General features: G+C 41.4%; 1 protein-coding gene and 1 non-coding gene across 2 annotated transcripts; both read right to left on the bottom strand.

Annotated features, from left to right (window-relative positions):
- Positions 1 to 27,744: 27,744 nt before the first annotated feature.
- On the bottom strand, positions 27,745 to 27,882 carry LOC119948977. The gene has a single exon (XR_005457076.1). It is a non-coding gene; the product is annotated as a small nucleolar RNA SNORA7 (small nucleolar RNA).
- Positions 27,883 to 42,106: 14,224 nt separating this feature from the next.
- On the bottom strand, positions 42,107 to 107,910 carry MARCHF11 (membrane associated ring-CH-type finger 11). The gene is made up of 4 exons (XM_038770283.1): positions 107,593 to 107,910; positions 105,183 to 105,338; positions 54,849 to 55,041; positions 42,107 to 42,557 (listed from the first exon to the last, which is right to left on the bottom strand). The coding sequence occupies exons 1-4, from the start codon at positions 107,908 to 107,910 to the stop codon at positions 42,235 to 42,237; spliced, it is 990 nt and encodes a 329-aa protein (XP_038626211.1). The 3' UTR covers positions 42,107 to 42,234.
- Positions 107,911 to 144,179: the final 36,269 nt, after the last annotated feature.

The raw sequence follows: 144,179 nt of genomic DNA, 5'->3' as shown, positions 1-144,179 counted from the left end.
GGAAAGTGAACCCCAAAAGACTTAAATTCCATTCAAAGCCTAGGTCTCTGTGTTGAATAGATCCTTAGTTTGGCCAGATGATTTTTCCCTTTCCTAATATGAAAGCATCTTTCCGTCCCATTTGGTTGTCACTGGGTGTAGAAAAAAAGTGGCTTGATTTGTGTTTTATTTTTTTTAAATAATCAACTTTTAATCAAGTTTTTTTTTGTTTTGAAATATCAGGCTGGGGAATAGATGGACTGATTTAAATATGCCACTGTCTCTCCCTTTCTCCATGTTTTGCAATGTACCAGCTTTGAGATCTTCTAAAGTTGCAGGGAAGAAAAAAAAATCCCAATCTATAGCATTTTCCAGACTTGGAGAGGAAATGGCTATTAGCTTCATGATACAAAGAGTTCTGTGAAACCAGCACCCAAAATGTAAAGCCTGGTTTCCTTCATGCTACACCCAGGGAAGGGACAGAGACATGCCAGAGATAGTCTCTATTAGATACAGATGTCATGAAAGCTGCAAGTTTATCCTGTCAGATGGCCAAGGAGAGGCCAGCTGCTAAGAAAATCATGGGTGGATAAAGGTGAGGAGAGGCACAGACACACTCGGAGAGCAGTTTTATTCATCTCAGTTCCAAATGAACATGAGATAAAAGAACCAGCCTCTACCATGAGGCTTGGCAACTTGATTTCTTGGGGTTTTCTCTCTCTTCCCTCCCTATGTCATTATGGTCCAAACTGACCTGGTAAACCATTGAAACTATTACTGGATCAAGAGGGACAAGTCTCCTTTTCATACCTATTTTCCCACACTGTGCAGCTCCAAGCTGACCTGCACTTTTCACTTAATTTCCAGGGATGCTCATAGATTACCTGCAATTTTACAGAGGGACTCAGGGCTTCCACGTCCTGCACAAAACCCTCTAGCCAACGGATATGGACAACATCCTCCCAACAGGACAATCCCTTTCCTGCTAACCTGGGCCTAAGTGCACTTTGTTGTCAATCCTCTGGGGTTTTAACCAGAAGGATCTGAAGCGTCCCCAGGGAAGAAGGTTGATTTTGACTAGTGATGAGCACAGGACCCAGTTCTCTCTGAAATGCTCACTTCCCTCCTCCTTGCACTCCAAACTCTCTGAAGGTCAACAACAGCCCAATGCAGGGAAGAACAGATGTGCGCTAAGAGCCTCCAGTCTGTGGGAAAGCAATGGTATCTCAAACAGTTGTTTTCCACTCCCTGTGCCTCCGCCTCCCCAATAAGACACACTGGCGATCCAATGTGTACTTCAAAAGGCAATCAACCATGCTATTCTCTGAGCGCCGCCACTTAAGGTATGAGAAGCACTGTAGTCAATCATATTTATTGAGTGATTACTGTGTGCAGAGCACTGTACTAAGTACTTGGAAGAGTACAATAAAACAGACATTACCTGACAACAACGAGCTTACTGTCTATACAAAACACTTGGCAGCATACAACATGATAAAAGACCTCATGTCGGCCCTCGATAAGCTTACAATCCAATTGGGGGAGTAAATACAAATTATTTCCAAATAAGTTGAGCAGGAAGAAAAAGAATGATACAGTTGGTTGTAGCAATAGAATGGTAGGATGGAATGGATTTTTTCCAAAGGCATTTATTAAGCCTTTACTATGTGCCAGGCACTGTAATCAGGTTGGACACAGTGGCCTGGTCATTAATTTATATCTACTGCCTCCCTCCTTAGATTGCAAATCCTGGAGGGCAGAGATTTGTATATTCTCCATGCAACCCATTCAATGCACTACACACGGTAGTGTTCAATAGACTTTGTTTATTCACAACAAATTAGTGTCAGAGAAGGATTAGAATAACCAGACAATTGGTTAGAATTTCCAGTCCATTCCTTATTACTTGGAGCAAAATACCTGAATGCAAAACTTCTTGTATTTATTTTAAAAACGAACAGTGTGCAGTCTGAATCAGGAGGCTGATGAGCTACAGCACAGAGTACGCAAACTTTCAACAAAATGCCATATTCATTTAATCGAGGTTGAATCTTTGAGACAAATTTGGGAAAACACTGAATCATCGGATCCCAGATTTTACTAAACAACAGTAATGTGCCCTGTCAAGGAGCAGATTTTTCTTCAAAATATTCTAAATGTTTGGTGGCACAAGGTGATGGGCAGTTTGAACCCCAGAGGCGTTTCTCAGCTAGGAAACTATAGTTTTGTCAATTATTGACACATCCTGCACACACTCTGAAGCACTGCCCTCAGGTCGCTGACAGTAGCCAAACTGGAAACCAGGGGAGTTAGTTTCTCTTCAGATGTGCTTGCAATCTAATGCTCAAAGATTCCAAATCATCCTTGATTTTGGAACTGGCTGGCTTCTAAAAAATCAAAAGGATTTTGAGCAACTGCAATGCAGTTGTCAAATAGTGCTGATTTTCTTTTCCTCTACTAGGTGATCACTCTGATTTTAGTAGGCTAGGAGAGAGATGGTTGAAAGAAGGTTGTCAATGTGCATGTAGATACTTTTTGGAAATTATGACTTGGAAATAATAAAATAATCGGTTTTTGGAAAGAGAATAGGTTTCCACAAGACCTTTCAAATGAGAATTATTGATTATTTCTGATTGACGGATTCATAATCAATTGATAGCATTGAGTGCTTACTGTGTGCAGAGCAGTGTACCAAGCGCTTGGGAGAGCTCAATACAACAGAGTTGGTAGACAAATTCGCTGCCCACAATGAGCTTACAGTCTAAACGGGGAGACAGATGTTAATATAAATTACAGATATATAAATAAGTGCTCTGGGACTGAGGCTAGGGGACTATCAACTGCTTAAAGGGTTGGGAAAAGAGGGGCTTAATTGGGAAAGGCCTCTTGGAGAACACATGATTTTAATAAGGCTTTGAAGGTAGGGAGAGTGATGGCCTATCACATGGGGAAGGAGATCCAGGCCAGGGGGACTACGACTTCAAGACTATGAAAATATTTGATTGAGCAACAAATGAGGAATTCACAGTTTGAAAACCACACCACCACAACTTTTCCAAGTTTATTCATCTCCTCTGAATCCTGGATCTTTCTTTTCCCAAATGTAATAAAAACGTACAGTAAAAATCATGGAAGCCAGAGAGGTTTTTTTGTAAAGGTTTGGGAAGCCAAGATGCAGTGGAAGTTTTGACTGCAGGCCTATTTTTAACTTCTCAAGGCTTGCAGATTTGTTGGGAGAAGATCTAGCCGTTACCTCAGGGATACCAAAATTCTACGCTATCTCACTGTGTGATTTTAAAGACATTTTTATGTTTTGGATTCAGTTTCTCCAGTCTTAGCTCAATGACCTACAGATCAGACATGGATGACTTTGATCTGTGACTCTTGCCCTGGGCAGCCTTCTTGCCTGGCCTATAGGGATGCCTCATTGATGTCTCAGATACCTCAGCTGAAAGAGGGGTCGCCCCCATGCTCTACAGGTGACTTCAGAAAACTAAAAAGAAATGGAACCCTGAAGAGATATGGGCTCTAGGCTGAAAGCTCGTTTGGTCAGGGAAAGTGTCTGCCAACTCTGTTGCACCCTGAGAGTTGCCCGGTGCTAAGCAGAAGGGTTAGTTGGGCTCTTCGAGTTGGCCAATCAATCTGTCAATGGCATTTAGTGAGCACTTACTGTGCGCACAACACTGTACTAAGCACATAGGTAGTATAATACAACACAGTAGATACATTCCCTGTCCACAAGTAACTTACAATTGATCCCAGATGAACTTCGAGAATGACACACGCAATTCCAGCACCTGAACACCTTCCCAAATGGCTGGTAATTTACACTTTTGATTTCCCACTCGGCTTCCAAAACAGGAAAGGTTACTAAGCAGCACGGAAGATACAGAATCGTGTCCTGAAGCGGTCGTCAAGTGTGGTACGGCACAAACGTACTATATATGCATAATGCGGCCCTGATCCCCCTTCCTCTCTGACCTCCCACCTCTGCTTACAACTGGCCTTTTGCCTACACAAATACCGGCAGTGTGCAGGAAAATAAACCCTGGGGGTCTCGGTTTCATAATGTGGCTTGACAGCCTTATTTAGATTTAAAACAGGGTCCCTGCCAGAAGAGAATATAATAAAGGCATTATGTTGCTTCTATCACATCAAACCTTCCTCTTATGTGATTGGACCTAAAACGTGATTTATTAAAATGGTTTCCTGGGGAGCAGTGGTGAGGGGCGCTGCGTTGGCTAAGGACAGTGGCACGTTTGCTGGGCCGCTGGAGAGAGGGGAGAGATGTGCAATATTCTTTGGGAATTTTTGATGATTCTTCAGGTGAATTTAAGGATTTTCCCTAAAATAGGGATGGGCTTTGCTTCTCAGATATTTTATCCATTGTTGGGAATGGGAGTGGCGATGGGAATGGGGTGACAGACAGTTCTGGAGGGAAAAACCTCTAAAATTACCTTTAGAATAAAAAAAGGAACCTAAAGCACAAAGTCACTGTCTCTCTATTATCCAAGGGATAAGGGTGTGCAGACTACCTGACTTCAAACTGTGATTTGTCCCCACTAGATTGTAAGGTCCTTCAGGGAAGGGATCAATTCTTCTATTATAACTTTCCCAAGGGCAGAGTACAGTGGTTTATTCATTCATTCAATTGTATTTATTGAGCACTTACTGTGTGCAGAGCACTGTACTAAGTGCTTGGGAAATACAAGTTGGCAACATATCGAGACGGTCCCTACCCAACAGTGGGCTCACAGTCTAGAAGGGGGAGACAGAGAACAAGCGCTTGCACATTCTGCAAGCGCTAAGTACCGTCAATTCATTTGTCAGTAGCTCACTGGAACGGCACCTGCAGAAGTTGTTATTCCTTATCTTCCCATACAAACTGTCCTCCCCTGACTTTTCCATCACTGTCAACAACACCGACAACACCTTCATCCCCCCATCTCACAAGGCTGTAAGACATTATCCTCAATTCTTCTCTCTCATATAATCACAATTACATATTCAATCTGTCACCAAATCTTGTCAGTCCTACCTCTATGGACATTGTTAAAACCCACCCTTTCCTCTCCATCTAAACTGCTACTAAGTTGGTCCAAGTATTTTTCCTATCTCACCTTGATTACTGCATCAGCCTCCTTGCTGATCTTCCTGCCTCCTGTCTCTCACCACCCCACTTCATACTTCATTCTGCTGCCCAGATCATTTTTCTAAAAAAATAAATTCGGTCCATTTCTCCCCACTCCTCGGTAACCGCAAGTGGTATCCCAACCACCTTCACAGGAAACAGAAAGTCCTTACTGTCAACTTTAAAGCACTCAATCAGCTTGGCCCGCCGACTTTACTTCACTAATCTCCTACTACAGTCCAGGCTACACACTTCAATCCTCCAGTTTTCTCACTGTGCCTTGGTCTTGTCTATCTCACCACCTACCCTTTTCCCACATCCTCTCTCTGCTCTGGAACTCCCTCCCTCTACATATATACAAGACCACCACTCACCACCTTTGAAAACTTATTAAGATTGCACCTCCTCCAAGAGGCCTTCCCAGATTAAGGCTCTTTTCCCCGAGACTCTCTCTCTTTGGCATTATCTAAAGCACTTGGATCTGTACCTTTTAAGCCCTTGACACTCACCACACCCTCTAAGCCCCACAACACTTCTGTATATATCCAAAATTTATTTATATTAAAGTCTGTTTCTCCCTCTAGACTGTAAGATCATTGTGGGCAGGGAACATGTCCACCAACTCTATTGTAGCACGCTCCCCAAGCACTTATTACAGTGCTCTGCACACAGTAAGCTCTCAGCAAATACCATTGATTAATTGGTGTATGAATTCACTTTTGTAAATAATATTCCTTTGTGTTTGTGCTTGCTCTAGGTGAATTTGTCTACTGGGTGACCTTGAACATATCCCTTAACCTCTGCTGACTTCAGTTTCCTTATCTGTAAAGTGGGAGTAAAATTCCTTTTCTCCCTCCCCCTTCATCCATGAACACCATGTGGAACAGGGACAATGTCCAATCTGATTATCTTGTATTTATACCAGCGCTTGCTACAGCACTTAGCCCATAGTAAGCATTTAGTAAATGCCATGATCATTATTAAAAATACCATCATCATCAAGACTTCTGCTAAATCTCTGACCACTCCCAAAGTTTCTACACAGCTCCCTGCATTTCATCATCCATTGCATGGCATCATATGTAAAACCAGTGCTGTTGGCAAACCTGAAAATTCACTCTTCTTCTAGGTCACTGTGATCATTCTATGGTTCTTAAATGGCTGTTTGGTTGGCCTGTGCAATACGAAAACCAGGCCGGGGATATTTCCCTCCCTTGAACAGGTGTCTACCCAGCTGTTTCCAGAAATACGTAAAACCCGTGGGTTTCTATTAAAAAGGAAAATTGGGAGCATTAGAACCTCCATCCTCAATTTTGCAGGCCCCAGTAAGAAGCGAGATGCCCGCCAAGCTCCGTGCGAGAGTCCCGGAGAAGCGAGAGGCCCCGTAGCCGGTTATGGAGAATGCAAATCTACCCCAGGGATGAACGAGAGGCTACAATCCTTTAATCCAAACAGAAATGTCACTGGGAAAGTGAAAGATGGTAACCGTTTTCCTTAGTTGTAACCTAAGCTGCGTTCATAAGAGGAGTCCAGCCCCTTAAGAACTATAAAAAGCAATGGGATTGTTCTTCACAGGATCTTTTCCTTTTTCTTTTATAGCATTTGTTAAGCGCTTACTACGTGCCAGGCACTGTACTAAGCTCTCAGGTTGGATACAGTCCACATCCCCCTGGGACTCACAGTCTTAAATTCTCTGTGCCTCAGTTACCTCATTGTAAAATGGGGATTAAGTGACTTGCCCAAAGTCCCACAGCAGACAAGTGGGAAAGCCGGGATTAGAACCCAGGTCTTCTGATTCCCAGGCCTGTGCTCCATCCATTAGGTCACTCTGCTCTTCTACCACTGAATCTTTCCACCTGAAGAGAAATTTTTCAGTCTTAAAATCTCAACTAATTGAAAGATGAGCCTAATAGTAATGGTATTGTCAAGCGCCAAATGGATATGATGCACTGCACCACACATGTGGACAAATTAATGAGAAGCGTGAGTCACATTCCCTGTCCACAAGAAAATTACCCTCTGATGGAAGGCAGGCGGAGATATTGACCAATACAGCAAACAAAATTAATAATTGAATGTGCAATTCATTACACCCACAAGTGCTGAGGATCCATGTCCTTATGATATTCCCAAAGAAGCAGCATGGCTTAGTAATAATAATAATAATGTTGGTATTTGTTCAGCACGTACTATGTGCCAAGCACTGTTCTAAGTGCTGGGGTAGATACAAGGTAATCAGGTTGTCCAACAGGGGGCTCACAGTCTTCATCCCCATTTTACAGATGAGCTCACTGAGGCACAGAGAAGTTAACTGACTTTTTTATGGCATTTATTAAGCGCTTACTATGTGCAAAGCACTGTTCTAAGCGCTGGGGAGGTTACAAAGTGATCAGGTTGTCCCATGGGGGGCTCACAGTCTTCATCCCCATTTTACAGATGAGGAAACTGAGGCCCAGAGAAGTGAAGTGACTTGCCCAAAGTCACACAGCTGACATGTGGCGGAGCTGGGATTTGAACCCATGACCTCTGACTCCAAAGCCCGGGCTCTTTCCACTGAGCCACGCTGCTTCTCTAGTGGAAATAGCACTGGCTCGGGAGTCAGAGGTCGTGGGTGCTAATCCCACCTCTGCCTCTTTTCAGCTGTGTGACTTTGGGCAAGTCACTTAACTTCTCTGGGCCTCAGTTACCTCATCTGTAAAATGGGGATGAAAACCATAAGCCCCACGTGGGACAACCTGATTACCTTGTATCTCCTCCAGCGCTTAGAACAGTGCTTGGCACATAGAAAGCATTTAAATACCATCATCATTATTATCATTATTACCTTCTTTGAAGAAATGTAGAACTTTTCAAGTAAAGTTCCTTGAGGGCAAGGATTGTGTCTACATGTACTCTACATCTACATGTAAGCTTCCAAGAGCTCAGTAGAGTGCTGCACGCATAGAAGGGCTTAATATATTGACAAAAGGAAATTTACGAGCTAAATACTTTTCAGTTCAATTCTCCCCTTCGTGTTCTGGAGGGTGTTAGAATGGGCCATTTCTGGCCAGCGGTCAGACAAGCTTTCCCTTGCAAGCTGTAAGCTCATTATGGGCAAGGACCGTATCTGCTAATTCTGTTGTATTGTACTCCCCCAACTGCTTAGCACAATGCTCTGCACATAGTAAGCGCTCAATAAATGCCACTGATTTATTAACAGGCTCCCTGCCCGTTAAAGCTTTCTCCTGAAGACACTGAAGTAGCATGGTCTAGTGGGACTAACTTGGGCCTGGGGGTCAGGGCACCTGGGATTTAATCCCGGATCTGCCAACTGCCTGCTGTATGACCTTGGGCAAGTCACTTAACTTCTCTGCGCTTCAGTTTCCTCAACTGTAAATTGGGAATTAAATACCTGTTCTCTCTCCTACTTAGATTGCACCCCATGCTGCTTCTCTTAAGACTGTGAGCCCCATATGGGACGTGGATTGGGTCCAACCTGATTAACTTGTATCTACTCCAGTGCTTAGAACAGTATTTGACACATAGTAAGCAGCGTGGCCTAGTGGAAAGAACCCAAGCCTGGGATTCAGAGGTCATGGGTTCTAATCCCGGCTCTGCCACATGCCTGCTGTGTGACCGCGGGCAAGGCACTTAACTTCTCTGTGCCTCGGTTACCTCATCTGTAAAATGAGGATCAAGACCTGAGCCCCATGAGGGGCAAGGATTGTGTCCAACCTGATAACCTTGTATCTACCCCAGCACTTAGAACAAGTGCCTGGGGCACAGTAAGGCTTAACAAATACCATAAAAAAACCCAAAGCTTTACAGCCATGCCTTTAATAGGCTAATAGTAAGAAAACTCAGGGTTCTAGCTAATAACCAAGGGCCTTAAATTGAAAGCTTATGAAGGGCAAAGACTGTAGCCTTGCCCTTACCCCATGCTCTGAATAGCATGGCCAATCAGTGATGACTGATTGACATTGCATTGCAAAAGCTCTTGGCAATCACTGATCAGCAGCATAATCCCACGAGGCAGAGCTGACTTGGCTATGCTCATTTTACGGGAGTAGAATCAGAGACTCCAGCTATGTCTGCTCCGGACAAGCCTGGCTTTTTTAGGGGATTGATTTGGCTTGAACTTTAGTCATTCCTGCTATAACACAATAGTTGTGTTCTTGAAAAATCTCATTTTAACAAAACTTCTTGTCATGTCAACCATCGTTACAATGGTAATCGAGGGGGCTGGTGCTCAAAAACAATTGAAATAATAATAATAATAATAATAATAATAATAATAATGTTGGTATTTTTAAGCGCTATGTGCCAAGCGTTGTCCTAAGGACTGGGGTAGATAAAAGATAATCAGGTTGTCTCACATAGCGCTCACAGTCTTCAATCACAGAAAAGGGCTAGCAACCACCACAGTTGTCTTCAGAGCCTGTTCTGAATTATGTTTCTGTATCAATCACTGGATCAGTTCATTAGTATTTTATCTGAAACTAATTTGTAACTGCTTAAGGTTCATGGTTTCTGGGAAACTTATGGCAGCAGTAAACTTCAAATCCTTTAATAATAATGATGGCATTTATTAAGCGCTTACTGTGTGCAAAGCACTGTTCTAAGCACTGGGGAGGTTACTAGGTGATCAGGTTGTCCCACAGGGGGCTCACAGTCTTCACCCCCATTTTACAGATGAGGTAAATGAGGCACAGAGAAGTTAAGTGACTTGCCCGAAGTCACACAACTGACAAGTGGCAGAGCCAGCATTTGAACCCATGACCTCTGACTCCAAACACCGCGCTCTTTCCACTAAACCACGCTGCTTCTGTGTTTCCTTATGCAAAGCTAATGAACGGACACAGTATTTCTGGTACAGAATAACAATGTAGTTGTGATGTAAGGCTTCCTCAGCAGAACTGAGTCTTGTTATAACCAATCAATCAACAGTATTTATTGAGGGCTTCCTAAATGCAGAGCATGCTACTAAGTGCTTGGCAGAGTGCAGTATAAGAGTTGGTAGGCAGAAAGTGTACGGCCTTGTTATAGCATTTTATTCGCCTATTCTTTCATAAAATCCTATTCAAATTCTCCCTTACAATGGCATATTAAGGCAGGAAAGATTAACAACTTATGTCTCCAATCTTCTCCGGGCAAATCAGAAAACCCCTGACATCACTACATCGGCTTAATAATAATAATAATAATAATAATAATAATAATAATAATGGCATTTATTAAGTGCTTACTATGTGCAAAGCACTGTTTTAAGTGCTGGGGAGGTTATAAGGCAATCAGGTTGTCCCACAGGAGGCTCACAGTCTTCGTCCCCATTGTACAGATGAGGGAACTGAGGCCCAGAGAAGTGAAGTGACTTGCCCAAAGTCACACAGCTGACAAGTGGCAGAGCCGGGATTCGAACCCATGACCTCTGCCTCCAAAGCCCAGGCTCTTTCCACTGAGTCACGCTGCTTCTCTACCTATTTGGCTTTTTCGGTCCCAACCGAAAAATTGCTTGGGGTCACTGCCGAAAGGCAGTTCCACCAGTTGGGAATAGTCCACAGCAGTTAGATGTCATTGCTTACAGTCAGAGCAAATGCCAATCCCCTCTGCCCATTCTACTTGGCATTCAACCCATGTTGATTTCTGCAAAAACACAATCCCCTGCATAATAGGAGAGCATGCCTTCATTTCTTCATAGCTCTTCCTTCACATCCCCTTTCTCCTGGAAATGAGCTCCATGTGGGACATGGACTCTGTTCACCCTGATTACCATTGATCTACCCCAGAGCTTACAGCAGTGCCTGGCACATAGTAAGCACTTACATACCATTACAAAAAGAAGAAGAAATGCTTAGAAGTGTCTCCAAGACCTTTTTGGTCTGCCTATCTCCCCTATCAGACTGTAGACTCCTTAAGGAAAAGGCCCATGTCTCAATACTACTGCACTCTTCCAAGCACTTACTATAGTGCTCTGCACATGGTAGGTATTCAGTAAGGGCCATCATTTGATTGAATCTGCATGACAACATTAGTTGACAAGGAACTTCTCTCCCGCTAGTCTGTAAGCTTCTTGAGGACAGGAATCTCGCCTACTGATTTTCCTGCACTCTCCCAAGTGCTTCAAATAATGCTCTTCTCACAGTAGGTGCTCTGCAAATACTTCTGATTGTAGGTGGAATGTGAATTGGCCTCAGAAGTATATTTTCCATAGCACTCCAATCGGCGGGGGCTTTCAAGGAACGATAAAAGTGGAAGATGAGCGGGCCCCAGTCCACCGTATGGCTGCAGGCATGAAGCAATGAGGTGTGTACTGCAGACCACATAAAACAATGAAGGCAATTTAAAGACAAAATGTACAGGGAATGAAAAACAAATTTTGTAATATCAAAAGCATATGAGCAGACTGCTGCGCTCTCCAAAACCTTATGCTTCTTGGCGTTTGGTCCAAATCACCGGGGAGCCCTCTCTAAAGAGAACGGACTTCAGCGGTCGCCGACCCCACATTGGCCCCATTTCCACCATCTCCTGGATCCCAGCAGCCATGCGACCATTGAAACATTCATGCTGCCCACTTCTAACTGATGCGGGGGAGGACACATCCAGCCAAAGGGATTGGGGCTGGCTGATTGTCGCGATTTCCCCTGGCCCTACAGGGAGGTGCTTTGTTGACCAAGAGCTCCACCTATGGAACACATTCAGTTAGGCCGAGGGGAAAAAAAAACCCCAAAAACCCCAAAACCACCACCCGTGATGGTCAGGAAAGCAAACCATGGGCCAGATCGTCTTCAAAATCCATGCTCATTAAAGAGACAAGCAAACCTGAGTACTTCCTGGGAATGCAGTTATTGCCACTGGGACAGCATCATTCTGAGAAGCAGCGAGGCTCAGTGGAAAGAGCCCGGGCTTTGGAGTCAGAGGTCGTGGGTTCAAATTCCGGCTCCGCCACGTGTCGGCTGTGTGACTTTGGGCAAGTCACTTCACTTCTCTGGGCCTCAGTTCCCTCCTCTGGTAAATGGGGATGAAGACAGTGAGCCCCACGTGGGACAACCTGATCACCTTGTAACCTCCCCAGCGCTTAGAACAGTGCTTTGCACAGAGTAAGTGCTTAATAAATGCCATTATTATTGTTATTATTCTGCTGTAAGACATTTTATGTGTCTGAACGCCCTCCCTCTTCATACTGGGTAGACAATTCCTCTCCACACCTCTAAAGCCTTATTGAAGGCACGTCTCCCCCAAGACCCTTTACCTAAGCCCTCATTTCCTCTTCTCCTACGCCCTCCTGTGTTGTCCTGATTCGCTCCCCTTATTCAATCCTCCCAAGGCCCCAGAGCACTTTCCAAACAGATCCTCAATTTGTTCGTATGAACGTCTGTCTGCCCCTCTAGACCATAAGCTCATTGTGGACAAGAAATGTGTCTACCAATTCTGTTATATTGCACTCTTCCAAGCACTTAGTACAATGCTGTGCACACAGTGAGCACTCAAATATGATTATGTCTTAATGGTAGATGGAGCACGCTCGATTCTGCAGGAAATCTAGTCTGGAAGTAAGTCAGACCCTTTGGAAAGCTGTAGATAATGTTGTTGCTTTTATATAATATTTTGTTAAGCACTTATTATGTATCAAGAACTGTTCTAAGCACTAGGGTAGATACCAGTTAATTAGGCTGGACACAGTCACTGCCCCACATGGGGCTCAAAATCTAAGTAGGAGGGAGAACAGGTACTGATTGACTCCCCATTTTACAGTTGAGGAACCTGAAGCACAGAGAAATGAAGTGATTTCCCCAAGATCATTTAGAGAAGCAGGGTGGCCTAGTCGATGGAACAGGGGACTGGGATTCAGAAAGACCTTGGTCCCAATCCTGGCTCCACCACTGTCTGCTGTGTGATCTTGGGTAAATAACTTCGCTCCTCTGTGCCTCATTTATCTCACCTGTAAATTGGGATGACTACTGAGAGGTCCATGTGGGACATGGACTGTGTCCAAAATGATTAGCTTGTGTCTACCACAGCACTTAGTATCCTGCCTGGCACATAGTAACTGCTTAACAAATAATATTAGGAAAAAAAAGCAGTAGAATTGGTATTAGAACCCACGTCCGCTGACACCCAGGCCGCTAGGAAGGCATCATTTAGCAAGACAGTGCTTCTGGGTCCTAGATGGCTGCCTAGAGCTCAGGAGAGCCAGGGCTATACTTGTTCCTCATGGAGATCCTGGGGCCCTGAAACCTCTGCTTCTCCTGAAGCTCGACTGTGAGACTCCAGCAGGAGAAGAAAGGGAAGGCCTAGAAATGTCTCTACTTGTGCTGCAGCTGTTTGCTCTCAGCTGGAGCCAAGAGGAGCTGTCATGGTCGAGGAGCTCTTTGTAGTGGTGGCTCGGGGGAGGAGAGACTGCAACCAAGTGGATTCTTCTTTAGAGATATACGATCCGTCCGAGGTCCTGGGGCTCAACCCTGCTGGGAAGCAGCTTGAATCCATGGAGAATCTTAATGCACACATTGGGAGCCCCCTCTGAGGGGGTGATGGGAGTCATCATCCTCACGGAATTTGGGGGCTGCCCACTCCGCACCCCTCAGTGAGAAGGGCCCGGCCAGAAGCTGGGGCCACTAGAGGCCTCCTAGCTGCAGATCTGTCCCTTGTCCAGCTTATACTTATACGCCCTTCTGACCCAGTGTGTATATGTAGTACTGCATAGACACCACCCTGAACATGTGGGGCACTGAATATACAGCTCCCTGATCCTGCATGTGTGTGGCACTGTGTGTACCCCTTCCTGATCTTGTGTGTATGAGTGGCACTGCATGCGCATCTTCCTGCCCTGTGTGCTTGTGTGGCACTGTGTGTAATAATAATAATAATAATAATGGCACCTCTTAAGTATTTACTAAGAGCCAGGCACTGTACCAAGTGGTGGGGTAGAAACAAGCAAATCGAGTTGGACGAGGTCCCTGCCCTATGTGAGGTTCACCATCTCGATCCCCATTTTGCAAATGAGGTAACTGAGGCCCAGAGAAGTGAAGTGGCTTGCCCAAGGTCACACAGCAGACAGGTGGTGGACCTGGGATTAGAACCCAGGACTTTCTGATTCCCAGGCCCGCGCTCTATCCACTATATCATGCTGCTTCAAGCTTCAAGATGTACACTTCTCTGATGCTGTGTAAATGTGTGGCACGGTGTACGCCTTCCAGATCCTGTATGTGTGGCACTGTATGTACACCTCCCTGACCCTGCATGTGTGGCACTGTGTGTACAGCTCTCTGATCCTGTGTGTGCATGTGTAATTTACCTTAATGTAAATCATCTCTGCTAGACTAAGCTCCTTGAGGGTAGGGCTCATGTATACTTTATTGTAATTTCCCAAACACTTAGTACAGTGCTCTGCACAGTATTAAGCATTTGATAAATACCATTTTTAATTGATATTTATGGTGATTGGAAGTGCCCTTCCAACTGCAAGCTCCTGAAGGGCAATCAACCAACCATATTTATTGACCAACTTCTATGTGCAGACCACTGTACTAAGCACTTGGGAGGCTACACTAGAACAGAGCTGGTAGACATGTTCCCTCCTCACATGAGAGTGGGCCAGTGTTTCCATAAGCTATTAAGGAATGGAATCAGAAGTACAGGTGGAAGGCATAGATCTAGAGAGTAGGCCAGAGACCTCTTCTTGAGATACTGCAGGGAATGTAGAGAGACTTGAAGAGGGTGGTGGAGGAGGATAATCTAGTCTGGAATGTGAATCTCAAGTACCAAGTTATTCATCAGAGACAATCACATTTTTGACCAAATGACTGAAATACAATTGTCAGTGAAAATGATACTAAACAGCCATGCTGCTGATCACATCAAGGATTTAAGAAATGTTGGTGAATGATGAACTGGAAGAAAATAGGATAGCTGTAGGTACAAAGACCCTTTACCATCAAAACGCTACTCTCATTTTAGAAATAATGCATCCTTTTTTGGTCTGTGGAAAAGATTATATTTCATAAATATTAATATTGTATTTGAATGGACTTTGCTTCACCAAGAGAGTATGTAATTGCATTTGTTACCAATAAATCAAGGGTAACAAACCGTTTGTGAACTTAGATTTTCATTTAGATTACTCATGTTCCATTTGATAAAGAAAAGTTATTAAATGCTGACCCACTGGTTAATGCTATGCTTCCCATTCTGTGCCTTGGATGTTTCATCTATTTCAAACTGCCTGCTCATAGTTCATTCTTTGGATAAAACTTTTCTTATGGCTCTACCTTGGTAGCACGCAACTGATACCGTAGAAATGAAGTGTTAGGCAAGAGCCCTCAGTGAAATATAGTTTCTCACAGGAAACAATGTGGAGTGCATTGACGTAGTCTCAATATTCAAAGAATTGAGTCAAACAGTGTAAATATATTAGACAGTGATTAAAAAAACACAATGGTCATGCTCAAATAGCCATGTAAATATATCAACAGTAAAACATTTTGAATGTTTTCAGGCGTACACATAAGTGTTTAATTGTCAGTGTCATTTTTTACATTTTATTCAGAAAAATGATAGTTGTGCTAAGACACTGCCAGGATCTACTATAAATATATCTTCTCGTTGTGTGATGACATTTAGAATAGACTTTAATCACTATTTCATCTTGATTTTACAGATAAGGAAACTGAGGCCAGAGAAGGTAAGTTACCCAAGGTTACATGGAAAGCAAATGGCAGAGCCAGGTGAGAACCCAGGACTTCTGACCCTCAGTCTTGTGCTCTTTCCACCAGGTTCAATACCTGGCACAATTTGCTCCCCAAAATGTGTGATGCTTCCAAGTCTCCTATTCTTTTCCTATGTGGCTGGAAATATTCTGTGACTGCCCAGCTTTAGCATCTCTCTCACAATGGCCTTAAGCTAACTGGTTTGTAATTGCTAGGATATTCCTCCCAAAAGAATTCAGGGTCAGATGAATTTTTTAAAAAAAACCTATTAAAGGGCCCAGAGTCCAGCAGAGGCATGCAAAGTATTTGAAATTTAGAGAAAAGGACAAACTATAATAAAAGTGCAGTGGTGTGTGTGTACAAAAAAAAAGCCAACTCCATCCCTCAAGATTGTAGCATATTCCTGGATAAATGTGATACTCTGAGCTCAGTTTTCTCCATGTCCACACCCTCCAGAGAGCAGTCTTAGGGGTGATCAAGTTCATAGGGAAATGGGCTTATTGGAGGAGGGAGAGAGAGGTAGAACATCCCCTAGGGGCCTACGATCACATCATACAATTCTTCAGCAGTTCTACACCATCTTAACCCTGGTGTACCCCAGCCTCCAATAGCACCTATATACATATCTTACATACACTTTGGTTCGGGGACCGTGTCTAATTCCCATTTGAGTATTCTTCCACAGCACTTAGTACAGTGCTTTGCACACAGTAAGTGCTTAAACACTTTTGTGCATTCTTTTTTTATGTACTAAGTACATAAATTCTGTACTAAGCACCTGGGAAAGTAAAACAGAGTTGGTAGACATGCTTCGTGCTCACAAGGCGCTTTCAGGCTAGAGTCCATTATAATCTTCATTCATTATGCTGACACTCCTTAGGCCAAGGAAGTCCAAGATGCCACAATCTTATGTCATGTACGCACACTCAGCATAAACCTCCGATACTCTCAATGCTATCTTGCTTTCTTGCTCAGTGCCAAAACTGTACCTTAGAAACACACTCAAGTCAAGCTGGGTTGCTTGTTTGGTTTTTTTTAACAGTATCTGTTAAGTGCTTGCTATGTGTCATCACTGTTCTAAGCAACGGGGTAGGTACAAGTGAATTGGGTTGGACACAGTCCCTATCCCACATGGGGCTCACAGTCTAAGTAGGAAGGAGAATAGGAGAACTGAGGCACAGAGAGGTGAAGCAACTTGCCCAGGGTCACAGTGCAAGCCATTGACAGAGGTCAGATTAGAACCCAGGTCCTCTGACTCTCAAGCCTGTGCTCTTTCCTCTAGGCCACTCTGCTTACAATAGTGTTATAGCTTGTGTGCAGGCAGACACTGTGCCAATAGGCTGGGGATGCTGGTTGATGCGGGAGGGCAGGGGGAGGCTGTCAACCTGCAGCTGCCCTATTTCTGCTGCTCAGGAGCTGGCAAAGAAGGGGCAGAGAGGGACAGGCAGGGACTCCCACCATTTTGGATGGAGACCAGTTTGAGACCTTGAATAGCCCTGGATGTTCTGCCACAAAATGGCATCTGTTTTAGCTGGACAGGGCTAGGGCACCACAATTAGTCTCTCTCTGCAGCAAAGGGGGCGAATTGAGGTCCCCATTCTGGGCGTATTTCAATTTAGTATCTTTGGTGTAATGCCGGGAAAGCCATTATTGTAACATCAAAACATGTCTTCAAGTAGCAGTTGACCTCTCTCGTCACTCTCCATTGCTCTGCTTTTGTGAAATGTTCTTCTCAGAGTAGGTTCTTACTGGAAGTGGTGGGGCTTTGGATCTAGAATGCACAGAAACATGGTTCCAAAGCACACTGGTCGAAGAGGCTAAGGCAAAACTGGGCCAAACAATAAAAACAATAATATGTTTAAGCACTCACTGGTGTGCCAAAGTGCTGTGCTAAGCAGTGGAACAGATACCACATATACAGATCAGACATGGTCCCTGTCCCACACAGGGCTCACAATTTGAGAGCAGGTGTCCTATTTCCATTTTACAGATGACAAAACTGAGGCCCAGAGAGGCTGAGTATCTTGCCCAAGGCCACACAGCAAGCCACTCGCAGAGTCAGGAGTGGAACCCAGATCTTATGACACTCGGTCCCGTGCTCTTTCCACCAGGAAAGAGCCTCCCTGCCAAGTATTGCCAATAAAAAAGTTAAAGCAGTAGGGTTCCTGGAGCAAAGGAAAGTTAGGCAGTTGTCACTAAGAGTTTAGAAACACTTTGTAAATCCTTCTTGAATGTAATAGAGAACTAAAATTCAGCCCATTGTAATAGAATCCATGTCACCACTAGTGAATAGAATCAAAGAGTATTAATGAGAAATAATAATAATGTTGGTACTAGATAAGCAGTTATGTGCCAAATGCTGTTCTAAGGGCTGCGGTAGATACAAGTTCATCAGGACAGGCATTATCCCTGTCCCTCTTGGGACACACTCTTAATCACAATTTTACAGATAAGGTAACCGAAGCCCAGAAGTTAAGTGACTTGCCCAAGGTCATACAGCACACAAGCGGCGGAGCTGGGATTAGAACCCAAGTCCGTGATCTATCCACTAAACCACGTTCCTTCTCCACTGGCTTAGAAAGGACAGAAGGCAAAGAGAAATGACCATGTGGAAATAAACGAATGCTAATTCCAGGACTAATTTTTATTCCCACTTGGACTAGAGCTGAGGATTTTCTTGGCCTACAGGGTAAGACAAGACTACCACCTAACATGAACTATTCAATGCCCGACAACATCCCAAGAAGCCAAGATATGGTCGGGCCAGTTGTTTTGCCAAAGGCCCTGTCATATTGGCCCATAGGACAGTGGAAGTAGCAAGAGCCTTGATGGTCATTTCCACTTCTGTGGGACTTGCAATAATCTGTGCCTTTCTGGCTTCTAGTTCCCCAGTTCCTCAAGGACCAGAGGCTATTGTGGGCTGGGTGGGGAGTGGGGAAGGACAAGTTGGAATTGGCTTTTCCCCCAGGAAGCTCCCACCTGCTCTGTATCTTGACAACTCCCACTTCTATCATGCCTTTAGCACAAGGGAGAATTGCTCAGTAAATTGTGACTGTCCTGGTGCTACCCTTTCACCTTAATCATCAGAAACGATTCTGAAAAGCTCCCCAAGGAATAAAGATTTGTCTCATGGGAGAGAGATAAACTCTGCTGGACAACTATCAAGGCCAACGTTCTGTCTACCCAGGACCTTAGTGAACTTTAATCATGATTTGTTCATCTACCAGCAGTCGAGTTCGATTCTTTTCCAAGTTAACAGCTGCATTTTTTTGTCATGGACAGGTTTATTTTATGTCACTGAAATATAGTTATTTGTAGCCTAAAAATAACAGCAATATCTGATATATACAATGTCGCTTTTCCCTCCCACATGAACAATGAAAGACTTCACAATGACAACACACTTTTGTTCACAGTTCGAATTCATTCATCTATGAGTGAAATGAAGTTAAGGGGTGAGGAGGGTGGAGGTTGGCGATGCAAGATGCTGGTGGAGTCATTGGTAGGTACGACAGAAAGAGAGGGGGATATAGGCAGGTGTATGGGGGGGAAGTAGGGAGAGAAAGAGCTAGAGAGAGACTGAGCAAGCTCAAGAATAAGATCAGGGCCTAGAAGAAAAACTTCATTAGCATTAAAGCAACCCAGGGTCACACAGCACACAAGTGGCAGACCTGGTATTAGAACCCATGACCTTCTGACTCCCAAGCCCATACTCTATCCACTAAACCAGGCTGCTTCAGGAGGAACATGGTTTGAATGAGCAAATATGGTCAATGCCTGCATGGGATAATCCGAGGAAAGGCCCAGACCAGAGACATGGAAGCTTTTACCTACAAGCTTCACCAGGACTGCTAGCAAGGAATGAATGACCAGAGGTATTTATTGAGCACTTACTGTGTGCAGAGCACTGAGCTAAACACTTGGGAGAGTATAATATTACAGAGTTGGTTGACATGTTTCCTGCCCACAAAAAGGCTGCTAGGTTGAGTGGGGAAAGCTGGGGGAAGGAGTTTGCCCATGATAAAGTGGGCAACGCAGGTCAGTAGAGAACTGAAAGACTGGAAGTCTGAGGAAGTATGATGTCACAACAATTGGGAGTCCAGTAAAGAGGATGATGGCTTAGGTTTGGGAATGGTCAAGGAATCTAGTGGTAGGAATGAATTCAGATTTCAGAAGCTTGCTCCCAAGTCATGATCCAACAATGATGAAGCCCTAAGTACTACATAAAAAGTCTGTAATAAGACTAATCATTCCGGTACCTAATTACATATAATTATATCAGACAGTCCCCTATTTCCATTAGAAAGAGGTAATAGGTATGTACTTATCCACAAAAACTCTTAAGCAGCAATTAGAATGAACTACCATGACTCCAAGGTGGCATCAGTGCATGGTTCCGTGGATAGAAGAGAACACACTTCAAAACAAGTTTTTCCAGTACACTTTTCCTTCTTAAGAAATTTCCCTCCAATACTGAATAAAACACTTACCTCGTTGTCCTGGGGCTTCGCTGTTTACTGCAAGGCCTTCTTGGCTTTAGCTTTCACAGCTGAGGTGCGGATTGTTCCGGGTCCAGAGGCAGAGAGGAAAAACAAGCACGGGTTGGGCTCGGGTGGTCCAGAGAAGGGCAGCATGGATGTACCCCTTCCTCGGGGATTAAAACCCCCTTGTCCGGAGAGGGAGCGTCAGGGTGTGTGCATCTTGCTCAGAGTCTAGAACCCCCTTGTCCAGAGAGGGAGAGCTGGAATGTCCTTCTTAGAGGCTACAACTCCCTTGTCCAGAGAGGAGGGCCATGGCTACCCCCCATCCTCAGGGGCTTGTCCAGAGAGGGGGAGCACAGGTGTACCCCTTCCTCAGGGGCTAGAACTTCCTTGTTTAGAGAAGATGAGCATGAAGCCGTCATCTTCTCCTTATCCAGAGAGAGGGATCCTGAGTGTTCCCCCTTCTTTGGGGGGGCTAAAATCTCCTTATCCAGAGAGAGGGATCCTGAGTGTACCTCCCCTTCTTTGGGGGGCTAAAACCCCGTGTCTAGAGAGGAGGAAAGACAGGGCAGACGAAAGGGGTGGGGCCTGCCCCGAGACCCTTTTAAAACCTTTCTTGTCCTGGCCCTCCCCATCAGAGCACTGGTTTTCAGCTGATGTCATCAGCCCCGCCCTCCGCCTGGCCGCTGCTCTGGCAATGGGAGGCTGCCGCTAATTGGCCTTGCACCTGTTTCAGGTCGCTCACCTCGTGCGTTTCACCTGGGCTAGAGGTTCGTCTGCCGCAATGGCTCGAATATCAGCCCCACCCTGAATCCCAAATAACCGTCCCGATCTACAGCCAGGCTACGTAACAGCGTAAAGTGACGGGTTGAGGGATAAGTCGGACGATTTAAGTGAAAACCTGCCGTTCACCTAAAATATCTGGATACTTTTCCCTCTTCTGAACTCGACTTTACTGGTACAGAGCTGACCACTGAGCTAGGGAAAACCTCCAATTCGCAAAACATATTCCACTGAAGACTGCTGTGGATACCACTTTGACAGCAGTAGAAAGATTTAATAATCTCCTATGTGCTTTTTGGAAAATCGGGGGTATGTTTCCAATTACTTCGATCTCCAGATTCAAACGTTTGAGATAATGATGTCACCTTTGGCCAATCATGTGCTGGCATCGTTCAGTGTCTTGGGCTCTTATCTTGACCTGCCTGTTGCCTTATGTGGAGAGGGGGAGGGATTTATTTTCATGCTCCCCGCAGAGGCCTTTCTTATATAAACTTTCTGGAAGCAGTGTGCTATCAACACAAAATAAGGGGCAAGAAGTGCATCTGAAATACAAAGCAGAGTCAAGTACAAGGAACCATGTAGTTTTAAAACTCAGTTATGGTAAATAACCCAACTAGTTCATCTATAGTTTGCAGAACTCTTGAGCTAAGTGACCATTGAATTGGAGTATTGCCATGCCTACCTGACTCCTGATTGATTGATACAATTTTCATTGAGCTGAAGAAGTGGTCTTATCAATCAATCAATCAATGGCACTTATCGAATACTTACTGTGTGCAGCGCACCATACTGCATTGCAATACTGTTACGATGTGAATCTTTTTTATTCAGCCCTTGTATACCAGGCTCCTTACCTATGCAATGGGGATATTAACAGTGATGATAATCTATTAGGTAGAAATCACTTTAGCAACAATAGTAATTTACTCATCAATCATATTTATGATAGTAGCTCTCCTTTCCCTTCCTGCCCTCCCCTGTGTTGTCTACGCACTTGGCTCTGTAACACTTAAGCATTTGATATTTATGCCACCTTCAACCCCACAACACTTATGCACATATCCTTATACTCTGCCATTTTCCTTTTCTGTAATTTGTTTTAATGTCTATGGTTCCCTCTAGACCATAAGTTCCTTGTGGACAGGGCTCATGACGACCAATTCTGCTATATTATAATAATAATAATAATGTTGGTATTTGTTAAGCGCTTACTATGTGCAAAGCACTGTTCTAAGCCCTGGGGTAGATATAAGGTAATCAGGTTGTCCCACATGGGGCTCACAGTCTTCATCCCCATTTTACAGATGAGGGAACTGAGGCCCAGAGAAGTAAAGTGACTTGCCCAAAGTCACACAGCTGACAAGTGGCGGAGCCAGGATTTGAACTCACGACCTCTTGACTCCAAAGCCCGGGCTCTTTCCACTGAGCCATGCTGCTTCTCTGCTTATACTCTCCCAAGAACGCAGTACACTGCTCTGCACACACTAAGTGCTCAATAAATAGTGTGTGCAGAGTTAGGACAGTGCCTGGCACATAGTAAATACTGAAATACTATTTAAACAATAAAAAAAAGTGGTGGGGCCAGGGTCAGAACCCTGGTCCTCTGACTCCCAGGCCTGTGGTCTTTCCACTATACCCATGCTGCTTCCCAATCGAATAATCAGTTATGTATCCTGATCATTTGAAAGTATTTTTATGTCTTTCTCAACCAGTAGGGTATAAAATCATGGTGGGCACAGTAAACACATTTAGTCATCATCATCATCAATCGTACTTATTGAGCGTTTACTATGTGCACAGCACTGTGCTAAGCGCTTGGGAAGTACAAATTTGCAACATATAGAGACAGTCCCTACCCAACATTGGGCTCACAGTCTAAAAGGGGGAGACAGAGAACAAAACCAAACATACTAACAAAATAAAATAGTCAGATACTTGTACCCATCCTCAGAAGCTTTGGGGTCCTGAAAGTTCCTTTCCCCTATGGCCTCCAGTGGCAGTGAAAGAGGTGATTATCTCAGTAACGTGCTGGATCCCCCAGTGACCTCAGGGAACACCTGCACCAGTGAAAAACTCACCAAATCCACCACCTCCAGGGGTATACTCAAGCTTCTTGAGACTTATTGCTTAAGTCTCGATTATCTGAAAAAGTTCTAAAAGTTTGGGATCCATCCCCTTTTCCATTTTAAATGCTTCACCTGTTTGGGTCCTGAAAACTTAGCAGCATATATCCGTCACGTGACAGCACCACGGAGCTCGGTCGATGCAAGGGGTCAAGTGGAGAGAGAGATGGTGTCCAGGTTGGCATGTATTGTTTCTCCCGTGGATGGGAGGAGAGGGAGAGGTGAGAAGACAGGGGAGAGCAGTCACCTTGCAAGCCTTGGTTTTACAGGTCTGAGGCTGTCAGTGGGGTTCACTGAGGAGCCTAGCCTCAGACCTGGGACTAAGACCCTGGGCCAAAGAACTGATACTACTGCCAGTAGCTTGTCCAATGATGATGATGGCATTTGGACGCTGTGCTGAATACAGTCAGGTTCCCCTGGGGCACATGCAGAGTATCACAAGCAAGTAGGTGGGCAGCTCATTCAAGGTCAGTAACAGGAAATCAAGTCGATTTTGATAGTAGTAGTAGTATTTCAATCAATCAATTGTATTTACTGAGCACTTCCTATCTGCGGAGCACTGAACTAAGCACTTGGGAGAGTACAATATGCATTGGTAGACATGATCCCTTTCTCTTAAGGGAGCTTACGATCTAGTTCACCAACAAAGTTTTATTCAAAAGCACATAGTGAAAACACTCATTATAGGAAACTGTATTTGGAAAATCTCAATTCTTTTTTTTAAATGGCATTTAAGTGCTTACTATATGCAAAGCACTGTTCTAAGCGCTGGGGAGGTTACAAGGTGATCGGGTTGTCCCACGGGGGGCTCACAGTCTTAATCTCCATTTTACAGATGAGGCCCAGAGAAGTTAAGTGACTTGCCCAAAGTCACTCAGCTGACAATTGATGGAGCCAAGATTTGAACCCATGACCTCTGACTCCAAAGCCTGTGCTCTTTCCACTGAGCCATGCTGCTTCTCACTGTGCTTCATCTGTTTCACCTAAGGATAATAATAATTGGAATTTTTTATTAAACATCATCATGCTTCAGAACAACCTGTCTATTTCTGACTTTTCATCAAATAGAATGCAAAGCAACCGTCTCTCTCTGCAACAGATAATTTTACAGACACTCTTCTGTGAATTAGATAGTCATCATCAAATAAATATGAAGTGCTGGAGGTGCTCGTATAAACAGTAGTACTCCTTTCGAGCTTTATATATAGAAATGTTTGTTTTAGAGGAATATTGTGAAATACATATATCAAAATAGAATATTAGTTTTAAGGTACTGGAAGTACAAAATATCAGTGTTGGAACAAAGAAAGTAACATTTTAGAAACTGGATGAAAATCTCCAACAACAAAATGGAGGTTGGTGAGGGAAAATGGGCTTTTCTACATATTCCTAACAGCATATCTAACTCCACCCCTCCCCGCCCCCCACCAGTAACTCCTTCATCCCACAGTGTGGCACACAGATAATCTGCAAGACATGGAAATAGAACCGTGTGAAGGGTAGGGAATTGCACCTCTCCCTGATTTCTGCACCCCTTCTGCAAGATTTCTGATCCAAGATTTCTGCATCTTGGGCTGTTGTCAGAAGGATATGAGACAGGCAACTGCTGATCAGTACAAATCCCTTTTCCTTCTTATTTCTATCTGTAAATTATTTTAGCGCATCTCTTCCACAAAATCGAAAGCTTCTTGAGGGCAGGGATCACGTCTATTAACTCTACTAGTAACTACAGTAGCTACTGCTGTAGCTATAGGTAGGCTAAGGGCTCTGAAGTTCTGTTCCTCTAGCCACAACTCCCTACTGACTTTTGTTTTTATTTTGTGTATTGTGTACTTGTCCTTGCCCATTACACTGACTTCATGCTTTGTTTCATTACTCCTGAGGTGTCTGTCTCCAGTCCTCTCCCCCACCTATATTCATAGATTGTGAATCTATACCCAGAAAGAGGGTATGTGTATAATGCCCACCTAGAGAATTTCCCATGGCTCTGCACACAGTAAGCACTTAATATTCTTACTACTGTTATTATTATTATAAGAAGCAGCATGACTTAGTGGAAAGCACACAGGCCTGGGAGTAAGAAGGTCCTCTATTCTAATTCTGGTTCCTCTACTTACCTGCTGTGTGACCTTGGGCAAGACACAACTTCTCTGGGCCTCAGTTACCTCAACTGTAAAATGAAGATAAAGCCCATGACAGGTACAGGATCTGTGTCCAACCCAATTATATATCTATCCCAGGGCTTAGTACAGTGCCTGGCCCATAATAAGCACTTTACAAAGATCAAATGCATTACTAAATTTAAAAATGCTGCTTCTGCTATTACTGTGCTCTCCCAAACACTTGATACAGTACTGTGTATACAGTAGGACACAGGAAGCAGTGATTATTCCTGTCTCAGGGAAGGAGCGTCCACTGGGTGAAAAGTGCTGGTGGCACATCAGCAGGGAATGTTCCAAATCCTGGACTCGGTTGGGAAGGGCTTAAGATCTAAACCATTCCCTAAGCTTCTCACAAAACCCAAATCAAGCAATCAGTGGATTTACTGAGTGCTTACTATTTGCTTACAGAGAGTACAATCCAATGGGGAGCCATTGGTTGTATCCTGTGTCCAGGTACTAATCAATGCTGCATTTCCGAAGGCCTTGCCTCTTGATCAATGCCCTGAGTTTCCTTAGCCAGAGCAAAGAGAGCCAGAGGAAATGAAAAGACTGTGTCCAGTATCCAAATTAGCAACTATTCACGGGAACATAACCAGTGCACAATCATTCAACAATGTTTACTGGTAAGACCTCTCATTGTGTAATTCATTACTGCAGACCCAGAAGGCAGACCAATAGTCTGTGTTAGTCCCCATGTGGCGCAGGAAGGGCTGGGGAGATCTAGCGCTGGACTGCGTGCCTTTTGGAGGCCCTGTCAAAAACATCCATGGAGATTTCCAAGGACACTGCTGCCAGCATTCTGGAGCCTTTTATTGCTCACTGTCCTCTCGCTGCATTGCCCTTCACATAGTTTTGGAATTGCATCGTGCCACGTGTTGAGGAGAAAACAGAAGAAAGCTTTGGCTGTCAGAGTAAGGGCAGCCTCAGACAGCTGTCCGAGGGGGCTCTTGTGCTGACACGGTGGGCTCTCTCAGCTCTGACACCTTGGATGCTCTCAGCCCTGATGCCGTGCACTTGCTGACACCCCATTGCCATGGATTCACTCAGCCCCAACACTGTGGATTCACTTAGCCCTGACACCATGGATTCGCTCAGCCCCAATGCTGTGGTAATTTTCTATAGAACTCCTACATGTCCATGGGCTATAGTTAACGCAAATTGGTCTTCCTGCCAGTCCAGCCTTGACATTTGGGGAAACTATCCACCCACTCTACTAGTGCCAGTGTTTGATAAAGATGCTTTCTTTTCTAAGTAGCACTGAAGAACATGCCTTCCACCTCACCTAATTCAAGGGTGATACGCTAGATTCAGCCTTGGCAGGGTGGTTTCGTTGCTCTGGGTTTCAGTCCCTTCCTCTGTAAATTAGGTATAAATGCAACTTATCACCAGATGCATTTTGGAGTCTTAACAGTCAGTAAAATAGACCACTTAAGCTCCCTGAAATGAAAGCAGTTGATGGTGATTACCTGTTGACAGAAAATAGGCATGGGTAAGTGAAGCTTGGGAAGGAAAACATCCCTCGCTTTAAAATTCATCAGACCCCAGCCCTCCCCACCGTTAAAGCCCTTCTGAAAACCTTTCCCTCCAGGAGGCCTTTCCACATCAATTTTCACCACGTCTTTCATTACAACAGCCACCTTGCTCTTAGGTGATGGATATGTTGAGCTACATACTCCACTACGTCTCCTCAAAAAGGCCTTCTCCTAACTAAGCCCTCATTTCATCATCATCATCATCAATCGTATTTATTGAGCGCTTACTATGTGCAGAGCACTGTACTAAGCGCTTGGGAAGTACAAATTGGCAACATATAGAGACAGTCCCTACCCAACAGTGGGCTCACAGTCTAAAAGGGGGAGACAGAGAACAAAACCAAACATACTAACAAAATAAAATAAATAGGATAGATATGTACAAGTAAAATAAATAAATAGAGTAATAAATATGTACAAACATATATACATATATACAGGTGCTGTGGGGAAGGGAAGGAGGTAAGATGGGGGGGATGGAGAGGGGGACGAGGGGGAGAGGAAGGAAGGGGCTCAGTCTGGGAAGGCCTCCTGGAGGCCTCATTTCTGTTGTATTGTGCTTTCCCAAGTGCTTAGTACAGTGCTCTGAGAATTGTAAGCAATCAATAAATGATTGAATGATTGATTATTCATTTATCCATATTTCCCTTGTCTTATGCCATAGAGTTGTTTCTGATCCATAGTGACACCGTGGTCACATCTCTCCCAGAATGCCCCACCTCCACCTACAATCGTTCTGGTAGTGTATCCATAGAGTTTTCTTGGTAAAAATACGGAAGCGGTTTACCATTGCCTCCTTCCGTGCAGTAAACCAGTGTCTCTGTCCTCGACTCTCTCCCATGCCGCTGCTGCCCAGCACAAGTGAGTTTTGACTTGTAGCAGATTGCCTTCCACTTGCTAGCCACTGCCCAAGCTAGGAATGGAAAGGGTATGCCTCTGCTTGACTCTGCCTCCCAAAGTAGAGACTGGTAGAGTACAGGAAACTCTCCAGGTGTGACCCTGAGAGGGGCTAGTCTTATTGTTATTCGTTGTATCACTGATTTCCAGCTTTCCCTTATTAATCAATCAATCAATCATATTTATTGAGCACTTACTGTGTGCAGAGCACTGTACTAAGCTCTTGGGAAGTACAAGTTGGCAACATATAGGGACAGTCCCTACCCAACAGTGGGCTCACAGTCTAGAAGGAGGAGACAGAGAACAAAACCAAACATATTAACAAAATAAAATAAATAGAATAGATATGTACAAGTAAAATAGAGCAATAAATATGTACAAACATATATACATATATACAGGTGCTGTGGGGAAGGGAAGGAGGTAAGACGGGAGGGATGGAGAGGAGGACGAGGGGGAGAGGAAGGAGGGGGCTCAGTTTGGGAAGGCCTCCTGGAGGAGGTGAGCTCTCAGTAGGGCCTTGAAGGGAGGAAGAGAGCTAGGTTGGCGGATGTGGGGAGGGAGGGCATTCCAGGCCAGGGGGATGATGTGGGCCGGGGGTCGTCGGCGGGACAGGCGAGAACAAGGCACGGTGAGGAGATTACTGGCAGAGGAGAGGAGGGTGTGGGCTGGGCTGGAGAAGGAGAGAAGGGAGGTGAGGTGGGAGGGGGCGAGGTGATGGACAGCCTTGAAGCCCAGGGTGAGGAGTTTCTGCCTGATATTATTATGGAGGAGTCCTGCCTCTGGCCCAGAATGCCCTCCCTCTTCATACCTGACAGACAATTATTCTCTCCCGCTTCGAAGCCTTACTGAAAGCATATCTCCTCCAAGAGGCCTTCCCTGACTAAACCCTCCTTTCCTCTTCTCCCACTCCCTTCTGCGCCACCTTGACTTGCTGCCTTTATTCATCCTCCTCCTAGCCCCACAGCACTTACGCAGATATCTGTAATTTTATTTATTTATATTAATGCCTGTCTCTCCCTCTAGACTGTAAACTCATTGTGGGCAGGAAATTTGACTGCTATAGTGCTTGGCCCACAATAAACACTCAATTAATACAATTGACTGACTGAGTATTCGGGGAGATAAAGGGACACATATTTATAATAGGTGGGAGCTGGAAACCAGGTATAAAACAGGGGTACAAGTGATGACTCCAAGCACTTACCTCAGTGCTGTGTGCATAATAAATGCTCAGGAAATACCATCGATTGAATAGTTGGTTGTTCTTTTCACCTTATTGGATAAAAGATAAGAAGGGGGTTAAATTCTCATTCTGCTGGGCCATTATTTTCTCCCTAGGAAGATGATTTAGGCCTCTTGGGCTGCCATGCAATCTATTCTTTATTACACCAAAGAATAAGCATATCATCCCACAGGGCCACCAGTCATTTCATAGTAATACGAGTGGATGAGAGTGAAAAGATATTCACCTCCAGTTCCTTTGGAAGCTGCCAAGTCACGGAATACTCACTGATCATCTCCCTGGAAGTGATAATCTCAGAGCCGGAGGCCTCCTGGAGGCAGAGAGGGAAGCAGGAACGCTGGCTCATCTCCAACGTCCCTGTAACACTACTCAACCCCACCATCTGGGAAAAGTGCAGTCTGCTTCATCAGTGATTCGTGACCTCCTCCTGGAGATGCCTAAAGATTGAGCCAATTTAGACAGTCATTTTTGGATACAGATCTCAGGCTGGAAGGAGCTAATGAAAGCCATTTCATAGGGGAATGTCCTTTCGTGTCCACTGAGATGAACAAACCTTCCATTTAAAAAAATAAGAAGTGCCGCTAACTACAATCCCAGCCCACTGCCCCTCCCCTGAGCGCTTCCAAGTAAATCAAACTCAGCTACTCTTGGTGTCAGCTGGATGTCAGGGCTCATAAACTGTACCAAACAGAACGTTACCCAGTCGAGCCGGTTACGAATGGTCCATCTCTGTTGCAGAAAGTTAAATCAATCAATCAATCACATTTATTGAGTGCTTACTGTGTGCAGAGCACTGTACTGGGAAATATCAAGCGTGAGCATAATACTAAAATGACCCCACTGGACCGGGGATGGTTCTAGCAGCAACATGATGGGCAGGAAACTCAGGTTGTTCACTTTGGTTTGAATGCTTAAACTACCCAAGGATGATTGCCATCCATTCTGTGAGTTATCTCCCTGTGCTCCTCTCCCCTCCCCACCATTACCTCTACCTGAAGAAAAACTTAAAGGAATTGAAGCAGTTCAGAGAAGAGCCAAGTGCAATGATGAGTCTTACGGCGACTCAGAGAACCTGGGATTGCCTTCTTGCCCTCTTGTCTTAGATAGCTGCTCCAGTCCTTTGTTGCCCCTGCCATGGGCAGGGCACTAATGGGGGAGACCAGAGGAGACCGAAGAACTGCAGACTGGAAGTTTTATTGTCCCTGCCAGGGTCTGCCCTGATGATAGCTGAGGCTTTGGGTGGGTCGAGACCTCTCTCAAAGCAAGCTTCTGACCTCACCATAGGGAGTGAAGCAGAAAGGATGGCCAGTGGGGATGGAGGGAAGGTACGGCTGTAAAGGAAACTTGATTATGAAAAGGATGAACTTTTGATAGTGATGAACTCCTTTCATTATGTTTTCCAGCACCCACCTTTCGAAGCAAATTTCATACCCATTACAGTAGTTGATTGAGGTATTTACCAGGCACTCGTAGTACCGAAACACTAAGTTCTGGGATAGATACAAGACAAACAGATCAGACCCAAGCCCTGTCCCAGCTGGGGCTCACCTTAGTGGAGAGAATAATAATATTAATTATTAAGAATAACGATAATAATAGTGGTATTTAAGTCTTTACTACGTGATAAGATTTGTACTAAGCACTGTACTGGGGTTGATATAAGATAATTAGGTTCCACGTGGGTCTTGCAGTTTCAGGAGGGGAGAGAACAGGTATTTATTTAATCCTATTTTGCTGGTGAGGGAACTGAGGCACAAAAAACTGAGGTTATTTGCCCAAGGTCACACAACAGGTAAGTGGCGGAGCTGGGATTAGAACCCAGGTCCTCTGGCTCAGGCCTGTGCTCATTCTGCTAGGCCATGCTACTTCTATGATCTTAAACTCATTGTTTCAAATGAAAAAAATGAGGTACAGAGAGATTATATGCTTGCCTAAATTCACGCAGCAGGTCAGGGACAGATGTGAGACTAGGTTTTTTGATTCCATTGTCCTTAAAGTAGCACATACTGTCTCTGTATCATATTACAGCAGTATCATATTCTCATGATTGTGCGCTGCCCAATTAGAACATAAATCAAAATGACAATGGTGTAATGCTATTTTATTGTTGATTTTTCAGCCACACCTCCCAACATAGATAGCATCTCATCACCAGTAGCATCACCTCTATTTATAGAGATAGCAGAAGCTCTCTCCATTCGGTCACCAGTGGGAGCTCAGTTTGACTTGGAGAAAATTCCCTGGCCATGATCAGCTGTGTTGGCTGGGACACTGGAGATGGGCAGGAGTTGAAGCAAGAGCAGAATGAGGGAGGAGGGAAATGGAGAGAGAACACCAGAGGAGAAAAGGTGGAGTCAGAAAGGTCTCAGAAATCGCTGAAGAAACAGGAATATTTGAGAGACAGGAAAAGGGCTCTATCTGCAATGAAAACAGGGATGGAACCAAGGGCAGACACATTGTGGTCCAGACCTAGGGTATAGAACATTGATATTCCTGAAATAATCTGAAATGAAAGCAGATCTTCATTACAGCTTCAAGAGTCACTAAAAGAGCCCCACAGTGGTCATGATCAAGCTATCATATTACTGACATGCTTTACACAGAGAGAATGCTCAATAAACACCAAGAAATGAATGTTGCTATGCTGCACTTGAATCATTAAGCTTCCAAGTCCATGTGCGCAACAGTGACAGAAATACAGAGCTTTATTCTTGGAAATTCACACTGAGTCACCAGTAGCACTTAGAGAATTATGACCTCCTAGAATTGATTTCTCGTGCTAATGGTAACTAGATGTTTTAATCCAATTATTCTCCAAATAGATATTCAAATGGGACATAAAGTTCTAGTACTTGAGTCTCTCTGGAGGTTTTCTTGGATTCATCTTCTGACAGTAAAAAGAAAGAGCCAAGGCCAGGTGCCTGGGATTCACCTTCAATCCAATGAATCAGATGTATTCATTGCGCTCTTACTGTGTGCAGAGTACTGTACTAAGTGCCTAGGAGAGTATAATACTACGGAGTTGGTAGATATGACCCCTGCCCACAACAAGCTTTTTCTGCAAAGGGTAACAATTGTGCTTTTCCCTAAATGAGGCATCTGTGATTCAAACGTCAGGTGGTTGAGCATTATTGCATTCTGGAGCCCAAGTACCCATTCCTCACTAATATGCCCAGATGATCTACTGCTTAGAGGTTATAAGTGAGACATGTTTCCCGGTTAATATAATTCCTGTGTCTGTTAAGCTTGTGTGATGTAAGCAAAGCAATAAAGATGAAATCTGTTAGAGATGAATGGCTCACTTTCTCCCAAAATCCTTCTGACATTGAAAATTCTCCTGAACTTCAGATGAAAATCCATCTCCATTTGAATTAATATCGGTGCCTTAGGCCAAGCAGCTACCAAAGATTTAAATAAATTGTTACCTTAAGATCCAATTTTACCTGAAGTAATTGTCTAGGTGTTCCAGGCAATTTTAGAAAGAGCAAATGAGGAAGAATGATTTCTTTTTTTAACTGGTATTTGCTAAGCACTGACTGTGTGCCAGGCACTGTATTAAGTGCCTAGGTAGATACAAGATAACCAGGTTGGACACAGTCCATGTCCCACATATGGCTCACAATCTTAATCCCCATTTTATAGCTGAGGTAACTGAGGCAAAGAGAAGTTAAATAGCTTGCCCAAGGTCACTCAGCAGACAAGTGGCACAGCCAGAATTAGAATTCAGATCCTTTGACTCTCACAGTGGCCTGTGCTCTTCCTACTAGGCCACTCTGCTTCTTCTGGAAGGGGAGGAGTATCATGAGGTATCTATCCTATGCACACCCATGTCACAGTTACATTTTGGTTACCTCTAAAACTTGTCTTTGGGGTGGTTGTGTTTGTTCAGTTCTGGGTGTGTGTATGCATGCGTGTGGCCTCAGTAGTAATGAAAGATCTTCATGGGAATAGAAGTCTCATTTGGCTAAGATCCTCTTTTTCTGGTGAAGAATTTCATGGGAATACCACACCACTAGGCCCAATCTCATTAATGAATCGGTCGTTCTCCAGGGCAAACATATCATTTCCTAGTCCAGGCTTCCCAGATGCCTTTTAGTGCATAACTCTGGTGGTCTGAAAGCATCAGCGGCCTTCCTGAGTATGGAGGGAACGATCAGGGCACTTACCTTAGGAAGACTAGAATCCAGCCATTCTTGGCATTTCCTGAGAGCTGATCACCTGAGGGACATAGAGCCATTTCCTCTCTGGGGGTTCATTAAGACCCACGCCATTCCTGGGAGGTAGAAAGAGCAAGCATCAAACATTATACTGTTGAAAGGGTTCTGACTCTTCCTAAAGTGGAAGAGGCTGAAGCGCAGAGAGAGGTGAGTCAGCTGAGGCAACAGCATAAAAGAATAAAGGCATAAAAGGCAACAGCAGGACTGAAAGTAAAATACACCCTTACTATTATTAATATTGATATTAATAGTAATCATCATTTTAATAATAATAATAGTACTATATTAAGCTTGGGGTAGATACAAGTTAATCAGGTAAGCCATGGTCTCTGTCCCTGTTGAATACCCGTTTTACAGTTGAGGAAACTGAGGCCCAGAGAAGTTAAGCGATTTGCCCAAAGATACACAGCAGATGAGTGGCCGACCTGGGATTAGAACCCAGGTTCTCTGACTCTAAGGTCAGTGGCCTTTCCATTAGGCCACAATGCCTCTCTCTGTCTAGTGTCAAAAGTGACTCTATGGGCAATTCAGACTCCCTTAAATCTCAATGTTGAAAAGAACATGACAAGTGGCAAAGGGGACAATCTGCTAGCATTTTCTTTGTGTGTAAATCCCTAGAACCTCCATCATTTGTCTCCTCAGAATCTACCATACCGTAGTCTCAAAAATAGGCAATTAATTAATATTGCCAGTTATAACGGCAAGACCATTGGCGAGGGGACACCCAAATTACCATTAGATTCTAAACGTGTGCACAGCCCTCATAGATATAATTTTAATTCATGCAAGAACTCAAATGAAATCACTTCATAGCTAAAAAGCCCCACAAAAACAAGAATGGCCCTATTATTTCACTTGTTGACATAGCATCAAGGTGAAAAATTCACGGGATTTCATTGTTCCAGGATGGTTCCTGGGAAGGGGACTTCAGACCTTAAGAAATTACCAAAGAACTGAAGCAGATTGCTTTGAAATGGAAACTTTGTGTCTCCTGAGTAAATACCATGAGAGAAATTTCAGAACTTCTGCCAGAGAGTGGCCAATCAATGATATTTATCAAGCACTTACTGTTTGCTGAGCAGTGTATTAAGTGCTTAAATCTCTTCTTAGATGCAAGCTCCTTGTGGGGAGGGATCGTGCCTACCAACTCTGTTGTATTTCACTTTTCCAAATACCTAGTACAGTGATCCACACACAGTAAGCATGCAGTACATACCACTGATTGACTAAAGAGCAATTTGCAATTAGTATCTTAATTTTTTTCTCCCCCCCAAATAGGCACCTCGATCCTAAGGTTTACTTGTTACCTCTGTGGGAAAAGGTCTACTTTCCCTGATGATGTCCTCCCACAACCCAGCAATTTGCTCCTCTTACATCAACCAACTCACTGTACCTTGATCTCATCTATCTCTCCGCCAACCCCTTGCCCAAATCCTTCTTCTGGCCTGGAACTCCCTCCCCATTCATTTCCAACGGACCTTGGTCACTCTCCCCACCTTCAAAGTCTGATTAAAATCACATCTCCTCCAAAAGGCCTTCTTCGACTAAGCCCTCATCTCCTCTACTCCCTCTCCCTGCTGTGGTGCTCCATTTGGGTTGTGGGGGATTGTCAAATGCCCAGTCTTCTTGACCCCAATTCTATTCACTTTCTAATGTTGGCCCTGAAACATTGGCCCTTAGGGACATAGATGATTCAAATCCTCTTTGGGTCTTATTCACTGTTACATGTGTGAGCTACATTGGAACTTGTATGGGTTCAAAATGGGTTCAAATTTGGTTATTTTTAAGTATTGCTTTCTCCATCGTCTATCCGGGGCAGCAGTCTGAACTGGTTCCCACTGCCACTATGTGTTAGGGCACTTCCCTTTGGGCCAGTGAGAAGACTTCTGCCTTTGTTGTACCATTTTCCATTTCAACTCTCCATGGAAGGACATGTATTCTTCAGCTTGAGGAAGCTTTTGGAGGACTATGAGGGCTGATTTCATGCTGCCCTAGGGATGGCTAAGGGAATACATAGGGATTTACACAGTTCCCTATGGGGGTCATTGTTGTGTAGAAAGACCCTTCGAGCTGTGAAGTATCCTGGAAGATAAATCATGAAAACTCAAATACAGAGTTAGGATTTGCTCCTCCCCTCAAGGTGTTTTGAGAAGACTGATCCTTTACAGCCCCCTTTGGGGTATTTAATTCCAGCCAAGTTGTGTCTTTAAGACTATAACAGAGCTTCAATAAAGGACCCCAAGTGCAGAATAATTGCTATTCAGATTCTCCTTGCAGGAAAGAAAAGGTTTCTCTTCAAGTTTCACCTAAAACAATCTTATTAAATGTTGCTTAAATCAAAGCAGGAAAGAGGCAGCTCTTCTGACCAAAGACTCCAGAAGCAGTATAGTGTAGTAGATACAGCATGGGCCTGGGAGTGAGAAGGTAATGGGTTCTAATCTTAGTTCTGCCTTTTGTCTCTGTGTGATCTTGGGCAATTCACTTAACTTCTCTTTGCCTCAGTTCCCTCAACTGTAAAATGGGGATTGAAGCTGTGAGCCCCAAAAGGGACAGGGACTGTGTCCAACCTGATTTACCTGCATCCATTCCAGTGCTTAATACAGTGTCTGGCACATAGTAAGTACTTAAATGCCACAATCATTATTATTATTATCATTATCAAAGACCATGAAAGTTGGGATGCTCATAGGCAAATTAAAAAAGACAGACAGACTATGTATGAAACAAATCCATTTGCAGTAAGAATCTATCCTTTTGGGCAAACAATGTGGAATTGTGTTACTCGTATCAGGCTTCTCAGTTGCACAGAGATAATATCTGAATACTAGTGCTTGGGAGAGCACAGCATAAGTTGGAAGACATGCTCCTTGCCCACAACAAGCTTACAGTCTAGAGCAGCATACACACACACGCATATATATATATACGCATATATATATATAATATATATATATGCATATATATATCATGATGGTATTTGTTAAACACTTACTATGTGTCAAACACTGTTCTAAGCGCTGGGGGAGATACAAGGTAATCAGGTTGTTGCACAAGGGGCTCACAGTCTTATTCCCCATTTTACAGATGAGGTAACTGAGGCACAGAGAAGTTAAGTGACTTGCCCAAAGTCACAGCTGATTAGTGGTGGAGCCAGGATTAGAACCCATGACCTCTGACTCACAAGTCTGGGCTTTTTCTACTAAGCCACGTTGTTTCTGGAGATCTATCTATCTTATCTATCTATCTATCCATCCTGAAGACTGACTATATTCTTCCCATTTCTCGGAAGAAAAACTGCATTCATTCAACCCATGCGCTTGCATTATTATCCCAGAGCACTAAGTTGTATTGTGGGAATCCGTTTCAGCTTATTATGGCCCTGGAGGTTAAAATAATGAAAAACTGATTAGAGGCAGCATCTCCTTTGTCAGTAGGGCCCAATCTGCATTGTCACTGAAAGGAAATTCAGTCCATTGTTCCATCAGTCATTTTTAAAAGCTCTTTGATCCGGCTAATGGGCAGGGAACATGTCTACCAACTCTGTTATATTGTACTTTCCCAAGTGTTTATTACAGTGCTCTGTACACAGTAAGCACATAATAAATACTATCAATTAATTGGGAGTCATAGTTCAATTTTGATTCCCAGAGTAATGAAACAAAAATGACAAAAACCAGAAACCACTTAGGTTTCTAAATAGCAAAGAGCAGAGGTGATCATTTTCAGGCCAGATAATAATTACCAAAGGCATTGTTAAATGAAAGAGCACTGCACTCACACCTCCTGGTAAGATCTTTGGCTTCTGTGGGATGGCTGTCAGTATTCCCTTAATACCTGCAACATTCCTCCTGAGGTTATTAGGAGAGCAGTGTTCCCACTGGGTCTATGAATCCCAAACACAATTCCCCCCCACTGCTACTGTAGCTTCTGGAATCGTAGAAAGCTGCTGTGACCATAAATACAGGCATTCTGAAGCAGCAGTGGAGAAATAAATAGCTCGTTGAAATAAGATCTAATCTCTCTGGTTGCTCACACTCAGAGCAAATGCACTTTCTGCAGTTTGGCAGCTGGGAACAATATTTCCTGCTGGATCAGTCCATAAAGCAAGTTTTGTAAAAACCCAGAGTGCTGTTAAAAAACCGAGGCTTTGTCCTCTGTGAATCCTCAAGCAAATCTCTTTACCTTGTAGTTTTGGAAAATATATTTCTGCTGAAAAGCCATGTTACATGTGGAAAAGCTGTCAAAAAAGCCAATGGAGATCTGTGATATTTTCCAATTCCTCTTTAAAAAATTAGGTAGGACTAAAATGCCTGGTTTAGATTTTCTAAAGTTTCTGAAAGTCATATCTTTCATATGAAAAGCAGTATACCCTAGTGGAAAGACCATGGACTTGAGAGTCAAAGGACCTGGGTTCTACTCCCGGCTCCGCCTCTCGACTGCTGTGTGACCTTGCCCAAGTCATTTATCTTATCTGTAAAATTGAGATTCGATACCTTTTCTTCCTTATACTTAGACTGTGAGCCCCATGTGGGAAAAGGCTTGTAACCCGATTACCTTGTATCTACCCCAGTGTTTAATACACTGCTTGATACATAGTGAGCACTTATCAGATGCCACAATTATTAGTATATCTCCAAAACTGAACAGAAAAGAAATGTTTTCCTGGGGCAAAGGTCTATTGCTTCAAACTGAAAACCTAGAGACCAGTCAGATGTCAACTGGTCAAAGACGACACTGGATCAATTTTACCAAGTTGAGTATTACTGTTGTCTTTGTGGTGATACTTGCTGCAATTCTGTGTATGAAATAATAATAATAATTATGGTATGTATTAAGCACTTACTATGTGCCAAGCACTGTTCTAAGTGCTGGAATAGATACAAGGTAATCAGGCTGTCCCACGTGGGGCACACAGTCTTAATCCACATTTTACAGATGAGGTAACTGAGGCAAAGAGAAGTTAAGCGGTTTGCCCAAGGTCACATGGCAGACAAGGTGAAGAGCCGGAATTAGAACCCATGTCCTCTGGGACTTCTTTTTCTGAACTTACTAACTGGGACTGCCCACATCTTAGGATCTTCCTAAAGAAAACTGAATTCAGAAATTTCCCACTAGAGAGAACATTAATGAAATGATTGAATGAATGTGAAGATAAAAAGAAATTGTGAATGTGTATGACCTTGAAGAAATGGAAAGAATTTCAGGACTCTTTAACAAGAAGAAGAATAAGCTATCACACCGTGGAAAATTCCAGGATACATAAATTTTGGCCAAATGATGTCTTCGGACTCTCTCTGGCATGTTGTCAACTGTGAAAATCAAGTAGTCATCTGAGAACAAATTCAGCTCATAAAACACCCAGGCTAGTGCCTCTCTGGAAATCCATGGAATAAATGTAACACAAAAATTCAAAGGATAACATGTAAACTCAGGTTAAAAGGAAAAAATAAGGAGAATTCTCTCAAACCTCAGTTTCCAAATTAAGAGATAAAAATAGAAAACTGATGTTCAGTGGAAATACGAGGCTCTACATTTGATTTGTTCGTATAATAAAATTGAATGCATTTTAGTACAAGAGAAAACTGAACTAATACCATCTCTCTTGATGCCTAAACACTGCCTCTTTAGTTATTAACCTTTGCCCAGATGAGGTACTAGTGAACAACTTCATTTTTTAGTCACACTGTTAATTATGCAAAAAATGTTTAATGATGTTATCAAAATTGATGCTTTAGATTTGGATTTATTAAATTCGTATATACACCATCTAACCATACTGATAAATGGACATGAAGATTTATAAGTCTCTGAAACATTTTTCCCAGGGAATTCCCTTTTCCTGAGTTGTTTAGAAACAGAATGAAATCTCATCCATTTTGGACGTTGAGGTGTGGACCTGTCAACACAAGGGATTAGATTTTATGACCTTTTAAAGTTCTTGTTGACCTCCACTAATCTATTACTTTTGAATAATTTTGAAAATAACAACTTTAAATCTATTCCATTTTGTTTCAGAAAGAGAAAAGATAGGCTTTGGCTATTTTGGGCTACTTCAATTTGAAGATTAACCTTACATTTCATTTCCTGGCTTCTTAACACGCAAACTCACTTTTGAAGTTAACTACTTCTGCATACTGGTCAGTTTGTTTCCACTGTTTATCATCTGTAATTTTTTTATGTAGGTTAATTGGCTTAATTTTCTCTATTAGCAAATTTAAGTAGAATTTTCCTGGTGGGCATAATTTGAAAAAACAGTTAATAAAAAACCATAGACTGAAACAGGAAGGATTTAAGTTAAAGATACAGGAGAACTTACCAACTGTAAAGTATGTTAATGTTGAAATAGGTTCAAAGGAGGTCAGAGTCTTCTCCACTGCTCATCAATTGTAGTTCTGCCCTGGTGACTGGAGGTTGGGAGCAGAGCACTCATGTCTCCTTCGGTGTCATTGCAAGAATACTTTCCAAAGTGACTTTTTCCATGTCTTCTTCCTCATTAATTGCTTCCGTTTCAAGTCAACATCAATGAGTCCTGAGTAAGGATTTTTTCCTCACTTCAGCTACCCAAGCACAATTTGGAAGAAAATATTTTTTAAAAATAATGGAAAAGTGAAGATTATTCACATCATTTGATTTTCCCTAATTCCATTTGGGGAATAAGAAGTCTTTGAAATGTTTTTATTCTACCCTCCGTCAAAGCAGATTTTTGAGTTCTGTACAAATTCTAAGGATGTGTCTGTCCTCACTCTCTCCCTCCCCCAGGATAGGTCACCAAGGGAGATGGTCAGGGGAGGCAAAAGTGGATATCCTCATTCTAAATAAGCCCCTCAGTTCAACCCCAACAATGCCCAAATCATAAACTTGTGACCAATCCTTAGATTATAAAGCCAATCCTTTAGACACATTCCTACTCTTGGGCCCTTTGTATTTGCTAGTTTTCATTTAGATTTTCAAAGGCCTTTCCTGATTTCAGGGCTAACTGGAATAATAAGCTGGTATTCCGATTTGTGCTGGAAGACTCCTTAAGCATGCATTTTCAGTATTGGGTGGTAGATTTTAATTTCAACATTACCTAAATTATTTTCCAGTTTCTTTCATTAATCATCAGGGCTCCACAAATATTTGCTTAATCAGCCATTAGGTACACTAAATTGATGCTCTCCATCTTTGCTTCTCTATGTAGTATAACCTGTTGCTCGATGCCTTCTCTCAATATCTTTGTGCTCCCTCATCAATCTGGATTTTTCACTTGTCACTAGCAAGAAGAAGAGTCCTAGATGGAGCTTGAGAAGTTTACTGTCATTTTCTGAATAAGACCACCTTCTTCGATAAAGATCAATAATTCCTGGGCAGGGCTAATTAATTCTTAGTTTGGCAGCATAATTTAGGAGTATCAATGGTTTGTGCATTTTTCCAACTCTGAGTCCTTGAATGTTCCATCATTTGTAAGCTCATTGTGGGCAGGGAATGTGTTACATTGTTGTGTTGTATCTTCAAGCAGTTAGGACAGAGCTCTGCCCAAGGATTTACTCAATAAATACGACTGATTGGTTGAATTAGCATCTCATAGGCTAGTTCTTTGGGTCCTTTTCAATTTTTACTTTGTCGATTGACTTAATCTGTCAAATTATTGGTGAAATTCTGTCAATTTAACTCTATTGGATTATAAACTCTTCAAGGGTAGGAAAGTACTTCAATTATATGGTCCTAAAGCACTTAATGCAGAGGACTGTTTCAGAGGGTCTCAGAAACCTAGTTCAGTGCCCTGTAAGTGTTCAATAAATTTTGACAATGATGGAAACCTACTTCTATTTGCAATTATCAGGTTCACTACATAATCACAAAATTTTACATTCTTGGTACAATATTCAATTATATCTACTGTATTAAAAAAGAAGTTTTTACTCCAACTCACTATGTTCAAATGGTCTTTAAGGATCCAATGTATATCACAAATACTCCACTGGTTTACCCATTTTTTAAGTGAATTTCAGATTGAAATGTGTCAAACCAGTTTGAATTGAAGATGGGTGAAAACTCCTAGCAGATACTATCAATGAGCAAACTTATCAAAGGGAGTAATTGCCTGTCATGGGAGCTGCATTATTTCTTTTAGGCTATTTGAATAGCATTTAATGAATGATTATCTAGTGAATTAAGTATTATTGTTATCATTTGGCAGAGGTAATATGAATTCAGGGTATGTTTTTTCACTTGCAAACATGTTCTGTACAAATTATAAGAAAAATAGCTTCTCTTGAACAATAAGTATAATGGGGGAAATAGCCACATTAATTTAAATTAATTTCTATTTGTTAAATTGTTACCTTGACCTTCCTCAGCTTGTGAATTTAGTCTTGGATACCCTGGGCATGAGACAGAATTAGACTGTTAACAAGTAAATCATTTCAGATGTTTTTTCCATCCTCTTTCAACGGAATTTCTGTGGGGTTTTTTGGTGGGGCTTTTATGACTTTATCAAGTCTGAAAGCTGGTAACATGAATGTGGAATAAATTCCTAAGTGAAACCTACTCCAATTTTTTAGCTCCAAATTACCATATTCTCAATATTTCCTATCAACCCAACATTTGTAGACCATGTTAAAAATGCATTTCTATTTCTGAATTTGATAGGCACTTTGGGGTACCTGAGGCACCATCTGAATGTTTTCCCCATCAGCAGCCTGTCCAAAACATTACACAGTGTGGAGAAACTTTATTTTAGAAAAAAAGTTTCACTCGATTAATTATTCCCTCATTTTACTTACCAATAAGAGGTAAGTTTTACTTCAAAGATTCTGAGGAACCTTATAAGAAAGATGTCATAAATCAGAAAACCAAAAAGGAAACGGACTTTTTTCAGAAAATGTATTTGCAATTCACCTGTTAATATAAAAATCATAAATTTTAAAAAGTTCATATATATTTTTGAGAAGTGCATTCATTGCAACTACATTCCAAGATGCTGTTAAGCAGTCCACCAAACAATACCCTTACATTTTTGTTACACTGAAGTCACTCTCATCACAACTTCACCAGAGCTATTATCATCTGAAAACTCTTCGTGTGGCCTCATTCGGTTGAATAGATGTAATAATACATAGCCACACTGAAATCTTGGTGAGGTTAACTGTGTTGGATGAACTAAGTTTCTGTTTCGTAAAGCTGTTAGCGGCAACCACAATGTCCTGGCTGTTGAAGACTCTCCCCGGCTGCTTTCTTCTATGTCTGCGGCTTTATCATAATTTAATACAACCCAGTGCAGGTTCACAGCCCTCCAGCGCTTAAATACTCTGTAAACTGCTGCTCCTTCATGTACAATGAGACCTGGAATTCATGGAAAGAAAATTATTGGTACCCTCAAAAGACTGGAATGTGCTTTAGGAGGAATTGGCATAAATGCCTCCTTGGAAATGAGGAGTCGGTAAAAAACTGAGCTTGAGTAACGGACTTTCCATAAAGCAATCAGTCAGCTTTATTGAATGGTTCCTGTGTGCAGAGCACTGTGTGAAGCAGTAGGAAGAGTATGAAATATCAGAGTTGCTAGGCATGTTCCCTGCCCACAAGGAGTTTATACAGTCTACAGGGTGAAAATGGGGCAGCTTTCCAAAATGTATGATTTGTTTACTCTCTACCAGGTAAATTATTAATGGGGACCAATAACCGGGAAGTGCAGTCTCATAAATAAAGCCCTGAATTAACAGCAGAGAGTTATGGATTCTAATTCCTGACTCAGATGATAATTTTCAGACTGACCTTGACTTTAAATTTCACCCTCTCTGCTTTTATAAAATTGCAGTTGTAATACTTGCATTTCTACTACATTTCCAAGAACGTGTAAAGATAATTTAGAACAAATGAAATTGCAAAGCACCACCACTTCCTGAGAGATAGGGTCAGTTTTAAAGTAAAGAAGATAATACTGCTCCTACTATATTTGCTCCTGTTTCTGTTATTATACAAAGTAATATATAACCAATGTAATGAGATCCTGTTACTGTTACTATATAAAGTAATATATAACAAATGCAATGAGAAACTCTTACATAGTGAATTCATTTTCCTCAGAAAGGAAGTGATACCAATAATACACACGTTTTGAGCTAAGGAGTGAAGGCAGTAAGCAGGAATAACCACTAAATGAACAGTTCATTCAGGAACATACACTTTCTATTGAATTTCTGAACTCAGAAAGCAGATCAGAAAATTTACTACAATTTGTTTGGGTCTTTTATGGTATTTGTTAATCATCTACTAAACTATTCCCAAGATCACAGAGCAGGCAAGTGGGATTAGAACTCAGGTCCTCTCACTCCCACACCCATGCTAAAGCTCTAGGAAAGTTACTTAACTTCTCCATTCCTCAATTTCCTCAACTGCAAAATGGGGATTCCATACATGTTCTCCCTCCTACTTTGACTGTGAGCCCCATGTGGGATGGGGACTGTATTCAGCCTGATTATCTTGTATCTATCCCTGGTTTTAGAACAGACTTTGACACATAGTAGGTGCTAGCACTGAACAGGATACTCAGAAAATGCAGTTCCTTGAACTCTATTCAAGTAACACCAACATGAGGCAGCCCAGGCATATAGGCACAAAATCGTATGCATGCATTCATATATGAAACGACCTATGACAGAAAGTAATAGAGAAGAATAGTGGTGAAAGAATGACAGAGAGACAGAGACAGAAAGAGTAAGTAGAAGAATAAAAGGAAATGGTCACTTTTGAATTATGGGATATTTAATATAGTTTAGACATCTGGAAGAAACCTTAAATTAGATTTACTAGAAATTTGCATCAAAAAAGACACTTCATGCCTCTATCCAGTATTACAATACCAGCAGTTGAAAATGTTCTTGTTAAAGTATGAATGACAAATTGTCTTTTTTAGTTCATCTCTTTTTGATTAAATGACAACTATGACCAGTTGCATGTGACATATATGTTTTATGACATTACTAAGGAATGTCAATAAAACTTCCTGTTCTGGTGCTTCAGATAAAAAGAAGTGTTTGAGCATGCACTTTATTTGGGCTGAAATGTTCAGAGCTTAATTTTGTAAAACAAAAGCTTCCCATTATCTCTGCTATAATCACCAAGAACAATTACATACGGCTCGAGGCCCTAATGATAAATTTACACGGGTGATACTGGATTTGCTTGAATCCAAACTTATCCAGTAGGAAATCAAAAGATCTCTGGGAAAATGCGCTACTCAGAAACAAACTTCAATTGTGCAAATGCCCAAGATTTCAAAGATTAATTACAAGATTCACCCCACTTTGAAAAATAGTGAATATGCAAACTTGCTGTTTTAGAAGACACAGGATCTGCTAGATGGTGAAAACCATGCATTAGCATCCCTAATGTAATTTCAAACAAGCACTGTGAAAACAGAAAAAACGTTTGTTTTTCCTGGGTTTTATGTAAATAGACTAGAAAAGTGGTTTTTGAATGAGTCACATGTGCTGGGTCCTTGTTATAGCCCTTCACTGCTGCCGGTAATAGCTAAAACACCAGAACAGCTACTTACAGGAAAGCTAAATGAATTCTGTTAAAGAATGGAATGCTAATTTCCTTTGGCAAAATGTTGTATTATGCATCCTACCCATCTGGGGCTAGGCTTCCAGACAGATTCCCAGGGCTTGGCCTCGCTAATGCTCTGAAGTCATTATTAGCCTATCAGCTAGATTCAGAAAGATCCACATGCCCTTGGTAAGTGGACTTATGCTCCCATTCTTTGGAACTTGTCTTATGATATATGAAGAAATAACCACTCTGTCTATTTTCTCAAAATTAACTCTCATTTCTGAAATTGTGAAAGCCCCAGAAATGCTGCAACCTGCAATTTTAAAGCAAAATCCCAAACAGCTATGGTCAGGACAGTAAAGAGGAAAGTCAGGAAAACACCAGGAAAAAGGAAAATACCATCCCTTGATCAAAAGGAGCCAGCGCTTAGAACAGTGCCTTGCACATAGTAAGCACTTAATAAATGCCATTACTATTAAACACATTTTTTGGTGAGGTACAAGGTAGCTCGCAAAATATCTAGTTTAGGGAAGAAACAATGGCTCATTTCAACCCAGCCCTAATTATGACCACAGATTACTAAATCTATATTCATTTGCATATCTTTTTGAATGGGTGTTTCCAGAGGACAGTCTTCAGTATATAATTCATAGATGAATGATCAAGGCCATTGGCTGATGCCTTCAGTCTGCTGAGTAAAAGAGTTTCTTCAATGATCACAATTGTCTTATGGCACCAACAATTTCTGGCCTTAGTACAGTGCTCTGTACATAGTAAGCGCTCAATAAATACGATTGATTGATTGATTGATTGGCCTTCAGGGATGCTCTCACAGTAGGAATGGAATCTTACTGTCACCAATGTCTTCTTTGAGTACAAAAAACAGATACCTAGCTATATCACTGTATAATCTACATCTGGATATACAGTTAATCTGTAGTTATGAATATATGTAATGGAGGCAGGCTTCTCCCACGGAAATTTTTGGGTTAAAATTGTGATGCTTGACCTATTTGGTGGAAAGAGCACAGTCCTGGGAACCAGATGTTTAAACAATGTTTAATGTAGGCCAAAACAGTCATTATTAATCTGCTCTAAAGCTCTAGCAACATGTATTTTTTAATCACTGCATAATTTTTAAACAGATATTCTTGGGTTCAACAATTTAGTTAGATTATTCATTATTTTAATTGATTTTCAACTTAGGCTATAAATCCAAGCAAATTTTATTTTCTTAAAATTATTTGTGATTTCTTTTAATAATTTACATTTTCTTAAATTATTCATTTCTATAAAATTCAAATCTTCTGATGAATATTATTCAACCAGGGTGAATATTTATAAGAAACTGTCACCACATTTATCTGTGAAAAGTATCACATGCCCATGCCTCACAGTGGCCATTTTCCATTTCAAGAGGGCCAAGTTGGGGACTTTCTTCCTTTATGAAAGGTGAATTTTGGGGGATCATTTTCCATTTTGCATTCTTATGCTTTTATTGGGGAAATAAAGTCATATAACAAAAGATAATAACAAAACTGTATTTTAGCAACAGAGCCAGAAGACTGATGGAAGCAATTTTTCTCGAGACAATTTCAGGATCATATTTTAAAGTCAAGAGAAACAGACTGAAAAAGGAATTTATTTTTGATTTAAAATACACATGATAAAGGAAAATAAAATGAGAGATCTAAATGACTTCAAAAATTCTTGAGAGCTAGAGTGCTCAAATGGAGCCATTTGTAACCTCCATCAACCTAAGCCATTTTTCAAAAAAGGAACCAAGATGTGGTGAAACTGGGATTGTATGCTGTAACTTTGAATTTAGAAATGAATGAAATAGAATCTAGTGAATTTTTAAAAACTAAACAGAAGGACCTGAATTTGGATTCCTGAGACCTAACTTGAAGAATGATTCTTGTTCTGCTATTTTTAATGTGCTCATAGCATGGCAAGCACTTTTACCTCCATAGTTGCCAATCTCCAAACATCCTTATCTTTGCTGATGTCAAATCACTCTACTCTCCTTGATTTCTTTGAAATCTTCCACAATCTAGGCCATAATTTTAAAGGTCTACAATGAAAATGACTCAAATTCACTGCTGAATCAGTCTAAGAGACACATACTGTGTGCAGAGTACTATACTAAGTACTTGGAAGAGTACAACACAGTAGAGTTAGTAGACATGTCCCCTGCCCACAATTAGCTTACAGTCTAGAGGAATCTATTTAATCATTTTTCTGTAACTAATAATGTAATTTCTTCTTCAAAATCCACCATTCTTAAAGCTCATACAAGTTAACGCCTTCTAAATTCGTACGTCATGTTCATTACAATCTGTGTACTTAAGCCACTTTAAAAGAATAAGTTGCAATTGGATATCAAACACCTTTGGTGATTCTTCTGTTCCTCTCATTCTATTTCTCAGGTTAACTATTTTTCAAATTATGCATAGAGAATACTTCGGTTTGGAAAAATCCACCATCTTTCTGCATGGTCAGTTTAAGGGGTTGATGAGCCCAAGTGTTCGGCTCCTTACTCCCTTCCCCTCCCCACAGCACTTGTGTATATTTGTAAATATTTTTTACTCTATTTTATTAATGAGATGTATATATATTTGTACATATTTGTACATATTTATTACTCTATTTATTTATTTTACTTGTACATATCTATTCTATTTATTTTATTTTGTTACTATGTTTGGTTTTGTTCTCCGTCTCCCCCTTTTAGACTGTGAGCCCACTGTTGGGTAGGGACTGTCTCTATACATTGCCAACTTGTACTTCCCAAGTGCTTAGTACAGTGCTCTGCACACAGTAAGCACTCAATAAATACAATTGATTGATTGATATAGCTAAAATTCTATTTTTTCTAATGGTATTGACACCTGTCTGTTTTGTTTTGTTTTGTTGTCTGTCTCCCCCTTCTAGACTGTGAGCCCACTGTTGGGTAGGGACTATCTCTATATGTTGCCGATTTGTACTTCCCAAGCGCTTGGTACAGTGCTCTGCAAACAGTAAGTGTTCAATAAATACGACTGATTGAATGAATGAATGAATGGAAATTCTGGGTTCCAGTGCCCAGGCCAAAATCCAGCCTCTTCTTGCTCTCCCCAGAGCATCCTAATGCCCTGATTCAACAATGTGTCCCCTCTTTTTTGGCCCTCCTAGGGCCATCGTTCAATGGGACAAATGGCACGGCAGAAGTAAGAGTGGCAGAACACAGAGCGGAGAAGCAGAAAAGATATGTGACATGGTGTTAATTTAGCATCAGGGGGTGCTTTAATGAACACTGGAGGCACAGGGAGGCAAGAGATCTTGGTTGCACAAAGGACGAAGGGACCCTTGATTTTTTACTCCACTCTGAAACTGTGTTTGCACTGAAGCTATTTCACTTTTCAGCATCACCCATATCTGTAAACTATCATAGCCACTAAAGTCCCTACTCTTTCAGCTCTTCCTGATTGCCTGCTACTTTACCGAGTCCTCGAATCTTGACTGAGCCATGTACAATACAGCTGGTAAGAAGAAATACCAGAAAATGAACACAAGAATTCCAAAGCTTAGCTCACCCCAAAGTCTGCTACACTGCATAGGGCACTGCAAAATCCTGGGACAAACAAATGGGGAATCTATTACTGTATGAATAGTATTTCTACCATAAAATAATCTACCACTCTAATCGCAATTCCTAACTTACTAGTGTTTTTTTGTGACTTTATTCACAGACACTCTGGAGTTAACAATGTCACACGCTAGAAATGCCACTATGCCTTCAGGTGTGTATTTCTTCTTCATATTATTTCTTCTTTCTAATCGCAATGCCTAACTTACTAGTGTTTTTCTGTGGCTTACTTTATTCACAGACACTCTGGAGTTAACAATGTCACAGGCTAGAAATGCCACTATGCCTTCAGGTGTGTGTTTCTTCTTCATATTATTTCTTCATCTTCATTTGTACATAGCACAAATTTTAAAAGGAACTCAACCCAAGAATGTTTTGGCTATTTCTATTTTCTAAATTACTGCCACCAGGCTGCAGTGTTTGCAGTGATTTAAATCCTTATATTGTTTGCCGGTACACAGCCAATCTGAATGCTAAGTATTTAAACATTAAAAGGAGCTTCCAAAACCAAATTATAATTATATTTCTTTGTACTAGAAGTACAGTTAGCAAGAAGTACAGTTAGCAAAGGAGTTGAACCGTGGAAGCAGTTCAGAGATTAAATTCAAAATTAATCCACAGAGGTATCACAATAAATTTTAGCAACAGAAAAGACCCATCTGCTGAACAGGTCTGCCCTTTTTGGATTATCTTCATTCTCCTCTTTGCATTTGCTCCTTAACCTTGAATATCCTTCTTCAATGGAAACTCCTGAACTCATTTTACTTTAATGATTTCTCTTGGAACACAGAGTTTCACTGCCATTTAGAAAATTTATATGGACCAGATGACATAGTTTATTGAGCCATCTATCTGTTTATCTGTCCATCCATCTAGTTATTCCAATCACCACAGTTCCCAGACATTTTACACTGTCCCAACAAATTAATGTTAACATAAAATGTTGGAAGAGTAAGAATTACATTATAAATGCAGAATAAAACTGGCCATTAGAATATGCAGACTCTGAGAAAGAGGTTACAAAGTGTCTGCTTAAAGCAGTCATTATTATATTGAAAGTTAAAAGCTCCATTAAATATTTTGCCTCGCAGCCAGCAACATGTCCTAGTTTACCACTTTAAATTCTAATTACATAGTCTTTGCATTGTTTTGCATATCACTGAAGAACTACAGGACCTTGACAGGATGCTAATCAATCTTCCTACCTTCAGTCAGAACTACACAAAGAGTACTGGAATATGAGGATCTCACTTAAATGTAAAGTCTTTAAGAGAAAAAGATTACTCTTCCTTAGTAGCCCATTCCAATGTGTAACATTGAAGCTGTGTATTCGAAGTATTTCCAAATATATTGTAGTTTGGTTCCAGACATTTTTTGTACTTCCATTTTTTTATGGCACTTATTAAGCGCTGGGGAGGTTACAAGGTGATCAGGTTGTCCCAGGGGTGGCTCACAGTTTCAATCCCCATTTCACAGATGAGGTAACTGAGGCCCAGAGAAGTTAAGTGACTTGCCCAAAGTCACACAGCTGACAAGTGGTGGAGCTGGGATTTGAACCCATGACCTCTGACTCCAAAGCCTGTGCTCTTTCCACTGAGCCACAGATCCTTACTGTGTTAGAGTGCTTAATAATTACCAATCCTTCAACCCTTCCACATATATTTTCTGATCTTGGCATCAGTTATTTCTATGGATCTTCTCTGAACTTTTCATTACCACCCCAGTGGTAAGTAATTATATTATTTCAGAAAAGGTCTGATCAGTACTACATATTCCAGAAGGAATCACTCACAGTACCTACATTTTATACACCTTATATGCATCCAAGCGTTGTGCTTGTTTTCTGATCAGCCCCACGCTGCTGACATCCAATTACTGCCAATTGATATTGCTCCATGAGCTCTATCCCATTCCAATCAACAGCCTGATGATGATTTAGATTTACATACGCTCCAGGAAATAGAATAACTTCTCAACAAAGCATGGCATTCTCTCTTACATACCTCTGAAATTATTTCCCAATTCCTGGGCCACCGCTTAAAAAGACTTAAAAAGAAGCTCTGCAATGAATCACATAGCGGCACAGTCTATTATTAGAAGCAGCATGGCCGCCTAGATAGAGCATGGGTCTGGGAGTGAGAAGGACCTGGGTTCTAATCCTGGTTCAGCCACATGTCTGCTGAACAAGTCAGTTACCTTCTCTGAGCCTCCTTATTTCATCTGTAAAATGGGAATTAATACTGCGAGCCCCAGATGAGGCACAGACTGTGTGCAACCTGATTAGCTTGTATCTACCCCACTGCTTAGTACAGTTCCTGGCACATTGTAAGTATTTAACAAATACCATAAAAATAAAAAGTTTTATTAGTACCAGTGATTTTGTATGTCTTGGAAGGACTTTATCGCATATTGGAATGCCAGGCCCTAGGTGTCAGATATGCTCCTGAAATTACACACTTAGACAATGCGAAGCAGCATGGCTTAGTGAATTGAGTCTGGGCCTAGGAGTCAGAAGGTCATGGCTTTGAATCCTAGATCCTCCACTTGTCTGCTGTGTGACCTTGGGCAAGTCACTTCACTTCTCTGTGCCTCAGTTATTTTATCTATAAAATGGGGATTAAAACTGTGGGCCCCACATGAGACAGGGACTGTGTCCAACCCGATTTGCTTTTATCCACCCCAGCGCTTCAGTACAGTGCCTGGCACATAGTAAGGGCTTAACAAATACCAGTATCATTATTAATGATAGCAGTGTCACATAAAGTTCAGAAAAAAATGAAAAGACATTATTTGTATCCTCTATGGCCACAAATGGCATAGTGCTCTGCACACAGTAAGCGCTCAATAAATATGATTGATTGATTAATTCTGGCTACCTTTATTGGTCATTTACCATACCTGCAGAGACTTCTATGGCAAGAGGTTGCATATACAGTTGTCTATCCTATTTGAAGGAGACACCACAGATGGTGAAATTCACCTATGAGTGCAGTTGTGGTTAAAAAGACCAGTATGGGATCCACAGTCATGGCCACATTGTGCACCCCAAAATGTTGTCCCTCGTGATCTCTGTTGTTCCTAATATTTGCAGTGCCTGGTACTGCTTTCTCTTTTACAGTGGAAAACAGTATTCTAAGAATGATTAAACCACAAAGGTGCATATTATGACAGAGATTCACACTTAGTCATCTGCATTCAAAATCTCAAAGAAGTAACTTAAAATGTCACCAATTGACAGGATTCACTTTGAAAACCTGTTCTGCTGTACTTTACAGCATGGGTTTTTACAGCTTTTGGAAACTAGTTAAATGTTAAAAAGTGTCACTGACTACTTTTTCAGGAACCTATTTATAGCCTGTAGATATTCCTCTGCAGCTTGGGGAATACCTAAACTAAAATCCATCTGCTTTGAGTCAGTTGTAATAAACTTGGAGGATACCAAATCTTTTGGGTTCTGAATCATTTAATATTTTTCAGCACTGAAAAAGGGGTACTCTGTAGTTAAATGCCCTTCATCTTCACCCATCGCCATGTGCTTCCTTCAGCACTTATTATGGTCCCTTGTGTATTGATAGTGATTGACTGATATGCATAATATCAATCAACAGATACTGGAAAATGAGAAAGGTTACATGACTCCCTAGCAATCTGTCAATATCCTGATTTAAAAACTCATAATCCATTAAAAATGAAAACCAGGTAGCCATTTGATTTTATAACATTCACATGGGTTCATTGCACATGTAAATAAGAAAACAATATTATTCAAATGACATTACAAAGCACTAACTAGGTCAATAAATCATTTTTTTCTGAAAGTTACAATTCCGACCATTTATTGCATGGCTATTTAATTTGGTCAGGCACCACAAATGGAATCACTAGATCACCTGAACCCTTTGGGAGTGGGCCAGTAAGACAAATCCCTGGTCCCAACATTCAGCCCTTGTCGTCCTTACTTGGGCCCCCAAATCCTGACATGCTTAAAAGATGGCAGTGACAAGCCTCTTTCTCCTCCTCCTCCTCCTCCTATCGCTTCAGCTGGTAAAAACATTTGAAGCGGGAGGGGGAAGTTCCCAAAGGAGCCAGATTTCCTGAGCAGCTAATTCAGAGCTAAAAAAAGACTGGGGAACACCTTTGGTTCAAATCTAGAGAAATCCAGCCTCTAGTCAATACCAAAAATTGGCTCGTATTTCTCCAGAAGCAGAACCTTAATTAGATTTCGCTTCTTTTGTTCAATTGCTAAGGGCCTAGAACAATATTCTGCATACAGTGGAGTATGCTCAATAAATACCGCAGATATGAATTAATGCAAGAGTCATTCATTCATTCAATCGTATTTATTGAGTGCTTACGGTGTGCAGAGCACTGTACTAAGCGCTTGGGAAGTACAAGTTGGCAACATATAGAGACAGTCCCTACACAACAGCGGGCTCACAGTGTAGAAGGGGGAGACAGACAACAAAACAAAACATACTAACAAAATAAAATAAATAGAATAGTAAATATGTACAAGTAACATAAATAGAGTAATAAATCTGTAAACGTATACACAGGTGCTGTGGGGAGGGGAAGGAGGTAAGGCGGGGGGGATGGGGAGGGGGAGGAGGGGGAGCGGAAGGAGGGGGCTCAGTCTGGGAAGGCCTCCTGGAGGAGGTGAGTCATTCCCCACGTCTTTCTAAAAACAATGTGGCTAGAGTAGGGGCCCGGGAGTCAGAAGGACCTGGGTTCTAATCCAGGCTCCACCATTTGTCTGCTGTGTGACCTTGGGCAAGTCACTTCACTTCTCTGTACCTCGGTTACCTCATTTGCAAAATGGAGATTAAGACTGTGAGCCCTAAGTGGGACAGGGACTGTGTCCAACCTGATTAGCTTGTATCTACCCCAGCTCCTAGTACAGTGTCTAAGCACACAATAAGTACTTAAATACCACAATTGTTATTATTATTAAGTTCTAGGACTTAAGAAAACATGAGCAATTTACAGTTATTTCTCCATTCCTCTCTGTTCTGACTCAGATAGAAAGAAAGAGGTCCAGGAAGATGGTTACTCTTCTCCCAAATAGCTAAATGCCCTTGAGGCTCAATCAGGCATAAAAGGCAGTAAACACAGGCTAGTAAAGAAATGACAACAAACTAAGACTATTGCTATTATTCCCCTTCCAATTCACCACATAGGCTGCCGGCACAGCTTCGGCTCAGCTCCACAGCCTGTGATCACAATGGTCACGATAGTGTGACCAGGAGCCCCACAAGAATAGTAGCAACAATCAACGAATGACACTTAGTGAGTGCTTATTTCTTGCAGAGTGCTGTACTAAGCAGCAGTGGCAGGGAAAAGAAAGAAGAGAAACCTCAGCTGTTGCTGCTGGTATCGATCAGTGGTATTTATTGATCTCCTACTGTGTGCAAAATCCTATATTAAGCACTATGGAGAGAGTACAGTGCAATACAGAAGGTAGACATGATCTCTGCCCACAAGGAGTTTACTACTGCACAGTTGATCTGAGCATCCTGGAGTTCTCACCTCCACCATCTCCTATGAGCTCTGTACTAGCTGCCACTACAGAGGGCAGCAGCAGCGGTGTGGGAAGTAGCTGTAGTTTTTCTCTTTCTTTTTCCTGCTCCTCCTGTTCCAGTCAGCCTTCAGAAACTTGTTTTGATGACCAGGATTATGTATAATATATGTGTCAGTCTGCGTGACTGTGCCTCAGTTGGCTGGGAGGGGGTGCGGAGAGAGGAGGGTGTCTAAGGATGGCTGGGTTAGAGGCACCAGAAGGAAAATTAGGGTTGTTGGAAAGCATGGCCCAAACCATGAGGATAGATATCACCAACAGCTGTCCTCCAAGCAAACTGTCACCTTGATAAAAGACAAAATCCTAGACCAGTGGACTCAGCAACGGCATTGTGTTCTTTTATTTTCCCTGCCCTCCTCTTCTGTGTCTTCCTAATCTTAGTTGAAGCACAGGTTAAAATGTCAGCATTAAAATCATTTCCTCTTCACAATGAAACCTATTTGTATATTGATCTGTTTCAGATTCTAGTATCTTACCTGTCCACCTAGACTGTAAACCTCAAGAATGCTGTGAGCCCCAGATGGGACAGGGACTGTATCCAACCTGATTATTTTATACCTACCCCCCAATGCTTAGTACAGTGCTTGGCACATAACAAATGCTTCAGCAAGTGCTGTGATTATTATTACGCAGTTTGGTGGAGGATGTAATTTATTTCAAAAGATTCTACTGGGAAGAAAGAGTGAATTCTCCTCCTTAAACGGAGAATAAACCTTCTATTTCAAAATACGTTGCATTTTTCCAATCTTAATAGAACAACAGTGAACTTTAGAATCAAGAAACGTGAACCATTACATTTTGTAACTAATATAAATTTTGAAAATATAATAACTGCAAAAATAGTATTGACAGTTTGTGATATTGAATGCAATGAGCTTACCTATGCACACTAGATCCATAAAACCATACATTCCATAGCAGATTTGAAAAAGGATGTCCTTTCTTTGCCACACTGCATAGGGGCTGAAGGCAGACCAGAGAAGCCAAGTCACACTTGCTATTAAGAACAGTGATCCTAGGATTACAGCAATCATCTGTACTTTCTCAACCAGTGTTATAGAAATGCTTTGCCACTAAAAGAAAAACAAATTCATGTTAAGTCAATATGCTATGTAAAGCGAAAACATATTCAGCTCCATTGTTCAGTTGATATTCAGTCTCTTGTTAATATTTTGGGCATCCAAATGTACTGTTTTTGTAACCTGGGCTAGAATACAAATTATGGTGAATAATTTCTTCAACTCCATTTTAATTAATAAGCTGTCATTTGTAGGTGTTAATTTAATCTCATACCAGTTAGTAATCAATGAATAAACAGTTTAGGAATTTCTAGATCAGGGAACTACATCTATTATCTTACATCCATTCATGAAACTGGCTAGTATTGACACATTCTGAGACCTGTTGAAGGAGTAGTTTACTTTCTCTCAACAGTGGTGAATAGGGAAAACAGCCTTTAGTTTGAAATGTGCAAAATAAAAATCTAAGAAATAAACTTAACAATGACATCTATATTATAAGTTGTAGCCTGGTAGATTTCTGAATTAAATTATTCATTTGGATTTGATTCAATTATTCAAATGTTATTTTTTTTTATTACAGAGACAAACTACCGAGAAGTTTCAAGTGTGTCCAGATGAAAAATCTGGACACATAAGAACTATAAATTATGTAAATTCTATTATAAGATAATAAAGAGTAAAATACTTTTCAGTAAGCAACTGTCAATTTATATCATAACTGATCAAAATTCGGTCAAGAATGCTAGTATTTTCAATTTTTAATTATGCATGTTCTCATTTCTGACAAAATGTTACTAAAACAGTTATAATCGTTATTTGCAATAAACAACTGAAATCAAAATAATACATAAAAGGTGAATTACATAGCAAAGACTGTTCAGAAGAATTGATAAATTGATTCAATAGTTGCAAAAAATAATGAATTATAAAGCAGTGACCCACGTGAAATTCACAAACACACATTACTCACCTGTAACAATGAGGGCCTACTGGAAAGGAGAGTTCCTGTTTAAGGAAATCCTAAAGTGTAAATCTGCCAGTACAATCACCTGTGGAGAATTTTTGCTCTAACATTTATTGCTATTTGCACCCTCAATATAATTCCTAGGTTTACTCTAGGAAGATTTTAGAAACAACAATTTTGGAGGGCATTTAGAACTACGTAATCAGAAATACAGGGCCTCTTCTTGGCTATTAGGCATGGGGTGGCTATTGTACTCTCCCAAGCACCTAGTTCAGTGCTCTGCACACAGTAAGACTCAATGAGTACCATCAATTGACCGATTGAGTGTTATATTGTACTCTCCCAAGCACTTAGTACAGTGCTTTGCACACAGTAAGCATTCAATAAATACAATTGAATGAATGATCGATAGAACGGTATAGGTGGTCATGGAAGCTGAAGATAAAACCTGTCCAGGGATCATCACCTGGTGGGCCTAGAGCTACAAAGTTGGTGATCACACTAAATCATAGGTTTAAAGAGGTAGAGACACCTTGAGAGGACATTGAGTTTATTCCTCTTCTGTCTACCACCTTCTTCCTACACCAAAACACTGGAGTCAACAAGAATCAAACCTCTTTGTAAACTGCTACAGAAAACGATACGTCACACTACAGTACTCTGCTTTTTATGAATTATCTAAAGCCACAGTGAATAACATTTCTCTGGAAGACATAAAGGAAGTAGAAATATTGGTGAAGTACAATTACTGGAGAGATCTATATGGGAAAAGTCACATAAGGCAAATTCAGCAAAATGAGCTCTCATTCTGGCATATAGACCAACTTTTGAATTCCTGTTTAGTTTGAAGCAAATTTATAGTTATCTATCATACGAATGTAGGTTAGAAAATTTTTTAAATACAAAAGAGATTCAAATCAAGTCCATCATCTGCAGAATACTTTATTTTTAAATTTGGTATCACGTTCATACATATTCTATGAGTGGATAGTTTTTTGTATATCAAGGATAATGTCACTATCAGCTTTAAAGTTCCCCATCGACTCACCCAACCTTACATGCATGCTCTCTTTTCAGCCCCCCTAAGTGAAACATCTATTTGCATGCCACTCTCAACTTTCCTATCTCCGACCTATCATTCATGCTCCTTCCTCCCTTCTTAAATGACAAACTGTAGCCCTCCAAATATTCAGTGCTTTTCTGAAATCCTATCTCCTCAAACAAGCTGTCCCCAATTAATTCCTAGCATGACAAATTTATATGAACCCAACAGTCATCTCTAGCATTTATGTACTTATGTAGAACGATCATCAGCACTTACGCATATGTACTGAATTATAAATGCAATTATTTTAGAAGACTCCACAAATAGTTTCATTACTGCCTCTCCTGTTATAGTACAAGCTCTATGTTTTGTATTTTGTTTCATACTTGCCAAACACTTAGTAAAGTGCTCAATAAATGTAATTATTATTATACAGCAGGGTTCTGTACTCTGCAAAATTAGTATAAGATTATTAGAAAACTACATCAGTTATATTGTAATTTGCAATGTTTGCAACATTGAAAATTAAATTTGACTATGAACACTGGCATTTCCATTTTGTAACAGATATATTAGGTATCTGCTCTTCCACAATAATGAGCCAGAATCACTGTCCTTCGGAAGAGCAAACTTGCATCAGCATGAGTTGTCATGGCCAGTGTCCATTTCTATGAGAAACATCTGCCACGTTTGTTGCAGTGTTGCATTTATATGTGCACATTTCCTAGCACACAGGAACCAAAGGTGGCATAAAAAGCAATGGGATCAATAAACGGTATTTATTGAGCACTTACTGTGTGCAGAGCACTGAACAAAAGGCTTTGGAGAGTATAATATCTCAGAGTTGGTGGACACAGTCTAGGGAGGGATCGGGTATAGTCAAGGGAATGTAGAAAGGAGTGCTAGTAGAGCTCCCAGCTTTTCTCCACAAATCTGAAGGTCTTCAACAATTCTGCAAAGGGAAAGTCAATGTTTGGAGGCAGTGGCACAACTCCAAGGAGAAAACGACTTGCTTTCCTATGCTCTCCAGTGAGTAGGAAAAACAGAACAGAGTTGGAGTTCCCTGTTCATTGGGAAACATTTTTTCCCCACGATGCAGAGAATTATCCAGAATGTTGTATCCTTGAAAGGCTAGTTATAAAACCTAAAATTATAGGCTTCTCCTGTAAGAGTTAACATTTCTTAAAATGATAATAAAAATCATTTTCCTCCAAAGATGGGGAGATACATTACAAATTACTATTCCAAGCATCAAATGTCAAATAGGTTGCAATGCACTGGAGTTCTGAATTGTTAGTCCAATCTCAAGATTGTCTCTTTGGAATCCTACCTGTCAAAACTAACCACTCCATTTCCTTTGGAAATGACGAATACAAATTAGAAAGCAGGTCCTTTTTCCTAGGTGAAGGTGTATAGGTTGAGGGTGATTTGTCATAGATTAATATAAATTGTCAAGGCAGGGCTTCATCAGCTGAATTATGTATCAGGTTCCTGGATCTTGAATAAATTGCCATAGCATCCACACTACTTCGTTGTACAAATTTGAAAACTGTCAGGCATGCCTCTGACCTTGAAATGAACTTATTTTATATATGTTGTTCTTTCAGGAATAACTGTGAAAAATACAAAGATAAGGCCACTTTGACAATGACAATCTTTCTTTTTTCTTAATTACTTTTTTTTAAAGAGTCTGTAAATATTTGGAAGATGTTCCTTCACGAATGAGTTGCCTCCTCTAGTTCCTTAAAAAAAATTCCTCTGTGGTGTGTAGGCCAAAGGAGCAGAGTTGAGTAGTGATCCATGTATTTCATCTGAGCACCCTATGGCCTTTGTGAAATTGGGCACAATCCAATCTCCAGTAAACTGTCTATTTTGATCAAGTAATTTGCAAAGGAGTACACATTATTTCATTTCTTTCACATAGTTGGGATCTTCCAATACAACAAAAAGGATCAGAAACTTGTTTTACAAGGAAAGCTTTCATTACATCTGAAATGGCAGAAGTATTCTACCATCCATTCTCAATGGATGTTTTGTTCAAAAATGTGATTAAGCATCAATTGCCAACATTCCCTAAACAATATCTTAGAATTCTATTCTTTTTTTCTGTGAATAGATGCAGAAATATTGGAAGATGTTCTCTATCTGATTGTGGTATGTGTTAATGACAAAATAAAAGCGTATTTCTGGTTTAAAGTAATCTTTTAAAAAGTGAACGGCTAGTAAAAACTTTGTTGATCAAGAATCAAGCATATAAAGCATTTCAAGAGGAAATAAAATACATAAATATATTGTTTCAGCTATGTACGTCCCAAATATAATTTTATATAAACATTAAATTTAATACTGAACATAATTGTTGGGATATTAAGAATAAAACTCGCTTCAGGGAACCAAAAAATGAGTTCACAGCTTTTCTATTGGTTGTGCTTATTTATAGCACTTTAGTATATACCATATTTCATACTATTGCAATTATTTCACCCTTCAACACTGTATAAATTAGCATCAGAAAGATTCGTGATTAAGATTATGAGTCAAACACAGCAACAATGTTTAATAGGAACTAATTTGAGATGAAAAAGGGCATTTTGCAAGCAGAATAATATAATCAGTCTGCTTTTTGAAATAAAACTAAACTGAAATATGCTAGTAATTGAAACTGATGATTCTTTTTTCAAGACTCTTTAGATGGTTTCCCTGATTATTATTTTCTTATTTTGAACTAACTTCCTACTCTCTGATTATAACAATGTGAATTGCTAGGTTGAATTTAGATTTTCATAAACTTGTAGGATACTAGTAAATGAACAATAAATCATACAGGAGCAGCAGTGGGAGATGCAAATTGGAGGAAAATATATGAACAAAAAAATCATTGCAAAAATAGTGCCTTCCTTTAACGATAATACAAAATCCTAAACTATAATGAGTCTCAAACAATTTTAACTATGCAACTGGTCATTCTGTTAATTAATAATAATTAGGATACTTGCTAAGTGCTTACCATATGTCAAGCTTTATGCTTTAGGGTGGACTCAAGATAATAATAATAATGATGGCATTTATTAAGCGCTTACTATGTGCAAAGCACTGTTCTAAGTGCAGGGGTGGTTAAAGATGATCAGGTTGTCCCACTGGGGGCTCACAGTCTTAATCCCCATTTTACAGATGAGGTAACTGAGGCACAGAAAAGTGAAGTGACTTGCCCAAAGTCACACAGTTGACAATTGGCAGAGCTGGGATTTGAACCCATGACCTCTGACTCCAAAGCCCGTGCTCTTTCCACTGAGCCATGCTGCTTCGTTGAACGCAGTCTTGTCTCTGTCCCATATGGGGCTCACAGTCTAAGACTGTAAGCTCACTGTGGGCAGGGAATGTGTCTTTTTATTGTTGTACTGAACTCTTCCAAGTGCTTAATACAGTGTTCTGTACACAGTAGTATGCGCTCAATAAATACAATTGAATGAATGAATGAAATAGGGGGTAGTAGGATTTAATCACCCCCCCCCCCCCTTTTTTTTCCACAGATGAGGAAACAGCCATAGAGAAGTTAAGTGTCTTGCCTGAGGTCACACAGCAGACCAGTGGCAGAGCTGGGATTAGAACCCAGGTCCTCTGACTTGCTTCCCAATGTCAATGGGAAGTAGCTAATGACTAAATAAGGAGTAGATTGGTGGGAGGAATGTGGAGCCAGGGAAAAGTTTAGAGAAATTGTGTAGAATGACTTACTGACACTCCAGGTAGTCATTATCTAGATGCACTAACCTCTTCTAAAACTGGAGTTTTTGGAGATGGTTAGGCCATAGTGGAAAGATGGAGTTTTTGTTATAATTGTCCTTTTCTCCAAGAAACTACAAAATTAATACCATCAACTATCCATTTTGGAAATTATCTGTTGAAGAATGTTCAGCACCCATCAGGTGCTTTGACTTTGGAAAATCTGCATTAAAGATTATCTCTAGACCCTGAGCTGCTTCATCTTTTTTCCCCACATTCACTGCACAAACAGCTCTAAAGACCAATCCCCCGTGTTAGTGATCTGTTGTTAAATGTTCCACCTCTTCATTAACTTGGAAAACTGAAGCTAGAAAGAACAAGAGCATCTTGATTGGTCTGTTCTTCATGTCTTTCTGGGAGAATCTAAAAAGTCTGGGAAAGCAGAAGTTTAGATTAATCAATCAATAGCATTTATTGCTCATCTTCTGTGAACAGAACCCTATACTAAGCCCTAGAGAGAGTCGAAAAGAATTATTAGACGTGATTCCGGCTCTGAAGTGAGATGCATTTAGTGAAACTGAGAATTCAGTAAAGCTAATAGTTCAATGTGCTGGTGCCTTGGAGAATACTTGGAAGCATAAATGAGTATGGGATGATTGTGGAAGTGACCATGTCCTGGAAACTTAAAACCAGGCAAGGGAAGCATCAGAAAATAGAACATAGCAAACTCTTCCTGAACACAAAGCTTATACAAATGGCTGATCTGCTTACATTTGATTGACTAAAATCTATTTTCAGATACGATCACAGACCACTGCTTCCATTTCCTGCTGATTTGAAAGTGTAAGAGTCTCTTATGATTGGTTTAGAAGAACTGTGATTTCAACAAAGCCAAGATAATCAGAAATAATTTATCCATTAAACCTGAAAAGTTCAGACTAGTCCTAGCAAAATATAGTTAGTAAATTCTAAATATTTAAAAGGTGCAAAAAATAGATGGTTACCAATCAATAGTACGTTTTAATTGTATTTGTTAAGTGATTACTATGTGCCAGGCACTGTTCTAAGCACCAGGGTAGACACAAGCTAATCAGGTTGGACACAATCCATGTCCCCTATGGAGCTCACAGTCTAAATCCCCACGGCAAGTGGCCAAACCTGGATTAAAACCCAGGTCCTTTTGACTCCCATGTCTATGCTCCATCCTCTAGGCCATGCTGCAGTGACCCTGTGCAGTGCACAAGCCATACAAAAAAATCTCAAGAGGCTTAATTTTGGTGGCAAAGTTTATATACTGTACTATATACCATAGAAGTATCTGAAATATGCATTCGTTCGATCATATTTATTGAGCATTTACTGTGTGCAAAACACTGTACTGAGAGCTTGGGAGAGTACAATATAACAATAATTCTAAGGGCACACAATGTAGTAGTTACTAGACTCTCAATGCTCATGCAAAAAGGGGAAGCTGAAGTTGGAGCACTTGGAGGAAAAGAAATCCCGATCTAAAAGGAAATCTCAGTATAGAAAACTGAAACCAATCCATTTTAGGGCAATTATTTACAGTGACTACAGAAGACAATATAAGAAACAAAACTAAGGTGATAGGAAGTATACAATAGCATGGGCAACTAAAACCCAATATACCATTACAGCAGGTTTTTAGAAAAAGCTTGACTTGCCTTTAGAGAACACAGAAAATGACCAATAATGCAATGCTCTAAAAAAACCCAAAAAACAATAAACTGATTTTTTGACATCTACAGCATGAATAAAATAAGGGATTATTTTATATGTTGTGCTGTGGTTAGTTTGTTATGAAATGGATAGTTTATTCTGGACTAAACAATGATTTTAGAATTTCATTCACAGACCTCTTTTAGCCTACTTGTAAAATGGTAAGAAAACTCCAATTTGGGACAACTTTGAACTTTTAAAATTACCAATTTAGAATAGCCTCAGTAGTTGCACCCTTATGCTTTTATTTTTGCTTTCTGAACCAAATATCGTCCCTTAAGATAAACATTTAGCACATACTTGACCAAGTTTAAGCTAAAGGATTTTTAAGTAATATTGGCTCATTCCCCACAATAAAATGGTCGATCTTGGGAGATAATAAAAAAATAAAATTAATTGCCTTTTCACTTTCAGGCAGTAAGTAGTATTTGAACTCTGGTAATCTCAGCTCCTAAACCCATTTAGAACGTTGAGATTTAAGGTTTTATAGGATGCCTGTTCTTGAACACAATTGTGTATATATAACATTATTCTCAGAACAATTTAGTTTATTGACTGACAAAACCATTTAAGATCCCCGGAATTCTCAGTTCGTTCCATCAATTATTCCTCTGAGGCAAAAGACTAAAGTCTTTAGATTTTATTCCTCCTACTTATAGTAATTAACTCTCACCCCAAAGAATTCAACTGAACATGAAAAACTGAGTAAAGCAAAATGAACTTAAAACATATTACTTAATAACCCTCCCAAATTACATCCCATTGTCTTTGTCACAGACTGCCAAGTATTCAAGTCCAGAACACTTCACCTCTAGCCTTAAATTTAAATCCAGCAAGGAGACGGTTTAAATCTGTACAGAAGCTGTGCAGAGTCGGAGCAGCTGAAGCAGTTCTACCAGGTGGAGACTATGCTTAGTTTCAAGATAGAACTGATTTTTCTGAAGAAAAAAAAAAAAAACAACCTGCTTGCTAGGTCAGTGTTTTGGCTAAGTTCCCTCACCTCCTCAATGGCTCCAGAAGACTGTGGCCTCAAAAGACACAACAGGATTACAACTCGGCAAGGTGGCAATGTTTTCAGAGGGAAAGTTCTTTCTGGGAATCATAAAGCACTGCCCCACTTCCAGAAGACTGTTTAGTCCAACTGATAACCATGTCCTGCCCAGTTGTTTTTTTTTTTCAGAAGCAGGAGTACTCTTTTCATAGAAAAAGATCTACAGTAGCGTTTGGTTGATGTTCGGCTATTTGATACTCTGCTAAAATCCTTATTCTTCAAAATTATTTTGGTGACCTTAGCCTACACTGCAAAATAACACTATCAGCGAAGAACTAGAAGCAGTATACTAACCTTATCCACCTATAAGAGAGCAAGGATTATAACTACCAGTCAATTAGAGAAACAGTGTGGCCTAATGGAAGAGTACGGGCCAGGGACTTGGGTTCTAATCCCTCCCCCATCGCTTATCTGCTGTGTGATCTCAGGCAAGTCACTGCACCTTAGGTACCTCATCTTGTACTTCCCAAGCGCTTAGTACAGTGCTCTGCACACAGTAAGCACTCAATAAATACGATTGATGATGATGATCTGGAAAATGGGGATTGAGACTGTGACCCCACATGGGACACAGACTGTGTCCAATCGTTTCATTGTGTATCTACCACAGCGCTTAGAACAGTGCCAGGCACTAAGTGCTTAACAAATACCATTTAAAAAAAACACAGAAACCTGAAATAAAACCACATTACTAAAAAGAATTTCTGTACTCTTTTGAAATGGAAATCTTCAGAGTACTGTTTATTGGCACAAAGGTCCTTGTTATCTTTGAGTTCCTGTCAAAGAACTGGACACCCATCAGTTGCCAAAACTCTACTCTATTGAGCAACTAACAATAATGGTTCAACGAAGAATACTCAATATGTAAATTATTTACAAATATAGTACTGATCCTTACAATCCATCAACCACTAGTATTTACTGAGCACTCGGGAGCCGACTGAGTGCTTTCAAGCCAATGTTCAGGAGTTCCTACTTGATGCCTAGGGGAATAGGCAACAATTGGAAATACCTGAAGAGTGGAGACATGCACAAAACACTGCTCGAGAAAAACGATTTGGGCCGCAGGGTGAAATGTGGACTGAAGAGAAGACAGATTGGAGATAGGGAGGTCTGTGAGGAGGCTGTTACAAAGATTCAGTGGCAAGTGTTTGGATCAGTACAGTGGCAGTTTGGATGGAGAGGAAGAAGCAGATTCTGGAGATGTGAAGAAATGACAGGATTAGTTGAAAATGAATATGGGGACTGAAGGAAAGAGAAGGGTCAAGAATAACATCAAAGTTGCAGTTTGAGACACAGGGAGGAGGATGATGATGTGGACAGTGATGGGAAACTCAGGCGAAGGAGAAAATGTGGGAGGGAAAATGAGGATTTCAGTTTTACAACTGATCTCCAAGCTTGTAAAACTTTAATATGTCCAAAGATCTTAGATATCTTGCAGCCCTAGGGTGACCAGCTGCCAAAAATACACATTAAGAAGTAGAAGGCATTTGGATCATTTTACAGATGTAATGGAGTACTATTTAGAGCGCGGACTACTGCAAATCAATCTGGCATTCACCGGTCCAAGTAGGCTGACTGTCACAGAGCAAGTACTTTGGGAAGAAAGTACTTCCACGAGTCAAAATTGGAAATGCCTTCAAATACTGCAGAGATCAAACTGAGCAGCACAGCACTATCCAGTCTTTTCTTGGGCACAGAGCATGGGGAGTTGCTGTTATGCATATTAGTGGTTTCAACCTCAAACAAGGATCCTCAAAATCTCGCTTTTGTGTGGTGTTTATTAAGTGCTTATTATGTGGCAGGCACTCTACTGAGCACTGGGGTGGATTTTACCACTTGGATTTGAAGATAACAATACTAGCTTTTAGCCTCAGTTGGCTAGTGACCTAATTAAGGGGTCTGCTTGAAAAGTGATGCAAAACCAAAGCTTGAGAGAGCCAAAGCTACATAAACCAGCACTAAACCAAGGGCTTCTTTGCATCAAGGAAGAAGTTAGATATGACCCTCTGCACTGCATCAAAGCATCTCTGAAGAGTGAAGATAGTTCAGTCATGTCACAGTCAAAGAGAAATCCTACTGAGATGGCAGCTATGCTTCAACATTACTTTAAAAAACTTCTTATTATCAAGGATGAGACCACCCAAAGCATGAAAGATGGGGGAGAGTTACAGTCTGGTAGATTTGAAGGAGGAAGAAGATTCAGGCAGGTGAACGAGTGCAAGTGAGGTGTTGAATTCAGAAACCCTGAGAGGAAAGCACAGTGAGACAGTTGTCTTGGAAGGAGTATAGAGCACAGACTGGGAGGGAGCATGGAAAGAGAAGATATCCTCACCAGTCATACTGAGCTATATTGGGAAAAAAAAGAGTGGATTTTCCAAAGTGACTGACAATCTGAACACCTTCCTTGAGCAGCACCCCATAGCCCAAATAGCTTCCTTAACAATCCCAGCCCTAAGGATGCAGGCACGGAAGCCCATCAGCAGCCTGCTCTGAGTGGTCACAAGCTTAAGTTCTGTGGCAACTTTTGAGGCTACAGCTCTCTTTTAAATGAAATAAAGTTTCACTTTTGTACAGAACAAGGTGTAACTTCATTGTTTAATTTTCTTGAAAACACTGCTCTAGCAAGCACTTCTTTATTATGATGACCCATAAACTTGGTAAACTGGAATAGAAGAGGTAAGATTCTTAATATTGCAAAGAGAGTCCGTCATTAATATTTACAGAGCAGATGTGTTGGACACGTTTTGCTTTACTTTGAATGGAAAGTAAGACTTGAAATCGTTCGCTTTCTCATCGGCACAAAGACCCTTCAAAATGTTCCATGTGTGTGATCTTACATGCAGGGAATGCTCTAACTGTTGCTGAGTGAAAGACCAAATCGTTTACGTGAAAATCTTGGCAAATATACATTTAATTTCTAAACACATAAATTACTTTTTCCTTTATTACAATTTATAAGACATCTGGACTGGAATCAAGGTTACTCTAACCTAAATTGCATAGATTCCCTGTTTGGAGAAGTGCTTAGATTGATATTGTCATTATAAGGTGTTTTGGACAGCTATTTAGATATTTGCAACTATTAAGCTGAATTCTCTAGGGGAAATTAAATTAGCATCGGGCAGTGACCCAGAATGCTAAAGGACAAAAAGGTCGGAAAATGTATTACCTCCTTACCCTTCTTTAGTCCTGCACTGAGACACTGATGTAATGATTTATTTTGGAGGCTCTGTGTGCCAGAACATTTGGCTGTACCTACATAGGCAAAGTGAAGTGAAAGTTGAATGATCCAGTATTAATGTGGCACGCACAAGCTGGATCATTTTATGCCCCCACCCCACAACTTCTTTTAATATTAAATCTCACTTGTGTAGTAATCAGCAAGTAAGATCTATAGTTGACACTTCTAAATAAATCAGTACCATTTCTGCCAAATTCATCTCTGCTTTGGGAAGGTCAAGTAACTAAAATACAATATAAGTAGAGAGTCAACTTTCCTTTATCTGGGGGTGGAGTGGAAGGATAGAGTTAACAAAAATTGTGGGTGAAGGGAGAGATGGCTAAAGAATTATTTTAACATTAAAAACGTGGTTAAACTGCTCCATTTTGACTATTATGGGTACTAACAGTAATTTGCAATGAAGAAAAAGCAGAAATGTTGCATCGCCAATGTAAGCATACCGACCCTATAGAGACATGTATTTTATTCCAAAATGGATTTTATCATCAATTGTATTTATTGAGTGCTTACTATGTGCAGAGCACTGTACTAAGCGCTTGGGAAGTACAAATTGGCAACATATATGAGTTTTATGAAACACTCTGAATTTATTATGAATCATAAAACAAATGACTCAAAGTATTCAGATAAATTAAAATCTTAGGTTTTAATAATTCCTTTTCTGACTTTTGGAAGCTCCGCTTACAAGTTTACAGAATGTTTGAGAGACACAATCCATAAATAAATAAAAATCATGGAATACTTTTAAATGTCCAAATACTTGTTTTCAGTGGAGTTTCATGGAATACTATTCTAATAGTCGTAATAATGGAATATCTTTCTTTTGATTTCGTTTCTCAATTATACATTAAGTATGTATGTTCAGCTGACACTGATCGGGATTGGCTTTAATACTGTTATTACTAGTTATAGATCAAGTAAAATATTTCCTTCCATTTTTAACGCCATAATTTTCTACCTGAATGCAAGAGTGTAATATTCTGATATACTACTTTGGGTTATTTTAAGCATTTCAAATCATATTTGGCCCATTTTCTTTTGTCAAGGAATCTCCTACCACCTCTCTCCCTTATTCCTGGAAAAATGCCTTTATCCATTGTCTAGAGTGACACTTCTACTGTGTGGGAGCCCTTTTGCCATCAACAGCATAATACAACTAGCAAAGAAAGCCCCCCAAGTCATCACAGGGACAGGCTTATGGTCCCCATCACATTCCTCTCATATTTGAGGGCTATAAACCTGGAGGAATGCATAGGCAATTCAAATGTACACAGAACCCATTGAACTTCCTGGTTCTGGTGCTTAGAATTCCACACCAAAGGGAATTCACTGGGTTGTAATATATTGTAGGACTACTTCTGCCGGACTGAGAGTGGGAAGATGCGGAGGGTGAATTTGGCCCACTAAGAAAAATAAGTAAGATTTCAAAAATTACAGACACATTGCCAGGTCATTTTCCTGCTTTGGGTAGCTGACCTGGTTATGAATCTTGGATCTATCTCTGCAATGTAAACAAAGCTGCAGAAACAAATTTTGTGAACTATGTAGTCAATCTGCTCTTCCTTTCAATAGAGAAATCCCTCAAGACACTTGGGGCTCCACCCCTTATACTGAACTAGATGGAATAGGTTCCTATTCACTCAATCGTATTTACTGAGCACTTACTGTGTGCAGGGCAATAAAGTACAATTCAGCAATAAAGACCATCCCTGCCCACACTGGGCTCTCTGCAATATTATTTCAATCTTTGCATCTCCAAGAGATTAATTTAACCTCTTTGTCTTCTCTCCCTATAATCCTACATATTACTTGGTAGAGAAAGCGACAGTTCTCATTCCCGGACCTTCCCTCTGCTTCTATGAGCCCTCCACTTTCAGACCCCCTAACAAACACTTTTACTAAATTGCTTTATTATTTACTTTTTATTCAGTGAAGTTGCTTTGCAGAGCTTTTCCACTTGGTGGTTTTACACGGTAACATCTAACTAGCCTCAAACTGAGTGACAAGTCTTATTTCAGGTATTTCCTCTTAAACCTGGCTGAACCTCATGAAGACTACCTGGTACTCCTTTTGCTTCAGTATGGTGCCTAAAGGAGCCACTTTCTAGAACTCAAAGTTAGACAGGGAGGGGAGCTTTCAGAGAAAAAGATAGAAAAATGGGAGACAGGAACAAAGAAAAGAGACACATAGACATAAACACATTTAGAAACACATTTTCACACAGTCATTTATATACTCATCCAAGGAAGCATGTTCAATGTTGAGTTGATCAATGGCAGCAGGAGGAGGAGGTAAGTTAGAACAGCTACTGAAAGCTATCCTAGAGCCCTCAGGTAGCTTTCCTCCAAAGTCATAGGATAGAAAGCAGCAACGGTACTGTGAATTGCCAGCAGCTGTAATCAGCTACTGCTCTACCTTTATCTCCTCTTGCTGCTACTCCTACTACTCATCACATAGCTGCTGCCAGTTCCATGTTATTTATTCTCACCATCACACTTTTTGCCTTGACTGCCATAGCCAAAAGTGGGATTTTTTTGCTGGTTTTATAGACCATCTGTTGGCTGTTGTGATTAGAGGCTAAGCTTGTGACTGTTCTGCTGAAAGAGGTATCGATGGTCACATTGTTGCTGCCAGACCCCTTGCTATTTCTAGAAAGCACCCTCTCTTTTTCTTCCTCCTCCTCTGCCAGGTATTCTTCAGCAGTTTTGCCAGGACTTTTCATTGGGGATTCAAACATGGTAACAGCTGTAGAGTTTTCCTTCTCTGTCAATACCCAGCTCTGCGCAAACTTTGCTTTGCAAGTAATTGACTAGAAAAATTGACTGGTGTCTTACTGGGTTTTTTTCTCTATCTTGAATCAGTTTGAAATTAAGTGATCAGAGGAATATTCAAACTTAAGGCTGGAAGTGACCTGATGTAAAATTGGGACAGAACAGGTAAAGAGAAATTTTGAAATCAATCACTTCTCTAATTCTATCATTAATATTTCTTATTGCTAAGAATATTTATCGAATATTCAAACAGATTAGGTTTGTGCCTACCTCCCCTGCTAGAATATAAACTCTGAGATCAAAAATCAGGCGTAATAACTCCTGTACTCTTCCAAGCATTTAATATAGTGCTCTGTTCAGAGTAATCATTAGGGAAGCAGCATGGCTTAGTGGAAAGTGCACAGGTTTGGGAGTCAGAGGTTGTGGGTTCTAATCCCCGTTCTGCCACTTATCAGCTATGTGACTTTGAGCAAGTCACTTAACTTCTCTGTGCCTCAGTTACATCATCTGTAAAATGGGGATTAGGACCAGGAGCCCCACATGGGACAACCTGATTACCTTGTATCTACATCAGTGCTTAGAACAGTGCTTGGCACATAGTAAGCATTAACAAATACCATCATTATTATTATTAGTGGTATTTATTGAGTGTAATGTGTGCAGAGCACTGTACTAAGCACTTGGGAGAATACAATATAACAGAGTTGGTAGACATGTTCCCTGCACACAATGAATAGTGGTAAATAAATGACTATCAATATCACCATTTAGAAAGGGCAATTATCGAGTCCTGAATTTAATGAAACCTCATAATGCCAACTGTTGCTCTTCTTTTGATCAATCAGTGGTATTTGAGTGCTTACTATGTGCACCTTACAAAGTAATTGGGAGAGTATGATACACATGGTAAACATGATCCCTACCCTCGAGGAGCCTACAACTTAGTGAGACCCTATACCTCTTCAAAATCAAACACACACACACTTTTCCTTCAGTTCATATTACCTTTAGCAACTGAAAAGACTTCTGAAAAATGAGATAGTAATTTTTAGCAACAACATATTCCTGCTTTACAATCAAGGGTTAAGTAACAACAGAAGAAATGTTTACTCTGATGAAGTATTTTTAATTGAACCAGTGTTCTATTCTAAACTCTTCAATCCTACTAACAGCACTGAGTCTATGAAATGTTGCACAAGTTCTATGCTATTGATATACATTGGTTCTGCACTGTTGAAAAATAAACTCTCTTTGCACATTTGTGTTTTTTCTTACTTTTAAACTGGAAGATACTTTTCAAAATTGGCATCACATATGCAATCCTTCAAAAGGCAGTTTCAGGCTGCTTTTAAAATCCAAGAACTGATCTTGGAAAGGACTGAGTTCAATCTGGTTTTCATCATTTTTACTAAGATACGAGTGTCTTTGGTTACATTTTTCCAGCCCTGTGAAGCAATTTAAGGAACATGAAGTTTAGCAATTTTTATTTTTTGTTACATTTTAGTACAGAGTACAACTTAAAAGAGGAAATAACAAAAGTAGTTTTTTGCCAATAAGGGAAAAAAAATCAGCATTTTCTGGACAATCCAGTATTTAAAACCCAATTTTTGAAATGAATATCCTTCTCTTCAAAGTGTTTTCTTTAATATTATTAAAAGATACTGATTCCTCTTTCTATGCGAGTGCTTTAGAACAGAGCACTTGAATGCCTTCCTTGTGCATTATACATTATTTACAGAGTATCCACAATTCTTTAAGCACTGAACTTTCTTTCCAAAAGAAAAAAATGATCTACAGAGGGCTTCTACATACAGGATGCCCTGTGATTATATTAATTGCAAATTATAGAGAAGAAACACAAGAGGAGTCTTCTCAAAGTAAAGCTTACAAACAATAAAAAATTAAAGCTGGCAATCTACTGAGCTGGAGAAATGCTTCTTGACAATTCTTTGGGGCATTCAACTCGTTTTATCAAAGAATATTGATTCTTTTTTTAAGCTTTCAGGACATGTTGAAAAATATAATAGGAAACTAAATAGCAAAAAATATTTGAGGACAAAAATATCACATTATTAAATGACTAATACTAACCTTCTGTTAGAGGTTCTGGTCAAAATTCACCTCAAGTCCTCCAAAATGGGAAAATTATTTCATTTGTAGAAGGGATCTTTTTTCATTTCAATGGGAAAACAGTATGATACAGAGATAATAGCAGAAAATAAATTCAGACATCTCCTGGTTTCCAAATTATTCCAAGTCAGTGTCTAACGACTTAGTAGTTTTTAAGACAAGTTGCAATTCCTCTAATTGAGCTAATTTCTAACAGGGCCAAAATGCCTAACAGAATAGCCAATTGGAAGGGCTAGACTCTGTTTCTGAACCTGTAAAATGTAAGAATAAATATTCAGGTAACTAGTCTGTATTGAAAACATCAACCATATTTCCAGTAAATGTTTTTTTTTTTTCCTAGCATGAAAAATCTCCAGGTACACAAAGCAATTTAAGTCATTAACTCCAATCTTGAAGTAATCTTGCCCTGTACATTTTAAGAAATGTAGTGCAAAAAATTTACTAAAGCCCTAAGTACAGTTTAGTGTAAACCAGCTTGACAAGCCTAGACAATTATGTGATCTTATATCTAATTTATTTGTATTAAATGGAATGCAGTTGGAGTTTGCAGCATAATGAAACACTAACAAAAAAACAAATGAGGCACCTTTATTTTGGTCATTTACCATCAATTGGAGGTAGGAGCAATTAAATATAGAAGTTTTACAAGGAAAAATGTCCAAATGGCAACAGAAAGGATGTCAAATTTGCTATGCCATTCGTAATAGAACTACTACATCTTTATACTCCTAATAGCATATAAATAATTATGTATATGTGGTATGTGATCTACACACCAACTGTATGCAATTATTTATATGGATATATAAAGAGAGTTATCATTTGTATTCCAAAAAAGACACTGAGATAGTGAAGTTTACCTATGAGTGTGAGTCAGAGACTAAAAAAAGCCAACAGAGGACTCATGGTCCCTGCCACACTGTACACACAAAATAGTCTAATAGCCTAGGATGTCCTAAATAATATATGTGCAGCAGTGATGTGGTTAGATTTAAAAGGGAATCTCAAGTGGTATGCTGAGCCAAAAAGGTGCACTCTGGGAATTACAAATTCATTCTTGAATATTTTCAGGACATGAAGGTGCTATTAAATATGCTTTGCCAGGTATAAATGTAGTGACAATGGAATCCTATTGTCTTACTCGACTTCATAGATGAGGTGTTTACTCTCAAATAACGTCATCGCCTGAAGTTTATATTAGGTTCTTGTTGCTCCCATCCTAACTGTATTCCTAATTTCCCTACTACATTATACTGATGCTGCAAAGATGTTCAGAGCTTATAGGAAATTCCTGCTTATGCTTTAGATGTTTTTGAATAACTAATCATCTTGCCACTCCAAATAGGTCAGGATGAAAGTCAGTCAAGGGGAGGCTTTGGGAGCAGCAGCAGGGAATCCAGGGAAAGGCACAGTCAGGTCTCTCTTTCTGGTTTTTCTGCCTCTCTCCCACACCCTCTCCGGTGTTGACTTCCTTTTGCTGCCTCTCCACTGTTGCCACTAGTTATCCTCCTCTCCCCCTGTCTCCCATCTATCCCATCAAAGCTTCATAATCATTGATTAAAATACGCTTTCAGTCACATACAAAACTATATCGCTGCAAAGTGAGAACCTGATAAATACAGCCATTCACAGGATCTCAGCCCCTGGCCTGGATCACAGTTGTAGCAATGACAGTTGGGAAGGACAGCTGTTTTGGTACCTTAAAAGCCAATGCCAAGCTCTGCTTGATGCAGAGAAGGATGGTAGTCACTGGAGATTTTGGAACAAGTGTGGAGATGCTGTGGAAGATGAACTGACAGGATTTGGGGACAGAATGAAAAAGGGAAATGAAAAAGAGGAGAAATGGATAATGCCAAAATAGGGGACTTTGGAGGGGGTGTGGTAGTGGCTTCAACTGTTATGGAAAAATAAGGTGGAGGAGAGAACCTACTTTAAAGGCAACATTTCAACTGGCTGAATGTTGTGTTAAAAGAAAAACATCAGAGGATCTTCAAATTAGAAAAAGTTAAGATTATTCCTTAAAACCAACTAATGGTGAAGCTATTTGGAACTACCTACTCATCTTTGTCTTTCAGGGCTCTAAATCATAGCATCAAGTAAAATGGAAGACATTTTTACCACAGCTTCTTAAATCCATATATATCATCAAGTCATTTGAGAAAAGGAAAGTGAACCTGATTGATACACAGAGCATGGTTGTGTTACATAAAACTGTACAGGTGGGATACATTATATCCTCGGAAATAATGGTTTTACTGCTTAAAAATATTTCAGCAAAAATATAAAACATCTGCACCTTTTTCATCCTAATATACTCCCTTTGCCCTTAGGCTTCAAATGAGGCCATACCTTTTTCCTTTCCTATTTCTGTCACTGATGCTACTATTTATTCCTTCTTAAATATGGTCCCACTAGAATTGTTACACTACAAGTGCTTCACCATTCTCAAATAGCCTGCAACACTGTCTAATCGTTCATTTCTTTTAATTGTGTAGAAAAATCTTTGACGTTGAATATCGGTGAGAATATTGTTAAATTTTACCACGAACCTTTCAAATGCTTTAAATTTAACAAGTATATATGAAAAACAGGAAGCAGCACAACCTGGTGGAAAGAGGATGGGCCAGGGAGTTGGAGGACCTGGGTTCTAATCCCACCTCTGTCACTTGCCTGCTCTGTGACCTAGGACAAGGCACTTAACTTCTCTATGCCTCACTTACCTCATCTGTAAAATGGGGATTAAGACCGTGAGCGCCCCGTGAGATAGGGACTGTAACCGACCTGATTATCTCGTATCTACTGCAGTGCTTGGTACAGTGTCTGGCATATGGTAAATGCTTAACAAATACCATTAAAAAAAAAAAGAAAAAATACCACCCTTGGTACTATGATATTTAATTTCATCCAGTTAGTATTAAGTTCACTCAGATTTTCAAGGTCAGAAGGAAATGGTTTGATCTTCTGAAGAATCAAGAGTTAAGAAATAAGACTACAGAATAGAACACCCTGACATACTGGTGTTCTTGTTAATCTCACTGTCTGAATGCCAAGACCAAGCACATTTACGTTCTATTAAAAGAAACATTTTTGGCAATGTGATGATGTCCTTTTACAATGGCATCATTTCTATTATATCAAATGATTGGTATTGATTTAATCATTCTATTTACTGGATGGTGGTATCTGTGACTCATTAGCTGGCTCCCTTTAAAGTGACCCATAAACGAATAACTCTGATTCAATTTCTGGCAGAAAAAAAAAAGTCTTTTGTTTGCCCAGTTTATGTCTTCGTTTTTAGTTCAGATCATCACTGCAGGAAATTATTTTGAATAAAGCATTAGAACGATATTGGGGCAGCATTCAACTGGGCTCAACATCACTTAAGGGGATGGGTTCCCCGAGGGTCATGGTTTACGTAGTAAAACCCTAATTTCAAGACAAAACCTGAAGGAAAAGATAGCCACTCAGAGTTCTAGTTCTAGACAAGCGAAGTATGAAGAAGAGTAGATTGAAAGAAGCTGGGCTGTTTTAAAGTTTGGGGTTTGTTTTAAAAAGTGAATTATGGCTAATCAGTGCTCCCAAATTAGAGTTTCAATACAAGAAAACTTGAAAGCAGGCCAGGCGTCTCTGAAGCACTGCAGCAGAAAGCAGCCATAAACCTGCAGAAGCATTACATTATTACATTTTGCTATGAAGTGCAACTTCTGCCTTCTATTAAAGCATTCTGCAGGAGGCTAGACATCAAAGGAAAACCTGAAATTCCAGCCCAGCTTCTGTATGTACGAACCACTTCAAAAAAAAAAAATGTGAAACTCAATTGCTTTCAACCTTTACTTTCATATAAACTAAATTGGAAGTATTAAATGACTTCCATGTTCAGGTTTTCAAGAAGAAAGATGGAAAGAGGACAGCAAATGTAGGGTCCAGATATGGGATGATTTTTATGGAGGGAGATTTTATTGGAGAAAACGTTAATGAAGACTGGCTCGCATGTTTCACTCCTCCAACGCCAACCTACTTATTCACTGTAGCTCAGTCTCATCTATCTTGCTGCCGTCCCCTTACTCACGTCCTCCCTCTGGCCAGGAACTCCCTCCTCCTTCATGTGTGACAAACTGCCACTCTCCCCACCTTTAAAGTCTTACTAAAATCACATCTCCTCCAAGTAGACTTTTATTATTACTACTACTAATAATAATTATGGTACTTGTTAAGAGCCTACTTTGTGCCAAGCACTGATCTAAGCTCTGGAGTAGATACAAGTTAATCATGTTGGACACAGACCACATTGCCACATTGGGCTCATACTCTCAATCCCCATTTTTTACAGATGAGGTAACTAAAGCAGAGAGAAGTTAAGTGACTCACACACGATTACACAGCAGACCAGTGCTGGAGCTGGTATTAGAACCCATGACCTACTGACCACCTGGCCGGTGCTCAATCCACCACACCATGCTGAGAAGCAGCATGGCTCAGTGGAAAGAGCCCAGAATTGGGAGTCAGAGGTCACGGATTCTAATCCCGCCTCCACCACTTGTCAGCTGTGTGACTTCGGGCAAGTCACTTCACTTCTCTGGGCCCCAGTTACCTCATCTGTAAAATGGGGATTAAGACTGTAAGCCCCATGTGGGGATAACCTGATTGATTATCTTGTATCCCCCGCCCCCCAGCACTTAGAACATTGCTTGGCACATAGTAAGCGCTTAACAAAAGCCATCATTATTATTATTATGCTGCTTTTCCAAATAAGCCCTCTCCCTGTGTCACATACGCACTTGGAGCTGTATGCTTTAAACACTCAATATTCACCCAACCCTTAGCCGCACAGCACTTATGTACAGATGCATAATTTATTTTAATATCTGTCTCCTGGTCTAGAATGTAAACTTCTGGTGGGCAGGGAACATGTCTACCCACTCTGTTTATACTGTACCCACAAAGCACATAGTACAGTGTTCTGCACACAGTAAGCACTGTGCCATTGATTGACTGATGAGGCATTATTCACTCACAAAATACCTAGACTTTTATTCTTAACATTTAATAGTAGATGTGTAGCCATTTCCTATAATACAGTATAATATACACATGTTCTAAGTGAACAGGCTTATGGCTATATAGAAAAGAACATTGATTTCACTTTTAAGATATCTACGCAAGGTGAGAAATGTGCAAATCCTTAAATTTGGAATTTTTACCTGGAAGACTACCAGCAAAATGTCATTAACTCACAAAATTGCCAACCCATTTTCTTCCAACTCTCCATCTTTCTTCTAGTATAAACTCCAGCTTTGGTCTCACGATAAATATTTATGAAATTGAAGAAAAATTATTGTAATTTTTAAATTCAATCATGGGAATAAACTACTTTGTTAAAAATAAACAGCCTAGAAAAATGATTAGAGCAGAGAAATAAGTATAAATAATGGAAACATTTCCAAACACAATGAAACTGCATCAAAAATGTGATATTAACTGTGTAAGAACATTTTAACAACACAAATCCTTCATTATCATTTCATCTGTTATCTGTGGGAAAGATAAATCCAAGGACTCTATGGCTCCACCAAGTATTCTTGTCATTTTAAACTGGCAAACTGTGCTAAATGTGTTAGAAAAGTACTGATTCTTCCCATTACTTTTAAATAAGTTCTCTGGGCCAAAACTGGATCCATCCAATAAAGTGTTTTCTCAAAAGGCTTTAAGTCAATCAATGGCATGATTGTTTACTGTGTGCAGAACACTATATTAAGCACTTGAAAGAATACAGTTATGTAGAGTTAGACATGTTCCCTGCCCACAAAGAGCTTACAGTCTAAAGGGTTTTGTTGCACACACTCTGAAAATAGTTTTCCAGATAAAATATCTTTTGATTTGCTGTCAATGGGTCATAAGGATATGACAAATGAAGTGACAGACTGAAAGGAAAAGAAGAGGACGGGAACTCTGACCTTTCAGTATTCAGGAGATTAGAGATAAATTTGAGCAAATATAAAGTGAACTTAATAATAATAATTATTATTATTATGGTATTTGTTAAGTGCTTACCAAGAGCTAGGCACTGTATTAAGCACTGGGGTGGACACAAGCAAATTGGGTTGAACACAGTCCCTGTCCCATGTGGGGCTTATAGTCTCAATCCCCATTTTACAGATGAGGTAACGGAAGCACAGAGAAGTGAAGGGACTTGTCCAAGGTACCACAGCAGACAAGTGGCAAAGCCAGGATAAAATCCCATGACCTTCTGAATCCCAGGCCTGTGCTCTATCTACTATGCCATGCTGCTTCTCATATGGAAGTTACAGTCAATGCCATCCTTACTGTATTGTTTGGCCCCAAATATTTCTCTCTCCTCTTCCCTTTGTCCTTTTTGCAAGTTCCTTAGTATTTGCCTACTAGGAGAAAGCAATTTTTTAATGGTATTTGTTAAATACTCAGTATGTGCCAGGCACTGTACTAAGAGCTGGAATAGGTACAAGATAATCAGGTTGGACACAGTCCATGGCACACATGGGGCTCACAGTCTTAATCTCCATTTCACAGATGAGGAAACTGAGGCAGAGAGAAGTGAAGTGACTTACCCAGGGTCACACAAGAGGCATGTGGCAGAGCCATTTCTAACGTCTTTTATAAACTCTCTAAACTTTCAAGGATTTAACTCAATGTACCCTGATTCAACATAACTGAGTACAAACTTTCAAATGATTCATTTTGAAGCAAAATGTAGTTCTTTAGATGGAATATCCATTGTTATTTTATCAATCAATGGTATCAGTTGAGCAGAGTATGGTACTAAGACACTTAATGTTGGTTCCCCCACTAAAATTTGAGCTCCTTGATACCTGGAACTGTGATTATTAAGGTCATTGTACTTCCTCAAACCAGTGTTTTGCATTAAGTGCTCAGTAAATACTGATTGATTTTGACTTGGAATGTTACCATTCTACCTATATGAAAGATTTTACGTTTCACACCCAATATAAATACAACTATGCTAAAAGCCCCACAAACCTCTTTGCTGTCCCACTTACCACACCACTGTCCACCTCCCTAGCTACTTATTTCCCCTTCCATATTTGATTTATGTCTTTGAACACATAAAGAAGACTCAGAAGAGAAGCTGAACAACAAGTTTTAGCTCTGAGATGGGCCAAAAGTGCAATCAGGTGGGAAGGACGACCCAAGAACACCACCAGAGAGCAAAAATCAGGTAGCATGGAGGTAAAGAAATAGATTTATTGGAATTAAGGAGTGGCAGAAGGTAGGAAAACTGGGAAAAGACTGCTAGCCCTGCCTTCACGTCTTTCCCGTTTGGCTCTGTCCTCCCAGTTTCTACCCCGATGAGCACTGCCTCTTGCCTCGGCCTAATTTTTTTTTGTTCTCTCTCTCTCTCTCTGTCTCTCTTTCTCTCCCTTTTTTTCACCCATTTCTCCCCACGCTGGGGCTATAGACACCTTATTGAATGCCATCCCACTACATCTCATTTTGGACTTGAGAAAAGTTGGGGACTTTAGGGAAACTGGGGTTTCCTTGTTATTTGGCATTAGTAGACCACTGAACTCATTCCCACCCAGCAGGGATTAATCCTCTGATGGCATCTAATGACTCTATGGTTACTGCTTAATTAAACCTTTTCTGGTTATTTACCAAGTACTTGAGCTGCATTAAAAAAAATCTCCCTCCATAAAAATGACTTGTGATTAGCAGAATACAAGCAATTGAAAATGTTGTTTTAAAAATATAATGAAAATTGTTTCTCATCACATAAACTCTAAGAGCACTGGCTTAAGAAAAATTGGTCTATCTCCAGAGAGGAGAAGAAAGCAAATAAAATCAGAAAATTAAAATCTTGTCCATTCCCAATACGAGAATATAATTTAAGATGAACGCTAATAAAGTGCTGAACACCTTTAGCAAAAAAATATGCAAAATATGGAGGATTATATGGCTGCAAGCACACAGGGCAAAAAAAAACACACAAAAAAAATCAACCTCTTTATTGACCAAAGGAGGGATGTCTAGGTTATATTTTTGTCAATTACATATCTATCTTCATTTTCAAAGATGACACTTCTGATGGTGAGATCCTACCCAGGCAAACAAATAGAGCTGAAAAGCACAATATATGACAGACACACTCCCTTCTATCTGTGCATGTAACGATAATTCCTTGCTTTGTCATACATTTCTCATGAAGGGTCTCATTTCTTTGAACCTGCTTCTTAGTGTCCTAATTTTCACAAAGTCTTGACTCAAAAAAGCTTATGGTCTGAAGCTGGCTCTGGTAGTTTTGATGTCATGTTGCTATTCATAGGCTTTATCATTTGTGAAAATTGGGAAGAAACATATCAGGTCACAGAGCAGCCAAAAATAATCTGTAAAATGCTACTCCTTAGAACACGGATGCTTTCCAGTTATTGCTATCTTATTCGATAAGCAAAAAGCTCTCATTGAACACAAACTGATATTTAGCACATTCACTCAACAGAAATACGTCACTGCTGTTGTACAATGACTTTTCTTTGTATTTCCATGTCATTGCCAACCGATTCATTGAAATTACCCATGATCTGAGCTTATCTGATAATGATACTGTGGGGTTGACTGGCTAGGTCCTTACAGAATCTTTTTTTCTCCTCACTGGTGTTAGAAATGGTAGAGATGTCAGTCAATCAGTGGTATTTATGGAGAACTTTGTGCAGAGCACTATACTACGCACTTGGTAAAGTATAGTACAACAGAATTGGTAGACACTTCCACCTTGTGACTCCCACAAGGAGTCGGTCTGTCAATTGTATTTATTGAGCACCTACTGTGTGCAGAGCACTGTAATTAGGGCTTGTACAATATAACAATATAACAGACACAAGGAGAGGTGTATACTCATGAGTATGGCAGAGAACTACCATTTTATGGATAGATCAAAAGTCACTAGGTTCCCACAAATTTCCTTGGGCAGATTTCAAAGTTTTGAGGCAAGTGATTGTCTGATTTTGTTGTCAATACCTGAGAGCCTCATTCAGTAGAAGGAAGACCTCATAATAGAAAGGATTATCCTGCCCTATGGGACCTGCTCTTCCCCAGAATCCAGAATCTTCTCAAATCTAGCGCTTAGTACATGCTCTGCATATAGTAAGCACTAATACATACAATTGATTGATCTGACCAAATCCAGTCGATGACAGAAGACACTACTAAAGTGGCTATAGACAAATCTTACGCGGGCCTTAGATCTGTGTCTCACTGAATAATAATAGCAAAAGAGGACACCCTTAATATGCAGCCAGAGCAAGTGTAAAAGTGCCACCAGAATCAAGGCCCTAGGTAGGGCCAGCGTCAGAGAAGGTAGGTCAATCAATCAATCAATCGTATTTATTGAGCGCTTACTTTGTGCAGGTTAATGGATAGAATGTAATTGCTGGGATGCCTAAATCTAGTTTGGACAGATGTGTAGCTTAAAGAAGCACAGGTTTTGCCAATACAATTGCTCTATTCCTTATCCTACTTATTTTATTTTGTTGGTATGTTTGGTTCTGTTCTCTGTCTCCCCCTTTTAGACTGTGAGCCCACTGTTGGGTAGGGACTGTCTCTATGTGATGCCAATTTGTACTTCCCAAGCGCTTAGTACAGTGCTCTGCACATAGTAAGCGCTCAATAAATACGATTGATTGATTGATTGATTGATTTAGTAGCCACAACCGAGATCTCTCACTCTGGGTGTTCCACACTAGATGGCCGAACCCTGAAAATTGGGAGCCATAAGCAGAATTGTCAGTCTTTCCATCTTACATATACCACAACACTGGCCCTGCTTCTAGTCCTGAACAGATCATCACCATCATAATCAACTATGGTATTTATTGAGCTCTTACTATGTGCAGAGCACTGCACTAAGCATTTGGGAGACTTCGATACTACAGAGTTGGCGGACCCATTCCCTGCCCACAACAAGTTTACGGTCTGGGTTGCCAACTTGTACTTCCCAAGCGCTTAGTACAGTGCTCTGCACACACTAAGCGCTCAATAAATACGATTGATGATGATGATGATGGGTTTGGGCAGACGTTAATATAAATAAACTTTCCCAGCTAAACAAGGTAGTGACATGGAAGGGAGCATTAAATTGGATGTGTTTATCATGAATGAGAGCAAGAAATTAGAGGAGGAAGGTGAACTTGAAAGATAGATCATAAATCTTTCTCAAGAAACGGAGGACAAAAAGAAGTGTTGGACTTATTGTCAACAAGGTAACAACAGATGACAGCACATCATGCAAAGTCAATTCTAGAAGACTTTCTCTCAAAATTCCAACGCAAATTGAAACTGATGGCACTCCCTGGATTGAATGTGACATAAGATGATGAAGTAGAAATGGTCTACAAGGAATTAGGATGTGTAATCAGAACAAATATTTATACAGATACAATTATTCTCAATGATTTAAATGTGAAAATTGGAGAGGGTAGACAAGTAGTTTATTGATCTTTAAGGAATAAAAATAATATTGGTATTTGGCTTGCAATGTTCTCAGATCGGAGAAATGCATGTGATAGACCCACTTCAGAAGGCAAGGAAGCAACATGGCTCGGTGGAAAGAGCCCAGGCTTTGGAGTCAGAGGTCATGGGTTCAAATCCCAGCTCCGACAATTGTCAGCTGTGTGACTTTGGGCAAGTCACTTAACTTCTCTGGGCCTCAGTTACCTCATCTGTAAAATGGGGATTAAGATTGTGAGCTCCATGTGGGACAACCTGATCACTCTGTAACCTTCCCAGCACTGAGAACACTGCTGTGCACATAGTAAGCCCTTAATAAATGCTACCATTATTATTATTATTAAGGCACCAGGATAGAATAAGGCCATTGCAGTCACCAAATGAATACCCCCAAAATTAACATCCTGTGAGACACAAGGTTCATAAGCTGTGGTGCGCCTAAGATTGGAGAGTTTATTTCAATGTGGAGTTCAATCATAGACTCTTCCCATCACCCTGAACCAGCATGGCCTGGTGGACAGAGAGTGGGTCTGGGAATCAGAAGAACCTGGGTTCTAATCCTGATCTGCCACTTGTCTACTTGTGTGACCTTGGGAAGTTCACTTAACATTTCTATGCCTCAGTTACCTCATCTGTAAAATGTGAATTAAGACTGTGAGACTCATGTGAGATATGGATTGTGTCCAACTTGATTAATTTATATCTATGCCAGCACTTAGAACAGTGCCTAGCACATAGTAAGTGCTTAACAAATACATAAGAAAAATGGGAATTAACTATGTCAAGGAAAGAAGAATTAAAGCACTAACAGGAGAGTAAAATTCAAAATCAAGCTTGAGCAATTCCAATATGCAGAAAAGGCAATAATTTGAAAGAAGGACCAAATAAATGTGAATGAAGAATATTCAAGGGTATTTTCAGAAGATGGACTGTAAAAGGAAGGCTTGATTTCCCATGTAGAAATCAATTTTCGGATGACATCTTGATTCTGACAGGAAAGTGAAGAATGATTGAGAAAAAATAGAACAGGAATCAAATGTGTGGTAATCAGCAAGAAAACAAACAGAATAATTCTGGAAGAATATTTCAAATGCAGAGAAAAAAGATAAGGAAAAAAGCTGAGAAAGGACTTGAGGAAGTAGAGGAAGGAAATGTCATTGAAATCATGTTTTAAAGAAATGATTCTTTAAATGACTTTTAAAGAGCTGAATGGCTTGTGAATCCATGACTTCTGCATGCTGCAAGCCAAGGAAAAGTTTTGTAAATGTGAAAAATGAAAGAAAGGATAAAATTAAAGTGGAAAATGTAAAGTGAACCACAGGTCAGTCTATAAGAACCAGGCTTAGTTTTGGAAGCTAATCTTCCTTTTAAAAATGCTGCTTGTTGTTTGAATCTTTCCAAAACAATCTTAACATTGGTGGGAGCTTCCCTGCACAGACAGTATCACAGGTGCACATACCATATACCACATACCCCCCTCTAGACTCTAAGCTGGTTGTGGGCAGGGGAGGTGTCTTTATTGTTATATTGTACTCCCCCAAGTGCTTAGTACAGTGCTCTGCACACAGTAAGGGCTCAATAAGTATGATCAAATGACTACAGTTAGTCCCACCTCTGTGCCTAATGTGGAACCAGGAGGTCAGCACATCCAACATATCGATAGCTTCCATTTACGCTTTTCCACTCTTTATCCCTGTCATCCCACACCACTGTCACCTTGCCTCCAAGGAGTTTCCATAACCAGGTTGGAGGAGACAAGAGAGGGGGTGTGGAGACCCAGCCCAACAAGGAACAGCAGTCAATCTCGGTCTCTCAGGCTAATTAGGATTCTTGCCCAAGGCCACGATATCAGGGAAAAAATATCCTGCCTGTCTACCACTTTCCACCCTTCTTTGCAGAACAGCAGCCAAAAGCGCTAGTTTCGTCCTAGCTTTAGCCATCGAATGATTCAGACTCAGGTGAAGTCTGTGATTTCTTTCCCATCCTTCATTAGTTCTAGCCTTTACCGTCACAGCCAAAGAGAAAACCATTTATTCTTTGCCCCACATGAAACTAGTGGAAAATAAGGCCATCCAAGATCCCAGAATGAGAGACTGATGCATTTGCCACAACAAAATGGGATAAGATCTATAAGTAAACTGAGAGAGAGTCCAGGGAGGGTAAAGATAATCCTTAAAATAACTACATTTCACGTAGAAACACTAGATGGGGTAGTTGCATAATCAAGTTGCTATAAAGTATAATTTGCAGGAAAGAAATTGGCATAAGGAGTCATTTTCCCACTGACCCGTTTTTGTACAAAATGATGATGATGATGGCATTTATTAGGCGCTTACTATGTGCAAAGCACTGTTCTAAGCACTGGGGATGTTACAAGGCGATCAGGTTGTCCCACAGGGGGCTCACAGTCTTAATCCCCATTTTACAGATGAGGTCACTGAGGCACAGAGAAGTTAAGTGACTTGCCCAAAGTCACACAGCTGACAGTTGGCGGAGCCGGGATTTGAACCCCTGACCTCTGACTCCAAAGCCCGGGCTCTTTCCAATGAGCCACACTGCTTCAAACATGTACATTTTCCTGTTTCCTGTTAACCTCTCAAGCCACCTTATTTTTAAAGGTTGTAAACTTTAACAGACAATCTAAAACTAGGTCACACATGAAGCAATAAAGATGACATGAAAACCCAAAGAAGAATCCAATGAGGAAAACGTAACGTTGAAATGCTTTTTTTCACTTCTTATATATGATCATCAATACAATATCTTATCCCCATAAAGTGAATTTTTTTCTGAATAAAAGATCTAAATAACCCACTTAAAACCTTTAGGAACTAAAGATTTTATGTTATAGTTGACATTTACCATCTATGGGAAATTGGTTTATTTTATTTAGGTTGACCAGGGGCCGTGAACTCTTACACCATATTTCCCTCTAAAGTGCTCTGAAAGGAAAGTTTTTAAGTTTTTCTTTGAAAGCTTCTAGCTATTCATATTCTGTCAAGTGACAGTGTTAAATATGGCCAGTATTCCACTGCCTTAATTAATGAGGACAATTTATTTCACAATAGATTTGGAAAGCCCCAAGTCCAACTCAGCAGCTAGTGGAATAATATAAGGATGTTTTACCATTTTAAAAATCATTATTTCTGTATTTTGGTGGGTTGTAACTGTAAGCCTCCACAATTATATGGCTTCCCAGAATAGTGTTCCTAATATTAACACTTCAAATAGTGTCTGAAAAAATAATTTTCTTCATTTTATATTTAGAAAATGTGTGCTCTTTAAAAATGTTATACTTGCAATCACTAAATGAATGTTTTAGTCAGTGGAGAAAATACGCTTTACCCCATTTGTGAAGATATTTGATTTTTTGATGTCTATTTTAATCCAACATTGCTGAAGAAATCAATGTCAAAAAATACTAAAATTGTACTGATTCAGTACCTTTCCTCTGAACATGTAAATTTATAAAAATGATTAGGGGCAGATGGGAAAACTAGGTTAGCTAGTAATTTAAGCCCAGGAATAAAAAATGAGTTCAAAATGAGAAACCAAATTTCCCAGGAACCAGAGAGCTGTTAGCCAATACATACCCCCTTCTTCACTGTCTTTTCTCTCAAGATATATCTTTGCGGTAATATGCTTGCTCTCTTCTTCTCCCCCTTCCCCTCCCTAGTATCCAGGGCCTTCTTGGGTATTTCTTTCCTATTTCATGTCTCCCACATAAAACCGTGAGCACACGATGAATTAAAGGAAGTTGCCTCGTTCTTTTAATTCTATTAACATTCCAAATCTAATGTAACATTTTAATAGAAGGGTTAAAAAAATAACAGGGCTACACAGTAATTGATCTAGCCTAAATTCAGTTATGGAAAACTGATGAAATGAACTCTTCTGCCAAAGGAATCCCAGTAACCAGTATTTAGAAGCTTTATTTTAAAAGTAACTAGAGGAGTGTCCACATGTTTTGTTTTGTTCTGTTTCCCCCTTCTAGACTGTGAGCCCGTTGTCGGATAGGGACCGTCTCTATATCATCAATCGTATTTATTGAGTGCTTACTGTGTGCAGAGCACTGTATATGTGGCCAACTTGGACTTCCCAAGCACTTAGTACAGTGCTGTGCCCACAGTAAGTGCTCAATAAATATGATTGATGAATGAATGAATGTTAGCACATTTCTTCCTTATTTCATGTTTTTATGTCTCTTCTGAATGCTATGCAACACGATTTCTATCCTGCTCACAAGAAAGGGTAAAGACCTCAGTTTGGGGAAAAGAGAAAGTCAGAGCTTCAACAGTATCTCAAGAGGAGATCTCCTGATTTGTCAAAAATCTACCCCCTTCCACCTCTGTCTCCAAACCCATCCCACCCCACACTTGCTCCCTCTCCTCTCCCCTTCTCAACCATTCATTTTCCAATGGTTTCATCCCCACTGCTTTCAAACATGCTTATGTTTTCCCTACTCTAAAAAAAAAAAGCAGAAAACCTTCCTTGAACCCACAACACCCTCCTACCATTCCTCTCCAATGCCATGAACAAGTTGTTTACAGATGCTGCTTCCACTTTCTTTCCTCCAGTTCTCTTTGACTTCCTCCAATCTGGCTTCTGCCCCCTCCATAGAAACTGCCCTCTCTAACATCATGAATAACTTCCTTCTTGTCAAATCCAGTGGCCACTACTCCATCGTAATCTCCTTGACCTCTCAGTTGCCTTCAAAACGGTCCTGGAAAAATGATCCCCGATGAAGCCCTCATTTCCTCTTTTCCCACAACCATCTGCATCACCCTTGTACTTGGATTTGCACTCTTTATTAATCCCTCTCTCAGCCCCACAGCACTTATGTACATATCCAAAATTTGTTTATTCATATTAATGTCTGTCTCCCCCTAACTTTCTGTGGGCAGGGAACCTATGTACCAACTCGGTTACACTGTACTCTCCCAACTGCTTAGAACAGTGCTCGGCAAACAAAAATCACTCGGAAAAAATACTGATTAATAATTGTGGAATTTGTTAATTTGCTGAGTTCTAAACATTGCCCTAAGCACTGGGGTAGATACAAGGTCACCAAGGACGGTCATCATCCCTACCTCATATGGGTTTCATAGTCAAAGTAGGATAGAGTAGGATTTGATCCACATTTTACAGAGGAGGAAACTGAGGCATGGAGAAGTCAAGTAACTTGCCCAAGGTCACACAGCAGCCACGTGGCACAGCTGGGATTAGAACCCAGCTGCTCTCCCAGGCTTATGCTCTTTCCTCTAGGCCACACTGCCTCCTTACACAATCCATTTGCCACTCCCCTTTTGGTTAAATTGAAAATTAAGCTAGAAATAGCTGGGTCATTTAGAAACATGAGAGTTCAGCAAAGGATTGTGTTTGGAAATGAGACATACAAATGAATATTAATCTATTGGTTAACCATATTGAATCTAAATCCTCTATTAAATATGGCATAAGGTTACTAAACCTTCCAAAGTCACAGAAGGTGCCTCTAATGAAATGGTTGGCATTAAAACATTTTTTTAATCTATCCAAAAGAACTACAGCTATACCCCGGGACTGTTCTAAATTGGCTAATTTATGGAAACTTCTCTTGTCGGCTCCCAATGCACTAAATTTTGGAAGGCAGAAGTAGTTCTAGGACATTAACTTTATTTTTTAGATGTGTTTCACACTTCGGTTACCTCATGGGAACCAGCTGAAACTTTGTTATGAACCCTGGGCCTCCAATAGGGGCAGATAAAAAATCTAAAGGTTATTGAAGAGAATTCAATAGGATTATATATTGCTAGGTTGAGTCACCATGCATATTCACTCCATTAAATAATATGTATTGAGCACTTACTGTGTGCAGAGCACTGTACCAAGTGCTTGAAATGAGCACTTTGTACTGAAATGACCTGTAGCAGTATAGCACTATTCAATTACCCAAAGGTTTATCCAGCAGAATCTTAAAATAATAATAATAATAATGGCATTTATTAAGTGCTTACTATGTGCAAAGCACTGTCCTAAGCACGGGGGAGGTTACAAGGTGATCAGGTTGTCCCACGGGGGCTCACAGTCTTAATCCCCATTTTACAGATGAGGTAACTGAGACACAGAGAAATGAAGTGACTTGCCCAAAGTCACACAGCTGACAAGTGGCAGAGTCGGGATTTGAACCCATGACCTCTGGCTCCCAAGCCCGGGCTCTTTCCACTGAGCCACACTGCTTCTCTAAAAGTATTCAAGATGTGTAAGCACTGAAAAACAACAGCAATGTCACGGAGTAAGCCTTTCCGTACAGATTAAAATGAATCTCTTACTCTCATTTTCTGCCGAGAGTAAATATTCTGTTCTGTTTCATCCCAGTGCTAAATGAACCAAAGAAAATCAAGCTGATTTTTATAAAATATTTGAGTCTTTTTGACATTTTTGTGGATATATAAATTTGAGATAATTGGGTGAATGATCACTGCATAGGAGGGATATATATATATGTGTACACACACACACACACACACACACACACACATTTGGTCTGCTACAACAGTATTAAAGAATTAGAGAGTGTTCTTTACACAATCTGCACCCACTGGAATAGAACCCAAGCCAGTGTTGGAGGAATGGGGTTTTTTTATGGCATTTATTAAGCGCTTACTATGTGCAAAGCACTGTTCTAAGTGCTGGGGAGGTTACAAGGTGATCAGGTTGTCCCACGGGGGGCTCACAGTCTTCATCCCCATTTTACAGATCAGGGAACTGAGGCCCAGAGAAGTGAAGTGACTTGCCCAAAGTCACACAGCTGACAAGTGGCGGAGCCGGGACCTGAACCCTGTACATGAGTGTCACTGGCCTAGTGGGGAGAACTACAATGTGATTATCCTTAGCACAAAGGTCTTATAGGAACTGACTGTACTTGTCAGTTTTGAAAGCTTGACTGTCCAGTTTTGAAAGGGGAAAAGAACACACTCCCTAATCAAACAATCATTTTTCTCAAGCCTTACAAATTGTTCAGTGGCATCTGTGAGTCTTCAATGACCATTACATCTACCTCAAAAACAGAAGCACTAATTAAGCATTTGTGCAAAGGCACATCACAGTGAATGATACCAACAGGGAGAAAGATTCTATGAGGCTCTAAACAGATTTAGCACAGCAGTTTCAATAACTTCTCCGGGTGAAGAAGTGTTTCTTTTTCATTTGTTTAAATCTGCTGTACACTTCTATTTTGCTCCCCCTTAGCCTTTGTTTTTCCAAAGTGAAGAAAATGAATCTTTTTGATATTTGTGTGTACAGATATTTCTTCACCTGCTGATGATGAAATAAAGGTTTTGTTAATGCCAGAAAAAAATAACTTAATGAAAAGTTAGTTTTTGCAGTTCCTCACATTTTATTTTAAGATACTAGTTCGGCTCATGGAGAGAAGATATAACACTATTTTCTAGCTTCCTTGAGCAGGTCTTGATTAGTCCAGGACCACATGGCTAAATAGGGTCCAGATGGGTGGCCAGCCCAGCCCTCTTTTCCCACCCTCCCAGCTGGCTTGCCAGGACTCTGGATATTCCTTTGAGATTACTCAGGGTAGTAAGAAAATGGAAGTGAGGATGAAAGAGTGGGCAAAAATGTTCTCTGTCAGTAACAGAAATAAATTCACATTGTAATGTTAAACAGTGGATCAAACAAACTTTTTCAAAGGAACTGCATCTCCATGCCCAAACATATTAGAATTTCAATTAGGCTCCCAGGGCTAGCCTTGTCCTGAGTGAAGCAATGTCTAAAACAGAACAATCTACTGACAAATCTGGCTTGAAAAAATTGCATTGCCTGATAAAGGTGCAATATTAGAGAAAATGAACAAATACTTCAATGTTCATATTAAGCCTACAAATTTCTGTAATTAAACTTGGGCCCGGGGAAAGTGAAGTCAAAAGAAGCAGCAATTACCCAGTGGATCTGTTTCATTGTAAAAAGCTCATCTGGATAAGAGGTCCAACAGTCTCTTTTCCTTCCAGGGCACATTCATTCATTCAATCGTATTTATTGAGCGCTTACTGTGTGCAGAGCACTGTACTAAGTGCTTGGGAAGTACAAGTTGGCAACATATAGAGACGGTCCCTACCCAACAGTGGGCTCACAGTCTAGAAGCTAATAATTTTTGCAAGACTTTCCCTGAACAACTGCCCCAGCTTCTGACTTTGCTTTGCCTTTGAAGACTCAAGTTTGGCATACTTTTCTTCAGAATGCATTTCTAAGTCTAAGATTTTTATTGTCTAGATAATATTGCTGAAACATAGAAGGCAGAGTTACTCTGGTGAGTTGGGCTTCTGAAAGGTGTTGGTTAAATATAAATCGATAAAAAGATGTAAGGCACAATGCAATCTTTTCCTTATGTAGTCCACCTTTTGTATGGACCACCTATGTATTTTAATTATGAAGGATTTTTCCTCATGTCAATCATCATTCTTTTCTATTCTATTCTTTTCTATTCTTTTCATCATTAGAGGCAGAAGTCCTCTAATGTTTTTGGAAGAGTCATTTCATGTTATGTCTCTCAAAATAGAAAAAAAGCTAGGTTATATTCTTCCAAACCCCTATACCCAAATAACTGGCTGTACAGGAAAGTCTGACACCTAGGAAAAGTCTAAATATCATAATCTTGTGGGTCACTGGCTGTACCAAACTATTAACACTAGAAAAATGGGATAGGAAAAATGCTTAGAATAGTTATACATACCTATTTTAAAAGTTTCCCCATGTTTTCATTTGGGTGAGAGATTTCACAGCCCCAAAATGCTTTATTATCAGCCCCAAGGTACACATAATCCCACAGAAAAGTTCACAGCATATTGTTCAAGTTCTTTAAAAACTTAAATGAAATCCTTCAGCTAGTGACAACTTGAAAAACAAATATATGACATTTAGGCTAATTAGCATTAATCAACTCTTCTTTCATGACATTTTTTCTTTTTTAAAAAGAGCTGAATGTAGCTAATTAGCAACATTTTAAAAATTCTATTTTGAAATAATTTTGTTCATTATATGCACTCTTAAGGTTGCGTCTTCAAAACAACAAACAGGCTGTTTGGGAAGTCATTAAGAAGTTCATTCAAGTGTAGGTATTAGATTTAGTGTGACAAACCGTTCTGTACTGTAAAATGTTCCAAAACAATGTGGCTTTCAAACTATTTCCCACACTGACAGATTTTTAGATAAATGTCTCCTAATTGGTTGCCAATGAAATGTCAGCGGATAATTTGCTATCAATGGGTCAGATTCATCCTCTGCCTTCCCCTTCTACTCTCTCCATCTCTGAGGAACAAACGTCCCAGGTGAGGAACAAACATCTTGGGTTCGGTCTCCTTTCCTACCAGTTACTTATTTCAGTGTCTGTATCCCCCAATTCATCATAAACTCCTTGAGGGCAGAGATCATAATATCTACTGAGAAGCAGCACGGCCTAGTAGACAGAGCATGGGCTCGGGAGTCAGAAGGACTTGAGTTCTAATCCCAGCTCCATCACTTGTGTGACCTTGTGCAAGTCACTTATGCGAAGCAGCATAGAGTAATGGATAGAGCACAGGTTTGGAAGTCAAAAGGACATGGGTTCTAATCCCGGCTCCGCCACTTGTCTGCTGTGGGACCTTCACTTCTCTGGGCCTCAGTTACCTCATCTTTAAAGTGGGAATTGATACTGGGCCCCATGTGGGACAGGAACTGTGTCCAACCGTATCTGTTTATATCCACCCCTGTGCTTAATATGATGCCTGGCACATAGTTAAGCGCTTAACAAATACCATAATTATTATTATTTAATTTCTCTGTGCCTCAGTTTCCTCATCTGTAAAATGGGGATTAAGACTGTGAGCCTCACATGAGATAGGGACTGTGTCCAACCTGATTAGCTTGTACCTACCCCAGTACTTAGTACAGTGCCTAACACATGGTAAGCACTTAAATACATAAAAAAACTCTATTCCACTCTCCCAAGTGCTTAGCACAATGCTCTGCACACAATCAGTGCTCAATAAATATCATTGGTTGATTGATTGGCAAGATATTAAATACAATTTGGAAAACTCAGGCTCCTGCTGGCACTGCTTTAGTACCCACCTTTCTTTCCATGTGCTTCAGGACAGGGTACCTGGACAAGGCCACAACCTTTTTATTTAGGATTTTTATTTGATGCTTCTGTTACCTACAAACTCATAACCTTAGCATTACGTCAGAGAACTGTTCCTAATATAAATAAAGACTATATCCTTGCATTCATAAACTCATCCACTGGACTGTAAATTCATTGCAGACAGGGAACATCAGTGACTGCCAACTCTGTTGCACTGTACTCTCCTAAGTGCTCAGTAGAGTGCTCAGCCAATAATATGTGCTCAATAAATACCATTGATGATAATGATCCTTCAGAATATATTACTGTAATCATTATTTGTATTTTACAGGTGCCATTCATAAAACCATTACACTAATCATTATCTTAGATTCCCCAATACTGAAGAGTAGCAACAAAAGAAAACAAAATTTAGTAAATATAATAATAATGGCATTTGTTAAGCACTTGTTATGTGCAAAGCACTGTTCTAAGCGCTGGGGGGATACAAGGTGATCAGGGTGTCCCACAAAGGGCTCACAGTCTTAATCTCCATTTTACAGATGAGGTAACAGGTCCAGAGAAGTTAAGTGACTTGCCTGAAGTCACACAGCTGACTACTGGCAGAGCCGGGATTTGAACCCATGACCTCTCTCCAAAGCCCGTGCTCTTTCCACTGAGCCACGCTGCTTCTCGAATAGAGTATCTGAATAGAGTTGAGGCAGATGGGTCAGAAAAATAATTGACGTTTAAGAGTTCACAAAGCTAAATCACAGTGTTCCATTCCTATCACCACTGTTGATTTTGTACTCTGGATCAAGCACTGTTCTAGGAGCTGGGGTAGATATAGGTTTGTTGGAGGGTGGACTAATTAGATAACAGCTCATAACTAGCAACACAAATGCCCACCTCCCATACACGAAAATGACACCACGGAGGGAACCATAGTCAAAACCATGGCCTTGCCCTGATTATATCACCATGCCCAGGAAGATTTGAAAGTTGGTGACCACTACTGACACATAAGAGATCAGTGCGGGACTGACCGTATAAATCTTCTACACTTAGGCTGGCAATATCACAAATGTCTCACAAAGCGGCATCGAAATCACCAAGACAGCTTGTTGTCCAGCTTCTCAAGAATGAAGTTATCTGCAGGAATACAAGGAACTGCTATCTGCAGAATGAGGAACCACAGCCTTGAGCCCTACTGGAAGCAGTGAATAGGCACATCACCAGGACAGAGAATTGGATTTTCCTTGCTTCCCCGGCTCTATTCACAAACAATCTCTGTGCTGAACTAATGCCCTCCTATCTTCTCTTTTACTCTTACTTCTCCTCTAGCCACACCATCCCCGAGAATCCTTCTCCTTAACTCCTTCTTGTAGTAACTGTGCTTGTCGATATTTTATATTGAGCTGATGTTTGTGTAGCTACGCTCCCCTCTGGATTACAGGCCATTTGAAGACACAGATCGTACCTATTCTTTATTCTGGATTCACCCACCACATACAGAGGCATACAGCTCGTGAGAGTTCAAACAATTAATGCTAACTTACTAACTTACTACTTTCCAAAACCTCTTCATTACTACTAGTGCAGTGAAGGCAGCTTACCTCAAACCTCCATTATTCGGGGCATGGATACCAACAGATCTCATCAAAAACAATTTGAACATGAGAATTCACAAGGCTTCTTCCTACTCATGTTTTTTCCTCCTACTTTCTCTATTCCCTCCCTCATTCCTGCCCCACTGACACATTCCTCCCTCTTCTGCCTCACCAACTTTTCCCAACACCAAATGACTGCCAGTCCAGGACCACAGAATTTGGGCAAGCACAAAACTTCACTTTGTTGTGAAACATGCCCTAAATTAACTTTATCCCCTTTTCCCCTATTACCTGAAAGTCCTGTAATAATTCATAAGGATGGACTGTAGCTATGACACATGCAGCATACAAATTAATTGAGTGTTGAAATTATACATATATTTTTATACAGCAGGTTATCATTAATTTATACTATTGTCTAGAGGCCAGATTAATGAGTTTTGAGAAAATAACCAGATGAACAAAAATGATAAATTAAGCAAGAAAATTGTATTATGATATGCACTTCATTTATTTTGACAATTTTCATTATAATCACACATCATTACATACATTTAAATGGGATCTATAACATTGTGTAAAATAATGAAGACTCGGTCATTAGAGACCTCTACTCTTAAGACTCCACTCAGAAGCAGCATGGTCCTGGGAGTCAAAAGGATCTGGATTCTAATCCCAGCTCTGCCACTTGTCTGCTGTGTGACCTTGGACAAGTCATTTCACTTCTCCATGCCTCAGTTACCTCATCTCTAAAATGGGGATTAAGACTGTGAGCTCCATGTGGGACAAGAACTGGTTTCAGTCTGATTATCTTGTACCTGTCCTGGCACTTAGTACAGTGCCTGGCACACAATAAGCATCTAATAAATGCCATTAAAACAAACAAGCTTGGATGATATCAACTGTTATCTTTGCAATAATTATGTAATTGACATACAAGCCAAGTGATGCATAAAACATCTATATGTTAAATTAAACATAGGAAACAACTCTGCTGTGCTGTAAATCAAGCAATGGTACAAAACATTGTTCTTTGTTTAAAAAAACAAAACATCCTTCCACACACCCTGTAGTAACTCAATTTATTTTGAGTAACCCAGACTCCCCCAGGGAGTAAATTACTCCTGGGGAATAAGAAGCTGCATTAGCTCTTCAATTAGAGTAGCATTGAGGAAATGCCCTCAGAGTGCATTGAGTACTTTTTCAGGCCAAAAGAGTTAATGATTTTCTAAAGTTGCCCACCACTTTCAGTGTTCCTAGACTGAAGAGAACTGGTTCATTATGCAGTGGTACACTGCTCTTAATCTCAAACCAGACACTTCACGATGTATTATGACTATCCATCAGATAAATAATTCATAGAAGCCCAAATCTTCAAAGAAATTATACCCCCCAAAATAATAAAATGAAGTAAAATCAGATGGTGGGCAAGTAAGAATTAATGAAAATATACTAGACATTTGCTAACCTAAGGTTATGCTTATGGACATCAAATGCAACAGAGAGCACACTTTGTAATCTATATGAAAGGCATATACATCCCAGATAAATCAGAATCCAGTCACTTATTTGAAGGGCATCATTCCATGAATCACAAGCACTTCTATTTTATTCAGTGATGAATGCTTAGGTCTAACCCCACCCATTTACTGAGTTTCAGTGATGTTTATCCATATAATCTAAAAAGCAGGCTAGTGTCATCCTCTACATAAATCATATTTTAACAATCTTAATTGTTAAATATCTTATTAACTTGGTACATTTAGAAACAGCAGTTATACTTTGGAAAGCCCAGAAAAATCTCTTAATAAAATTAAAATTCCTTCATTTTTCCAAATTGAGTTACCATTTGTAGTCTTATTTTAAACAAATTTACTGTAAAGTGAATGAGAATGTGAAGCATAAACTCCTTTCTACCTTATACATTATTTCACTATGTCCTCAAATAATATGGACTCCAGAAAAAGCCTCCTTGAATTGAATAATGAAGTCTTAAATCTGTACTGTTATAGGTACTTCCATAACGATGCTGCCATCAATTCTACTAAAAAAAAAAAGGTGATGGTGGCACATTCCACAGCAAACCTGATCATTCCTGCCCTAAAAAAACACTTTAGGAACTAAATGGTCTAATTTAGCTAGCTGTCTATATGGATGATGATTATGGTACTTGTTTTAAGTGTTTACTTAGAACAGCTCTGGGGTCGATACAAGATAATTAAGTTGAATACAGTCCCTGTGCCACATGGGGCTCACAGTCTAAATGGGATGGAGTAGGATTTAATCCCCATTTTACAGATGAGGTAACAGACAGGAAGAAAATAAGTGACTCATCCAAGGTCATTCAGCAGACATATACAGAGCCAGGATGAGAAGCCAGGTCCTACGCTGCTTCCCACAGGCACTCACATGTGGATCAAATGACCCATAAATTGATCCACATATGGATCAAATGAACAGCCAGATAATACCAATTTTTCATTTTCACTTTGTTGGGCAAACAGTCAGGAGATACCTACTTCCCAATGTGAGAGTGGTCTACTCTCCCTACCCTGTGAAAGAGTTATGTTGAGATTCCAAACCTAAATGATTCCTTCCTCATCCCTTCCTCAACTGACAAATTTCCACCACCTTTAACATCCACCGTTGTCACCACTTCTGAATTAGTGGTAAATGTTGAAGCAGTGGGTGTGGAGCGTCCTCAACAATAGGTGTGCCTACCTTGTGCTATCGCCTAAATTGAATAAAGTAAGAAGGCCTGGATCTATTCATTTCTACCTAATATGACCATTCCTGCCTTTCAATAATAGTACTGATTGTGCATTTGTTACGCACTTGCTATGTGCCAAGTAGAGTACTAAGCCCATGGGGTAGGGAAAATATAATCAGATCAGACACAGTCCCTGCCCCACAGTACAAAAGGGAGGAGGAAGAGGAGCCTGGCTCAGTGAAAAGTGTACATACTTTGGAGTCAGAGGTCATGGGTTCAAATCCCAGCTCTGCCAATTGTCAGCTGTGTGACTTTGGGCAAGTCACTTAACTTCTCTGTGCCTCAGTTACCTCATCTGTAAAATGGGGATTAAGACTGTGAGCCCCCCGTGGGACAACCTGATCGCCCTGTAACCTCCCCAGAGCTTAGCACATAGCAAGCACTTAATAAATGCCATTATTATTATTATTATTTAATCTCTATTTCTTAGATGAATAAACTGAAGCACAGGGAAGTTGAGTGGCTTGCACAAAGTCACAAAGCAGGCAGGCATCAGAGTTGGGATTCGAACCTGAATCCCAGTACTTTGCCCTTTCCTATAGGCTATGCTGCTTCTCACCTTTATTCTCTATCTACATCACCAACTGAATGGACAGTGATCAAACTGGTGCTAACACAATACAACCTGGTTATTAGCATATTTCAAAAGGTCCCTAAAACATGCTTAAAAAGTAGCTAGGTTACAGAATAGTCTCATTCCCAACCCTACATGAGCACAGGGAGAAGGGAATACCTGTAGCCATAAAGGACTAGAGATTTTCCCCTATCCCAATCTTATGTTTCACCAAAAATTCCTTAGTGGAAATTACAGATGCAAGACAAAGCCATGCTATACTGAGCTCACTAAAACAGAGGGGATTATGGCTGCATGGTCTAGTGGACAGAGCACGTGCCTGGGCATCAGAAAGATGTGGGTTATAATCCTGGCTCTACCATTTATTTGCTGTGTGACTTTGGGCAAGTCACTTAACTTCTCTGTGCCTTAATCACCTCATCAGTAAAATAGGGATTAGAACTGTGAACTCCATGTGAGACACGGACTGTGTCCAACCTAATTACTTTGCATCTGCCCTAGTGCTTAGAACAGTGCCTGGCACATAGTAAATGCTTAAACAAATACCAAGCAAACAACAACAACAAAAAACCCCAGTTTTACTAATATCTCATAGGTAATATTTTTTTCAATTAATAAAAATTGTTTCTAACACCTTTGTTAGCAAATACTCTTCTGGTGTTCCAGCAGGGTATTTCAAAAATATGTCCCCATTGCAAATTCAAAATCTCTATATTACATGTTCATTAAAAATTCAGTGGTATTTTCTGAAGTGCCAGGATTTTTAGCCCCTCTCATTATTAATGGAAAAAAAAATCATTCTTCACACCCAGGCCAGGTTTACCCTTACCAATTCTTAAGATAACTGAGATGAAAACACAGACCTTGGCCTCAACTATATGGTTATTTTGGATGAAAGGTTTTGGGAATTAGGAGCTTGAAAGACCTGAAATATTGAGATCAAAGTCTCAATTTTCTAGGTAATAAGTAATTCTAATGCAACGTGCTAGATAACTTGCTAGTCCTAGTCAAAGGTATTTTCTGATATGCCTTTTCTATCCCACTTTATTTTTCCTTTCTGTATTTGTGTGCAGGGGGCTAGCAGGGGGTTTCAGACATTATTTTTCATTTTAGTTTTCCCCCAAATTGGCATGAAGCATTCCTCTGGCTAAATATCTACCCTAACCTGGACCATGCAGACAAAATAACAGACAAGGAGAAGCAGTGTGGCCAAATGGGATAAAGCACGGGACTGGGAGCCAGAAGGACCTGGGTTCTAATTCCGGCTCCTCCACTTGCCTGCTGTGTGACCTTGGGCAAGGTACTTAACCACTCTGTGCCTCAGATTCCTCATCTGCAAAATGGGAATTAAGACTCTGAGCCCTCTGTGGGGAATGGACTATGGCTAACCTGATTAGATAACCGCAGTGCTTACTACACATCAGTGCTTATCAAATACCATTTAAAAAAAAACCCAACAACATATCCTATTATTCTTGCCCAGGATGTTTCAAGTGGTTCCGATAGCCAGCTCTTATTCTCAGCCTCCAAAGACGAGCTGCTTTCATGGGGAAACTTGGGGATGTGATACAGCATTCTACTTCACCATTTACCCAGTGGGTGGAAACTGAGCAGTGTCATAGAAAATTGTGGTAGTGGTGATAGAGAGCCCGGCTCTCGCTTTATGCTGCGGTTCTGCCTCCCCACCTCTCTGCTACTGCCAGGTCCTCCGCAATAGGATAAGGACTGATTTCCTGGGCAGTGAAATCGGTGTTCCATTAAGGGCCATTCCTAGAGTTGAGCCAACTGGGACACATTTCTAGGCCCCAAGCCCCTAGGAGATGCTTGCTCTAGACTGCTTCACCTCTCCCCACTGACCTCTCCGGGAGTCAAGTCCCATCCTTAAATCTGTCTCCTACTAAAGCCCCGGGGGCATTTGTTTTAGGTCCACCATCATGCTTTCTTCCTCACCATCCCTAACACCTCCTCCATCCATAGAAGACCCAGATTTCCTCCCTGGTTGTCATATTCACCGGTTCCTCCTTCCTTCATCGTGCCCTGATCACCTAGGCCTGCTTCTCTCTCCCTGCCTTATTTGTCCAGGTGTACAGCCATCCTGGCTCTGCTACTTACCTGTTGGGTGACCTTGGGCCAGTCCCTTAATTTCTCAGTGCCTCAGCTTCCTCATCTGTAAAATGGGGATGCAACACCTATTCTGCCTCCTACTTAAGATGTGGGCCCCGTGTGGGACAGGGAATGTATCTGACCTGATGATCTTGTATCTCACCCCAGTACTTAGTAGCGTGGTTGGCACACAGTAAGCACTTAACAAACACCACAGCTCTTACTATTACTATTGGGTGCTGGAGAGACCTGGGAATATGACTGCTCCTGCAGAAGTAGTGTTGAGGGTAGTGTGAGGAGACAGAGACCCTGAAACTAACGTTTCCAGGGACCATTAAAGACAAATGACTCAGTAGTATATACTGAGGGTTTCCTCTGCGCAGGGCATTTAATTACATGCTTGGGAGATTACAATAAAGAGATGTGATACTGACTACCATCTTCAACCATTCATTTGCCAATGAGTTCTTCCTCAGTACTTTCAAACAATCTCACATACCCCTCCCTTGACCCCACAGCTCCCTCCAATTATTTCCCCATCCCCCTCCTACCATTTCTCTCCTTGAGTAAGTTGCCTATAACCTGCTAACTTCACTTCCTCTCCTCCAACTCCTTCCTTGACCTCCTCCAATCTGACCCCTATTCCCTCATTCCACGAAACGGCCCTCTTTAAGGTTATCAGTGACTTCATTCTTGCCAAATTCAATGGCCCCTACTCCACTGTAATCCTCCTCAACCTCTCAACCACCTTCGACACTGTCAACCATCCCCTTCTCCTGGAAACGTTATCTGACCTAGGCTTCACTAACCACCCGCTCTTAGTTCTCCTCCTATCTCTCTCCCTGGCTGCCCTTTCTAAGTCTCCTTCATGGGCTTCCTCTCTGCCTCCCACCCGCTGACTGTAGGAGTCCCTCAGGGCTCAGTTCTGGGTTCCTTGCCATTCTCCATCTACACCCACTCCCTCAGAGAACTCATTCACTCCCATGGCTTCAAACCTCATGTGAATGTGGATGCTTACCAGATCTACCTACCTCTCCAGCCCTAACGTCGCTCATCTTATCATTCAACCCACAGATTCGAGTTGTCATTAAATCTTGTCGGTTCCACTTTCACATCGCTAAAATCTGCTCTTTCCTCTCTATCCTAACTGCTACTACACTGTACCAAGCACTTAGACTTCAGCTTGACGACTGCATTAGACTCGTTGCTGACCTCTCTGCCTCCTGTTCCCCACTCAATCCAGTCCATACTTCGTTTTTCTTAAAAAAACAAAAACAAAAAACACACTCGTCCATGTCTCCCGACTCCTCAAGAACCTCCAATGTTTGTCCATCCCCCTCTGCAAACAGAAACTCTTCACCATGAGTTTTAAAGCCCTCAATCAACTTGCCCCCCTCCTACCTCACCTTGCTACTCTCCTACTACAACCCAGCCCACACGCTTTGCTTCTCTAATGCCAACCTACTCACTTTACCACTATCCCATCGCGGACTTCTTGCCCACCTCCTCCCTCTGGCCCGGAACTCCCTCCCCCTTTGTATATGACAGACCACTACTCTCCCCACCTTCAAAGCCTTATTAAATCACATTTCTCCCAAAAGGCCTTCACTGACTAAGCCCTCATTTCCCCTACTCCCTAACCCCTTGTGCATCACCTGTACCCCCTTAAGCACTTCACGTACACCCCATCCTCTGCCCCGCAGCATTTATGTACGCAGATAAAATCTATTTTTATTTTAATGTCTGTCTCTCCCTCTAGACTGTAAGCTTCTCGTGTGGGCAGGGTACATGTCTACTAACTTTGTTATTTGTCCTCTCCCAAGAGCTTAGTACGGTGCTCTGAACACCATAAGTGTTCAATAAATAACCCTGACTGATTGACGAAAGAGCTCACACCTAGCGGGTGAAGCTTCAGCTCTTTAAATATCCCTTCTACTTTCCTCTCCGAACCAAAGGCTCCACACTTACGAAAGCTGCCCCAAGACTCACAAAGGACACCGCAACTACGTATGTATCCCAGAAGATTTGGAGTTACGGAGCATCTCTCAATCTCTCAATTTCCCTTGTCTACTCTCGTATCCTGAACAGTCCCCTACACCCGCCAGAGACGAGCCAGTCCTTGGTACCCGAGGCTCGGCACATGAGGGGGAGAGCATTTCATGTTTTCCACCGCTCAGACTATTCACTCAGCCGCCTGCCACAGTGGTTTCTAGGCAAATCCAGAGAGCAGACAAGCTATCGATGGGCCAGCAGAAGGAGGAGGACAACCTACGGCTGACTGCAGCCCCAGCCTTTTGGGCACCAGGGAACCGTCATGATGGCCAGGATAGAAACCAATGCCCTCAGCAGTGCCATGGCAATGCTATCTCCACAAGCTCTACCACGTCCTGCAGTGGTAAACTGCAACCAAAAATACCGGTTGCCAACCTTCCTTACTTTAGCTGGCAACTGAGTCGGGTCCTGTAAGCGCCTCTTAAGACACAGGCAAAATTCACATATTTTCATTCTGCCATCAGATTGGCAACACGCCCAAAGTATGAGACAAACATCTTACATATTGTAGGTGTTACTGCAGAAAAAGGTGCGATCACTCGTGTATAATTCTACAAATATTTGCAGTGTCTTTACAAATGTAAACAGCCTAGTAAATTAAAGCCAAAAATTGACCAGACGATTGTAAAGTTAAGGATGACACCAAGTTTTACCACAGATGAAAAGGTTCCTCCTAAAACACTGCTACTGCACTTTTCAGACTATTCAGACTCACTCTCATCGCATACCTTTTTATAAATCGGTAGGGCTCTGAAAATTTTGATAATACATTTTTGAGAGATTGGGTTTTTTGGAAATACGTTTGAGGCTGACTTAAAAAGAGACTCCTGTTCCAGATGCCAATCAAAATCATTCTCCTAAGATTCATGAAGATCAGGTCGGATGTATTCACAAATCATGTCTTGTTGCATGGATTCAACTTGGTACATTCTACCCATTTTTTTCTTATAATTGAGACTAGGATCACCATTAGTAGTTATTTTCTTAACGTTATCCTTAAAATGACTTTGAATTTCTCCCGAGTTTATAGCTATGCCACATTATCACATGAGTCAGAGGTCATGGGTTCAAATCCCGGCTCCGCCAATTGTCAGCTGTGTGACTTTGGGCAAGTCACTTAACTTCTCTGTGCCTGAGTTACCTCATCTGAAAAACGGGGATTAAGACTGTGAGCCCCCTGTGGGACAACCGATCACCTTGTAACCTCCCCAGCACTTAAGAACAGTGCTTTGCACATAGTAAGTGCTTAATAAATGCCATTATTATTATTATTATCATCCGGGAGAATGTTTGGGTGCCCCAGAAAGGTACACTAGAAATCGTGATGTGAAAATCTGGTTGGGCCACTAGCATTGCTCCCTTCTGCCCCCATTATCCATGGCTCCTTAGCACCTGTGACAGAAAGAAGGGAAAGGGGGCCCACAAACCACCCACACACAAATCACATAAGCCCTCCAATGCTTCCACCAACCCTGACTTGATCAAAAGATGCAGAGAAGAAAAAACAGCAGGGAGTAGAAGGCCATGGGTAAAGAAGAAAGGGAAATTAGCCACAAATTTTGGAAACTCCCATGAGCAGATTGGACTGGTTCAATTTTTCCACTTTTTGAAAAACAAAAGTATATCAGGTAGTTATACGAGGGACAATGAGCATATACAAAGGGGTTCTACGAAAATATTCAGTGAGAACTAATTAGAAAGCATCTTAAACCCAGCCCATTTAAGTTAGATTCTGCCAGAGAACAAATTTTCTCTTGGGAAAAGCGTTAACTCTTTCAGAGTACTGGGTACCACTGCGATAAATTGCTGCTCTGGACAAATGATCCAGGGGCTTGCAAGAGTGAATGAGTTTCCCTAAGGTGCATACTTCACTTTTTTGAAGTCACTTACTCACTGACATGATCTGGCTGATTTATCATCTCACCAAGAAAGAGTAGCTCCACAATTGGGTTCACAGTAGGCTGCAGCACTATTGGATATTCAAGGCACAGTAATAACTCCCCCAACTACAACAGTGTTGACTGTGAATGTACGTCAGAAAAAGTAATGTAAACTGCAACCAGGTAATGGATTGTTTGGCGGAATCAAATTGCCATAAGGCACTACTCTGAAACATCTTTCTTTCCCATCCACCAAATCATGTATTTCTAATATAAAGGTGGTTTCGATCATATAAATTGAAACTTTGATCATATGAATGGAAAGTCTGACCTTAAAGGTTGAAATTTTGAAAATAATTTTACCTCCCTGTTCTCAGCAGCATAAACCTTTGGGCATTTGAACACAGCCCAAGTGAAAATGTGGCCCAAAGGCTATTCCAAACCGAAGCCTCCTAGGACCGAAGCCTCCTAGGACGTTTCCTTCTGCTTGTATTAATAATGATCATTGGGGTATCTGTCAAGTGCTTATTCTGTGCCAGGCACTGTACTAAGCCCTGGGGCAGACACAAGGTAGTCAGGGTGGACACCGTCCCTGCCCTGCATCGGGGCTCACAGTCTCAATCCCCATTTTACAGGTAAGGTAACTGAGGCCCAGGGAAGTGAAGTGACTTGCCCAAGGTCACAGCAGATACGTGGTAGAGCCGGGGTCCGAACTTCCAGGTCCTTGCTCTCTCCACTAGGCCATGCTGTCTCTTTAAATTATGCTGGGAAATCCAAATATTCAGCCCACATTCTGCAAGTACCTGGTAAGAGGACTTTGATGAACCCAGGGCCCGGCACCCAACCGGTTCATCCAACCCCCTGTGTTGAAAAGTGATTACGTTTTTACTTTCTCTGCAATGGATTATCATCGCTTCTTTATCAGTTTACCTATGGCTTTTCCACGTGTTCACTACCCCAGGCTGGACTGAGAAAATTCAAACTGTTTTTGTTTGCTAAATCATTCCTTAAAGAGCTGGAGAATAATCACCTTTAAGAAGAGAATGAACACCCGGACTCCCTTCTCCAACCCTTGGACACCTAATCTGCTCTGTTTATTTAGCATCATGTGCACTTCCTGAACACCGAGAAGCGAAAAGGTAAGGGAGCTGAAATGAAACGGGGAAAGAAAAATTTAAAGTGGGAAACAGGGAGAGCCTTCACTTTTCATTTTTCCCCGCATCCTCTCTCACCCTTGTACCATTGAGTCTCTTTATGCTTTTACTGTCAACTTTTTTATGGTCCGGTCAATTCCATCTCCATCCTGTGGCACACTCTGGTCACTTACATTTTTTTAGGATTTCCTTTTGGGAACGGGAACTAGCGTAACTGTCCAGAGGGAGGAATAGAAAGTGGCTGAAATAATCAAGGTGTAGAAAAAATGAAAACAGAAAGCAGAAACTGTGACAGAGGGAGAACTGAAGAAAGAGCTGCAGGGTAAAGAACAGAGCTTCCGAGCCACTCCGATCTTCCTCTGCACTCCACCCACAGTACAGCTTTTTTTTTTCCTGCCTGTGGCCAATTCCCGGAAATAGCGCAGAACCAATGTACAAATATTTAATTTTTAAATCTATTAATAAACCCATTATGTGGCACATAAATTAAACTTGTCTAGGATCATTTTAGCTGAAAGATTAATAGATTACATTTTAATCATCACCCTTAGTATCAGAGAGCTATACCTTTTCATCAATAAATATCAAGCAAGGGCACAGAGTCTCCTAGGAAGTAATTAAGCTCCACCACATACATTTGGAGTACAATATTACTAGTTGAATCATTCTTACTCTTAATAGCAAAAAGGAAAAAAAAGAAAAGAAAAGGCAAGGCCTTCTAAATCCTCAGAGATTGGGCACTGAGAATCTCATTCATCAACATTCATTTAATAAACATAAATATGACGAACAATTACCTGGCAAGGTTTTTTCATTTTAATTGCTATCACATGGTATCTGTAACAACAGAGCTCACAGGTCCAGGACCCTCTTTCACTGATCCACTTTAACAGGCACAGCTGATGTGTATATCGTACTGACCCATCACATCGGCAAGGATTTAATAATTCACCCTAAAGAGAAAACAAGTTAAAATTAACTTTATGGTTAGGTGTTTGTTTTTTTTTTAAAAAAAAGAACCCTTTCTTTTTTTTTTCAAAACAATACCAGGAGTATTAGGCTCTAATATCAAATGAAAATATATGTTCACCCTTCCGATAAAAATAAAACGAAACTCTGGCAAAGATACTGGTATCTCTTAATGATTCCAACGTTCTACAGGCTTAGGGAAGCAGGTAGAGTGTTCACTCCCGATGCCCTTGGGGAAAACGTCCCTACTATCGGATCGCTTTAATAACTTTTAAAGTGGATGGTCAGATGCATTTCCTCTGCAGTTATTCTTAATCATGACTAAAAAAGAAACGCATGCCACATGGAGGAATAACTTGGCGGAGCAGCCTGCTTTTATGAAGTCAGAAATAGCATCATAAATATCGACAAAAAGCACTACAATCCTGAAAGCTCATGAATTTCCATACAGTTTGGTTCTTCAGCAAAATCCACAACCTGACGTTTCCTCAAAGTAGATGCGACTACGTTTTCTTTACCAGCGTAAACGCTACATTTTGCAGGTTGTTACAAATTCATCAGTGGAGTACGTGGCATTAACGAACATGATCGACCTGGATTTGGCTCCTCTAAATAGTTCCTTGACCCCTTGAGAATTTCCACACGCATGATCATCGATCGCATTTATTGAGCGCTTACTGTGTGCAGAGCACTGTACTAAGCGCTTGGGAAGTACAAGTTGGCAACATATAGAGACAGTCCCTACCCAATAGTGGGCTCACAGTCTAAAAGGTAAGGCGTAACAGATTGGATTTCTAGATGGAAAAAAAACCCGTACAGTTAAAATCGCCATCCCCACTTTCCCATCTTTTATGTACCTAACACACCCCATCTTTTATGTACCTAACACACCCCATCTTTTACGTACCTAACACACCCCATCTTTTATGTACCTAACACATACTTGTTTCGGGGGGTTTCTTGGAGGGGGGAGAAGAGGGGTGTGTGTGTGAATGTGTGAGAGAGGGAGGGGAGAGGGAGGGGAGAGGGAGGGGAGAGGGAGGGGAAAGGGAGAGGAGAGGGAGAGGAGAGGGAGGGGAGAGGGAGGGGAGAGAGAAACTGTATGCTTTGGGGTGGACCAGGATTTCACCAGCTGTAAAGCATCACCTACCCCTTTCATATTAAATGGATTTAAAAAATCCGTTAATGAGACGACAACGCCATCGTCATTTAACTACCTTGAGAATGTTGACTCTTCGTCACCCCCACCTGCCCCCATTTAAAAAAAAAAGAACCCCGATGTGTCAGGGGAAAATGTGGAGCCGCAGGCCCGTTTACCCGTCTCGATGTCTGTCTCCCCACCGGGCCCGTCTCTCTTTGCCGCCGTGTTGGACTTTCCGAGCTTTGGTCAGTGCAGTGCCGTGGCCCCGGGGGTGCTCAGTCATCATCATCATCATCATCAATCGTATTTATTGAGCGCTTACTGTGTGCAGAGCAGTGTACTAAGCGCTTGGGAAGTACAAGTTGGCAACATCTAGAGACGGTCCCTACCCAACAGTGGGCTCCCAGTCGTCGGTAGGACGGAAGGAATGAGTGCCGGGGCTCGGACCGGAGGACCGCCAGGAAGGTGAGCCCGGGCTCGGGGAGGGACCGGCTCTCTCTCTCGCTGTTGCCGACTTGTACCTTCCCGAGCGGTCGGTCCGGTGGTCGGCAATGCCCTCCCCGCCCACACCCGCCAATCTGGCTCTCTTCCTCCCTTCAAAGCCCTACCGCGAGCTCACCTCCTCCAGGAGGCCTTCCCACACCGAGCCCCCTCCTTCCCCTCCCCTCAGCACCTGTATATACGTCGGTACAGATTTGCTACTCTATTTCACTTGCACATATTCCCTATTCTGTTGATTCTGTTGACCGTCATCATCAATCGTATTTATTGAGCGCTTACTGTGTGCAGAGCACCGTACCAAGCGCTCGGGAAGTACAAATTGGCAACATAGAGAGACGGTCCCTACGCAACGGGGGGCTCACAGTGTAAAAGGGGGACGGTGCGCCTAGAGCTCGAATCCCATTTGTCCCGCCGACTGTGCCCCCCGCCTCCGTGCCGTGTGGTCTGTGCCCCCCTTGGAGCCGGGGAGCCCGTGGGGGGGCCGCCCCGCGCCCCGTCCGAACGGCCGAGCGGAGGAACGAGGGAAAGGGAGCGGTCCGTCGGGCGGGATGAGGCGGCCCTGTCCGTGGTGCTGAACCGCGGGCGCGGGCCCTTACCTGCTCGGAGCCCTGGAAGCAGATCTTGCAGATGGGCTGGTGCTGCGGCGGCGGCGGCGGCGGCTGCTGCTGCTGCCCGGAGCGCTGCTCGGCGCCGCCGCCGCCGCTGCTACTGCGGCTGCAGACGGAGCGGCTCTCGGGCTGCGGGCCGCCGTCCGCTCCTCCGTCCCCGCCTTCTCCCGCTCCCGCTCCCGCTCCCGCCGCCGGCGCCGGCGGCTGCTCCGGGTCCCCCGGGCCGGGCTGGGCTTCCCCGGGGCTGCCCGGCGGCGGGGGGCCGTTGGGGGCCCCGAGGCCGGCGCTGCCGCCTGCCAGGCTCATCCCGGGGCCGCTCCGGGGGTCGCGCGGGCTGAGGGGGCCCGGGCGGCCGGTGAGCCGGCGCCCGCGCGTGTGGTGAGCCGGGCTGCCGCGCGTGCGCCCGCGGGGGCCGCCGGGGCGCGCGCGGCGGTTAGCGCGCGGCGGTTAGCGCGCGCGCGCGGGGGGCGGGGGGGGCGAGGGGCGCACGCGCCGCCCCCGTGCGACGGCGCCGCGCGGAGGCGGAGGGAGCGGGGGGCGGGGCCGGCGCGAGGGCAGGGACCGCAGGCCTTCACGTTCGTTCGTTCGCTCATTCATTCATTCATTCATTCGTACTGATTGCGGGGGGCGGGGCGGGCGCCGTTGGCCGGCGCGAGGGCAGGGAGACGGGCGGAGCCGCCCGGCAGGCCTTCACGTTCGTTCGTTCGTTCATTCATTCATTCACTCATTCATTCATTCATTCATTCAATCGTATTGATTGCCGGGGGCGGGCGCCGTTGGCCGGCGCGAGGGCAGGGGAGACGGGCGGAGCCGCCCGGCAGGCCTTCACGTTCGTTCGTTCGTTCATTCATTCATTCAATCAATCAGTCAATCAATCGTATTTATTGAGCGCTTTCTGTGTGCAGAGCACTGTGCTAAGCGCTTGGGAAGTACAGGTTGGCAACATATAGAGACAGTCCCTACGCAACAGTGGGCTCATTCATCATCAATCGTATTTATTGAGCGCTTACTATGTGCAGAGCACTGTGCTAAGCGCTTGGGAAGTACAAATTGGCAACATCTAGAGACAGTCCCTACCCAACAGTGGGCTCACAGTCTAAAAGTGGGCTCATTCATTCATTCATTCAATTGTATTGATTGCGGGGGGCGGGGAGACGGGCGGAGCCGCCCCGCAGGCCTTCACTTTCGTTCGTTCATTCATTCATTCATTCATTCATTCATTCATTCATATTGATTGCGGGGAGCCGGGCGGGCGCCTTTGGCCGGCTTGAGGGCAGGAAGACGGGCGGAGCCGCCCGGCAGGCCTTCCCGTTCGTTCATTCATTCATCATCATCATCAATCGTATTTATTGAGCGCTTACTGTGTGCAGAGCACTGTACTAAGCGCTTGGGAAGTACAAATTGGCAACATATAGAGACGGTCCCTACCCAACAGTGGGCTCACAGTCTAGAAGGGGGAGACAGAGAACAAAACCAAACATATTAACAAAATAAAATAAATAGAATAGATATGTACAAGTAGAATAAATAGAGTAATAAATATGTACAAACATATATACATATATACAGGTGCTGTGGGGAAGGGAAGGAGGTAAGATGGGGGGATGGAGAGGGGGACGAGGGGGAGAGGAAGGAAGGGGCTCACTCTGGGAAGGCCTCCTGGAGTCTAGGAAGGCCTCCTGGAGTCTCCTTCCCTTCCCCACAGCACCTGTATATATGTATATATGTTTGTACATATTTATTACTCTATTTTACTTGTACATATCTATTCTATTTTATTTTGTTAGTATGTTTGGTTTTGTTCTCTGTCTCCCCCTTTTAGACTGTGAGCCCACTGTTGGGTAGGGACTGTCTCTAGATGTTGCCAATTTGTACTTCCCAAGCGCTTAGTACAGTGCTCTGCACAGAGTAAGCGCTCAATAAATACGATTGATGATGATGATGATGATGATGATGATGGGAAGGCCGCCTTCATTCATTCATTCAATCGTGTTGATTGAGCGCTGACGGGGCGCAGAGCGGCCGACGAAGCGCCTGGGGAGCCCAAGTCGGCAACGTTAGAGAGGCGGGCGGCCCCTCCACGGGCTCACCGGCTATAAGGGGGACACAGACCACACGGCACCGTCGGAACAAATGGGATTCTAGCTCTAGGCACATCATCAATAGAATTGGAAATATGTCCAAGGAAAATAAATAGAGTAATAAGTAATTCAGTAGAAGCGGCGTGGTTCAGTGGAAAGAGCACGGGCTCTGGAGTCAGAAGTCACGGGCTCAAATCCCGGCTCCGACAACTCTCAGCTGTGTGACTTTGGGCAAGTCGCTTCACTTCCCTGGGCCTCAGTTCCCTCATCTGTAAAATGGGGATGAAAACTGTGAGCCCCCCGTGGGACAACCTGATCACCTTGTCACCTTTTAGACTGTGAGCCCACCGTTGGGTAAGGACTGTCTCCATATGTTGCCAACTTGTACTTCCCAAGCGCTTAGTGCAGTGCTCTGCACACAGTAAGCGCTCAATAAATACGATTGATGATGATGATGTAAGCTCCCCAGCGCTTAGACCACTGCTTTGCACGCAGTAAGCGCCTAACAAATACCATTATTATTATTATTATTATTAAATCTGTACAACTATATAGACAAGTGCCGTGGGGAGGGGAAGGAGGGAGAGAGGGGGAGGAGGGGAGGAAAAAGGGGGCTCAGTCTGGGAAGGCCTCCTGGAGGAGGTGAGCTCTCAGGAGGGCTTTGCAGGGAGGAAGGACCCCGCTTTCCTCCTCCTCCCCGCCGCCGTGCTGGGCCTGTGCTGAGCACCCCCGAAGGCGTCCAAACAGCCCTCCTGAGGCACCACCTCCCGTCAGCCTCGGGGCCTCTTGCCAACCGGCGCCACACCATACACCCCCCCACACACGCACACGTTAAGTAGAAGGGGGAGGGCTTAATCCCCATTTTATAGACGAGGAAACTGAGGCACAAAAAGCTCCTGCCTTCCCCCGGTCCCCCGCAGCAGACGAGGCGAGCAGCCGGCTTGTCCTTACCAAGCGTTTAGCCCAGTGCTCTGCACACAGGAAGTGCTCAATAAATACGACTGAATGAATGAATGAGAGTTAGTATTTACAGAACGCTTCCTCAGCGCGGTCGAGTGGAGAGAGCCCGGGCCTGGGAATCTAATCACGCCCCCTCCGCTGGGTGACCTTGGGCACGTTGCTTCACTTCTCTGTGCCACAATTACTGCATCTGTTAAAAAGACCGTGAGCCCCGCAAGATTAGCTTGTCCAGCCCAGCGCTTAGAACAGGGCGGGGAACAAAGTAAGTGCTTAACAGGTGCCATAATCACCGTACCTCGTTCTCGCCTGTCCCGCCATCGACCCCCGGCCCACGTCATCCCCCGGGCCTGGAATGCCCTCCCTCTGCCCCTCCGCCAAGCTAGCTCTCTTCCTCCCTTCCAGGCCCTGCTGAGAGCTCACCTCCTCCAGGAGGCCTTCCCAGACTGAGCCCCTTCCTTCCTTTCCCCCTCGTCCCCCTCTCCATCCCCCCATCTTACCTCCTTCCCTTCCCCACAGCACCTGTATATATGTATATAAGTTTGTACATATTTATTACTCATTTATTTTACTTGTACATATCTATCCTATTTATTTTATTTTGTTAGTATGTTTGGTTTTGTTCTCTGTCTCCCCCTTTTAGACTGTGAGCCCACTGTTGGGTAGGGACTGTCTCTATATGTTGCCAATTTGTACTTCCCAAGCGCTTAGTACAGTGCTCTGCACATAGTAAGCGCTCAATAAATACGATTGATGATGATAGTAAAACGAGGAAGTTTTCCCTAGCTAATCTTTCATCTTTCCACCCTGTTTCCCTCGCTGCCCTGTGGCCTATGCACTTGAGTGGGTCCTCCTTTTAGTTCTCACTCCACCCCCGCAGCACTTATGTCAATATCTTCATCCTGGGTTCAACAGATGATCTGGGAAGCAGGGTGAAGTATGGATTGGAGTGGGAATAGATAGGAAGCAGGGAGGTTAGCCAGGAGGCTGATACAGTAGTCAAGGTGGGATAGGAGAGGTGCTTGGATCTAGTTGCAGTAGTTTCAATGGAGAGAAAATGGCAGATTTTAGCTTTGCTGTGAACATTGAACCCTCAGAAGCCACAGTGTTTCAGATTTTGACTGAGGGTTATGACCACCTAGAGTAGAGAGTCCAGGAGTGAGTGAGTGAGTAAGCGGGCCGGGGGGTGGGGGGAGTGAGAAAGGAGAAATAGGAAGGAATTTTGTATCCTGGCCCCTAGAAGAACACCATCAAAGTACTCCCAGGTTTTGAAAGAAAGGATTGGGCTCAGTAAGGGGCGCTATAGATTTTAGAGTATGGATTTTGGCATAAAGGAAAAATCTGTCCCCAATCTTCTTGCAAGGATGGGAGTGGTGGCCTGAAATGATCCAGGGAGTTGGAAGGAGGAAATGGGATGGTGGAGCGAAATGGCAAAGCAAGAATTCAGGAATGTTTTGTCACAGATGGCCGCAATTAAATAGTTTCCAGGAATGTCCTCCAACATTTAACTCCTCCTTATATGAGCTTATTTGGGACATTACGCCGGCTGGCAGAAGCGACATTCCTAAGGGACATTGTTATTTATTCTTAGTAACATCCATAAAGAGGAAATGTGGATGTGGAAAGTATCATTTTCAGTCTTCACCTGCCAAAATCACATTCCACACATTTGGAACCTGAAAGTCTTAAGATAATATTTAACCTGATTTGAGTTCTAGAATTCGAAAAGTTTAAAAATCAACTCACTATTATTGTTCTTTGGGTTCATTTACCCCCATTTAGATTATTTTAACATTATCCCAATGCCAGCTTCACGGGTTATTTACAACTACTACCAATCCAGAAAGTCTGAATTGGAGGAGAAGCTCAATTCTAATGGAAAGTTCAGAAACATAAAACTAGGTGCAGGTCAGTAAGTTAGGGGTGCCAGTCTGGCATCCGATCGCAGAGGCATCAATTTGTGACTGTAGAGAAAAAAACTCCTGAATAAGAAATCAAAAGTTCTTCAATTCACGTGTTAAAAAACTGGGAGAGTAGAGAGGAGATGGATCCCATGATAATTCAAATGATATCTGCACAAAAAATTTGGCTCAGAGAGTGCAGAGCAATCAGAAGATAGTTAAGACATTTTTGATGATGTTTTATTTGGGGGATATTCAGAGGGAAGAAACGTTTGGATTCATATGCGTTTGAGGATGGTTTCACAATCCAGAAATAAAAGCAGCCATCAACAGAATGCAAGTTCGTTGTGGGAGGGAATGTGTCTGTTGAGCTCTCCTAGGCTCTTAGGAAAACGCACTGCATCCAGAAGAGCCTCCATAACTACCATTATTCCTACCACTGCGTTATATATTATGATATGGTTGCTCTGAGTTGAAATAACGACAAGTTGAAGGTGTCAGTTCTCTGGATACCTTTTAAAGAGAAGCTACTAGAGAGAGAAAAATGTTTCCCTGCTGTTGGCATAGAAGCAATAATAATAATAAAAAAAGAAATAAAGAAACATGGTTTAAAAATGTGTTCTTTTTAAAAGACTAAATGGATTGCAATGTTTTACACTCCATGGGTACTCGATGCATATTAAATAATGGTGATTGATGATCAAGAATAAAGAAAAGAGAGCACTGATGGTGGGAAAATGAAATTACATCCACAGTTTATAAATCCATTTGGATCTCTTGAAAGACTAGGCTGTTGGCAGGAAATAGTTGTTAAGTTTATGACAGTGCGAGACCTCTAGCCCTCACTCTTAAGCCACAGGAGGGGAGGTGGGTTTAGGCTAGAGAAAATCTGGAGAAGCATCTCGGGCCACAGATTCCTCACCTGAGCCCAAATTCACTCAAGAGGTGTGTTTGTACAGGTCTGAGGCCATTTGGTCTGGTCTCTACTACTAGAATAAAATGGAAAATTGGTGCAATTATCCAGAGATGACTAACTTCTTTGTCAGCTCGTTATGGGCAGGGAACGGCTTCTGCTAATTCAGTTGTATTATAATAATAATAACTGTGGTATTTGTTAAGTGCTTACAATGTGTCAGGCACTGTATTAAGCTCAGGGGTCCATGCAAGCCAATCAGGTTGGACACAGTCCCTGTCCTACATGGGGCTCACAGTCGCGATCCCCATTTTACAGATGAGGTAACTGAGGCACGCAGAAGAGAAGTGACTTGCCCAAAGGCACAACACAAACAAGTGGCAGAGTCGGGATTAGAGCCTATGACCTTCTGACTTCCAGTGTTCTACCCACACGGTCATGCTGCTTCTCTACCCTCTCAAGCGCTTAGTATAGTGTTCTGGGCCTAATCAACATTAAATAAATACCATTTATTGATTCATTTCCTGGGTTTGGCAGTGAAGACCTGCCCTCTAAAAGAAGAATGACTGATTTAATCTCTCATCAAAACTGATTTTAGACGTTACGTCAAGAGATAGGAGACACAAAAATAATCTCTCAAATGGAACTCTGGGGACGAATAGAGAAAACAGGGTTTTCTCGTTTATATTTGACAATTTAGCTGCTGTGTGACTTTGAGAAAGTCACTTGACCCCCTACACTTACTTCCCCTCTGAAAAATTTTGGCGTAAATGAAATGCTGTCAAAGTACACCAAACGTATTATTTATTTATATATACTTATTTTATATATTTATTATATTATTTATATTCATACCAATGACTGTCTCCCCTTCTAGACTGCAGGCTTTTTGTGGGCAAGGAAGGAGTCTACTAATTCTGTTCTATTGCACTCCCCCAAGTGCTTGAGCCCACTGTTGGGTAGGGACTGTCTCTATATGTTGCCAACTTGTACTTCCCAAGCGCTTAGTACAGTGCTCTGCACACAGTAAGTGCTCAATAAATATGATTGATTGATTGATTGATTGCTCTGTACACGGTGAGCACTCCATAAATACCACTGATTGATTTGAAAAGACAGGCATTATATAGCAAACTTTTTTTGGATTTTATACATGAAAGATCTACAAAGGATCTGGGGACTTATAACAATGTAATTGTTGTGACATATTTATATAATGAATACATCTTCATGAAAGCTATGATGGTGATATTTCATTAAATGAAAGAGCAGTTAATTTGGAAGTGAATAAATATCTTCAGTGGAAAATTGAAAGATTCCTAGATTGAAACATAAAAGAAGTCTAAATACAAGGTAAAATTACATGAATTGAAAACCTTGCTTAGGATATGAGGAAAATGATATTAAATAGGAACAAAATAGGCTAGGTTATTTCTTTTGATTTGAAGGAAGTGCAAACAATTAGGAAAGATGAATAAAAAATGAAAATGATATAAAAAAATTCCAATTGAGTACTTTTTAATTGTAATACTTGAAATTAAAAGCAACTCACTTAAAATCAGATAAAGGGTGATGCACAAACAAAGGTAATCCCATAATAAACCACTAGCCATTCTTTTTTTTTTTCAGATTGTAATTTTGTTCTCTGCCCTCTGCACAGAGCTCCATTTGCTTTCATTACATTTACGTGGCATACCAAAATATGGATGCTTTTAAGTAATTCTGCCTACACTCCTTACCACTGTTATTCACACTCATTAATTTCAGTTGAAAAGTAGTGGAAAGAGCCCAGGCCTGGGATTCAGAGGGTCCCGGGTTCGAATTCAGCTCTACCACTTGCCTGCTGTGTGATCTTAGGCAAGACACTTTCTCTGTGCCTCGGTTTCTTCAACTGTAAAATAAACCAGACACATGAACTGTGCTGTCAAAACTCAGTGCCTCATGATTCATTCTATGTCTACTGACTTGGTTAAAAATGTAATCTTCTTTTCCCCCATTCTAGCCTGGAGCAATAGCTGAGGTACTTCATAGTGCTTCTCATCTCTATTCCCACTAGTAGATCTAAAATGTCTTTGTAATCCTTTCCAAGTTTTCCAGTTCTTGCTACATGCTTGAATTCTGTTTGTTCCTGCTGAGCCCACTTCTGTTTGATTGCCACGGTAGAAATTATTCGACCCCTGATATCACGTTTAGAAGCTTCTCTCAATCTGAAATATTCTTCCTGAGGAGTACACAGATAGAAACCAAAGGGTCATTTTTAAGGTCTAGTCTGATTTAGCATGTTTATTAATGTCCCGAAAGAAGGAGCAAACACAGTAATGACATCTGATTCTAATCTGCAAGTTATTGCCACCACCAGAAATTCCTGAAGAATAGGCTAAGTAGAAAACCACGGAGAAAGTGACATTTAACTTGGAGAGTAAGACCAACATATCGGGAGAAAAAAAATCTCAAGAGAATTCAAAGTTCCACCATTCAATGAGGGGGTGAAGCTAGTCAGACATAAACAAGAGAAGGAGGATGGAGAGAAAGATGGAAGTTAATCATGCCAGTTAGCAGGGCCTTCTCTAAGTAGAAATGGTAAATGTTATTTTTGGCCGCAAGCAAGGAAACCCTGTAGAAAAGGAAGATGTAAAGTTGGAAGAGTGGGAATCTATAATTAGGAGTTCAGTTTTGGATTCCTTCAGATCAGAACGATGAGATCAAATTGAAGGGAACACCCACTGACAAAATGAAAGGAAGGAGTGACTTTGGGGAGAAGAGTAAAGGCCGGAAAATAGGAATAGCTTGTTTTAGCAATGATTGAGAGGACTTGACAATGGCCTGCAAATACTATTAAATGAAAAGACTAAGAGGATGAGAAATTACTGTATTTAGCATGAATCTCTTGAATTTTATATGTTACAGGTTTAGATGTTATACGTTTAATGGTTTATGTTAATAACATTTTCTGTATAGAGCATTCTTTTTTAAAACAAGGGTCACACATAGCCCAGACACGTAGAGAAGCACTACGTTTCACCATTCCACAGTCTCTCTAACCCATCACTCTTCTAATCACTAGCCCGCTTCCAGCCTTTAAGAAGTCGTTGTATCACTGAGGATCCTGTAGTCATTGGATCTGACTGAATAAAGGGTGAAAGGCCCCACAGTAAATAAATTCAAGGACATCAGGGGCAAGTTTGGGGTTTGTGTTTCAAATTTCTGGTCGAGTTATTTCTGCAATCCAAGTATGGACTTTATGAAATTGAAATTCATTCATTCATTCAATTGTAGGTTTTGAGCACTTACTGTGTGCAGTGCACTGCACAGAGCGCTTGGAAAGTACAATTCAGCAATAAAAAGAGACAATCCCGGTCCACACCAGGTTTACAGTCTAGAAGGGGGGAGACAGACATCAAAACAACTAAACGGGCATCAATATGAATAAATAGAATTGTAGATATATACACATCAAAACAAGTGAACAGGCATCAATGTGAATAAATAAAATTATAGCAATATTCATATATACATAAGTACTGTGGGGCGGGGGGAAGAGCGAGGGCGGCGACTCAAGGTGACGTGGAAGGGTGGGGGAACTGAGGCAAAGAGGGGCTTAGTCTGGGAAGGGCTCTTAGAGGAGAGGAAGTGAGCATTTAGTAAGGCTTTGAAGGGGGGGAAGAGTGATTGTTTTGGCAGGATTTGGGGAGGGAGGGCATTCCAGGTCAGAGGTAGGACATGGGCCAGGAGTCGATGGCTGGTCAGGCGAGATGGAGGCACAGTGAGACGGTTAGCACAAGAGGAGCTGAATGTGCAGGCTGGGATGCAGAAGAAGAGAATAGAGGTGAGGTAAGAAGGGGCAAGGTGATGGAGAGCTTTGAAGCCAATAGTGAGGAGTTTTTGTTTGATGCAGAGGTTGATAGGCAACCACTGGAGATTTTTGAGGAGGGGGGGCGGTGACATATCCAGAATGTTTCTGCAGAAAGATAATCCAGGCAGCAGAGTGAAGTGTGGACTGAAGTGGGGAGAGGCAGGAGGTTGGGAGGTCAGAAAGGAGGCTGATGCAGTAATCCAGTCGGGATAGGATGAGTGATTGTACTAACATGGTAGCAGTTTGGATGGAGAGGAAAGGGCGGATCTTGAGGATGTTGTGAAGGTGAGACTGCAGGCTCTGGTGACAGATTAGATAGGTGAGGTGAATGACAGAGTGGAGTCAAGGATGACACCAAGGTTGCGGGTTTGTGAGACAGGAAGAATGGTTGTCCCGTCCACAGTGGCGGAAAAGTCAGGAAGAGGACAGGCTTCGGGTGGGAAGATAAGGACCTCTATCTTGGACATGTTGAGTTTTAGATGGTGGGAGGACATCCACCTAGAGATGTCCTGAAGGCAGGAGGAGACACTTAGGCAGGCTTGGCTGGGAAGAGCAGGCTGGGGGTGGGAGGAGAATCAATTAATCAATCAATTTATTGAGCACTTACTGTGTGCAGAGCACTGTACTAAGCGCTTGGGAAGTACAAGTTGGCAACATATAGAGACGGTCCCTACCCAACAGTGGGCTCACAATTCAGAAGGGGGAGACAGAGAACAAAACCAAACATATTAACAAAATAAAATAGAGTAGATATGTACAAGTAAAATAAATAGAGTAATAAATATGTACAAACATATATACATATATACAGGTGCTGTGGGGAAGGGAAGGAGGTAAGACGAGGGGATGGAGAGGGGGGCGAGGGGAAGAGGAAGGAGGGGGCTCAGTCTGGGAAGGCCTCCTGGAGGAGGTGAGCTCTCAGTAGGGCCATGCCTACTGGAAGTATGCCATGAAGCAGAGGCACATGCCGCATGTAAGTGCCAGAAATCAATTATTTTAATCCTTTTTATGCCATCCTTCAATTGAATACTGCTTAGAAGCTTCCCCCTAGGTACCGACATTTAGAGATAGTGCCAATTCCTCCAAAGTGTAGTACTGTTTACAAGAATTTAATTATGACAGTAAGAAGTATTTTTTTTCTTTTAGAGAAATGTGGAATTTCATTTTTCAGAAAAACATTTTATTAAAGAGTAAATTATCTATTTTATACTCAGGCATGGTCTTTAAAGAGCTTCCATTTATTTACAAAATTAACTTTTTTCATCATATACAATTTTACTCACTAATTTTTTTCCAAAAGTACCTCAACTAATAAAAAAATCCTTTCTGGGGTGCTACTGTAGGGAAACGTATTTGAGTACACCTTTGTAAAACAGGAATGGCAAAATGTCAACTGTTTTCTAGTTGAATGCTACATAAGAATCAAATAAGCAATTACACAATGCAAATTGAATTCTTTTCAGTTTCAGACATAAAGCCCGCTTGTTTTATTTGGGTGTAGTAAAGCAACCTTTACCAGGCATGGAAACACATACATTTCTTACTTCAGGCTGCTTCGAGTTGGCTTGGGCTCGGCAGTACATAAATAATTTTCTTTTGAGAATGTAGCTGCCAAACTCATTTCATCTAGCCTTCAGAAAGCAATTGCAATGAGTATAAATATTGTGTTTACTCCCTGCAGGCTGATCCCGGTATTCTAAGTACTAAGGGTTCACTTCTTGGTTGGTGCTTTGATAAACAGACTACTATGATAATGTCTCCTGCACTGATTTTCCTAGAATAAAAGATAAATTCATTTTTCTTAACTGGATAGGTACTTTGGGTCTGGGCTGTAGGATCCTTAGTGTGGACTTCTTTATTTAATGGGGGCAGGATCACCTCTGGAAAGAACATTGGCCTGGTAGTGAGGAAACCCACTTCCTCACAATAATAATAACTGTGTTTATTTGTTAACCAATCTCTCAGTGGCATTTACTGAGTGCTTGCTGTGTGCAGAACACTGTACTAAGCACTTGGTCTAGTAAAATACAACAGAGTTGGTAGACACAAACCCTGCCCACAAGGAGCTTGCAGTCTTGAGGGGATGAAGCATGTACATCACTTATCTGTTGGAGTTATTTCAATTTTCAGAAGGCCTTTGACTAGGTTCTATGCCAGAGGCTGTTTTTAAAAAATCTGGGTAACGACAGGACTGGAGAAAGCGTTCTATCATAGACAAAAACAATCAATCAGTGGCATTTATTGAGCACTAACTGTGTACCAAGCACTGTGATAGGCTCTGGAATAGATACAAGATCAGCAGAGCGGACACGGTCCCGATGCCACATTGCATTTAAAAAAAAGATTCCTTAATCCAGTCCCTTATTTTCTTCGGCACAAAAGAAAAGGCTGGGAAGTACTCCGTCAGTCAGCCTGAGGAAACATTAAACCTCTGGATAAATATTCATTTCCCACTTTGAGGAAAGCAAAAGTTTCCCTCCTAACACAGTTGATCATATCCACTAAGCAGCATGGCTTAGTGGATAGAGCACGGGCCTGGGAATCAGAGGGTCATGGGTTCTAATCCCAGCTCCGCCACAAGTCTTCTGTGTGACCTTGGGCAAGTTACTTCACTTCTCTCTACCTCAATTCCCTCATCTGGAAAATAGGATTAAGACAGTGAGCCCCATGTGGAACAGGGAGTGTGTCCAACCTGATTAACTAGTATCTACCCCAGTGCTTAGAACAATGCTTGGCACGTAGCGCTTAACAAGTACCATAATTATTATTAGTATTATTGTATCACTGCTCATTCTTCTAGAGCAAAATTGAAAGCATTCTCCAGAAAGCATCTAGTACAATGTATTTCAAATTGTAGGCAATTGATAAATACTGTTGGTAATGATTAAACATATTCTACTAGTTTCTCTTTCCAAATTACTACTGGACAAGGTGTGTCTGTAAGACTTATTCAAACTTCTCGATTTCATTAAAACATTCAATGGTTTTTAATTTCCTGTGCCAACAGGTTTTCTGAGGAAAGTCTATAGCTATATTAGACATAGCATGCCTTTGATTAATCAGCCCAAACTAGCTCAATGCTTGTTCTGAGGGAGACAGTACTGTTGGCTCTGTGGCATAGAGTGTCCCATTAAAATATTAAATGCTGTCCCCTACAATTTTCTGACAGTGATAAAGTTATTTGTTAAGCACTTACTATGTGCCAAGCACTTTATTAAGCACTGGGGTAGGTACAAGATAATCAGAACAACTAAGTAGTCCTCTTTCTTTGAAGTGCTGTGGTTAGTATTTATTACTCTGGGAAAGATTCCACTTATTAAGCAAGAGAGAAATTCATTTTTAATATATTCAGTTTTCTATTTTGATTTGAAGGATGAAACTACCGAATAAAACCCATCAGCCTCGTAGGAGGTTAATTGGAATAAATCTGAACTCCCTGACATTTGCTTTATATTCCTATCTTTATGCGACTTACAATTAGGCCTTAATATTAGAGCATGCAATTAGCAGTAAACAAATCACAGTTTTGAACAATTCTAACATGGTAATAGTGTTCTCCTAAACATCCCTGTCTGACTTCTAACCATTCTCCATGAAGCTTCTTTAGTGGTCATCAGTCCCCCAACAGCCTAGCGTCTTTGGTTTGGGTCAGGGCACACACCTCATAACCTAGACCCTCTGAGACAATCATTCCCACATGCAACACCCCCTCGCCCTCACCCTGGACCTGACCCACTCCCATCTCATCCCACCTCAAACCCCAGGCTTTGGGGTTCAAGGGTGGCAACGGCTCATCAGGAAGCCACAGTGTGGAACAAGATTGAAAACAAAGAAACTGGGGGTTGGAGGAAGTAAGGAGGACGGGCCTTGCACAAGCAGAGGCATGAGGGAGTTGGGGTCACGGGGGTCAAGTTACGGAGTGTGGGGGTAGAGAGGCACAGGGAAACCACAGTGACGGGGGATGAAGAGAGCTGTGGTAATGTCCAAGGTGAGTGGGAAGGGAGGATGGATGTGGGGAGTTAGGCTTACCTGCCCGATAGGTAGGGTGGAGATGTAACATAAAATGCCAACCAGCAGGCCCCACGGGAAGCTTCTCTATAGCTCCTTCCTGGGCACTTAGCTCCAGGAGAAACATAGATCTCATCTATCTGGCCTCCGACCCCCTTCGCGTGTCCTCCCTATAGCCTGGAATTTCCTCTCCCTTCAGACCACGACCCTGTCATCTTCAGAACTCCCCTAAAATCAATACTCCTCCAAGGGGCCTTTCCCAACTAAGGCCTTCACCTTCATTTTGCCCACTCCCTCTCCCTTCTGCCTCACCTATGGACTTGGATCTGTACCCTTTAACCCCTCGATCGATATTGACCTCAACTTCAGCCCCACAGCACGTATGTACATAGCTGTAATTCAATGTCTTTCTCCCCACTCTAGACTGTAAACTCCTTGTGGGCAGGGAATGTGTCTACCAACTCTCCCAAGTGTTTAAAGCAGTACTCTGCACACAGTAAGTGCTCAATAAATGCCACTGAATGATTGATTGATTGACAAATGTACAGCAAGTGCTACTGCCACTGTCCACAAGACTTGAGGGAATAAACATGTGTCCCAGAGAAGAAAACGTCCTCTTATATTTTGCCTTTAAAAGGAACTTAGGCTCTAATCATGTTGGGTTTTTTTTTGGTCTAAGGCCCTTCATTCTCTTTTGGTGTTCCAAAATGAACATAGTATTTAGTCTTATCGAAAGAATAATAAATGATATTCTGACAAATATTAGAATAATATTATGGATTTGAAATTGTGGGGTCCAGTCAATCAGTGGGCACTTACTGTGAGCAGAACACTGGAGTAAGCACCTGGGAAAGTAAAATCTAATAGAGTTGGTAAACACGAGCCCTGGTTCTCCTGATCCCAATCCACTACTCCCTCCTTCTTGGAATATGTCTCTCAAGTGGGACAGGGGTGATGTCTCATCTGATTCTTTTATATTTGCCCCAGATTTTAGCAGTTCTTGGGATTTAGTAAGCATTGAATAAATGCCATAATTAACTGAGGCAAAGAGCAAGAATAAAAGTCAGTTTGGGTCGTTGGGTCTATCATTCATTTGTGCTGTGAGTCTAATGCAGTAAAAGTTAATACTTCATTATGCAGCTGACAAGTGAGCGACAAAAAAATGAATGGGGATGATCTACATTGGGCCATCCTGCATTATCCATTGCAATTCATTTCATGTCGGGCTTTAAATGAACTGTAAAAATATGCATCACGCAGTACTAATGAAGGCAAAATAGGAAAGAAAGAATATTCTGATAGAATTCCCACTGGCCTTTACAATTCCTTATTCCAATTCCTAATATCCTTCTCAAGAAAATTGATGTGGGATTGACGTCTTCTAAGGACTTGATCCACTGGCACTTTAGAAAATTCATTTTTCTTTCCGAATGTAGTGGTCATCACTGCAAATGTTCAAAATCACAGACATCCAGTATGATAAGTGGACACGGACACCAATCTTTAAGGAAGAGAGAGAAGTGGCTTCGCCTAGCTGATAGAGCACAGGCCTGGGAGTTTGAAGGGCCTGGGTTCTAATTCCGCCCTCTCGCTTGTCTGCTGTGTGACCGTGGACAAGTCACCTAATTTTCTGTGTCTCAGTTCCCTCATCTGTAAAATGGGAATTAAGACTATGAGTCCCTTGTGAGACATGGATTGGGTCCAACCTGATTAGCTTGTGTCTACCCCTTCACTTAGCACAATGCCTGGCACATAGTAAGTGCTTAATAAATGAACAAATCATATAAGTCTTAATCAATAAGCGGTTTTTCTTGAGGGCTTACTGTGTGCAGAGCACTGTACTAAACGCTTGAGAGAGGACAGTGTAACAGAGTTGGAAGACACATTCCCATTTGAAAAACAGGTTCTAAGTCGATCCAAACTCCCCTTAAGGAACAGGAGGGTTCTAGCTCAGCACCCTTCTGGATGAATTCCTGAGCCTTCCCCTTCAAGATTCCCTTTCCCAGCCAGTCCGGAGAGGAGGCTGTGGCAGAGCGCTTGAGGAAGCTTCCAAAAAAGAGGAAAGTCAGCCCTTATTTGGGGGAACTGGAAGAAACTGCCCTGGTTCAACTGCAGTGTTTCCATCTTCTGTCAGGATATTTTCTTCCTGGACCCACAGACAAAGCCTTGTTTCAGTCTCCTTTAAGCCAGGATGGGCGAAGAAGAGCGGTGGCCTTCGTTCAGCCCGGGGCCACACGCTGCTCTGCAGACATACACACGTGCAGTTCTCTGCGGCTCCCACTGCTGCTGTTTCTCCCTGATACTGGCCCCGGAGAAGGGCAGTCTCCCATTTCCACACTGGCCAGTTCTCTGCAATTCCCACTTCTGTTTTTCCCTGATGCCAGCTCCAGAGGATAATAATAATAATGGCATTTATTAAGCGCTTACTATGCGCAAAGCACTGTTCTAAGCGCTGGGGAGGTTACAAGGTAATCGGGTCGCCCCACGTGGGGCTCACAGTCTTAATCCCCATTTTACAGATGAGGTAACTGAGGCACAAAGAAGTTAAGTGACTTGCCCAAAGTCACACAGCTGACAACTGGCGGAGCCGGCATTTGAACCCATGACCTCTGACTCCAAACCTGCTACAGTCTCCCAACTCCACAATGGGAAGCAGCTTTAAGAGTTGTATTTTGATTACGTGTGCCAAAGCACTGTGCAAAGTGCTCTGCCTACAGAGGGCAGAGAGTAGATATTGATGAATGACGAACAACTACGAATGGAGAACCCGGGCTACTTTTAGCCAAATTCTTACAGCAACTCTCCTTTTGTTGACAAGAGCAAATGCATTTGGAGATGAGTGAAAATTAGAAGGAAAACTGTTCCACTTGGGAAGATAATCCTGCTGTAACTGATTGGCATACGAATATTAACATTCGGGCTGTTACCTATTTGATGTCTAGTTTTGTAAATGATCCAGGGGTTTGATTGCTTCTTGGGGAAAAAACACACAGCAGCAACAAATTATTTTGATTGAGTTTGCCTTGAAGGGAGAAGCAGTGTGGCCTAGTGGAAAAAGAATGGCCTGGGAGTCAGAGGACCTGGGTTCTAATTCCAGCTCTGCCATTTGTCTGCTGTGTGACTTTGGGCAAGTCACTTAACTGCTCTGTGCCTCAGTTTCTTCAGCTGCAAAATGGGGATTAAATCCTACTCCCTCCTATCTAGTCCGTAAGCCCCATGTGGGACAGGGACTATGATCAACATGATTATCATGTACCCTACCCCAGCACTTAGTAGAGTGCTTGGTACATAGTAAGCACTTAACAAATACCATGAGAAAATAAAGATGTAGAATGAATCCAATTCTCCCAGTGTCCAAGTTTACTCCCTGGCAATAAGGTAGGCAGTCCGGGAAGTGTCTTCTCTTCAATCCACAAGGGGATGAAACACAGAACATTGTTATTATCCATTTGCTACATACACTATTTCAAGGCACTATATACTGACCTAGACATGTGAATGAGGGAATGTTCCTCTCTAAGTACCTTGTTTACAACAGGGAATGATTTTAGACTTGGGGAGAATGGGGTTTAATTAACACTGATCCTAGAATAAATAACTATGGGAAATATTGAAATATTCTCCACAAAACAGGGCAATTCAGTTTTCAATTTCAAAATATATTGTAATATTACTAGACAAGAAAATGTGTTTTCTATAAATGAATTTCTTGATGAATTTAAAAAGCTTAATATAAAGAATTTCATTCTGATGGGAGAAAAACCCAGGATTTGGCCCCATTATTAATCATTCAGGAATAGTTTTTTTTTATTTAATTTCTATTAACTAAAATAGCTGCTGAGTTGAGAATCTATGAACCCGCAATTAAATAGGCATTCTTAGTTCTGTAGTGTACTACATTATATATATTCTCAGTCTTTCCTGCCTTGAACAGAAGTATAAAAAACTTGATAAAAAAGAAAACTCTCGTTTTTGGCTTTAAAATAGCCCTATTTACACTTCGGTGAGAATAAGATTTGTTGAGAGTCAGGTTGGAGCAATGTATCCTTCGGGGGGAAAGCATCCCTCCTTCAAAGTAACAGGCAAGTCAATGTACAAATGCATTTCTATGTAGTAGTAGTAGTAGTAGTAGTAGTAGTAGTAGTAGTAGTAGTAGTAGTAGTAGTGTGCTCTGCACACAGTAAGCGCTCAATAAATATGATTGAATGAATAGTAGTAGTAGTAATGCCACTGATTGATAGCAGTAATAATAGTAGCAGCAGTAATAATACCATTGTTTGGAAGTAGCTGTAGTAGTAATATTGATTGATTGATTGATTGATTGTAATAGTAGTAGTAAATTGATGGTAGTAGTAGTAATAGTAATATCACTGATGGATAGTAGTAGTAATACTAGTTGTAGTCGTTGAAGTAGTAGTAGTGATTCTACTTGAGGTCCCTGCAGCAAGATTCCAAAAGGTACAAAAGGATAGAGTTTCCCCACTAGATTGCAAACTCCTTAAGGATGTGCCTATTAACTTTACTATACTCTTCTAAGCACTCTGCAGAGTGTAAACCCTCAATACTATTGATAAATTGACTGATGTAGTAGAAAAGCATTACCATGAGCATGGATTTGGAGCTGGGCAAGTGAAGCACTAAGGCTAAAAATTAGATTGAAATTGAAAACATAAAATCCATAGACATCTGTGTGCAATTATTGACAAACATTCAAACACATCTCTTCCATACCATGGTGTCCTCAGATAAGTTTTGAATTCAATTATTTTGATCCTTTCTTATTAGATTTTATTTTTAAAGCCCTTGTCAGAGGAAGTTTCTTTCATAATCTGTTACTATTTTCTTTCACACTGCAATGTGTTGAAGGGAGAATGTTTGCCCTCCAAATAATTGAAGCTACTACTACTACTTTTCAATATTTAGTTTGAGCTTTAAATATATTAAACATCGATCCATGATTTCAACAGTCACACAGCCTCATTGAAAAAGGACAGAAGAGGAAATAATGATTTCTGAGCAGAATTATTGTAATGCTACTAATTGTTTAGGCTCTATGATGTAAACAGTCCATGCCTATTTCATTTTCCTCACATATGAATTATGGTAAAGAGAATAATCAGAAATTCTCCCATTTCATTAACTTAATCAACATGGTTTTAAGATTTATTTACTGATAAGAAATAACTTCCTCAAAGGTCTTTTTTCATATTTCAAAATGACTTTGCCTGGCTGACTTTGCAATGTGCTACTGAAAAAAGAAAAATATGTAAACTATGTAATGTGCTATTGAAAAACTTGAAAAAACTGCTAACATTTATAATGGGTCTTCCTCTGATAAAATGTATAATCCATAATTTAGAATCAGATTGACAGTATGTATGATATGATAATATGAGCTTTTCTTAAAATTGTTCAGGGCACCTAACATATTATCTCCCAGACTTATTGCCAGGAAGTAAGTTTATCGTTTCTTTTTTCTAGAGTTTTCCCATCTGAAGCATAATGAAATGGTGGTGAAAAAGCTAAACTTTCCTTTACTTCTCCAGATAGATGTGATCTTGGCCCCTTGGCCCTCACTTAGGAGTGGCCACTGATGACTCTCCGAAGTACCAGACATCTCTTGGTTGACCCAGAAGTCATTTAGATAACATAACGTGAGGCAGTGACCTCAAAAAGACATGTGAGAAACTTCCTTAAGGAAATCCGCAGGTCCTAGAGTGTGATATCTTCACCTCACTTCTCTCTAATTAGTTCTCATTATGTACTAAAAATCTGGAGAATGGAACATCTGAGAAAAAATGGTAAATGCTCTTTCCCTCCCTTGAATTTCAGATGCTTAGGTTTCTGTCCTCCACAATGTTACCTGAGGGCTTAATGCAGAAATTGATTTTTTCAGCTACCCTATTAGAGCATAGTTAAATTGCATTTTGTTCAGTTCCTTAATCATATTTGCAGCAGCAGCATTCATTATGGACTTAATTCTAGAGACTATTATTACTAAATGCTTCTCATTAAGTTTCATTTCATTACCCTTCTGCAGCAAATTTGGAAAATTAGTTGAAAAAATTACAACTCCACTTTGTACAATCTCAACTGTCTCAGATGTTCCATCAAATTGAGGATCCTGTAAGCAATATTGAGTAGAAAAGAGATGACAAAAATATTTATGTTACAACTGATTAAGGCACAGCTTTCCATCAGATTCAAGACAACTGTTCTCTAGATATGCTTAACTCTACCTGTTTACAGAGTAATCTGGATATTTTCACTCAGTTCGACATGGAAGCAGTAATCAGTCAATCAATCAATAGCATATTTGCAGCATCTATTTTGTGCAGAGCACTGTATAAAGCACTTGAAGTCATTGGAAGGGAGAAGCTCCTAGAAAGCAAGGGACATTTTTAGGGACTTCCCAGTGTCACCCCTTTGCTTTCACAGCTGTTTCCAGATTCTCTAGTGGCAGTTGAAATCAGGAATGCTTTTGTTGGACACATTTAGTACAGGGGTTATGACCCTTTCTTTCTAAAGCAGACCACAACACAATTGTTCATTCTTAAGAGATGGTTGCGATGATTGGATTATTATATGTCTCCCCAAATCATTTCTTTCTGATAGAGATATATGTCCTCCAATTCTTAATCCTATAAATCTTCAGTTTTTCCTTCCACAATTCACAAAATGAAAAATTCACTCTCTGAAAATTGAGTTTATTTGTGAGAGAGCAACATTCTTCCTTTCCTCTCCCCCTTACATTCCTCCCACCTTCCACCTTTGGTTTCAGGGCAGCAGTTCTTTAATGAGTAGACAAACGTCAAATAATGTCAGTATCAGAGAAGGGAGAGTAACTTGAGAATCCTAGGTTACAAATTCATTCATTCATTCAATTGTATTTATTGAGCACATACTGTGTTCAAAGCACTGTACTAGGAACTTGGGAGAGTTATATTAGCTTTTTTTGTTTGTTGGTCCGGATAACCTCTCTATATCTAAAGTCATTTAGAGGTTAGGTCTGAGGCTCCTCCTGGGTCAGACCAGAAAGTATTCAGGTATTTATTAGCCTGTAGGAGAGGCATTTTTTGCATTTATACAGAGAGGAGTGAGGAATTCCAAAACCTATGCCTTGCTCCCGAGTACGCTCCGTGATGTCACACAAGGCATCACCATTCCCCAGAAGCCATCCCCATGACAGTTCCTCTCGATGGATGGTATCCTGAAAATTGGCTCAGACTGCTGAATGAAAGTAGCCCAACCCTGATTCTCCCTGACATTTTGATGGGTGAGAAATCCATAACTCGGAGGGAAGAGTTAGGAGAGGCAGAAGGGCATCCTAACCATGAGATTGGAAGTCCCAGAGGGTAATCAGAACACTTTCCCCCCCAGCATCCAATGATGCCCATGGTTGGAGACAGAACACTGGACTGGATGGACCCCTGATTTGACTCAGAATGGCATAAGGTTCTTTTCATCTTATGGATAGGGATGTATCTTCTAACATTCCCTTTTCTTCAAGCACCTCAGGCTTCTCTTCCTATAACCCAATCATCAGGGAATTAATCTACAACATTCTTGCACAGTTAATGTAAAAATCGACCTTCCTTGTCCATGAGGTAAATTATACTATTTGAAGGGGTCATTTAGTTCTCTCTGTAAGTACAGTTTTGCACACCCAGTCCCGAAGACAACTGGGTTTGATAACTTTGATGACTTGTAAAGGAAGATGCTGAATATCCCAAGAGAGGGGCAAATCTGACTGAGGAAGAATCAGGGACTGTGGACTCAGTTCTCCAATAATGCATACTTTCACAATGCATTTGGGCATTGGGGAACTTTCACCTGACAATGGGAGTCTGTTTGGATACTGCGTCAAGTGGTCATTTGGAGAAGAGGCTTGTGCTGATTTGCCCATTGCGTGGGTTTTCCTTAACATGGTATTTTCAAGAAACAATTCCCAAGTTATTGGAGAACTGGAATATTTGCAGCTAAAGAATTTATCTTTTTTTCTAGGCAGAGCAAAATCCTTTCTTTGAAATGCTGTCTCTAACAAGATCAACTTTCAAATGAGCCCCCTCTGCATAGGCACTGTTTATGGACACTAGAGTCAGAGTGGGGAATGGGATTGAATTTATTTATATTGATGACTGTTCACTTGTATTGATGTCTGTCTCCCCCACCCAGATTGTGAGCCCACTATGGGCAGGGATTGTCTCTTTATTTGCTGTACTGTACTTTCCAAGAGCTTAGTACAGAGCTCTGCACGCAGTAAAAGCTCAAAAAATGCAATTGAATTATCAAGGCAGGGAGGCGGGCAGGTAGACAGGGAGACAGGCTGGGAAGACCTCAGGGATAGTGAGGCAGCTCTGGTGACTTCCGCAGCCTTGGGACTGTCAGTTCACCAGACGAACCCATTGGCCCTAGTTTGGTATCAGATTCAGGTCAGAAAAGTCATTTTCTACAAGGAAATTCCTTTTCAAAATAAATTTGCCAACAGGCCTTGGTAATCATGTAGTTTTCCAATTATTATATCCAAGACCATGTTCAAATAAGGCAAGTATATCAAAATTCTCTAAAGGATGTGTTTTGAAATTTCCCCAGGGCTTCTTTGTCTAGTGGTTAACAAAATCCATCTCTCCACTTACGTTTAGAAACACAGTTTCGCTTGGATGTTTGAAATATCTTCATCCTGCATTCATCATTAGGCTAAAAAACTTGTCAAACAGCTATGGGGAGGCCACTGCATTATTGAATGGTGGGGAGGGAGAACACCAAAAAAAAAATCACTTTCCTTAATTTTCATCTATGGCAAGTACAAGTCTTGTACTTGCATGAGAGGCATACAACCCCAAGTTCTTTTTAAAAAATTACAGTTGTTTAAGCCTTATTTTTCTTGGTCAAGACAAATTTTAAAAAGCACATGGTCTCAGCCATTTTAAAGTCAATTTGGGAGTCATCTCATTTATTAAATGGTCGGTTTTTGTTCTGGTATTTCCTTCATCTCAAAATAATTTGTCCCTAAATCTAATTATCCTAATCCTTTTAAACATTTACTCACTCTTCTTTTGGATACATTTATCTTTTACCTTTAACAAATTGTTTCGCTTCTGGTCTAATTGCTTGTCCTCTTTTCCACTTCCACTACTTTTACAAGTTCTTGTTGCTCAGACCTTTACTCATATTTAAGAAGCAACACTTAATGCTCCCTTTGCCTCTGATTTTTATTATCAGAGGCCTTTTAAATTAGCATGATTTGTGAAGATCTAGTCACTGGCCTCAGAGTGAATTTGAGTACTTCACTGCATTGTACTCTGCCGATCAATTTGCTTACAATTTTCCAGGAATTCAATTCTCTTGATTTTCTGCATTCAAGGAAGCTTTCTCTTAGTTTGCCAAATTCAACAGCTGGTGTACGTGGATGGTGTAATAACCTTTCTCCCTAGGGATTCTACCAATGAACTCTGACAACTAACCATGGGCTGCCATAGATGAAAACTAAGGAAAGTGATTTTTTTTTTGGTGTTCTTCCTCCCCACCAGTCCTGGAGGTCAGATTAACCATTTCACCCCTGGCCTAAGACATCCTCAAAGGAGCTGGGAAGATTCAGAAGACACCAGTGGATCAGGTTCCACTCTCACTCTGAATGCCCTACAAATATAGAGATAAGTCAACAGTGTTACTTTTGATCAGTCTCTGGGTTTTCTGACTCAGGGTTCTGAATGAGTCAGTTTTGTTTTGTTTTTTAAATGGTATTTGGTACTATGTGCGAGACACTGTGCTAAAACTGGTGCAGATACAAGATAATCAGTTTGGACACAGTCCATGTCTCACATGGGGCTTATGATCTTAACCCCCATTTTACAGATGAGGAAACTGAGGCCCAGATAAATAAGTGCTTTGCCCAAGATTACACAGCAGACAAGTGGTGAAGCCAGGATTAGAACTCAGGACCTCTGACCCCCAGGCTTGTACCCTTTCCACTAGGCCTCACTACTTCTGTTAGCAGTCAGTTAACACATCACCACTGCCACCCCACTCTCAAATCCAAATATAACGAATTAGCTTCATGAAAACTCACTTTGTGCCAAATTGTAGCAGAAATGAATTCTTGATATAGTGTGGAACTGGACTTTGGCTGGGTTTCTGAATGTGTGATCTCACTTCACTCCATAGCTGCAAGGACTTTCAGGCCCCCCAAGAGTTGATCTAAATAGCTGAATGTTTCAGAAAGAGCAAGGCTCCTTTTCACCAAAAGTTACCTTCCTATTCTGTTGACTACACGGGATAGAGTCACTCAATCCCTCAATTTCTCCCTTGTACTCTTCATTCTATGCTCACCAACCTGTATGACCTGGGCACATTTTGCTAAATGCGTAATTCCGTTAGAGTTGATGTAACCTCTATGCCAGAAAAAAAAGAATTGACATAACTCCTCGAATATCTGTGCGTTAACCCCCACCGCCTATTATTGGAAAAGGCCATTTATACTTTAAAAATAGAAAATGAGAAAGCAGCTAAAGATTTCACATTAAACTTCTTATTGACAAAATCGTTTTCCATTGCTTAGCCTCTCACATTTTAGATATCTCTATAAATGCAAAACAGCAGTAAATGTCTTTGAACAACTGCAGTGTATCATCCGGCAATGACACCATGCTTTTTAAAGGTGATAACTCTATACCTACAGAAAATGGAAGTGGTTACCATTTGGGTCACCCCCCAAATTTCCTGTCTGGCTCAGAGACGGCTCTCAGGTGACAACCGTCTGGGAAGGGTAGGGCAAGGGGAATAGGAGGTGAGGGGCAGCGGGAGAGGTAGAATGCCTAACTCCATTCCCCACCATTACCCCTCCCACCTAGCTTGGGCTTGCTCTCAGAGGAGAGGGATTGTGGCAAATGGACCTGGGGGAAGGAAATAATTATCTTCTCTCCAGGCCACAGCTTCAAACTCATCTCCCAAGAAGCAGTCCAGGACCAAAGACAGCAGGACTTGCCAAACAGAACTGCACAGGCCGCAGCAGAAAGTCTCTCTCTGCCTCCCTCCTGTGTCTCTGCCTCTGCCTATGTCCTGCTTGCACAAAGCACGAGTCTCTGTGCCCAACAGGACTTCAGTTAATTCTCAGTGATGATGTTGTTCCTCTCCCAACTCAGTACATATCTCTAATATCCCCATCTAGACACTAACCTCCTTGTGGGCAGGGAACATGCTTGCTCAGCAAAATCAGTAAATATCACTGATTGCTTGATTGGAGCAGGTGCAATTTTAGAAGGCCTTTGAAGATGGGAGATGGGGAGAGGAGTGGTCTGTGAATGTGAAGGGGGAAGGGAGGCCGTGAGCGAGAGGTCAGTGTTGAGGTGAGAGAGAGGCACAGTGGGCAGGTTAGTGCATCTGTCCCAAGAAACATATTTAAGCCACTAGAAGGAATGAGACTATCAACCTTCCCTCAATACCCCGGGGGTAATTCCCTTTCCCAGTGATCCCCCTCACATTCACCTTCCAAAATGAGGGAAAGAGATGAAGAGAAAGGGGTAGATGTGATTAAAATGTCACCTTGAAATGTAAGCTCCTACACAAAAACGCTTCAGGTTTGTGGATGCTCTCTGTACCTTACCCAGCAAACTGGGGATTAAATAATTAAATTAATCAATTGCTCTAGACAAGCATTTCCTTTTCCTTGTTTGGACCTTCTCTAATGACTAAAATCAATCCTGCTCATCACTATTCATACCAACAGTCCACTTAGGCTACCCAGGATGCAATGTGAGTGTACAATATCCCGAGGGAGAAGACTCTGGGATCTTTTTTTTTTTACCCCCTTGATGCTTTCTTAGCTAAAACAGATTATATTTTTTAAGTGCAATTCATGGATGCAAAGACTAGACGCTAGATACAATGAGGTGCTCAATCAAAAAGATTGACCCTGGACAATTTAAATAAACTGGATAAACAAACGAGATGAGCTATTCAGTCCTTAACATTGCTTCCTAGAGAAATGGAAGCCAAAAATGAAAATGAATTGTCCTTCTTTCCATTGCCTGCCAACAACCATCATTAGGGAGTTCTGTTTGTTTTCTTCAAAAGAGAAAGTGTCACTAAAAGAATAATAAAACAGAAACAAATGTGATGTCGCTCTGGGATAAGTATATGGACAGATAGAATTCCTGATGATTCATAAATATTCATAGGACGTAGAGTTGGACTTATCAAAGGAGAGCAGTGTCCTGCGTAATCTGATATCCTGCTGATTAGAGAGAATGTACTTTGCTTAGTTCTTAGGAAGCGGTGGAAGCTTCCACGTTTGTACTGAGCCAATTATAAAGCCTATTTGGAGGAAAACATAAATTCCAATCCTATTCCCCAAAGGCAATCATGTTATGCTCTAAAGGTTTGCTTTCTCGTGTCATCATTTGACCTTTACTTAAGAGTCCTGCTTTTCTTACTGTGACTTAAAAAAAAATTGGGAGGAAAGAACACATTTAATTTCATTCTCACATGATCTGAAGCCAAAGAAAATGAAAACCTTTTGGGTAGAGATTTCCAACAGTCAACATGATTTTTGCACGGACCACACTGGTTACTGCAATGGGAAATGGGAAAATCTAGGAACATATTGCAGCTTAATTACTCCACATATTTACCCTGATACCTTCGGAGGAAGCTACATCCCTGCCTTAACTCATAGCTAATAGAGGTCACACTCTGGGTTAATAGCCTACAGCTCCACATTCATTAAGTCATTCATTGATCATTAAAACATCCTGAAAGGGCTTTGTGTTGAAGTTTTAATAGCTGCAATATATGGAGACTTGCCTCACTAAAATACTAATAATGTTCCTTTATGACAGTAAGGAAGTATCTGCTTGAGGCGGCCAACATTAATCTTGATTATCTGCTTACTTCTCTTAATTTGAACTTTGGAGAAATATTACCAAAAAAGAAAAAAAAGTAAAAATTTGAGTAATTTGAAAGGGGTGAGTTAAGTGGAGCTATCCCAGTGAGCTCAGTGGGCCCATTGCTGGTTAGACCTGGGACGTTCGTTACTACGCTTCTTTTAAATAGTGAGTCCCATGTGGGACAGGGACTATTTCCAACTGGATTATCTTGTATCTATCCCAGCGGTTAGTTCAGTGCTTGGCACATAATACCATCATCACTACTTTCTCCCTCCCCTAGACAATAAGCTCCTTGTGGGTAGGGAGCATGTCTACCAAGTCTACCGTACTCTCCCAAGTACTTAGTACAGTGCACTTCACACAATAAGTATGCAATAAATATCACTCATTGATAAGTCTAGACTCGGGTAGCCTGAGTCAGTCAGTTTTATAGTCCCAGAAAACTGGGAGGCAGCATCATCATCATCATCAATCGTATTTATTGAGCAGTTACTATGTGCAGAACACTGTACTAAGTGCTTGGGTAGTACAAATTGGCAACATATAGAGACAGTCCCTACCCAACAGTGGGCTCACAGTCTAAAAGGGGGAGACAGAGAACAAAACCAAACATACTAACAAAATAAAATAAATAGAATAGATATGTACAAGTAAAATAAATAAATAAATAAATAGAGTAATAAATATGTACAAACGTATATACATATATACAGGTGCTGTGCGGAAGGGAAGGAGGTAAGATGGGGGGAGGGAGAGGGGGACGAGGGGGAGAGGAAGGAAGGCAGCAGTGTGTACGCACGCGTGCGTGCGCACACACACACACATACACACGGACCAAGCCATGGGAAATAATAATAATTATTTGTTCATGCTTACTGTGTGCCAGGCACTGTCCTAGGCAAATCACGCTGTACACTGTCCCTGCCCGACGTGGGGCTCACAGTCTCAATTTCCATTTTACAGATGAGGTAACTGAGGCACAGAGAAGTGAAGCCCAAGGCCACACAGCAGACAAGTGGCAGAGGTGGGATTAGAACCCATTTCCTATGACCCCCAGGCTCACGCTCTACCCACTACACAGAAGCTAGAGCCCCTCGGTTCCTCCCACCCACTACTGCAAGGAGGTCTCCTCTTCCTCGTGCCTCCTCTTTAGATTAGATGGGATGGGACCCTTCCTTGAAGGGACCATTTTCTCCGATTTCCCCAGTGCACTTGGTGGGGGCTTAAACGATTGGATGAACGGGTCTTTCCCTCCAGGGCATCCCTTTTGGCTGGTAGTGAGCCGGGCTCAGAACTAACACCTGGGGCATCTCTACTAGCTGGTCCCGACTCTCTAGTGTCCACTGCTCAGTCCTCAGCGGGAATCAATTCTCCAGAGGTAGCTCCAGCAGGAACTGGAAACTTCAGTCTTCCAGATTACACTCAACTTCACCTACCCTGGATAGCTTTCCTGCACACTGCGAATCTTGAGGAGGAAAAGTTTCATGCTTTTGTAACAAAAAAAAAACAATCCTCCTGACTCACCTTTTTTTTTCTCTTTTCTTTTGCCATCCCTGATTAAGGTGCAGATTTGGATGAGCATAGGGAGAAGGCACCTTCTCTACAGGCTTTTCAACCTATTCTGGTTAGCAGCCATCTTTTGCTATATTATGGATTTTGTTTTTTGTCTCTGGACAAGAAATGACAAAAAGGACTAATAGGGTTACTGCCCACCTGATTCCACAGTATCCCTCGCGATTACTTTCCCCACTCTGCATCAAGAAGCAGCTCCATTTGGGATAGCAAATATATGTGTAAAAGGAAGTCAGTGGTGTTCTTATGAGGGACGGGTATACAGATAACACTTGCCAGGGAAGTCACAGTTCTGACTCTTTTTGATGTATATTTCAGCACTAATAGCGACAAATTCTCAGCTCTCCACCGAGTATACCAAAAGTGGTGTTTGTAATCATGGATCAAAGGGCAGAGTTTATTTTCTTATAAGAAAGTAAACACTGGAATCATTCCTTCTACTCTAATTTATTCAGCAGCGCAGTGACCCACCAAGTCTGACATCATAATATGCTACCAGCCAGTCAATTTTGTATGAGGTGGGCTGGGAACATCATTATGCTCTGGGAGTAAAATGCTCACTCATTTAAGCAGCTTAAGGACAGTGACCATGACGTGTTCTATGGAACACTCAGCACTGCTTTAATGAATGGTAAAACAGTAAGCCTACACAATGAGACAGATTCTCTCAGTGTATATGTAGACACTGTATATATATTATATATATATAATGTATATGTGTATATATATAATGTATATGTGTGTGTGTGTATATATATGTATGTGTGTGTATATATATATATATATATATATATAGTTCACTGGTTCTACCTTGGAAGATTCAGTAGATTTTGTTAGTTTAACTCAGTGGGAAGGAACATGGCCTAATGGAAAAGGCACAAGCCTGGAGGCCTGGGTTCTAATAACAGCTCCACCACTTGTCTGCTGTGTGATTTTGGGCAAGTCACTTCACTTCTCTATGCTTCAGTTCCCTCATCTGCAAAATGGGGATTCAATTCCTGTTCTCCCTTCTACTTACACTCTGAGCCCCATGTGGGACCTGCTTATCTTGTATCTGCCTCAGTGCTTAGTACAGAACTGGTATATAGTAGTACTTAACAAATACTACAGTTATTATTAAATTAAATATAAGAAATCACTATCCACTAAAGGTAACCATGCATATTTTAAAATGTGTACCTAGGGGACAAGGTCGTCCTGTACTAAAAATGGCATCAGTGGTAAAGGGCTTAGTCACCAAGTAGCATAAATCTTTCATGTTAGGTCTTGCTCATGCTGCTCTCAAACAAATAAATCGATTGATAAATTTTAAAAGAAAGGTTTTTTAAGATAAAAACAGAAATGCCAAAAGAGAAATCATTTTACTACAATGATAGTAAGGTTTTGCATTTCTCAACTTCAGCCAACTTTCATCTTTAAGTAAAAACTGCGATGTGCCATTTCACCTGCCTCTTACTCTTGCCCCCGGATCACTGTGAGAGGGAAACATGATGATGTAAATATGATGGAACCACAAGTTCACAAATACGTGTATTTAGTCATCCTAAGCAGTGAAAGGCAGTCCTTGCCCAAAGCAAGGGTAATTAGACCAGCCATGACCATTGATAAAGCTCACAGGCCCAGGGCCTAAATCAAAATAGGCCAAAAATAAACAAAAGCCTAGTACAGATAAGGCAGATGTTCCCATAAACTCTCCACAAAGACAATGCTATTTACAGATGTAATTGCCATCAGATATCACACCTCTAAACAAATAAAATCAGCCCATGCAAGAGAGTGTTAGATTCTGTTGGGACACACACGGGATACTGTAAAGGTGGAAGATTAAGTGGGGACCTCAGAGAAGTGTTGGGACACACATGAGATACTGTAAAGGTGGAATATTAAGGAGAAAGGGTGAAGGGAGAGAGAAAGAAAAGAGAGGGAAGAAAAGGAAGGGGAAGAAGAAGGGAAAGAGATGGGGTGGGAGAAAAGGGAAAGGAAGAAAAAAGGAGAAAGAGAGAGAGAGGACAAGGAAGAGAGGAGAGAGTTAGGGCAATGGAAAGAAGGGAAGAGAGATAAGATCAGCTTATCTACTCCCCCTTCACAACTACCACCTTCAAGTGCTTAGTACAGGGCATTGCATTCAATAAGATGCTAATAAATGCCTTTACTATTAACCAATAAATAATTATTGTGGTATTTGTTAAGGGCTTACTATGTGCCCAGCCCAGCACTAAGTGTTGGACTAGATACAAGATATTTGGGTTGGATACAGTCCCAGTCCCACATAGGGCTCACAGTCTTAATCCCTATTTTCCAGATGAGGTAACTGAGGCATAGAGAACTGAAGTTACTTGCCCAAGGTCATAAAGCAGACAAGTGGCAGAGCTGGAATTTGACCCCAGGTCTTCTGACTCCCAGCCCATGCCCTATCCACTAAGCCATGCTGCTCTGCCTCTCTTCTATATTCCCTTTCCACTTACATTGCTTGGAAACTGTATTCTGAGGAAACTCTGAGTGTGTTTCATGAAGATACATGTTGGAATTTTCTTAGTCTAGTCCTATGGTGGGACTGGGCAGGAATGGAAGATACAGGAGAAGCAATGACCAAAGAAAATTGGATGGACCCTTGAATTTCCTGTGTGCACCATTTGCATAACAAGACTATTCTGTACAGCAATTGAAAAACTGGACTATCCCTGTATATTCTTCAGGATATAAGCTTACAGATAGATTGTAAACTCGTGGGCAGGGAATGTATCTATCAACTCTGTGATTTTGTACTCTCCCAATTACTTAGTACAGTGCTCCACACACTGCAAGTGCTCAATAAATAGGATTGATCGATTGACATAAGGATGGAATAGGAGCCATTGAGTTGGAGTTGGTACAAATGGAAATTTGTAGTTGAAGGTCAGGATAGCATTCCAAAAGAATTGCAGCATCCCTCATTCAGAACTCTTTCATTCCAGAATGAACTGGCCTAGTTCCATCAAGTCTTAGAGCATGACTCAATGCAAACTGGTTAAGAACCAACTAGGAATGATGCAAAAGATATCTTTGGTTAACAGCCTTTTTGTCCCGTTCAGAAGCTAACAACTCCTTCTCCAATTGTCTTCATTTCTTGTAGCCTGATGAATTGAAATTTGCCTTCCTATTTATCTTTCCAGTATAATTAGTCTCCAGGCTATTGTGTCTGGTTGGCTTTGATTTTGCCTGGCCCTAATGCACCATTTAAATTCAGAATTCCAAATAAATATTGTGAATTCGTATTGTTCCTATCTGATTGAATAATTCATGTCACTGGCTTAGAAGCACCCAATTCAAGTCATAACAATGGCAGCATGTCATCTAATACATTCATTAGAAATTCACCTTTTCCCCCATCTCCTTTTATGCTGCTGCTTTGTAAAATTCTTATACTAGTTACCCAGCATATTGAGGAGCTACAATCAATACCTCATTACGTTACCTCAAATCAGTGCTCTACAGCTGCTTCAGCTGTCCTGAGTGGGAACATGAAACTTGACTTCCATCTCACATTCAACCCTCCCACCTCCGTCCCCTGGCCCACACTCTTCCTCTAGCCTGGAACTCCCTGCCCAAAACGGCCAGACCTAAGATCTCCTCATCTTCGAAAACCTCCTAAAATCCCACATCCTCCAGGATGTCTTCCCTGATCAATTCTACCAGACTCTATTCTCATCAGCGAACGGCCACCCTTAACATTTAGGCATTTTAGTTCTCTCCTCAAGCAGGTATGTACATATATTTATTCATATTCAGTTACTCATTCAGGAATTTCATACTGACACACTTGTACTACTAATACTACTACTATTTGTAAATAATTTTTGTCTCTCTAACACTAGATTATAAGGTTCTTGAGGGTTGTGCCCCTCTTCTGTTCTTTCCCAAGCACAGTGTTTTGCCTTCAGTAGACACTCAGTATATACCATTGATTAATTGATTGATCAAAGGTTGCAAGAGCTATCAAGAGTCTTCAATTCTATTTCCTTCCTTCAAGCAAGGCTACCCTTTTTATCATCCCAAATAGGATTCATTGTATTCTTAAGGATGCCCTAAAGAAGGAAACTCATTTATAGAATTGTGTATTTATTCTTTAGCATCGATTCATCTTTGATTCTGACAATGATGAAGGTGAACTTTTGGTACCATATTTACAAAGGTACTTTCCAACATGCAAAATCCATGGAGTAGGCAAAATCTAAGGCAACCATCCCCTAGAAGTTAGGAAAATGAGTTGCCTTTATTCTTAGAATAGCTCCAAATGGTAAAAACAAACCATGAGCCCATCAAAGAAATAAAGCATGGAACCATATAAAAAACATTCACACGAAAACTTTAGAGCACATAGTGTGGTTTGCCCTTCTCTGATGACTTTGCACTTCTACTCAAGATTCATGTATTTCTCATTTTTGCCTAGGAGAAAAAGAAGAACAAAACAGATGTTTCTGTGTCTTTTCTTCCTACCACAACAGCAAGGGACTTCCAAAAATTACAGATTCAAAATAGAAAATTTCTGTCAGACTTTTCAAAAAGACAGGAAAATTTGAATGATCAAATAGTAGAGGGCAGCCTACTATGACAAACCCCCTTCACTTTTTTGGAAGTTCTGTGTATACTTCAGTGGAGCAGTGAGCATAAGTATAGTACAGTGCTCTGCACACAGTAAGCGCTCAATAAATACGATTGAATGAATAAACCGGTTTAAATTATTTTGGATTGGCCTGGGCAGTTAGTGTGCAGAGGTACTGGGTACCTAGAATTCATTTGTGATTTTAGTGTCATGTCATAAAGATGCTTCCTTATGTTCAGATCTTTTTTTTCTTCCCCCAAAGATCTTGGGAAAAGGTTTTGGAACTGTAGGACAGAGCCAGTTCGCAATGTCAGAAACTCTCAGTCTTACCTATAAGTATACTGATCAATTCTTCCTAAAAAAATCACATTCATGGGCAAGAATACAATCATTAGCAGCATCTTCCAATATAAAGGATAGTCAGTCAGCCAATCGTATTTATTAAGCACTTACTGTGTGCACTGTACTAAGTACTTCAGAGTCACCCTGAAGATACGCAGTGACTTTTGGTGAAGGCATCAATCAAACCACCTTAACAATGAGTAACTCCCATCACACACTGACAACATGAAGCCTCTATATTATTACCCACCACAACGATCTATGCACTGTGGAGACATCAGAATGTAAGGTCCTTGGGGGGCAGGGAAGGCTTCACTTCTCTGGTACTTCTCAAGCTCTTAGTACAGTGCATTGGAGCCAGTGGGAGTTCAGTGAACATTCAGCCATACAGGAAAAAATATTGGAAAGGTCCATCAGAGGGAAGAGAAATATTTCCAAATAGATAAGCTTTGTCCTGTATCCTTCAAGAAACCACTGCAATGAAAAGAGGAAGTGACTGGGAAATGAGTTACTTGCCTGAGTCTATATAGTGATATAGACATAGATAGCCAGGCATGTGTGAAATAGAATGATCTTATTTTGGAACAAATTTGATGATTTGGTGTTGGAGTTCTTCTGCCTAATCTGATTTTGGTATTTATAAATGTAATTAACACGAGCATCACGAGTCACCTGTTTCTTCTCCAGATCGAATTAGAGCAGTTGCTTAATTGGGAAATCTGGGTTCAGCATAACAAATGAAGTGTTCAATACTTTCCTCACTGCCTGTGTTAGGGCTTTCTTAGAAACTGCAAGGCAAACAAAACTGACATTCTCCATTACTGGCTAGAACTTGATATTTCAGATGCTTTCCTCAATCATTAGACTGAAACAGCAGGTACTGGAGTCTCTGCTCTTCGTTCTTCTGGAGAGGTGACATTTCTAACATTTTAATCTAAAATTTAACATCGAGGGCAGAGATCATGTCTATTAACAATAATGATGGTGATGATTACTGTATTTAGCAAGCACTTACTATGTGCCAAGCACTGTACCAAGTGTGGAGTGGATACAGGTAATTCTCCCTCTAGACTGTAAACTCATTATGGGCAGAGAATGTGTCTGCTAATTCTGCTGTATTGTACTCTCTCCACACATAGTAATGGTTTAATAAATACCATTACTTGCTTGATTGATTGATATCGTATACATTCCCTGTCACATTAAAGGATCATAATCTAAGCAGGAGAGACAACAGATATTTTAGTCCTGGTTAGGACTAAAACAGGATATTTTAGTCCTGTTTAGTCCTGATATTTTAGTTTCCTCACTAAACTACAGAAACTAAAGCACACACAAGTGACTTGCCCCAAGTCACATGGCAGGCAAGTAGGGGAGCTGGGACTAGAACCCAGGTCTCCTGACTCCCAGTCCTGTGTCTGTTTCAGTGCTCTGCACACCAAAGGTGCTCCAAAAAATATTCTTAATTGATGACATCATTGATTGATTGTTAGGTAAAAGTAGCATTTGAGAATGTTTTTTAAATGCTAGTAAAGCTCTTACTATGTGCCAAACACTGTTATGAGTCCTGGGTAGGTTCAAGATAATTAGGTTGGACACAGTCCCTGTCCCATGAAGGGCTCGCTGTCTTAGTAGGAGGGAGAACAGGTATTTAATCCCCATTTTACAGTTGAGGAAACTGTGGCACAGAGAAGTTAAGTGACTTGCCCGAGGTCACATAGCATGCAATTGGAAGAGGGGTAGGGACTGTATGTGTTGCCAACTTGTACTTCCCAAGCACTTAGTACAGTGCTCTGCACACAGTAAGCACTCAATAAATATGATTGAATGAATGAAAGAGCCGGGATTTGAACTCAGGTCCTTCTGATTCCTGGCTCATACTCTTTCTACTAGGTCACACTGCTTCTAATTGCATCTGTGACTTCATCACTACCGGCTAATCTGTCAGTACAGGCAGAGGCTGGGGCCTGCTGCAAGTGGCCCTGTTTACACTCTGCTGCCTGGTGCCCCCATTTCCACCACCCCACTGGGCCATCGGGTAGGCATGCTGGGGTCTGGCCCCCACCTCCTCACAACAGCCGTATCCAAAAAGGATGGATCCAGCCTGAATCCCTCCAACAGACCACACTGCCCCAGGCCTTGGGGTGGCAGGCAGCTGAGGGAGAATCCACAGCCCGGACTGGCATGGATTTTGCCTGAGAAGAAGCCCAGGGTGACTCTGCTTTCCCAGCAGGAACTCTCCCGGGCTGGCATCTCTGGTGCGGGTAGCAGGGCCGGATGGGGATGGAGGGCCAGTCCATCACCATGTTAACCAGTCCGCTGCCCATCGCCCTCCTCCTTCTCTCAGCCCCCAGACCCAGGATGGTGCTGCTTTCCAGGGGGAAACCGTAGCTGGTCCGGTCAAGTCTCCAGGCGGCGGCACTGGTCTAGAGCGGTGGTGCTCCGACACCACCAATCAATCAATCAATCAATCAATCGTATTTATTGAGCGCTTACTATGTGCAGAGCACTGTACTAAGCGCTTGGGAAGTACAAATTGGCATCACATAGAGACAGTCCCTACCCAACAGTGGGCTCACAGTCTAAAAGGGGGAGACAGAGAACAGAACCAAACATACCAACAAAATAAAATAAGTAGGATAGAAATGTACAAGTAAAATAAATAAATAAATAAATAAATAGAGTAATATATAAATAGAGTAATAAGGACTCCAATCCTGGCTCTGCTGATTGTCTGCTGGGTGACCTTGGGTAAGTCACTTCACTTCTCTGGGTCTCCATTACCTCATCTGCAAAATGGGATTGAGACTGCCCCATGTGGGACAGAGACTGCCTGACCCAATATGCTTGTAACCACCCCAGCGCTTAGTACAGTGCCTGGCACCTACTAAGTGCTTAAATACTGTGGTTATTATTATTATTAGTAGTAGTAGCAGTAGTAGTAGTAGTAGTAGTAGTATTTTCTCAGACCCTGTGTGCCAAGCACTGCTCTAAGCACTTGGGAGAATACAATAGAGTTAGTAGGCACAAGCTCCTACTCCTCCTTGTCTCCTTGGGCAGCGTAGGGCCAGCATTAGGTGGAGTCTGGGCAGCTGTTATTTTAATAATAATAATAATAATGGCATTTATTAAGTGCTTACTATGTGCAAGCACTGTTCTAAGCGCTGGGGAGGTTACAAGGTGATCAGGTTGTCCCATGGGGGTTCACAGTCTTCATCCCCATTTTACAGATGAGGGAACTGAGGCACAGAGAAGTTAAGTGACTTGCCCAAAGTCACACAGCTGACAATTGGCAGAGCCGGGATTTGAACCCATGAACTCTGACTCCAAAGCCCAGGCTTTTTCCACTGAGCCACGCTGCTTTTTACTTCTCTTGTGAGCCAGGGTGACATCAAAAACCTAACCTTTCCTCCAGAGCATGTCATTCCTCCACAGTGGAGGAAGGAAGCGTGTGCTTTTTTAATTGATTTGTTTCTCCCAAT

This window comes from Tachyglossus aculeatus, chromosome X3 (genome assembly GCF_015852505.1).
Source record: "Tachyglossus aculeatus isolate mTacAcu1 chromosome X3, mTacAcu1.pri, whole genome shotgun sequence".
Lineage (NCBI taxonomy): Eukaryota > Metazoa > Chordata > Mammalia > Monotremata > Tachyglossidae > Tachyglossus > Tachyglossus aculeatus.
Note: the sequence above shows the minus strand (reverse complement) of the source record. Positions and strands in the feature narration are given on the sequence as shown.

Excerpts from the sequence above, each read along its gene's own strand:
- MARCHF11 (XM_038770283.1), bottom strand. The coding sequence starts at position 107,910 with ATGAGCCTGGCAGGCGGCAGCGCCGGCCTCGGGGCCCCCAACGGCCCC. Across the intron at positions 105,339-107,592 it reads GCTTCCAGGGCTCCGAGCAG|GGTGAATTATTAAATCCTTG; the intron begins GTAAGGGCCCGC and ends TTTTCTCTTTAG. Across the intron at positions 55,042-105,182 it reads AAATGAAAAAACCTTGCCAG|TGGCAAAGCATTTCTATAAC; the intron begins GTAATTGTTCGT and ends TTTTTCTTTTAG.